Genomic DNA, 121,896 nt, shown 5'->3' on the forward strand with positions numbered 1-121,896 from the left:
GGGGGAGGAAACATGGAAAGAGGCAGCAGAGATAGTAGGATGATACAGAGAGTTATAGGAGATACGTCATTAATAGTTTAAATAGGGTTATTTGTATGTACATGGATTGTAGATTTATAATTTATCATGTGACTGACAGTTGGATTTTATTAACAACAGATTATGTACTATTGTAATAATTAATATATTAGAAATATACATTGCCCACAATCACACCTGGACAAGTGTGGTGGAAGAACCAGCATCCCGGCATGAGCCACTCAATTATGGAGTGAAAACAGTATCAAAACCTCCTAAAGATGCACGCAAGAGATCCACAGACATGCACACAAATCCAAAAATGCATGTGAGACATTCACAGGCGTGCACACAAATGTACGCGAGAGATCCATTCATGCACACAAATCCATTGAATATTCATGCTATGGTATGAAAAATCATGATCCTACTAAATGTCAGGAAACTGGAGCGAGATGAGGTGAGGACTCAAATGCAGGATAAAAGGCTCTTTGTTAATGGCAAAAAGTAAAACAAAACTGACAAAAACTACCCAGTGACATCGGTGGCCAACTTGGGCACACCAGCAGAACCGTGACAGAGCTCCTGACTACCATGGCTGAGCAGATCCACATGCCAGAGGAGGCTCTGGGGTGGCCTCTGAAGGCTCCTGAACTGGAGCAGGTTCTTGAGTGGATTTTGAGACCTTCTGGGCTGGAGCAGGTCCTGGAGTGGACTCTGAAGGCTCCTGGGAGGCCAGAGCAAACGCTGAAACAGCCCATGCCCTTCAAATCATCTCTGAGGTGAAAGGCAAATACAGCCTTCTTGACGATGGCAGCAGCAGTGAAATCTGTCAAGGAGAATTAACTCATGTCCAACCACTGAATCTACTGAGAGCCATAGAAGTAGAGAGGCCTCCATGGCCGAGACAAGGAGAGCAGGCTGTTCAGTGACAGAATTTGTGGGAGCAGCAGTAAGAGGGGCTGCTCTGTGATGGCCTTCGTGGCAGCAGCATCGAGCTTGGGAGGTGCTGGAAGGGCAAGAAGCTTGGGCGGCACTGGGATGAAAAGAATGAGAGAGAGAAATGAGGCAAGGATTCAAATGCAGGATGAATGGCTCTTTATGAATGGTAAAAAATGATAAAACAAAACTAACAAAAACTACCCAGAGGGGGAGAAACAGGCAGGCAGGCAGGCAGACCAGCTACAGGAACATCTAACATACACAACAAATCCTAACTGACATAAAATAGTGACCCAGCACAGGACTGCAGACACAAGGAGAATAAATAAGGAGACAAACAAGAAGGGTAACGACGGAAACACAGGGGAAGTAACTAAAACAATAATTCGATGAGAAGGGCAGGATCAGACAATAGACAGAAGAGCACATAATACAGATAAACTCAATCCAGTGTGGTGAACAATCAAGTGCCACAGTTTTGTTGAAAGGCCAGTTGTTATAGTGACTTTTTTTTAGCAACATACCGGCATCCTGAACACCCCATCTTTATTTTTTGTGTGGTAATGAGTGATGGACTTTACATTATTCCTTAATCTACATATTCTTTGAATAAGAAGACTCCATTCCGGCATTGAACCCCTTCACAGGGCTTTGCCAGTTATTGTATAAGATTGTCTGGGGAAAGTATAAATGTATATAAGATCTGGAGCCATCTGTCAGCTGAATTTAGTAAAAATAAAAAATAATTCTCACCAAAGGGGAACCATTTGTATAATTTATGTCTGTGCTGGGATAAGTTTAAAAGAGATAGGCAGCTTCAGAAATCTACTCTTTCTGATGAAAAGAGGGGACTTCTACCTCCCTGTGAAAAGTGTAAACACCCAAGGGATTGGGATTATTTCAAAATCCAAATTATAGTACTGACAATGGTTTCTGAATTTATACAGATGAATAAATGTGCCTGTAATAGTCAAGGTCAGTTCTTATTATGGAAGCAGATGGACCCTATTTTCCACCACACTCCACAACGTTCAGCCTTAGAATGATGGCGTTAAGATCTACACAAGGACAGGTCACTGCTAAGGAGATAAAACAATATTGTCACGCATTGGAAAAATGTGCCAAGAACATAGATAAAGTCAAATACAAATAAACAGACAGAGAAATGCAAACAACCAAAAGAAATCAAGAATTATGGAACATTATAAGAATCTAAGTGTTATTAAACCTTTAGATTTTCTTGTTGTTTTACAGTGCAGTACACTTTCCACTGCTACCTGATCTGCAGATAAATAGATAGACAGTTACCACAGTAATTATATCTGCCAGTCACTAGATAAATCCAGCAGACATAAATTATATAAAATGAACTATCCTCATTGTTTAAGTTTGTTAAGAGTCCAAAAGGTTTGACACCCTTATTGTTTTATTCTTATTCATCCTGTTTCCATCGCAGAGTAAGAAAATAAGATAATTGTCAAACAAGGTTTAAAATAAGAAATATTATGACAAATAAAATTGCAGTAATTAAAAATAAAGTCATCAAATGTTTTGATATTCCAGACTTTGATATTTACACCTGTAATGCATAAAAGAATTGCCATGGACTTATTAGAAGTTCCAAAAAAAGCAACACAAGTGGTTTAAAAAACATTAAATATTTAGACTTTAAATTCCTTTTGTCATATGAAGTACAATGGTGCCAGTCTGCCATTTTAGATTAATTGGTGGCCGCAGTGTTTATGTATTGTAAAATAACAGTTTTCTATTTTAATATACTTTAACATATAATTATTCCTTGGATCAAAGCTGAAGTTCCAGCATCATTACTTCAGTCTTCAGTGTCACATGATCCTTCAGAATCATTGCTGATTGATTATCAGTGCTTGAAATTGTTGTGCTTCATATTTTGGGACCTGTGATACTTTCTCAGGATTCTTTGATAAATAGTTTTTTGTGAAATGTGTGAATAAGTTTCCATGTCCAGAAAGGTAAGAAAAACATCATCAAAGTAGTCCATGTGACATCAGAGGGTCAGTTCGAATTTTTTGAAGCATCGAAAATACATTTTGGTCCAAAAATAGCAAATAGTTCTCGAATCGGACACGTCTGACAGAAACAGTTCTTGACAGTTCGTTATCTAGCCCGGCTCTGTGTTCATCTTCAGTTCTCTCTCCACAGCAGTTCAGTCAGTGTCCTGTTTGAGTAAATGAATTACTCAGAGGGAGTGTCAGCCACATTAAAAAAGTTAACAGCTTAAGTCACTTGTGGATTAATGCATATTGGAGAGGCAAACTGTTTAAAACGATTCAGTTCGATTTGGTGAACTGGTTCAAAAAGATCCGGTTACATCGAATGATTCGTTTGCGAACCGGATATCACAAACTGCTTTGTTCTGAACTCTCTCTCACAACAGACACGGAAGATAAGATAATGCTGAATAAAGTCATAGTTTTTGCTATTTTTGGACCAAAATGTATTTTCGATGCTTCAAAATATTCTAACTGACCCTCTGATGTCACATGGACTACTTTGATGATGTTTTTCTTACCTTTCTGGACATCGACACTATACCGTGCACACAGTTTCAATGGAGGGACTGAGAGCTCTCGGACTAAATCTAAAATATCTTAAACTGTGTTCCGAAGATAGATGGGGGTCTTACTGGTTTGGAACGACATGAGGGTGAGTTATTTATGACATAATTAGATTTTTGGGTGAACTATCCCTTTAACCTCAGATCTGACAAGATAGCAGAGACCAAGCAGTTATTGTTAATAGCAGTTCAATAACAATAGTTTAAAGAACAAAACTAGATTATGACACTTGTCCCGATGTCAATTTAATCTTTTTTTGCGGATTTTTGCATGTCTTTGCACTCAAATGTTTGTTTTGTCAACAGCAGCTAAAATAAAACTAGATAATTTGCGTGCCTCCATTCTCTCTGAGATGCCACAACATTGTTAAGGTTACCACGCTGCCATTTAGGAGTGAGTCGTGTTCCGTACTCACATGGAACAATACTTCATGGGACTCACTTCCATATTTCAATGCGATTATCACTCCTAAAACTTGCAGTGTGTATGTGGCTCCCTTCAGCAGGATAATGCACCCTGACACACCGCAAAAAATTTTCAAGAATGTTTTGAGGAACATGAGAGTGAAGAGTTCACTGTCCCCAGATCTCAATCCAATTGAAAATCTATGGGATATGCTAGACAAATCCAAACCATAGAGACCCCACCTAACAACTTGTAAAACTCAAAAGAACATGGTGATAACGTCTTGGTGCCAGATACCACAGGATACGTTCAGAGGTCTCGAGGAGTCCATGCCTTGACACATCAGAGCTGTTTTTGGCAACACAAGGAAGACCTACAGGATATTAGACAGGTTTAATGTTTTTTTAATGTTGTGGTTGACAAGGCCTCTGAATATTAACTTATATCATGCTCATATAGTGCCCTCTTGAGGCAATGCCAGTCAAAATGCTAAAGTTTTACTTCTCATGCTCTTCCACATGCAAAATTTAAACTATTTATATTTTGCTTTTTTATTTAATATGTCTAAAATTAAAAAAAAAATGGAATGACTGTCAGATTTTAAGTAATAAAAAAATTTAAATTAATTTAGTAAGTAAATGTCCAACTTTTTTTTTTTTTTTTTTTTTTTTTTGTATAAACCTAGGGACCAATTGTGAAGTCAGACTATAATTAGGGCTGTGCAAAAAATCGAATGCGATCTTTATATCTTTTCTCAGATCTCGGCATCCTTAGTATATGTAGTATATTTTAGTATCTGAGGTCTAGAAGTAGTTGTACCAGTAGTAGTTTAACACCGGAATTAGCATTTCATTTAGAGGACCAGGTCTATAAGCTATGCATCTCTGCACTGAATAAAAATGCTAAATACTAAATATTAAGAAATGTGAATTACTTGAAACTAAAATCCCATGTTAGACAAACAGAATAGTTTGAACAAAAAATTTCAATTTCAAAAATATTAAGGTCCCAGCATGCATTGCAGTTCGAATAACTTATGTGGTTACAATCATTGTTTCACTGTTAGCTGATTTAAAAATGTTATTGTTTGTTTTGTAGTGTTGTGGTTTTATTGTGTTGTGATTTTAAAAGTTTGTCTTTTTACATGTATTGATTGTCACCACCGTAAGGTGTTAAGGTGCCTTTTCATAGTAATCCTATTTGCTAATTTTATAGGGTGATATGTATTGTGTTAATTTGCAGAACAACTAATTTGTTGAACAAGAAATAGGCCTATGCATTGCGTTGAATTTATTAGCTGAATGAGGCATTTAGCATTTAGTGAATGAACAAATTCAAATTGACATAACAAAGTAGCATTAGCTACTTCTAGACGATTGATAATCTAAATGCATCAGGGATTTTTAGGTTTGCATAACAATTCCTTTTTTTTTTTCAATGTGATAGACCTGTAGGTAGAATCCAGCTGAAATTACATAGTTATTTACATGTTTCTACTGATCAAAATTTAGTTTTTCTCTATTATATTGGAATTGTGGTGAATAATAAATTGTTAGTGAACTTTATGAAAAACGTATTCATGTAACGTGAAAGCTTTGTGAGCTTTTAAATACCTGTAGGAAAGAGTAATAGTAAGTAGGCTAGTCGGCTCTGAAACGTGACGTCTCAACAAGAGGGAGTGAGCATTTTTCTTAATGACGTTGCATACCGGCTGTTTGACTCGGAAGCCATAGAAGCGTGTACTGAAGAAATGACCGTCAGTGACCTCAAGTAAGATGTTGAAGACCTATCTTTTGTCTTCATTTCTTTATAACACATCAGCATTTATGTAGAACTGTGATAAAACAATTGTACATTTTGAAGCGCCTTCGAAACGTCGAGTCAATACGCATCTGTCTGTCTCGCGAACGTTCATATTTGCTACGTAAAATAATGGAAAATGCTGAAACATCCGATCAAAACGGTACGACGCACTACACGAACGGTTTAGTAAACGGATTTCACACTCAACAGTCCGATGATGGAGAGTGTATTTCATCTAACGGAGGTGGTCAGGGTGCTAGTGACAGTAGCGGTGGCCATAATGGTATTGACAGTTTCCACCATCTTCATCAAGATGTACACAACAATGGTTCGCCTACGAAGCGCTGCAGACTCCGAAGACGCGTGGATTCGGGAAAGAAGAACAGACCGCGTAAGTAATAATGCATGTATTAAATGGTAGCTTAAATTTAACAATGACTATTAGCACAACAGAGAAAATAGCTATTTTTAAGGTATGCTATGTTTCGTTTAAAAAGATCCAAAATTTAAGCAGCTAAAAACGATTCCAGTGCTTTAAACTTTTTTTTATTTTATTTTATTTATAATTATTTATTTTGTATGATCAACATCTTGTCAGACATTATTTTAGCCATTCGTTTTTCGTTCGTCATTGTAAATAAAGGTTATCCCACTGTACGTTACAATTTCCATTTTATGTACTAACTGTTTGGTCATGTTTGTAGTGAAGCACCAGACTTTCCCCCTGCATTTCGTTCTTATTCATATTTGTACCAAGAACGTAAAGGATGAGATTTTCAAGTGTCCTGAAGTCCCGGAAGTGAACCAATTTTTGGTTTTCTTTGTGTGTTATTCTTCGCAATTAAAACAAATAAAATGCCTATTTAAAAGAGACAATGCTTGAACTGAAAACACATTTGCCTGTATTAGGTAGTTTGTTTGTTTTGAAAGACCGGGTTATTTAGTGTTGTGAAATCAATGTGTTGTTCGTTGAGCGGATTTCATTGGCCAGGTCAGAATGTGAGGGTGTGACCAAAACACGCCAGATATGAAGGACATGCGATTTCATCCAATGAGAGGGAAGGATCACACAAAGGGGTGGGAATTCGAACTGTCAGGTTTTATAGTACTTGTGTAATTAACATAAAAAGTCTACATCAGCAAAGTGACATTAGGACGTTTATTCTTCTGCCAGCAGCATTTGAATGATATGTACATATACTGAGTATGTTGCTTCGTGCTTCATTTTGCTGTCTTCACAATCCTGTCTGTCTCACCTGCAAAGAATGAAACTAATTGTCAAGAAGCCAGGTAAGGTCCTGCGTAATATTGTTTAATCAAAAAAAGCAGTACACTACATAAAACTCAGGGATTAAATTTTCTTGGTATTAATTAGCATCTTTTAACGGTCTACTATCATACCTATCAAGAACTAGTTGAAGTAACTTATTGCACGCTCCAGAATCCAATCAATTATATATAGTAATTCATAATTTATTTTAAATATGCTTTTTAAATGTATATAAATCTATCTTAATTATTTCTTGCATTGCTTAAATACGTTGTTGGCTATAAACTGCTGTGACTTCACTTTTTTTCCATTAACTTTTGTAAAGACACTGTGTTCTTGGTGGCTTTGCAGTACTTTGATCTTTGAGACAAGGAGTACACACACCCTTCACCTACATGTATATCTGCCAGCAACCTTATCATCACCCATCTAAACTCCCTTAACTAGTCAATGACATAACAAACTGCTTCCTCACAAATGCTGCAAGGATATTTTACTGATTCACTAAGGTTGTGTCAGTAAGGTCTGAATGGTTTTTATCAAGAGATTATATTGTATGCTAGACAGATTATGTAAACCTGATGTGTGACTTTTATTTTGAAGACAGGATGTTTCTCAGAATCACCAGGCAATCTCTTTGAATCCACTGTTACCATGGCAACAAATAGGCCTTTTTCCCCTACCAAAGCAGTCATAGTAATTTGCAGTCAGACATTATTCAATATATTATTATTATTATTACATTAAAATCTTTTAAAAACACAAAAAAAGAAAGCCACTTGAGTATTATATTTTAATTATTTGTTTATTAGATTTTACATTATAGAATTTTTCCACACCCTTCATATTTTTTTCACACCCATCAATGCCTCACAGAAAGATGCAGGTTATACTTGTTAAGAAAGAATGCCAAAATTTCCCTTTCTAATAGGGCTGCATGATTCTGGATAAATTGAGAATCACAATATTTTTGGTCTCATATAGAGATCACGATTCTGAACTAAATAAAATAATGTGTCACAAAATGTTATTGCTGCAGTCTAATTTAAAGTGTCTAATTAATCTGAATGAGTTATTAAACATTTTTAATATACACTACCAGTCCAAAAGTCTTTTTGTTATATAATTCTCTTCTGCTCACAGAGTCTACATTTATTTTATCCAAATTACAGCAAAAGTAGTGATAATGTTGTGATACACTTTTACAATAAAAAATGTAAATTGGAATATATTTAAAAATGTAATTTATTTCTGTGGTAAAAGTTGTATTTTCAGCATCATTTCTCCAGTCTTCAGTGTCACATGATCCTTCAGAAATCATTGTGATATGCTAATTTGCTGCTAAAAAAAAACATAAAATTATTATTATTACTTCTATTTATTATTATTGCTATCATTATCACAAGTATATAAATTAGTACTTTTATTTTGCAAGGATTCTTTAAATTGATCAAGTGTGACAAAGACAAAATATTTCTATTTCACATTAATTTTGTTCTTCTGAACTTTCTATCAAAGAAACCTGAAAAAAATATACTCATCTGTTTTCAACTTAATAATAATAATAAATGTTTTTTTTAACAACAAATCAGAATATTAAAATAATTTCTGAAGATCATGTGACACTGAAGACTGAAAATTCAGCTGTGCATAACAGAAATAAATTACATTTTAAAATACATTTAAGTAGAAAGCAGTTATTTTAAATTGTAAAAAAATATTTCAAAAGTTTACAGTTTTTGCTGTACTTTGGATCAAATAAATGCAGGTTTGGTTAGCAGAAGCGACTTTAAAAAACATTACACATCTTACGGTTCAGAAATTTTTGACTGGTAGTGTATATATAATAATTTAAAACCCCCCATTTTTTATATTAGAATTCTGAAAAAGTAGTTTAAATCACTGATTCAACGACTCACTCATAAACCTACTTCCCTTGTTTGATTACTGGATGAATTGGCGTTTTTGAACGTTTCTCTTGAATGAAAAATTAATTCATTGACAAATACATTTTTAATAAACTTGTCGCCACCTAGTGGTGAAACAATGCATTCGACACAAACGTTATTTGAAACGCAGTATTTTCAAAAGGGGATTTGCATTATTTTGATCGCTGCCATATAGACATCAATGTTTATCTGATCTATAAACTTTATTCCAGTATTTCTGTGATAATATGACTGTGAGACTGAAATAATACTGTGTAGATGAAAAGACAGTTTGTGAAGATGTTTCTTAACCAAACATTGTAACTGCTCTCTCCTTGTTAGCGGCAGTGTGAACACAGATTTTGAATGATCCAGTAAGACTTTGTCAAAGGTTTAATGGACTCGGGGAATCGTTGTCATTTAGAAATGAGATCGAGAGGGTGTCTGAATCGAGATCACGATCTTTTAACGATTAATCGTGCAGCTCTACTTTCTAATATTTTTTTCCCCAGCCTTTCCATGGTTTGGGTTGGATATTGGAGGCACTCTGGTCAAGCTGGTTTACTTTGAGCCCAAAGACATAACTGCTGAAGAAGAACAAGAGGAAGTGGAGAGTCTGAAGAGCATCCGCCACTATCTGACCTCCAACGTGGCCTATGGAAACACCGGTATCCGTGACGTTCACCTGGAGTTGAAGAACCTCACCATGTGTGGCCGGAAAGGCAACCTCCACTTCATTCGGTTCCCCACGCAAGATATGCACAGCTTCATCCAAATGGGCAGAGAAAAGAACTTCTCCAGTCTACACACCACACTGTGCGCCACGGGTGGGGGAGCATACAAATTTGAGGACGACTTCAGAACGGTGTGTGATCCACAAGGGAATGGTGATATAATAATGGAATTTATTAATTGAATTCAAAAACTATGTTGTTTTGTTGACATATTGTAACGTCTTGTTATCTTACTGCGACTTATACTTTTACTGTTGCCAGGACAATGAATGATTAACATTAGCTAGGTCTGTCGCGTTTATGATTTATGTGTTTGTGTATTTACCTCTTCCTGCAGGTGGCTGATTTGGAGCTCCAGAAGCTGGATGAACTGGACTGTCTTATTCATGGTCTGCTGTATGTTGACTCAGTCGGGTTCAATGGTCATCCAGGGTGTTATTTTTTCCAAAATCCCTCGCACCCTGAAAACTGTGTCAAGAGGCCATTTAGCCTGGAGAACCCCTTCCCTATGTTGCTGGTAAACATTGGCTCGGGGGTAAGCATCCTGGCTGTCTACTCCAAGGATGATTACAAGCGAGTCACAGGCACCAGGTGAATTATGGCATCATGTTTTTTGTTGTGCTTAAGCACACAGGTTAATTTCAGTTTTACGCCCTTCATCCTGCTCCTATACATCACTTACATAAGTAAATAAAATAAGATCTTGCTACTACAACAACAGATATGCTACTAACTGACCAGATGAAACATTACTCAGATATGTTATCAAAGAAACATAGATATACAGTCATGGCCAAAAAATATCGGCACCCTTGGTAAATATGATCAAAGAAGGCTGTGAAAATGAATCTGTATTGTTAATTCTTTCGATCTTTTATTTTAAAGAAATTAACAAAAATCTAACCTTTCAGTGGATAATAAGAATTTAAAATGGGGGGGGAATATCATTATGAAATGAATGTTTTTCTCAAATACACATTGGACACATTTATTGGCACCCCTAGTATTTCTTATGAGTAAAATATCTCAGAAGTATATTCACATTCATATTCACAAATTTGAGCTCTCCAGGGTGATTATGAACATGAAATGATCCATCCAAGGCTTCCTGTTTCACAGAAATATAAATATGAGGGAAAACAAAGCCCAAATTCGGACTGTAAGTCGCACCTGAGTATAAGTCGCATCAGTCCAAAAATACGTCACGATGAGGGAAAAAAACATATAAGTCGCACTGTACTATAAGTCACATTTATTTAGAAACAAGAGAAAACAATACCGTCTACATCCACTAGAGGGCGCTCTATGTCTTCAATGTAGACTACAGGAGAACTTAGTATAGAGCGCCCTCTCGCGGCTGCAGATGGTAATGTTTTCTCTTGGTTCAGGTCTCTTAGTTCATTTCTCTTGGTTCATGTCAAAGTAATTTTGATAAATAAGTCGCACCTGACTATAAGTCGCAGGACCAGCCAAACTATGAAAAAAGTGCGACTTATAGTCCGGAAAATACTGTAATCATCCATCACAATGAGAAAAACCAAAATATATATAGTAAAACTTTAGAATAATGGTCCATTAGTTAATGTTAATTAATTAACATGAACAAACAATGAACAATACTAATTCACAGCACATTATCTAGTGTTAACGAAGCACAACTTTTGATTTGAATAATGCATTAGTAAATTAACATCAACGAAGATAAATAAATGCTCTAGAAGGATTGTTCTAGCTTAGATCATGTTAACTAAAGTAGTTAACTAACATTAACTAATGGACCATTATTCTAAAATGTTACCGTATATATTTCTAATGTGCAGCTACAGATAATTGAGCTTCACAAATTAGTGAAGTGGCTTTAAAAGAGCTAGAGCAGTGAAAATTCCCATTTCCACCATCAGGGCAATAATTAAGAATTTCCAATCAACAGAAAATGTTATAAATCTGTGTGAAAGGGGACATGTCTCTATATCATTCTAATGCACAGTGAAACACAGTGAAACTTAAAGCACAGTTTGAGTGGCTAAAGACTCTCCAAGGATCACAGCTGGAGAATTGCAGAAAGAGTCTTGGCTAACTGCTAAAATAAAATAAAAAACATTGTCAAACAGAACCTACATCACCACATGTTGTTTCAAACAAAATTATCCTTGCTCATCCAAAAACAAACTCCAGCTTATTCAGTTATCAGACATGACTGGAACTTCAGATGGGACTGGCTTCTATGGTCAGATGAAACTAAAAACAGAGCTTTTAACAGGAAAAAAAATCAAGATGGTTTGGTGAACACAGGGATAAAAAGTACTCCATGTGTACAATGAAATATACTGCTGGAGGTCCTGGACCTCTTGTTTAGACACATGGCATCATGGATTCTATCAAATACCAACAGATAAAAAAAATTCACAAAGTGACTGACTTTATAATGGGACATGTCTTCATACTGTACAATAATCCAAACACAAACCTCAAAACAACACAAAAATGGGTCACTGAGCACAAAACAAAACTTCTGCTATATCCATTCCAGTCCTCTGATCTGAACCCTATAGAAAATGAGTGTGGTGACCTGTAGAGAAGAAGCACCAACATTGAGCTGGGAATCTAAAGGGTCTGAAGTGATTCTGAATGAAGGAATGGTCTCTGATCTCTTGTCAGGTGTTGGCCTCATCAGCCATTATAGGAAACCATTTAGACCTGTTAAACTGACAAATGGAGGTTTCAAAAAGTATTGAATAAAAGGGTGCGATTAATTGTGGCCAATGTGTTTTAAAGAAAAACATTTATTTCATTATGATATTTTCCCCCATTTTAAATTCTTATTATCCAATGAAAGGTTAGATTTTTGTGATTTTTTTTTTTTTTAAACAAAGGATCAAAATAATTAAAAATGCAGATTCATTTTCACAGCCTTCTTTGATCATATTTACCAAGGGTGCCGATATTTTTGGCCATAACTGTTGTTCAGAACGGCTGATTTATTCATGGAGAAGAGCATCGTCAAAGTACAGCAGATAACAGTTATGATATGCAGCGGGAAAAAAGTAAGATATTGTGGCCATGAATGAAGAATTTGTTGCCACAACATATTATTATTTTTTTAGTCGTGGCAATGTTGTACTAAATCGTTCCCTTTTTAAATTAAAAATGGCCTACAATGCATTTTTGATTTGTGGCCACAATTTCCACGTGAGGTATTCTACAACAACTTGCAATTTTCTGTTTCAACCACAGATGGCGATAAAGAGCCTTAAGTTCTTTAACTGTGAAGTAAAAATTATAAATTACTTATTTTTTATTGCATTCTTTATTTATATATATATATATATATATATATATATATATATATATATATATATATATATATATATATATATATATATATATATATATATATATATATATACTGTAATGAAAATGACTTAAAAATGACTTAAATTAACGCAAAAAATTTTAAATACACCGCCATTCATTTGCTCCATTGATTGTGATTCAGTTTAGGAGGTGGTACGTTTCTAGGCCTGTGTTGTTTGCTGACTGGCTGTGACACATTTGAGGAGGCTTTAGAGATGGCAGATAAAGGGGACAGCACAAATGTGGACAAACTAGTGAAGGACATTTATGGAGGTGATTATGAGCGCTTCGGTCTCCAGGGTTCCGCCGTTGCATCCAGGTATAGACAGATTTGCCACCATCCATATTTAAAATGATCATGTTTGTGATTTAAAGAAGATCTTCAAGACCCCCCCTCCTTTATTTTTTTTAGTTTTGGTCATATGATGAGCAAGGAGAAACGTGATAGTATAAGTAAAGAGGACCTGGCCAGGGCCACTCTTGTCACCATCACCAACAACATTGGTTCCATCGCCCGCATGTGTGCAGTCAACGAGGTTTGAAAACATTTTCTTATCATATAAAAGCTCCTCTGTTTTAAGAACTGCTTTTGCAGCCACATTAATTGATTTTTGTTCAGAATACATATGTTAAATCCAGTGGCCTACACCTTGTGAAATAATCTATATACTGTAAAGACCAAGTCTATGGTGCTTAAGATGACCATGAACTCTGTGTGCTTTGAGCTTCTTTACAGTGTTGTCTTGTGGCATGGAGATCAAGCAGCATTGTACAGGGCTATCACAGCACACTGAACAGTCACAAGATGGAGAAACTTTTTTTTCCTTTTCTTTAAGATACTCTGGTGTAAAATATATTTAAAAAAAAACAAGTGGAAATGTAGATTTCCCTTTATATTCCTCATAATTTAAATGGAGCAATATTACTGTCTATCCTGACTGTTTTTTTTTTTTTTTTCAGAATATCGATAGAGTGGTTTTTGTTGGGAATTTCCTTCGGATCAACACATTATCAACTAAGCTGCTAGCCTATGCCATGGACTTCTGGTCTGACGGACAACTGAAAGCCCTTTTCTTAGAACATGAAGTAAGCCTTTTTCCTTTTTTATCCCTTTTAATTCCCTTCAAATCTAAAATCAGATGCGTTAATTATGTTTGTCTAAATTTAAACTTATACATTACCTTCTTTATAATAGTCAATCAATATATCAGGCAACCGAGTACTTAGCATTTTATACACACCCATATCATTAATGCTTTAATACACATTTTTATAAATGGTGGAAATATTTTTTTTAAAAAATTACACTTAGGTCCTTTTAAACAAAAAATGCGGTGTGTTCGTTTACGAGGTGTGTCTGAAGATGAATGTGATGATGTAAATTTTAGGGAGCAAGAGGAAAATGAGCACCTGTTGCATGATGATTTATAAAAAATAAGATTATAGAAGAAATTTCTATTAGAAGTAAATTATAATAACTCAATAGATGAATAGGCCTCCTGCTCTAAATTTGGTATTTCCAGGTGTACAATAAATATTGTTAAAAGTATACAAGGTGTTACTGTTCTGATCAGTGGATGTATGAACACTTTATAGATTGACAGTATTTTTAGCTCCCTCTTGTGTCTGTTCCAGAGTCTATCACAAATCCATCAATGGACAATGTTGATTTCTGTTGCTTTTTTAATCAGAAAATATTAGTAAGAACATATTATGCAAATTAAAATTTGTATGAATTATACACTGATTTATTTGATCAAAAATACAGTAAAAACAGTAATATTAGGAAATATAATTACAGTTTAAATGACTGTTTTCTATTAAAATGCACAGTAGTGTATGGAAAATCTCAGCCATTGATTGCTGTTTTAGGTCTCCTTTTAACTCTGTATTAATGCTGGACAGCTGGGTCTGACTGTGGACGCTCCAGGTTGTCGTTCAGAACCAGATGCATGATGTGCTCCTAAAGCTGGAATCAGAAATCCCAAAAAAGTTATTCCAGTCACTATAATATATCTAAATATGTAAGATCGGAAACAAAAACCTTTCTAAAAGAAAATATATCGCTTTTCCCTCCCTTTGAGCCACAGCGTGATCCCATACAGTTCTACCCATTAAAAATGTTCAGTCTTCCTGGACACTGTAAATATGAACTAAAAAAAAAAAACATTCAATGCCTATTTTTAACAGCACTGAGCACTTAATTTAATTGATTTAATTTAATTTTTTTTTGCTGATCATCATGAATGCAATCAAGACCAAAACTTCTAAAAGGAAGTAATAATAGGAATAATATCATGATGCACTTTCTATTAGAAGATTCTGTCTTTTGTGTCAAAAATATTTGTGATTGTACTGAACCTACTACATGTTCATCAGGTACTGTAACTCAACAACAGGCCTGTGCTGACATTAATGTGTATTTAAGCTGCTGGTAACATCTGTAACAGCACATTAAGCACACTTTCTTTACTTGTATGCCACAGCAAACTGAATGCATGTGTCTGTACTTTGTATTTTTACTGAGTCAATGCAAAGCATGTAAGGAATTTCTGAACAGGTGTGTCACCCCTTAGGGTGATACACAACATTTTGAGCAATGTTGTCAGGCAACTTTAGCTAATGTGGCAACCAGGTGAGACACAGGGCCCATGACCTATCTAAAGTATCCAGATAGAAATGTGTTACTCATTCACAATGGGAAAATGCCCAAACAACATTGCTCAAAAAGATTTGACCAGCAAAATTGCTCAAAAAGTTTTTTATTTGCATTCTGAACAATGTTGCTGGTCGTGCACATTCAACCATATATATAATTATACATCAGATGATGAATAGGCCTGCTGCTCTATAAATTTGTTATTTATAGGTGCACAATAAATGAGAAATGTTTAAATATTGTTAAAAGTGAACAAGATGTTAGTGCCATTTACTGTTATGATCAGTGGATGTATGACCACTTTGCAGATCAGGAACTTTAGCTCCCCCTTCTGTCAGCTTCAAAGACTACCACAGACCCATCAATGGACAATGTTGATTTCTGTTGCCAAATAGTGTGAATTTACTAATCAGAAAATATTAATAAGAAAGTATTATGTAAATAAAAATTATTTCAAATTAAAAGGTTCAGCTTGTGTACATCTCATTAGATATTTTATATTTATTCAAAGGATTGGGGTCAGTAAGATTTTTTTTTTTTTTACCTTTTAAAGTTTCTTTTTGCACACCAAGGCTGATTTATTTGATTAAAATATAGTATTATTACAGATTAAAAATGACTTATTTTAAAATTAATTATTCTTATTTTAAAGCTGCGGTAGAGAACTTTTGACTCTCTAGCAGTTAATAAACAGAACTGCTTGCGTCTTGCGGAAGAACATTGTAGCCGGAACTACTTCTCTCTGTTTATGTCTATGAAGAATCACAAAGGTACTGGGTTACTCCGCCGCGGTACCCCCGAAGCAATCTAAAATAGTCCGAATATAATTGTCTCATATTCTACTGTCAGGACATAATGACAGGTTTAACAAATATGTAAAAAATATATATATATTTTTTTTAAATTCCCTACAGCACCTTTAATACACAGTAATGTATGCAACATATCAGCCACTGATTGCTGATTAGGCCTCAGCAAATGCCATCTTATCATATGAAATAAGCATGTATGGAAATATAATGAAATACTCTGCTTCTTTACTGCAGGGTTATTTTGGAGCTGTTGGTGCCTTCCTAGAGCTACTAAAGATGACTGAAGACTCCTGAGACACTGAGGAAAACCCAACCTTCAAACCAGAAGCTGCTGTAAGATTTCAGGAAAGCCACATCCCCTAATAAGAAAAAGCCATTTAATAATGTGACGAGTTTCCATTTCTCTTTAAATCATTCTACATGCTGGCTCTTCTATGCTTGTGACAGGAGCAGATGTTCAAGATGTTGTGAGCTTCTCCTCATGATAACTGTTTCTTGTCAGCGTTGCCATACACCCAGCACAGATTTGCCTTTGCCATGTATTGATGATTTAAGTGGAAGATGATTTAGGATACTAATGCTTGTATACTCCCTCTTCTCCCTGTTTGTGAGCTTTATGAAAACAGTTGTAACGTATGAAAAGGGTTTGGAGGTGAGTATTATGTGTATAAGTGGAACAGCCTGCTGTATAAAAACAACCTTCCCCAATCATCTCTGAACAAATCATGCTTTTAAACCACAAATCAGATTTACATTTACACATAGATGAAAAGTCTGTAAGAACAGTCCATTTATGCAGGACTTTTCTTTCCCATTTCCAGTCACATACAAGCATTTATAATATCTGTATTACATTAAAAATGCTAAGTTGTATTATTGATCATACAGTCATTTTGGACACTAAAGCGTGAGTCAAAATTCATTCATTTTTTATAATAATACATCAAATACCATTTAAATTTCAGTACTTTTCAGTTAGATCAGTCTTTTATTTGAACACTTACAAAATTAGCTAAATGTGGTCAGGTAGACCTGTTTTATCTACATTGGGCCAGAGTCTAGCCAAAGATATCTTAGTTTCTGAGATATCTTTACCTCCTTTTAACTGCCCTATGTAATGAACAGTGAACATATGCACCTGAGCTGACACCGATTGTGTTGGGACCAAATTGACTACCTTTACATTGACTAGAAAACAGTATCTTCAGCAGATGGAGAATTCTCATAGTACACTACATACAGTCCAATAAGTCCTTTCTTATGGTGATAATGATTTGTATTTGGTTTTGCAGTCCCAAATGCTGAGATTTCTCTGATCTGAATGTGTTAACCGTATACCCTGTGTATATACACTGTATTGTGTAATGTTTTGTTGTTGTTGTTGTTTTTATTTAATTTATCATTTGCACAAACCATCTCTTGTCATATTCATGCCATTATGCAGTGATGTCTTAAATTTCATTTGAGACTGCTAACCAAGACATATATTTACTGTCAAACCTCCTTGCAAATGCCTTCATCCTTTCAACATTTTCATCTTAAACTTCATCTATTAATGAACATATTTTGCCTTTTTTCCCCTCATGTATCAACATGAGAATCTCTTAACTACTGTATATGCCTAAACATGTTTTAACTCTGTATTAATGCTGGACAGCTGGGTCTGACTGTGGACGCTCCAGGTTGTTGTTCAGAACCAGATGCATGATGTGCTCCTAAAGCTGGAATCAGAAATCCCAAAAAAGATATTCCAGTCATTATAATCTATCTAAATATGTAAGATCAGAAACAAAAGCCTTTCTAAAAGAAAATGTATTGCTTTTCCCTCTCTTTGAGCCACAGCGTGACACCATACAGTTCTACCAATTTCATTTTCTCATTTTTCCAGGACACTCTAAATATGAACTAAAAAAGACACGCAATACTTTTTAACAGCACTGAGAAAATACGATTTCTTTTTTTTTTTTTTTTTTGCTGATCATCATGAATGCAAGCAAGACCAAAACTCCTAAAAGGAAGTAATAAGAGGAATAATATCATGATGCAATTTCTATTAGAAGATTCTGTCTTTTGTGTCAAAAATAATCACTTATTGTGATTGTACCGAACCGACTACATGTTCATCAGGTACTGTAACTCAACAACAGACCTGTGCTGACATTAATGTGTATTTAAGCTGCTGGTTAACATCTGTGACCGCACGTTAAACACACAGCCTCTACTTCTTTTCCTTCTGTCTGTTGATTCATGCTTTACTTCTGCTCAGTCCTTAGAATTGCCTTATGCAGTGGGGTGCCATTTTGTCTTTGGATGTCTGGATTATGCACAATGGCATCCCAACATCTCTCTGAGCCACAAAAGTAACTTCCAAGTGTTACGGGGTGCCTTTTACTGATGGAGACAAGGCTTTATCTCTGTATCCTCTGCATTGTTGCAAATGCTAAATCCACATCACTGTATAGAGTAAGCTTTAACAATATATTTGCAGTTTTTCCTTTTTTTGGGGGGGGGGGGGGGGGTATTGCTTTACCTGTATGCCACAGCAGACTGAATGCATGTGTCGGTACTTTGTATTTTTACTGAGCCAATACAAAGCATGTAAGCAATTTCTGAACAGGTGTGTCACCCCTTAAGGCGATGATACACTGGGCAACTTTTTGAGCAATGTTGCTGTTCAGTGTTACCATAAATGGGCAACCAGGTGAGACACCGAGCATACAACCGATCTAAAATATCCAAATAGAAATTTTCTGCCCATTCTCAATGGGAAAGTGCCCAAGACACGTTGCTCAAAAAAGATTCCCCATGTATCATCACCTTCAGGCATTTGAATGGATCGCTCCAATGTAGTCAAATTGCCTTTGTCAAGTTTTGTTCTTGTAAACCAGCATAACACTTGGATCTTATGTCAGCGCATGTTAATGTCAATGCGCTGTTTGTATTAAATTAAATGTAATCTTTCTCTCCTTTCATAAATGTATCTGTCCCAGACTGTACATGTTTGATGCCCATTTCTTCAGAAAGCATGTTCTAAATTATAAATGCTGAAGAGCCATTGAAGCTGAATTATAAGCTTTTTCTAGAGCTCAGTTGCTTCTTAATAAATAGTCTAATTTTAGATAATTAAATGTTAATTTTCCTTGCTAATACCCCTTATTAATTAGCTCAGTCTCCTGACAAACTTGTCTATATCACTACATAAATTTTAAGTGTATTTCTTATGCTATAACGTTCGATGTTGATGAATCCTTGATTTAATTCTGTCTCCTAGGAAATGATGAAATCATATTATTAGCTCTAAAATGTCAATAAGAATTCTTTATATTGGTTTTGAGTTATCAGGTGAAAAGCTAACTTCATTTGTCAATTAACTATTTTGTAAATATCTAATAAATGTGTTAATTATGGTAATTGGTTTACTGTTATTACTTTTTATTTATTTTCTTTCTTTTCATTCAAAAATAAACACTTCGACCGGTTTACTGCTGATTCACAAACATAACAGAAGAGACGTTGCACCTATAGTATTTTGTTCATTATATATGAATCCTTATTCCACTTGAATCAATTCATTCAAACTACTTTAGTACTAATTGGTGCTAAATTTAAGCTTCCGTAATGTTGTTTTAATTTCAGTTATTTTACTGCTACGTAAGTTTCTATGTGTATGTGTATTTAGTATTTTGTTTTCTTCGCTCACAAAAAGTGTTCCCGTCGCTTTATATAACCCAGACACATCTGTAGGCAGATGAGGTTTTCTTACGACAACTTTTCATACCTTTTATGGACCTTAACACTGTTATTTAGGTTCTTAAAGGTTCTGTTAAAGGTTCTTTATGGAACCATCTAACGTTAGACAAAAAGGTTCTTCTATGGCATCATGAAGCACCTTTATTTTTAAGAGTGTATTTGTTGGTGTACCTAATTTCTGGTCTCTTCAAAGGCTATTTTAACAGATTCACTCATAAATACCAAGGCGATTCAACATCTCCATTTAACAAAATTTATTTACTACTTTTGTTAATACTTATCAGTATTTATGTTATGTTATGTTAAGGTTTGAAGAATCTGCATTTTCATTGTTTTTTTGTTAGTTTGGGGGGATGGGGGTTTGGTAGGCGGAAATCTAAAATCTCGCCTAGGGCACCAACAGAGCCTGGGCCAGCCCTGCTGCCTGCCAGCAATTAAAAATCTGGTTGGCCTGATAGATCGTACTTGTGAAATGAGAAATTGCTGTATGCTGAACTCGTTTGTAAACTGGCGTGTTCCTCATCAGCAACTGAAACTAGGGTAAGTCCCAAATAGCGAGTTCTGCAAATAAGAAATACTTGTCCTCCCATGTACACTTGCATCCGTTTCTTTTCACGTGAAGGGGGAGTAGATACTGCATGCAAACAGGTTCACAGTTCGCACGTCTAAACACGTCAGTGTACCCCTCGTCTTGATGATCCGACAGATGCGAACTTGTTCGCTGGTGGAAGCCGCAGGATGTTGACGAACATCCTGCACCAACTCAATTAAACAGATGTGCAGAAGAATTTCAGACGTCTGGGCCAGTTCATGCGAGAGGAGTTGAATGGGGAAAGTTTGGACCGTGTTTGCGGTTATTTTATAAAATGGTAAGTGCCTTTATTTACCACTTTGAGAAGTTTTTTTTTAAACATCTGGTTTCAACCAGGAATGACGCGCACTGGTGAATTTATATTCCGTTTTTAAAAACAAAACGACACGAAACTTTATAAGTTTTCTTACTTTATTATTACACCTATTAGAATAAATTAATTTTGTAACGATTTGACGCATTCTTTTAAAGACAAAAAATAAATATCTAATAATAATAATGCTGGGTTTAACTATGCCAAATGTAATAATTTGCAATTATTTTTGCTCTTCTAAAAACGTTCTTAGGTTTAACCTAATAGATTATTAGTCAAAATCATGACAAGTGTCTTTAAGATTTGCAGGTGCAAAATATAGGCTAATTGTATATGTAAATCTATTATTAATTGCTATTTTGGTTGTGCTGCTTTCTGTTTTGCAGACAACTTCTGAAGGAAACCACTTTAAATCTGAGATGCATTTACACACATAAAATGTGTTTATATACTGACATGGCACACTTTTAATTTAGGAAGTTGAGAGTAAATAATCCCAGAAATCAACAGTTAGACAAGCCTACCTTCAATCTGTTCAATTTATGTGTTTTTTTTCATGTTGCATTGAAAAAAATTTGCAATTGGGACTGTTTCCACAGTTGACTGATATCAAGATTAGAAGAGTCATAGAGTACAGCACAAGTTCAGTTGCATAATAAGGGGGACAAAAACTGGTGTCATCTTATCCTGACAGTGTACATAGTGTACAGAGCCACATTTTATTGTTTTTACTGTAACTCTTTGTGGCTTTAAACTATGCATCTCATTTTCCACACCGTTGTCTCTTATTTTAATAGACTAACAACTAGTGTCAAGGTATATTTTAGGATGCCAAAAACTGGATGGTATTTAGTGGGGGGAAACTGCTTTTTAACTGGGACAAAGGGGGAAGAGGGGTCAGGGAGGCAGACTGCAAGGCCAAAGTTAATATGGCAACCCGCCAAGCTGGGCTCTCTCTCATAAACACTTCCCATGAATGCAGTCATGCATCATTTTACTCTTTACTGTGAATCATTTGAAAGAGCGAAGAGGAGCCCCAAACCCTGGAAGATGTCACATTTTCAGAGAATATGTGCATCACCAATTGTGCCTGTTAATCATTTTAGCTGAGATTGTTAGTTATTCCTGTCTGTTTTGCTGACTGTGTCATCTTGCACTCAGCAGAGTCACTGACCGGGCCTCACATCTGCAGAAGGAATTCCATGACAGTGTGAGTGTGGCGGCAGAGAGGTGCAACTTGTGTTTAAGACTGGGTGTTTTGAAGTTTTGGAAGGCAATAAAGGTGGTGGGAAGGACAGATTCCATGGCTCCGGAGAAGAAGAAAGGAGGCGTCCTTCCACCTGATGGAGGGTGGGGATGGATGATCGTGGCTGGCTGCTTTGTGGTAACTGTTTGCACCAGAGCTGTTACGAGGTAAGCTTTTTGGAGGGTGTAAGCTGTTATTCATACCTGTGTAGAACTAGAACTAGTTTTAAGCAAACTTTATTGAAAGGTGGGGGTTTTCAGCTATATCCTAGAGTTTACCTTGATGTTCAGTACCTTAAGAATATTGTATCTCCTTAAAATGTCAGGATTTGTTTCTCAAATGGGTTGAACCTGTTAAATAGTACATACTTTTGATTAGTACAGTACATGAGGCACAACTATATTTAGTTCATTCCACGCTGAGAATTACCTAGAATGAGTCACTGGTTCACAAAGTGACAAGTGCTATCTGGTGTTTCTGCAGCAGCCTTTGAGGTCAGGTTACATTTGACAGACTTGAAAACAACTTTCAGGTCTTTACACATGGATATAGATAACACAGTGTTTTTGTTGATGCTGTTGTTGTTGTTGTTTTGCATCCAATGGCCAGCAACTCTTAGGTATTTTTACTCCTTTGGTTATGTTGACACACTTGTGACATTTTTCTGTAATATGTTTAAAGAGTTAAAGTCTTTTCTTTTATACTGATTTAAACAAGGCTGTTCTGTTTAGCAGTATTTAGTTTTTCCCCTCAGGCAAGGAACGTCCTGAAATGACCACGCTAATTATGTTTCATTATTTCATTATTCAAATTAAATGATCATCGGCTTACATGGAAAGGTGTGAAATGCAAGAACCTGAAGGACAGGTCTGCAGATCCACTAATGATGTACTGTAGAACAGATGAAATTGCAAGATGGCTGGTTAGAATACAATAGTTTATGTGACCTCTCACCTCTTAAACAAGGACGCTTTTGACCATTTCTTAAGTCCTGTTGAGATAAGTGGTAATAATCAACCAGAGAGGTACTAGATGATGAAACTCTGTTAGAGCTTAAAGGGCAGCCTGTGGTTTTCGGATAAAAAAAGCCTTTTTAACCTCTTCTTTATCTTATGGATATTCCCTTAACCCCTTCAAAGCTCTTATCATCCACATATGTGTGTGTTATTCATCTTCTAAAGTAAGAATTTATGTTTTGAGACTGCAACTTGGCTTTGCCGACTGGGTTTTTTCACTGTGGACCAGTTGACTGAAGCACATCTCCTTCTTTGATGGCAGATGGCCAGACACGTCTTTTCTCAGTGGCAGAAGACGTGAGAGTTGCCGGCTGTCATACCCACACTGAGTGCTCAAACCCGAATGACCTGCATGGTGATGTAGTTTTGTTTGTTCAGGTGCAGAACAGGCACTGCAGAGGCTTGTGCCTCATTACCCCTTCTCAGTCTTTCATATCTAGACACCCACGAACCGCACGGCTCTTCGTTGTTACTCGCTGTGAATGGCACTGGACTTTTAAAACGTGCTGTTTGAAGTGTCACACTATAATCCTTTAAAACCACAGGTTCTATTGTGTGTGTTTTGTCTGATCAGAGTTGTCTTTTTCTCTTTTTCAGATGCATCTCCATATTCTTCGTTGAGTTTCAGATGCACTTTGGAAGAGATTACTCTGGGACAGCATGGATTCATTCATTAGTGGACTGCACAACCATGCTGTGTGGTATGTAATAATCTTATTGGTCAATAAAGTCATTCAACATTAATATATCACAGTCATCATTATTGGCCCAGTCTGAAGTAGGTTTTCCATCAGCAGAATTCAGTTACAAACTCTCTTTTCTAGATTGGTCACACAGTTGTTTTAGACAGAGTTTTTGCCCATCTGAGACAATAATGTTGCATAAGACACTAAAAAATACCTACGGCCTGTGGGAGACTGAAAACGTTCTCTTGAAGTTAGCAACACATAGTGAACATCTTGAGAGAACACAATAGTTTCTCAAGCTTGACCCCCCATAAAAAAACAGGCCTGTTTGCTTTCCTTACACCCAGTGCTCTCTGCTGTTGATAGTAAGAATTACATTAAGGAAAGAACATCATTAGGCAGCTGACGAGTAAACAAAAGACACAAGTAATGCTGTTATTATTTAAAGATTTCAAATAAAGAAATAAACCCAAAGAAGCAGTGGTTTTCTGTGAATTTAAAAGAGCTAAGAGCTAAAAACCCCCTTAGCTATTATAAATTCACTGTAAACCAAGGCATCACAGGGCTTATTGCTTTTTAATTAAATGGTCATTTTATATACGTAGTAAGGTTTCACAGAATAAAACATAGCAAATAAAGTGTAATGATAAAAATAAAAACTGTATCCTTCCATCAAACAATGTAGTTCCCACTGATCTATATATGACTGCATCGCTCATCGCATTCTAAACTGCCAACAGGCAGTGAAGCCACCGGGAGTGTTCGATCCACCATCTTAATAATCGCTACCGGCAGAGAGCACCATTGAGTCACATTCACAATACAATACACCTACAAATCCAGCCGGCCCAAGACTCGTACTCACATACTTTTGGATTATGAGTCCAACTCTCTAACCATTAGGCCACGACTTCGCCACAACACATTAAAAGCATAAATAGAAGCAAACAGGTTTCCAGAAATGGCAGCAACTTTTGAGCATATGACTCTTTACTTCAAATAAACTAGTTTTATTATTAAAACATTTTCTTTCTGGCCCTGAAAGAGGATAATATCCGGACTTGACTTAGGCTAAGATTCACGATAGCCTCGTGGGCAGCACATAGACATAGTCATAGAATGCTCCAAAAATACCAGATCCAATTGCAGCATTTATTGTAAAACATAAAAAAAAAATACAATGACTAAGGAGCAGATATCAGACACTCCACCAGAAAACAAAAGTTCAGGAGGTAGGTGGAAAGGAGGCGGATCAGGGGGAGGGAAGGCACACCTGAAGTAAACTGAGGACTTCTAGACTGGAGCAGGCTCTTGAGTGGATTCTGTGTGGAACCAGACTCCTGGACTGGAGCAAGTTCATGAGTGGACTCTGAGGGCTCCCAGACTGGAGTGTGCTCTTGAGTGGACTTGGAGGCGGCCCATGCACGCAAAACAGCCCTGAGGTAAAAGGCAAAGATGACCTTGATTATGGCAGCAGTAGTGAAATCAGGCAGCTCTGTGGCGATATCTGAGACCACCGGAGTCAGGTCTTCCGGGACCCACTGGAGTCAGAACCATGGGGGTAGTCTTTGCTGCCCTCTTCCACCTTGACTTTCACTTATGAGAAAGACTGAAGATTCACTATCAGCTAGAGCAGACTGGCATCTCCTGGGGCAGTGCAATCAGCTCAGATCGACATGACATTTATAAATTGCGGTAAAAGAGAAAATCAGTGAAGCTCCAAAAGTTGAGAGTCTAAAGCTCCTCCATCTCCTGAGGTGGCAAGGGATTGTCTAAGCAATCATTAAAAACCCAACCCAAAATCACAGTTCCAATTCTCCTGCCAATGTCCAAAAAGTCTGTGCCAGTCCACCCACTTGCATTCCCAGTTATCGGAGGTCCGCCAACATCCTAAGCAGAGCTTTCCACTCCTTCTTCAAAACAGGAAGAATATTTAGAATGCCCATAGTCCCCAAGTCGATATTTCAGTCTAGCTGCTGGATCTGTAAAAGACTGGTTTAGGGACCAGCACTGCCCTCTAGGACGTTGCGCACAACATCAGCGCTGGTGGGCAAGGGCTACACGGCAGGAGGTCAGGCCAGTGCGTGAATGCACACTATGTCTGTCTTACAGGCGTACCAGGCAGACCTGCTTAAGGAGCTGGATGAGGGTAAGGAGCTTAACTCCGATAACATTGCAGAGTTAAGACGAAGACTTACTCACGAGACTGCTCGTGCCATTGGGTGGTCCATGGCAGAAATGGTGGCAGTGGAGAGGCATCTGTGGTTGACCTTATCTGAGATGAGATAAAAGGATTAGGTCTTTCTCCTGGATGCCCCGCTGGCACCTTCTGGCCTGTTCAGGCGACGCTGTCAACTCAGTCCTCGACAGGTACCAGGAGGCCCATAAACAGGTGGTGGCATTTCAGTGGTTCCTCCATCACCGCTCTCTAGATCCGGGGGCTGCTGGTCGGGAGCAGGCCCTCTGCGTACCGGCTCCTCGTACAGAGAGGCACAGAAGAGTGTTGCCACCAGTGCTCCCCTGCCCCAGGACCGGAGGTCAAAGGGTTGGGGACTTCCTACCCTAAGCTGGATCTGAGGAGCATACATCAGGATCTGATCATAGATCTGCATCAGTTAAACCGTTCAGTCATGAGACTGAAGTTCAAGATGCCCACCATCAAGCAGGTTGCATCTCAAATCAGGTCCAAGGACTGGTTTGTCATGACAGATCTCAAAGATGCATACTTCCATGTCTCCATCCTTCCCCAACACAGGAAGTTTCTGAGGTTTGCTTTTGGGGGTGAAGCATACCAATATTGAGTACTTCCATTTGGCCTTGCACTCTCACCCCGCACGTTTACAAAGTATGTCTAAACTATATTGACGATTGGTTGATTTTAGAACAATCAGAGCAGATGGCAGTTCGACATCGAGATGTTCTTGCCCACATGGGGGAGATGGGTTTGAGACTGAATGCCAAGAAAAGTGTACTTTCTTCACTACAGAGGACCACTTATGTAGGCGTGGTGTGGGATTTGACCACAATGCAAGCACATCTGTCCCCTGCTCCTATCGAGTTGATCCTCACATCAGTCGATAGTCAGATAAGGTCAGTTACTCAATGTCAAGCAGTTTCAGAAATTGCTGGGTATGATGGTAACTTCGACTAAAGTGATATCTATTGGCCTGCTGGGCCTTTCAGTGGTGGCCAAGACCAAGGGATTTTTCCTCCGAGGGGGAATCCACTTCACAAGGCGATGAATCTGTGACTTAGATATGTTGAAGAAACCTTGGTTCTTGAATCAAGGCCCGGTGCTGTAAGCTCTTTGTCCCTGTGTAATGCTAGCGACGGATGTATCCCTCACCGGCTGGGGTGAGGTCATGAGTGGCCACCCTGCCCGTGCTCTGTGGAGTGGTCGCCATCTGACATGGCATATCAATTGTCTGTAGATACTGGCCATGTATCAAGCATTAAAACACTTCCTCCCAGACCTGAGAGGTCACAATGTGTTGGTGCACACTGACAACACATCAGTGGTCTCTTACATCAACCACCAGGGAGGTCTGCATTCGCGACCCTTACACAAGCTGGCACACCAGAGCCTTGTGTGGTCCCAAGACAAACTCCTCTCACTCAGAGCAGTATACATTCCTGGATACTCAATATGGGAGCAGACGTCCTGTCGAGACGGGTAGAGGCTCAGGGAATGGATGCCCCGGGGTGGTGAAGCAGATATGGAGAGTTCTTGGCCAGGCTCAGGTGGACCTCTTTTTGACTCAAGAGACATTGCAATGCCCACTCCAGTTCTCTCTAGTTCATCCAGCTCCTCTGGGACTGGACACTATGGTACAGACTTGGCCAAGACTTTGTCTGTATGCTTTTCCCCCAATCTCTCTGCTCCCGGGAGTTCTGGCGAGAGCACGCCGGTACTGGGTTTGGCTATTATTAGTAGCCCCATTCTGGCCGGGCCGAGTATAGTTCTCAGATCTCATCTCACTCCTCAACGGCTCTCCATGGGAGATTCCAGTCAGGAGAGATCTACTCAGAGTTGTGGAAACTGTGGGTGTGGCCCCTGAGGGGGCACAGCTCATAGCATCTGGTCTCTCAACCGGGGTTGTTGAGGCCATCCTCCAATCCAGAGCTCCCTCAACAAGGCAACTGTATGCCATGAGGTGGAAGCCTTCACCTCATGGTGCAGAGACCGCCAGCTTGACCCAGCTAACTGCCCAGTTGGTACAATTCTGGAGTTTCTACAAGCCAGGTTCGCTGCAGGGTTGACCCACTCCACTTTAAAAGTTTATGTAGCAGTCATTGGGGCCTACCATGTCCCCCTCGGGGGCCAGTCAGTGGGCAGACACCCCACGTTTTCTCCACGGTGCGCTGAGGCTGAGACCTGAGACTTGGCTGTGGTGTTAGAGGCTCTGTGTAAAGCTCCATTTGAACTGATTCAGGAGATATCAGATCGTCATCTGAATATAAAGACTGCCTTCCTGTTGGCAATTACTTCTCTAAAGAGAGTTGGAGACCTTCAGGCCCTCTCAGTGGCCCCTACTCATCTTGACTTTGTGCCCAGCATGGCTAAAGCATTTCTATATCGAGCAGGTTATGTTCCAAAGGTTCCCTCTGTCACACCACAACTGAGCAGTGAGTGCTGAGTGCAGCAGGCCTTAACTCCATGTGTCCAGTTTGAATGCTGGACACATACGTCCACAGAGCTGCCTTGTGGAGAAGGACGGACCAGCTGCTGATGTGTCATGTGTGGATTACAATGCTTGTATTTACAGTTTTGTACCATTTACCTCGACACTTCACTTTGCATCATCAGACCTATTGTATCTGTCTTCAGCACACAGAGCCTTTACTGTATACATATAATCAGTGTCGTTGGGCTGTCGCCTAGGGCACCATCAGCTGAAGGGGCACCAATGAGCGCTCATACTGGCACTAAATTTAGCATGGTTATGATAAAGAGTGGCATGGTCACCCTGAAATATGACTGTCACCCTCAATGGATCCCCCAACATTAGAGTACTATCAATCTGATGATGCATGTATGCAATTGGATCAGGGTGCTGTAAATGGCTGCCTGATTGTTGCATGCAAAGTTTGAATTTGGAAAGCTCAATAATGCCATGAGATCAGTGAGCCCTGTAAGTGTTTTGGCAAGGTAATGCCTTATTTTTTTTATTTTTTATTTTTTTGCCATGCAATAAAGCTAAGTTCAAAGGCCAATTTAAAAATATTGGTTCAGTAAATAAAGTGCACAAAATCATTATTTTGTATTTGTGGCAGTGGATAAATCATGTTGCAAGACTGGTTCAAAAGGTGTACGTTTTTGCACCAATGCATTGTTAAAGGATCAGTGTGTCATGTAATATTCCCATATGAACTTTAATAGCCAATTAAAAACATATTTGTACAATAAAATTTGCTAATTCACAAGATTAGTAAATTCTAATTCACCTTTATTTATATAGCGCTTTAAACAAAATACATTGCGTCAAAGCAACTGAACAACATTCATTTGGAAAACTGTGTCTCAATAATGCCAAATTATAGTTAAAGGCAGTTCATCATTGAATTCAGTTATGCCATCTCTGTTCAATTTAAATAGTGTCTGTGCATTTATTTGCAATCAAGTCAACGATATCACTGTAAATGAAGTGACCCCAACTAAGCAAGCCAGAGGCGACAGCGGCAAGGAACCGAAACTCCATCGGTGACAGAATGGAGAAAAAAAACCTTGGGAGAAACCAGGCTCAGTGTGGGGGCCAGTTCTCCTCTGACCAGACGAAACCAGTAGTTCAATTCCAGGCTGCAGCAAAGTCAGATTGTGCAGAAGAATCATCTGGTTTCTGTGGTCTTGTCCCGGTGGTCCTCTGAGACAAGGTCTTTACAGGGGATCTGTATCTGGGGCTCTAGTTGTAAGAGTTGGGGTACTCGAACTCGGACTCGAGTCCAATTTTGAATGAACTCAGACTTGTCATGCACTCGGGTGTATTTGTACTCGGACTTGACATGGACTTGAACATTTTGGACTTGGAAAATATTCAGAGTACAGTCGAGTCCGCGTGTGTAACAATAAAACCAGCATAAAATTGAGATGATAAATTAATGAATGTCTCCCCTGATGTCATTTTACTGCACCACACCGGCAGGCAGCAGTAGCATATCATCTCATGCTTACAGACGAAACACACGCATCACTCACTGGATATCAATGTGGATTAGTGATGGAAAGTTTGATTCTTTTCCGCGAACCGGTTCTTTCGGAAGGTTTGATTCAATAAACCGGTTTAAAAAAATGGTTCACTGGTTCTTTTACGCTCGACGTAATGGCTGGCATTGGCGATGTCGATCAAACATTCAAATATATAAAGTCACTAATCATAATTTCAGTCAGTTAAAAACCTCATAATCATGAAAAGTTTACAATTAAGTTTTGCAACAACACACCCAAATGCAGCAACTGCAATAATGTGCATACGAGAATTTAAGTCTTGAAGATATAAAGTAAATTAGGTGTCATCAGCGCAGAAACCATGATCCATTTACTATACATAATCCATTGCGATGTATTTGTTATTAAATGAACTTACGTTTCGTCGGATTGCCCTTCATTCAAGCCCTCGGATTACCTGCACTCATAACATTAGCACAGAATCAGTTCAGAATCAATCACCAAAAGAATCAGTTCGGTTCAGACGCGCTGTGAGTCAGTCGGTTTCACGCTGAATCACGCATGCGCAGTATCATCAGCTCCTCGGTTCTCGAACTGGACGCCTCCGAAAAAAAAAAACGGTTTTCTGTTCAGTTTACTGATGATCCGAAAAACGATGCTACCAATTCTTGACTCGAAAACGAGCATCGCTCAAACCAGCACGTGCTGCAGTTCAGTTTCATCAGCTGCTCTACTCGTGTTCATGTTCTGTTTACTACAAACTCAATTTGTGAATCTGTCTTCATTAACTATAAATACAGTACAGATATTTCATAAATAATCCCTTATTCCTCTTAAACATAGTCTTTAGAGTCTTAATTATTGTCCAACTTCCCTGAAAACCCCTTTGGCCCATACATAATCTACAATATACAGATTAGAAACATGCATCTTAAAAAATATATATATATATATATATATATATATATATATATATATATATATATATATTAGTTATTTTAGCACACTTTCCGATGTTTAACAAAATACTTGAAAAATTACATGCATGCGCAGTATCATCGGTTCATCGGCTCTCAAATCGGACGCAACCGAAAGAAACGGTTTTCGGTTCAGTGTACTGGTGATCCAAAAACCGATACAACCGAGTACCAAAGACAGCAGCAGCAACCAACAGATGCTGCGCAGCTCAGCATTGCAGGATTTGCAAGACTAGAATTGGCCAAACAAGCAGTGCTACTTTATGATGCAAGTTCTCCCAAGACAACAGGAAATTCATAATGCCATCATTAAGGATCTCCTCATTGGCTGCACTTTACCTCTGTCGAATGTGGGGGAGAGGCATTAAATAATTGAAATGTCAGCTTTAACTCAGAATCAGAATCAGAAAGAGCTTTATTGGCAAGTATGCTTACGCATACAAGGAATTTGTTTTAGTGACATAAGCTTCCAGTACACAGAGACAACAACACTCAGACAAAAAAAAAGAGAGAGATTTACAAATTAGCAAATAAATAAGTGTATAAACAATTGTGCTATACATGATAATGGAATAGGATTGAGTGAGATGTTCTAGGATGGAGGGTTAACAAATAAATATATTATATTTATAATAAATATAACTGGAGGACAATATAGTGTGATACAATAATAAAACAGGTTCATTTGTATTTTCATGCACTTGTAATACAATAAAACCTTTGAAACCTTTTTTGATAGGAAGCTAGTTCTGTTGACATAAAATAAAAATGTTCAATGGCAATGACTAGATGTAACAGTGGTATTTTTTATTACATTTTTATATTGCCATTGGTTAAATGGGTTGAAAGGTTAAAATATTAATAGAATGTAAAAATTTACAATACCAATTTATAATCTTTTTTAATTTAATTACTTTCTGGACTCGGGCGGACTCGACTCGGACTCGGCCTTTAAGAACTCGGACTTGAGTCCAACTCGGCCCCTTTTGGACTCGGACTTGGACTTGGACTTGATGTTTCTGGACTTGGTCTTGACTCGTACTCGACAAAGGTGGACTCGGACCCAACTCTACTAGTTGTCCTGGTCTCAGCTGTCTTTCAGGGCAGTAGAGGTCCTTTCTAGGTGCTGATCCACCATCTGGTCTGGATACGTACTGGATCCGGGTGACTGCAGTGATCCTCTGATCTGGACACAGACTGGATCTGGTGGCCACGGTGACCTCGGAACAAAAGAGAAACAGACAAATATTAGCGTAGATGCCATTCTTCTAATGTGGTAGCAAGTACATCAGGTGTTATGTGAAGTGTTTCCGGTTCCGGTTTACCTAATTAATGCAGCCTAAAAATCCTTTAACGGATTTGGATATTAAAAGCATATTAGTATGTTATGTGAATGCCAGGTTAAAGAGATGGGTCTTTCTAGATTTAAACTGCAAGAGTGTGTCTGCCTCCCGAACAATGTTAGGTAGGTTATTCCAGAGTTTAGGCGCCAAATAGGAAAAGGATCTGCCGCCTGCAGTTGATTTTGATATTCTAGGTATTATCAAATTGCCTGAGTTTTGAGAACGTAGCGGACGTAGAGGAGTATAATGTAAAAGTAGCTCATTTAAATACTGAGGTGCTAAACCATTCAGGGCTTTATAAGTAATAAGCAATATTTTAAAATCTATACGATGTTTGATAGGGAGCCAGTGCAGTGTTGACAGGACAGGGCTAATATGGTCATACTTCCTGGTTCTAGTAAGAACTCTTGCTGCTGCATTTTGGACTAGCTGTAGTTTGTTTACTAAGCGTGCAGAACAACCACCCAATAAAGCATTACAATAGTCTAACCTTGAGGTCATAAATGCATGGATTAACATTTCTGCATTTGACATTGAGAGCATAGGCCGTAATTCAGATATATTTTTGAGATGGAAAAATGCAGTTTTACAAATGCTAGAAACGTGGCTTTCTAAGGAAAGATTGCAATCAAGTAGCACACCTAGGTTCCTAACTGATGACGAAGAATTGACAGAGCAACCATCAAGTCTTAGACAGTGTTCTAGGTTATTACAAGCAGAGTTTTTAGGTCCTATAATTAACACCTCTGTTTTTTCTGAATTTAGCAGTAAGAAATTACTCGTCATACAGTTTTTTTATATCGACTATGCATTCCATTAGTTTTTCAAATTGGTGTGTTTCACCGGGCCGCAAAGAAATATAGAACTGAGTATCATCAGCATAACAGTGAAAGCTGACACCATGTTTCCTGATGATATCTCCCAAGGGTAACATATAAAGCGTGAAGAGTAGTGGCCCTATTACTGAGCCTTGAGGTACTCCATACTGCACTTGTGATCGATATGATACATCTTCATTCACTGCTACGAACTGATGGCGGTCATATAAGTATGATTTAAACCATGCTAATGCACTTCCACTGATGCCAACAAAGTGTTCAAGTCTATGCAAAAGAATGCTGTGGTCAATTGTGTCAAACGCAGCACTAAGATCCAATAAAACAAATAGAGAGATACACCCACGATCAGATGATAAGAACAGATCATTTGTAACTCTAAGGAGAGCAGTCTCAGTACTGTGATACAGTCTAAATCCTTACTGGAAATCCTCACATATACCATTTTTCTCTAAGAAGGAATATAATTGTGAGGATACCACCTCATTTTCTCACGAGCAAGTTTTGAAGGGGACACCAATAAAACAGGCAAAATTGTACTTAAGGATATGTGTACAGAGAGGAAAGCCTTACTATTGCATGGAGAACATTCCATTATCCTTCTTCTCAACATTTATTTTTGGTTCAATGAAAAAGCTGACTAAATTGACCAAAACATTCTTCAAAAAATGTTTTCAAAACACGTTTTTGAAGTTGTTTACACAATCAAGCCACCAAAATACAATGGAATTTGAACTTAACTTCAACTTTTATTTATTTATATAGCACATTTAATAGCAATGTTGTTGCTTCAGTTATAATTAAAACATGCATATGTAAAAACATTTGCCTTTTCTAGCAAAATGAAAGCATACACACTCTTAGACATACACCCTCACACAACTGTATAGTGAGATCGGTATAGATGTGAAAGACGGGGGGAAAAACAAAAAATAATAATTTATTTTTTGGGGATCAATTTTTTATTTCTTTTTCAAAGAGAGGGTCATATACAATTGCATACAATTTCTTCTCCAAAAATATACCATACAAAATTGACCCTCTAAACCCTCAATCACCCAGCCCCCCAGCGGTCCCCAAGTCCAGGCCACCTTAACAATAAAAAAATGCAATCAAAAACCAAATTGCCTACAAAATTTGAAGAAGAGAAAATAAATAAATAAATAAAATAAATAAATAAAATAAAATGCAATATAAATAATAGATACTCCAAAATTAAAAAACATTTTTTACAAATAAAATATGAAATAAATAAATACATACAAAATATGTATTTATTAATATTATTAATATTAATATTAATATAGCAACCGCACTAATCTAATCTAATGTACAAGACTTGTATATGCGTACACTATGGGTGTGTGTAGGATGTTATTAAACAAGCTAGGTAAACGCCTGTATAAAATGCCTGTTATAATCGCTAACAGCGCAGACTACATCGGTGACAAAAGTACATTTGGTACACAATAATTTTTTTGGACATGACTCAGCATCATCTATATTAAGGCGAAAATAATCACTTCATCCGATGTTTAATGTGAATAAAGTAAGCTAGACTTATGGAGTTCCACAACTACTGAACACGTTGTTATCTCACACCGGACTTTGTGTGTGTGTGTGTGTTGGTGGTGGTGAGGTAAAAGGGGAACAGGCAGTGGACCAAAGCAATGTGAGGCAAAGCAGGGTGAACTCTAGATGTTTAAAACTTTTTTTTTTGTTGTTGCTCAGTTTGCATTTGTATTGTTTAACTACTTACACAGTTAGTTTAACTAGATATCATTATATTATTTACAATACACATATTTCAATTATATTTTTTGGGGGGGGGGCAACCCTCAGATAGGGGTCGTCCCCCCCCCCCCCCCGCGATTTCCGCCTATGGGAGCAGCGTCATAGAGCATCACAGTCCTGTCCACAACTGGTGCCGAAAGTAAAAATTCAATGCAATTTCTGCATTGACTTTTGGGAAATAAGCCATAAAAACGTAACCATACATGGTGGACTTAAAAACAGCTACGGCTGTACTAAGCGATAGTATATGCTTATATAAATGCCAAAAGTTCATGGGGCACTAACCTTGTTTTTGAGATAAATGCCTCTTATTCGCGATGTCTTGGATAAGTACTTCATTACCCACAATCCTGAACAATCCCACAATCCCACAGTGATGCATCTGATTGGTGGAACTTGTGTAATGTCTGGTTAAACCCCGCAAAGGTCTGTGAAGGCTGAAGATCATTAATAAAAAAATAAAATAAAATAAAAACCTGTGTTGCACAAGGCAAAAGTTCACGCGGGCAGCCATCATGAAGTCGCTCAAAAGGCTCGTTCGCGGCTGTGGGCTTCAGTCCAATTCAGTGAGGTGCGGTGGTTTATGGGATGAGTAGTTCCTGGGCTCGAAATGAAAATATGTACACAGTCTTGTACCTTTGACTTTTTTTTTGATTTTCTCTTACTTTTTTCACTCTAAATGATATGTTGTATGCTTATGAGTTCAGCCATAGCTGGTTATCATCAGACATGCTCTAAAACTCTTTAGATAAGGATTTTTCCGAAAGTCAATGAGAAAAATGAATGGGAAATTTACTTCCGGCACCAGAGCTCTCTCGGGCTGTGGGCGGGACTGTGATGCTCTATACACATAGAGGGCAGAGTGTCACGTTATTTAAACTGGAAGTTCACATGTTAATAAACAGCAAAGGATTAAGTGGCTGCATTGATTAATTTTATGCCACTTATCTGGCGTTTATATGTAGTTTGGGGTGGCAAAGGGTTTTATAGATTTGACTGAAATAATAATTTACAATTTAAATCAATGTTTCAAGAAACAACAACAAAATAATTTAACAAAAAAAAAAAATACATAAAAGCAGCCATTGATAATATCAAAACGTATCCAAATTCTAATTAATAAAATTAATTTATGAGTGAATTATGTTAAATGCCTTATCTACTAGGGATTGTTACATACCAGTAAGTAACAGGCCACCTCCATCGTTGGGCCCTAGGGCTTCAGTCCTACCTAGCTCTTATGTTAATCCGGCCCTTGCCATTTTTCAGTCTTTGGTTTCACATGAACCTTCAGACATCGTTATAAAATGCTGGTTTGGTGCTCATGAAACATTTCTTATAATCAATTTTGAAAACAGCTGATTAATATTTTTGTGGAAACCTACTAATTTTTTCAGGATTATTTAATGAATAGAGATTTCACAAGAACAGCACATTTATTTAAAATAGAAATCTTTTGTTAATACATAAAACTGTCACTTTTGATCAATTTAATTGCATCTTTGTTGAATACAAGTATAAATTTATATTTTAAAAAAGGCCCTTATTTAAGTGTACATGTATGGAAACCCAGCATTACATTAAATATTACTTACATGTTTACTCTATGTAATATTTTTGTTGTTGTTTTTATGATTTTTTTTTCTTCCTGATATATTATTATTAATATGATTTGCACAATGTTTATTCACATTACTTTTTGCAGCTCCACTCGGAAGCCTGATCGGGAATCGGTTGTCATGCCGTGTAGCTGTAATGCTAGGAGGATTTTTGTCCTCCATAGGTTTAGTCCTCAGCTCCTTCGCCACCAGCCTGGAATATCTTTACCTTACCCTGGGAGTGTTAACTGGTAAGAGTCCTAAGAATAAAACACTGACCTACAGACTCATTTTCTGTACTTTGTATGTAGTGGTTTTATTTCATATTCTTCTTTTTAGGGCTTGGGTTTGCCCTTTGCTACACTCCTGCTATTGCCATGGTCGGTATCTATTTCTTTGAAAGGAAGGCTTTGGCCTATGGCATTGCCATGTCTGGGAGTGGCATTGGGACCTTCATACTTGCCCCAGTAGTACAGCTGCTAATCGAACACTACTCATGGAGAGGAGCCCTCCTTATTTTAGGGGGCTTTGTGTCTAACCTGTGTGTATGTGGAGCTCTGTTACGGCCTATCATTCTAAAAGAAGAGGAGGCCTGTCCACTTCCAGTGGACTCTGAGTGCGAGTATGGTGTTAAGCCACCAGCAGTGAACAGCGTTCCTACAGGGAGCGCTGTGGGAGATAAATTAGAAGTAGATGCTAAACAACGTTGTCTTCAGTCCATGCAGGAATGCCACTTTTTGCTCATGCCTGACTTCCTGGTGCTGGCAGGCTCCTTCCTGTTGCTGGCCAGTGGGTGCAGTCTGCCGTTTGTGTACCTAGTACCGTATGCGCTAGATGTAGGTGTCAGTCATCAGCATGCTGCCTTCCTGATGTCCATACTAGGGGTCATTGACATCATTGGCAACATCACATTTGGCTGGTTCACTGACAGGAGGTATGTTGTTTTGTCCTGTATTACTATTGCATTACAGTCAAAAACAGAAATAGGTAATTTATTGACTGAGACAAATGTTGTTTCTTTTCTTAAGATCTGATTATCAGTTTTTCTTAGAACAGATTTAGTTTTCCAATAAAAAGCTGGGTCAATGACATGACAATATTTTTTCCTAGATCTTATGACAATGACTTTTGCATGAATTTTCTTATTAGTATTAATTTTGATTTATTGTTTTTTTGTTTTTGTTTTTTTTTGTAAAACAAACAAAAAAAAAATAGCATGGTGATAAACTTGTCCTGATATCATGAATTCATTAAAAGAACATATTTGAAAATTTAAGAAAATAATAATGACAATGTGTTAGATGTGTATACTCCCAATGTCACAAGTGCAGAAGGAGAAGACTCAGATGTAACATTAACAACTAAGGTTTTATTCACATGTATTTTAGAGAAGCAGCGTGGTAACCAGGTGAGTACTGTATATAATTCAATGAATATAGATTGCTCTTAGCTGGAATATAAATAATTATTTGTTTCAGGTACTGGCGGGTGTGCAGTGATGCATTAGTGAAGACTGGAAATTAAGACTAATTGAAGACCGGTAAGTATATAAGAAAGTAGCCAGGTAAGTGGAGGACGAGACCAGACAAGAAAAAAGTGGAGAGTAATTGCTCTTATACATAGGATGGAGCCAGTTGAGCAGGAAGCTAACAAGGCAGAACAGATGGAGCTGAGCCCTTCCAATGCAGAGCAGAAGTACTGTAACTGAAGATTCCCACAGTAAAACAGATGCCCATCAGAGCAGTGTAGACTAAGGATCCCTATGGTGGAGCAGATGACCACCAGAGTAATGTAGATGGGCTTAAAAAACACCAGAGTGGAGCTGACGACCACCACAGCAGTGTACAGTAGCTGGTGCTGAAGACCTCCAAGGTGGAGCAGCTAACGACCAGAGTAGTTTAGATGGGCTTAAAGAATACCACAGCAGAGCAGATGACCACCAGGGCAGATGTGGAGGGACTGGAATATAAAGAGATATGGAGTAAGTAATGGCCTCAGGCGGCATCTCCAAGCAGACTTGAGACCATCTGGATAGCCGGCTGAATTGGGACCGTCTGGAGGGCCAGCTGACTTAGGACCATCTCGAGTGCTATTTGATTTTTGACCATCTGAAAGGGCCAGTTGAGAGACAGTCATCTGGAGGGCTGGCTGAGGAACTGGGGTTTGTAAGGCCGGCTGAGGTATTGGCATCTGTATGGCTGGTCTTGAGAAACAATAGATAGGAGAACAGAAGATTCCATTGGCTGCTCTGGCCGAGACACAGAAGGCAGAAGAAGAGAAGATCCCATCAGCTGAAGTGGCCAGGATGTAGGAAAACAAGAGATTCTGTCGGCAGCCATGGTCACTTCTGGGTAACCAAGTAACCCAAGGTTGCCTTCTTGGGTCACCGACTGACAGACCGAAAACTCAAGAACGACCTCAATGGTCGTATCAGGATAAACAGGCAATTTGGGAACTAACACCTCCACTTTGCTATGAGTGGTAGGGGAGTGTGCGGCCCAAACACATAAAAAAAAAAAAAAGTGATGTGACATACAGCAAAGTATGGTGACCCATACTGTTCTGAATTTAACCCATCCAAAGTGCACACACACAGCAGTGAACACACACACCGTGAACACACCTGGAGCAGTGGGCAGACATTTATGCTGCGGCGACCGGGGAGTATGTGTACATACATAGTATGTTTACTACTTTACTAGGATGAGCTCTGGGATGAGAGCAATTCAGGGGTTATAGTGGGCTCCCATGTAGATTTAGATAGTAATGGCCTTGACACTGACTTCTGGGGGAAGAATGGGCTGACATTCTCAATGAGTCGACACTGGAGTGCACTCAGGGGCTGGAGCAGACATTACAGCAGACTCTGGAGAGCATTCTAGAGTGGACTCTGGGGAGCAGACTGGAGCAGACTCTTTTAATGACTTCAATGGCTGAAGCTGACTTTTGGCTGAACTCCAGGAATAGAGCCATCTCTGTATTGTCCTCCTTGGCTGGAGGTGACACTGGAGCAGGCTCAGGTTCAGGGGTTGGAGCCACTGTGGGCATCTCTTCTTTCTCAGCCCTCCTCCTATGGACTGAGGTTAAATGGCATCTTTGCCTGTGCTTGAGGGATTGTACAGGCTTGAAACAGACATATGGCCTGGATGAGACATATGAAAAGCCATGAAATAGGCAAGGGTACACTTGTTAGAAGTGGACAGATCGAGCATTCATGAACTGGGTTTCCTGGCCCTTTGAACTGATATGACAGGAAGATCCCTCAATTTAGAAATCAGATTGACAGGGGCTAATTTCTTGGAGCTGTCCTGCTCCACCACATTGATTGTATACGTTGCTTTGAGTCTGGTAATCGTGGCCTTGGGTCTGGTCTTCTGTCACAAATACAGAAGAAGAAGACGACATGATGTCAACAATCTTTATTCACAGGTATTTCAGAGAAGCAGCAAACATGAGAGTATGTAATTCAATGAAGATAAATTGTTCTTAGCTTGAGCATTAAACAGTCTTTTTTTGCTGCAGGTGTGTGGTGAAGGCTTAGTGAAGAGTAGAACTGAAGACTGACTGAAGTAGTGATGTGGCGTTTGGCACCAAGGCTTCGGAGCTTGTATCAAAAAAATTAAACATCTCACAGTGAAGCTTGATACATTTTGCCATAACAATGTGACCTATGACGTCTGAAGCTTAGTTTTGGCACACACCCACGTGACTGCTTCATTTTGATTCAAATAACATGAACCCATTGTGCAGGTTTAAGTGTCATTCACTTCTTTGATAAGAATAAATCATGATACAAATAAATATTTACGTTTTTTTTTTTTGCATGTTCTGTTTTTGTGTGTGTGTGTGTGTGTGTGTGTGTGTTAATCCCCAATTCACCAACACTTCAACTGACCATTGTCATTAATTTTGATTATACATGACCCATACATGAGCCATGCATATCATTTCATAAATGTATTCACAGATTAATTTATACACATGCTGTATAAGTACAATGACACTTTTATTTTTATTGCCTTGTATTGTTTTCTTAGCACAAACTGATTTACAGGTGCATCTCAAAAAATTTGAATATCATGGAACAGTTCTTTATTTTTTGTAATTTAATTCAAAAAAGCAAACTTTCTTATATTATAGATTAATTGCACACAGACTGAAATATTTCAAGAGTTTTTTGTTTTAATTCTGATGGTTATGACTTATAGTTTAGGAAAATAAAAAATTCAGTATCAAGTTTTTCTTTTGAATATTTTGTCAAATATCAATCAAAAAAGATTTAAAAAACAGAAATTTTCAAGATCTCCAAAGCAGGTTTAATTATGCACTCAATACTTGGTTGGGGCTCCTTTTGTATGAATTACTGCTTTAATGCTTTAGTCCTTATTGATGCCCAGGTTGCTTTGATAGTGGCCTTAAGCTCCTCTGTATTGTTTGTCAGATGTTACTTATCTTCCTCTTTACAATACCCCATAGCAGGGGTGGTAAAAGTACTCAAAAGTTATACTCAAGTAAAAGTAGATGTATCTAAATAAAAAATGACTCCAGTAAAAGTAGAAAGTCCTCCATTCAAACATCACTTGAGTAAAAGTACAAAAGTATCCAATTTAAAACCTACTTAAGTACCGGAAGTAAAAAGTAAATATTCAAATTAACTGTAAATATCAATAATTAAGCAGATCAGTTGTTTTGGGAGTGATATGCAGTGTTTTAATTGAACAAATGATTAGATTAGATACTTTAAAATTTGTTAGATTTACAATCAAAAGAGACAATGAAGAACCTTATCGCAGTATAGGGATTGAACTTTCAAAGAGACATGTTCCCTAATATCATAGCTGCATCAAACAGAAGATGTGGAAGATACAAGTAAAGACGGTTTCAGAATATCAATGAGGAAGAACCACCTCTTTAAAGAGTTAGTTCTCCCAAAAATGAAAATTCTGTCATTCGCATTTTAGAGGCTAAATATCACGTTATTGGTATTATCGCTTCGACCTGCGGACATGAAAAACAACCACAGACTTGGCAACACTGGTTGGCATATACTACACAGAGCCGTAATTCACTGACAATCTACACAAAATCGATTTTTTTTTCTCGATTTTGAAAGCGATTTTGTGTTAGTTGTCGGGGGACTACGGCTCTGTGCAGTAACTGCCGCTCCACCTGAACCAGTGTTGCCACATCCGTGATTGTTTTTCATCTCCGCCGGTCGAAAAAAACCCAATCCCAATAACTTGATATTTAGCGCCTAAAATGTGACTTTTACCAAGGCAACCCTTTCAATAAACGTATATTTTAACCCCGGGAAGCAATTTTTATCGGGGAACCTCCTGGAAACGCGTTTTTGGCTAGTTTTGGACTAGTTTTGAGAAGCAACTGGTCAGGATTTGTTGTGAAAACCTGGCAACCCTGATCTGAACGCATGTGCGGGAAATAATACTACTAATTACAGGAGCGTTACTGATGAGATGAGCATGAAAATCGCATTCGACACAGCCCTACTGAAATTTCATTCACCTGTGGCAGGCAAAGAAGACATCTCAGCCGATAAGAATGTCCCTTGACTTCAGTGAATTCAAACATATCCTTGAGATATGGCCATGGGTGATCCCTGTCGGGAATCTCGGGATCATTGTGGGCAGCAAGAGCTGCACTATCACCTATTTTAGCGATCATCTTCCACCTCGAACTAACTGCTGCGTGAGCGTATGTTGGCAAAGAACTCACAAAGTCGCGCTTTCTTTTTTTCCAAAAGAAAACCAAATTTTTCATTGGTTTGTAAAATCAGTGTAGTAAATACTTGAAGCGGGCATGGGGAAATGTATCGGAGTAAAAAGTAAACTTTGTCTTTAATAAAGTAGTGGAGTAAAAGTGAAAGTAGATGCAAATAAAACATACTCAAGTAAAGTACAGATCCCCGAAAAAAATACTTAAGTAATGTAGCAAAGTATTTTTACTTCGTTACTTACCACCACTGCCCCATAGACTCTCTGTGAGGTTGAGGTCAGGTGAGTTGGCTGGCCAATCAAGCACAGTAATATCATGGTTATCAAACCACTTGGAAAAGGTTTTAGCTCTGTGGGCAGGTGCTAAAGTCCTGCTGCAAAATAAAATCAGCATCTCCATAAAGCTTGTCAGCAGATGGAAGCATAAAATTCTCCAAAATCTCCTGGTAGATGGCTACACTGACTTTGGACTCGATAAAACACATTGGAACAACACCAACAGATGTCATGGTACCCAAATCATCACTGACTTCAGAAACTTCACACTGGACTTTGGATTCTGTGACTCTCCAGTCTTCCTCCAGACTCCAGTCCCTGATTTCCTAATTAAATGCTAAATTTACTTTCATCTGAAAAGAGGACTTTGGACCAATGAGCAACAGTCCAGTTCTTCTTCTCCTTACCCCAGGTGAAAGTTTTTTTTTCTGGTTCAGGAGTGGCTTGGTTCTAGGAATGTGACATCTGTAGCCCTTTTCTGAAGATGTCTGATTGTGGTGACTCTTGATGTGTGACTCCGGCTTCTGTCCACTCCTTGTGAAGCTCTCCCAGGTTCTTGAATCTGCTTTTCCTGACAATCTTCCCAAGGCTGTGGTCATCCCTGTTGCTTGTGCACCTTTTCCTACCAGACTTTTACCTTCCCGTCAGCTTTCTATGAATATATTTTGATACAGCACTCTGTGAACAGTCAGTCCTTTCAGCAATGACCTTCTGTGGTTTACTCTCCTTGTGGTTGGTATTAATGATTGTCTTCTTGGCAACAGTAGTCTTTCCCATAATTGTGGTTGCATGTTCTAAACTAGCCCAATAATTTATACCCAGTATTTATACTCAAAATGAATCAAACTAATTAAGCTCAAGATGGAATATTCTTTTTACACTGTTTGTAAGATGGGAAGGAGGAGGCAGGAACTGGCAAACATTGCAGATTGGAAGCTGGGAAATGTAGTTCCCAGTGGACTGGGCTGGTAACTGAGAAAGTGAAAAAGTGAAAGTGACGTGACATACAGCAAAGTATGGTGACCCATACTTGGAATTTGTGCTCTGCATTTATGCCGCGTTCCAGGCAACCAATAACCCTTGTTTTTCCAACTTTCTTCCCATGAAAGTGCACCAAAACAGCAGTCCAACCCGTGACTTCCCACCAGTGAACTCGTGAGCTCTGACGTCACATAACCCACGAAACAACTATGACAGCCCCTATGGATAATATTGTCTATGGATGCGGTGTTTATGCAAGTGGTACATGGTGAGAAAAAGACTTTAGGACAATATAACTTTCCAATAAATTTAATAATTTAGCTACAATTCCTGGTGCTCAGCACGTTTGAGGTGACTTGCCTGGAACGCTACAAGTAGTGAGTCTTATTTTCTTTTTATAAAGTCGTGATTTACGGGCTCAAAAACCTACCTGGAACGCAGCATTAACCTATCCAAAGTGTACACACACACATACACACTGTGAACAGCAGTGGGCAGCCATTTATGCTGCGGCGCCCGGGAGCAGTTGGGGGTTTGGTCATGGTACTGAGGGTGGGGAGAGCGCTGTACATTCACTCCCCCAATCTACAATCCTGAGACTCAAACTCATAACCTTTGGATTGCAAGTCCGACTTTCTAACCCTTTAAGCCTTGACTTCACCCCCCCTTTTTTCCCAAAGTGAGAGAAGGATAGTGAATAGACAGAGGACAGTGAATAGACTGGTGACTGGGGATTATGTATTCCATACATTATTCAAAATGTATGGAAAACATGGTGATATTTTGGACATATTAGAGTCATTAAATTGAAGCCATTTAAAACATTTTCTGAAATATGTATGAAATGAACATGAAGACAAAGTATACATGTTGATACCATTGAACATGTTTTTTAGGTTTTAATATATATATATATATATATATTAGGGGTGTAACGATACGCGTATTCGTATTGAACCGTTCGGTACGACGCTTTCGGTTCGGTACGCGGTACGCATTATGTATACCGAACGGTTCGTTGGAGTAATTAATTATATTTGAAAAAAAAAAAAAAAGAGAGAGAAAGAAATATAATGATATGCGTTCAACAAGGTAGCCCAATAACCCAAACAACGTAACAGGCAACGCCCCTGACACTCCCGAAGAAGAAAAAAACACCATCTTATATGTTTATGTTAGGCTACTCAGCAGGCGCTCGCTCACTCAGTACACGCTGAAGGCTCGTTGCAAAATAGCCAATGCGTTTAACAGACTAGAAATGAGAAGATCCTCCAATAACCAACAGGTCTGCTGTTTGGGTGCACTTTGGATTCCCTTTAAGCTATAATGGTGATGGCAAGAGAGTGGTGGATAAAAAAACAACGGTATGTCGCATCTGCAACATGACAGGGTACACCAGCGGGATTACAAAAAAAAAAAAAAGAAAACCAGCGGGAATATCTGGGATATATGCGTCAGTACTATCTGGGAAAAGACGAAAAAAAGGAGAAACATGCACGCAGCAAACTATCCCTGCAGCATTTAGACACTATAGCTTACAGGGAATCCAACCCAAACACCAGACCTGTTGGTTATTTTAGGATCTTATATTTCTGGTCTGTTAAATGCATTAGACATTTTGCAACGAGCCTTCAGCGCGTGCTGAGTGAGCGAGCGCCTTAGGGGCCGTTCACATATCATGCCTAAAAACGCATGGAAAACGCTAAGCGCGTCTTTCTCCTCCTTTCCAAAGCGCTCGGGCAGAAGCGCTCATGAGGCGTCTGTCTTTGCTAAGCAACAATGACGTGCTCTCTCCATGAGACGCGGAAATTTCAGCGAAGGATAAATGGATTTGCAGCTCTAAAAATCGCTTGCAGTAGCTCTGCTACTAAATTTATTTCAAAATTGCAATCCATATACAACTATGATCAGCTGTTCCTTCATCTTGGCTGAGCTCTCAGCCTTGTTACGGGAAAGGATGAAGCTGATTGGTTGGTTCTTGTCACATGACCCGCGGTGCGCTTGCGGCATTCTGAAAAGTTGAGATGTTTTTACATTTTGCTGTATCTAAAACGTATCGAACCGAACCGAACCGTGACATCAGTGTATCGTATCGAATCGAACCGTGAATTTTGTGAACCGTTACACCCCTAATATATATATATATATATATATATTTTTTTTTTTTTTTTTTTTTCCTTAATTTATCATTGACCCAGCTGTCAGTTTAGAGTTGAGATTTACAAAAGTGCACATCAGGGTTTCTTGGCTGATAAATGATTCAGAGGTCAAAAAGCTAAAAAAAATGCTCAGGTTGTAGGCAAACCAACACAAATTGTTGATTGTTTGCTTCTGATCATGCTGACTAACACTTTCTGTATCTCTCCCAGATGTCTGAAGAAGTACAGGAATATATGCTACATGTTTGCTGTGGGAATGGAGGGACTATGCTGTCTTTTTATCCCCCTTTTACGCACATTTGTCTCGCTGGTACCCTTCTCTGTGCTGTATGGTTACTTTGATGGTGCCTACGTTGCCCTCATTCCTGTGGTAACGTCAGATGTTGTAGGGACAACATACCTCTCTTCAGCTCTTGGGGTTGTGTTCTTCCTCCACGCTGTTCCCTATCTGGTCAGCCCACCCATTGGAGGTAAGAGCCTGCTATCATTTCACCACATTAAAAGAGTTATTTTTTGGAAGGATAAAGTTTATAAAATAAAAAAAAAATGGTAATTATGTAACTTACTTTCTTTTTTTTTCGCATAGGTTGGTTGGTAGACACCACAGGGACTTACACGGCAACATTCTTTCTGAGTGGGTTCGCCCTGATCTCCAGTTCTCTTCTGCTGTTCTCAGTCGCTGTCATTCGTCGTTGTAAAAAACCCCAAAAGAACAGCCTGAGCAAAGACCCCACATGAGTGTCATGTGAAGACAAACAAGTAGACTATACTTCTAAAAAAAAAAAAAAAACACCTGATGATAATTTTACCAGCCACTTCAGTGTTGGGACAGGGATTGGGGAATTTTTTTAATTTGTCTAGTTATTTGTTTAATCAAATTTTGTTAGCATATATCGAGTCAGTAATAATGTTTAATGGACAGGAGTTGTATGTGTATAAAAAATTCTCATGTGCCATTTATTGACTTTCTTTGACAAAAAAAAAGTCACATCTGCACTAGCGATCTTTAAAGCACACACATCAAGACTTAGATTATATATTTTTTATATACTGTGTTTTCTCCATCTATCTCTCAAATTTCATAGAAATGTGTAAGTAGTCAGTGAGTTTTCCTTTAATTAGATGGCAGTGCTGATCTCTAGATATCTGGAAAATCTGATCTGTAAAATTCAGATATACTGTAAAGGGTACATTTTTGACAAGCTATGTTTTTTGTTACGATCACGAGTTTGCTACAACTAAGCTGTTCTTCAACGATTCTTTGGATGACAAATAGTTTCTAGAGTTTACAAAATGCTGAAGATATTAGGCTAATATAAGTTTGTATGCATGCTTCTAATCAAATCATCCAGCATGCTCATTAATAATTACCATTATAAGAATTTATCAACTTGTCAAAAGGTTAGAAAACAGGAAAACAACAACAGAGGAAAAAATAAGTAACTTCTAAAAAGAACAAACTGCAACTGCAATATCATCTATATATGAACCACTGTTAAAAGCTAGTGCTGCTTTTATCCACAGTAATCAACAACTTTTAAATAGAACCCTAGTAGTAGGATAAATATCTTTGAACAATAATATCAATAAAAATATCAGATTGGACACATACATTTCTTTTTATCTTCAGCTCCTTTAAATCTCATGCTTCATTAAAATGTTTTGAATATAAAGGGTTAAATACCCAGAGTATATTTATATATTGTAGCTAGACATATAATGATATACTAAAATAATCTCACATACAATTTATTTCACATCTGCTTTTGCAAGTTTAAGCAACATTAGTTGGTAAAATCAATACAATAGGTTAACGTAAATTTGCACAACAAAATATTTTATTTCATATGAGTTCTAATGTTTCCTGCAATCAGATAGTTTATGTGATGAAGTATTACAAGTTTAATGCTATAAAAAGTAAAGCTTACATGCCAACACAAGTTATATTTGCACTTACACATCCAGTATTCCTACAGTATTTTCAATATACAATGACAGATGATGAAACTACTCATTCCTCAACACCATATGCATCAAAATGACATTTAAAAGAAACAGCATAATGACCTTTAAAAAAAGTGACTGTTTAAGTGGGAAGGAAACTGAAATCCTAATACAGAGAAGAGTTGAGTAAAACATAACTGGAAGATGTAACACCTGAAACACCTGACATACAGTTTCCCAAAAATTAAGTATAACTGCAAAATCAATGTAACAAGACTAATAAGTCTGCACATTAGTTTTTATAGTTGTTTTTTATGAGAAGAATTCTTCCGGGTGACCTTAATTTTATTTTATTTCAGTACAAAGTTCAAAGGAGAGGCTCTTTTTTTTATTAGATAATTTTTTATTAGAGCCATTCCTTTGAATATATATATATATATATATATATATATATATATATATATATATATATATATATATATATATATATATACACACGTCACTACATTTTATTTATTCTACAATTTTAAAAGACAGTATTAGGTTTTATTCTGAAAGACTGTAAGACAACGGAGTAAATCATACAGATCTTTTAGGTAAAAATGTACATTTCAGAGGTGACAAAAAGTATTCTGTATCCATGACAAAATGCAGGCCCAATTATACGACTATATAAAAACAGTTTTTTGTCTCTAACTGATTTTGAGAATGTCACACTAAAAGATGAGAGAGGAAAAACTATCAAGAAAAGGAGAGATGTGAGACTGTATGGAAAGGCCTTACGTGGACGACATTTCATGCAAATTCCTAGCTGCAGGGACTCGCTCTGTCATGTGGCATTGACCGGATTCATCAACATCATCACAAGGGTAACATATTTATGTGCATGTTTTTTGTGCACAGATACGTTTTTTTTTTTTTTTTTTTTGCAACTAATTTATGCATCTTTGTAGAAAGTTTATATATTGCAATTAATCTCACAAAGATTGCTGAGGGTTTCATCATCGTCTTCATTGTCTGAAGTGGCTGCATAGCTCTTGGTGTCCCCGAACATTTCCTCTTTCATTTTATAAAGGAATCCCAGTATTTCATTGGCCTTCCAATCACCTGGGTCATACTTGATATATCTCTGGGCAATGTTTTTCAGTTTCTTTGCACTTCTATACCCCTCACTAGATTGTGGACTGATTTTCAAACACTCCTTGTAGTGTTTGATTGCTAAGTCCTCGCATCTGTTGCAGTACTGTTGGAACTCAGCATAGTAATAATGTACTACATGCACACCATCATTATTCTCTCTAGCTGCTTTAAATGTTCTGGCAAACAGTTCCTCTGCCTTGGGCAGATTACGTTTCTCCCCGTATTGAAGTGCGAGGTCACTCATGGCAAAGACAAAGGAAGCTTTTAGAGAAGTTGCCTTTTCTAAATAGTAAATGCACTGATCACGTGCTTGATTTACCTCAAACTTGTTTCCTTCCCATTGTTCTTTCTGTAAATCAATTTTCTTGGTCTTGTAGCACAATGCCAACTGATGATGTATGAAGGCTGAGTTTGGTGAGGTTTCAAGTGCTGTGCTCAGCAGTTCAATTGACCTGTCTACAGATCCTTGATTCCTGAAGTACTTCCCAACATATCTTATGACATGTGGATTTTCTGGAGAGCCTTTCAGAGCTCTCTCCATCAGTTTCTCAGACTCATTCTTCAACTCTTTGGAACATAAGTAAAGTTTAAGTCCTAGAAGAACTCTAGAGGAATCATCATCTGGCTCGATGTCAATGGTCTGTCTCAGCTGCTTGATTGCAGGTGAATCCACAGTGCAATATGTGCCTGGTTCGGTGCGATACAGAGCTTTTGCATAACCGGCGTTCCATTCGCTATTTTCTGGATCCAGTTCCACAGCCTTCTGAAAAACTTCTGCGGCTTTGTCATAATATTTGTGAGATAATTTAAGATAGGCCCATCCCTTCTCACCAAGCACTTCAGAAACAGATGAAGGCTCGATTGAAAGTGTTTCATTTATCTTCTGAAGCTTCATCAGGTAACTTTCACATTCTGCGTAGTTCTTCATATGGTAGTTTATCCAGGCAAAATTCCCATAGGTGACAATGAGAGTCTTGTCACAGTTGATCCCCAGGTTTTCTTTAATGAGTGTCTCAGATTTCAACAGGTGAGTAAGAGCCCTTTTTTTATGCCCAATAAGGAATTTCACATATCCTAAAGAGCAGTGAGTTCGTGCAACTCCCTGCTGGTTCCCTAGACCCAACTCGACCTGTTCCTCAAGCCTGTTGATGATATTTGTCAAGGCGAGATCCCCTTTTTTAATGTCCCAAGTGAAGTGACACTCCAGCTGATCCAGTTTTGACTGTAAACTATCCTGGATTGAACTAACAAGAAAACAAATTAATTGTTGTATAATTAACAATTATATTATATTTAAGCAGGGTGTTCACCCTGTTTATTACACACACACACACAAACACACACACATATGTATACATTATAGAGTGGCAGGAGAATCTCCTTATCTCCACAAGCACATGGACTGATAAATTGGGCCAGGATGCCAGTACTACACTTTTTTGGTTTTAGTTTTTAGAGAAACACCCTGTTGTATGTTTTTAGTCATGACTCATATTTAAATGATCATTTAAACTACAGATACTTTTATGTTAGGTTATACGTCCTACCACAATACATCTTAAGGCTAAAAGTAGCTCCTAACATGCCAATTTAGGAGAAAATCGTACAAATATTGGCCACGTCAGTCCTAAATTTAGGACTCCTACATTTTTGATCTAAGAGTATTTCACAAAGCATTTTAGCAATAAAAAAATTGGCTCCTAAATCTGTGAAAAGTTAATATAAACATTTCAGAAACATTTAACAATAATAAACTTTTAAAAAGGTATCGGCTTTGGTTGGAAGCTTATCCCAATTTGTTTTTATAAGGCTGTATCTTTAATGCCTATTCTCGCGTCCAGTTTGGTTTTCTTTTATGTTTGTATGTCTAACTATCAGCCATGATTATTCTACTCTGCTAATTAAAAGGCTGGTTGTATTCATATTACAAACATTTTATTAATCACTTAGTCACAGAAAAAAAAAAAATCCATGTGAAGTGGTGAAATCACACAGTCCTTGATTAACGGCTGGTGTATTAAGCAATATAGTACATCGGGCAGGACATCCATTTTCTCACCAAACATTAGTTCATTATACTAGTAAGAATTCAATTGCAGAGCTCTCTAGTTCAGTTAGAGAGCTCTCCAATTCAATTGTTAGTAGTAAAAATTGCAGTAAAGGGCACTGTTATTGTAATTCTTACTAGTAAGAGTTTAATTGTAGAGTACTCTAATTCAGTTCTTACTAGAAAGAATGCAATTGCTCTCTTATAGTAATTATAACTAGTAAAAATATATTTAAAGATCTCTCTAATTGGCATTGTTATAAGTAAGAATTAAATTGTAGAGCTCTCTAACTGCGTTGTTACTATTAAAAATGCATTTACGACGAGAACGTTTGGAATATTTTTGAGCTAAAACTGTTTATCTATTTCATATACCAATCGCGATTCACAAAACCTGCCAGCTAACGTTAGTGAAACGCACAGGGGAATCGTTCTGCCTCCACCTAAGCCTTTTTTATATATATATATAACAAAAAAGTAACATTGTTTACTAACTGAAAACAGGTTTATACCCTGTTTTTATACAGTCTATGGTTTATATAAGAGGAAATGTTTCTTATTTCTTACCACTGTACTGTTATTATGGTGACAATGAAGTAGACAGTCTGAACAGTTTGAACAATAAGCTTCACTTGAAACTCGACAGTTAGCTTCTAACACTACTCGGTTCATCCCGGACAGATTTCAAAACATGCCAGCCTTAGTTTCAAATAATAAATACATACAAAAAATTGTTTCAGATTTAGAAAGTGTGCTCACCTCATCTCTGACATCCTTTTATTTGTATCTTGAGAAAAAGTATACGAGCTAGCGGAACAGCGATGTGTTTCACTAGTTCAGCAGTGAGAGCAGTTCCTGAATGATGCGTCATGCCCTATGGTCATGCCCATTCACATCAGTTTACTGACAATATCTGCTTCCGAGATTAACAAAAGGCATATAACATATGGAAAACAATATGCTTTGTAGGAGCTATACTCATTGTCATTACATACTGAAATAAACTTTTACACAATAAACAATTACAGACATACCAAACTGAACTTAGCTTGTTCAACGTTGTTTCCTATTTATGTACTGCGTCACAGATGTTAAAGTTATATGCTAATCGCAATCAGCGTCTTAGCGCAGCGATATTTGCTCGTCTGATGTTGTGAATTGCTGATACGTGTTAATGTTTGTCTTTTAGAGATTCACGTTTTTCTGATACGAATGTCATGCATTAGGCGGGTATACATTTTTAATTATATAATAATATAGGTCAAGATGACGTTACTCGGTTTGTGTTTCCTAATGGCAATCCCGGAGTAACGATTGTTTATTAAAGGAATGGTGTAAAACAAAATTCTGCTTTTTAAGAACTTTTCAGTAAACCATTTCTTCTTTCCCCTGCAGAGGCATCAAGGATCCAGTTTAGAGTGTGGGACAGTGCAAGTCGTCTGAGAAAATCTGCAGCTTCCTTATAAAAGGCAAAATCACCTTTCATGTTGAATAGTCAAATCTGAAAAGTTAGTATATCTCTTGGTTATGGACGGATAAAATAATCAAACATCATCAGACAAATAATACAATATGATATTTTTGATTTATTAAGACATTAAGCAACTATTATCATAGACCTGTGTTATATAGAATTATTGACTCTTCTACATACAACAACAGCAGGCATAACTTAACTGTCTTTTTGAGAACCTCTAGCAGCAAGCCTGCACAAATCTTGAGAACTACCTGAATAAAAAACATTTAATAAGCACATTAAGCCAAAAAATAACAGGATTGGGTTTTTTTTTATGAATTTATACACTCTTAAAAATTGTCCCGTTAAAAAACAGTAAGTAACTGGCAGCACAGTTGCCAGCAAGTTACTGTTAAATTAACAGTGTCTTGCTGTTGTTGAAATTTACAGTTTGTTACTGTTTTTGGAAATACAGCATAAAGCTGTTATTTTATAAATTAACAATAAATTACTGTCAAAAGCATTAACAGTTAGTTGATGTTTTTTTTTTCTTTTAACCGTAAACTACAAACTACACACTGCTAAGAAAAAAAGGTGGAATTATTTTTCTAGATATTTCTTTAATTTTATGAATTAACCCTTTGAAGTCTTGCTATAAAACCATGTTTTAATACAACATACAGATATAGCCTTTGAAACATTAAAAATTCAACACAAAGTGTAACTTCAAATTTGTTTTATTAAAACTTGAAAAAAAAAGCCACTTTAAATCACAAAATATTCTCAAAATTAGTGGCTGATGCAAGTGGAATGACTAAAACTTAAGCCTCAGAGTAAACTTTCGTTTAACTGAATAAACAAATAATTTACATAACATTAGAAAAAACTAAATGAGTGACTTTAGCGAACTGCTGAGAGAATAAGAATTACTAAATTATTAGTGAATAAGAGTTACTGAATGAAGAAATAATTCAATGATGAATGAAGTCAAAATGTAGGTATTCAAGAATGAACACCTGAAAAAATTGTGCGACTAAACACACTAAAAACATGTTTTTATCATGTGTGAAGAGTATGTGTACGGTGTGTGTGTGTGGTATGTCAGTGGATGAGTAAGTTCACTTATATGAAGTCCCACTCAAAGTCCATTAGCTTCTTAAGTAGACTGGCAACCCGAGTGTTGACTGATTTCTTTTTGTGGCCGACCTTCCCTGTCCGCTTTGATAGGACTTGTCCACCCTTGGTGCCTTTTTCAGTATTTATTCCAATGAAGCACCTGAAAAACAAATGCATACATTCAGAATTAGTGTGGGTAAAATTTTACATAACGAGAATGTGAATAGAAATTATCATATGATTCTAAGCATCTAACCTCTGAATAAATTCCAACGTGGATGCAGCCTCAGCTTGGTACTCCACATTGAAATTGTAGAAAGTTGAAAACACAGCAGCAAGTCCAGACAGAAAACTTGGCTGGATGCCCTCACAGATTATTTGCCCCTCAAAACTAATCATCCATTTATGAATGCAGCTTCCTGGTTTTTCACCTAAAACATTTCAAAGAAAAAACAATGTCAGACAGTCATATAACACTAATTTTCTACTGCCAGATTGCAAACAAATGCAAGGGAAACTGAAATGATTTTACCTAGTCACAAAGCCCTGTTCTTTTAACATAACATATGCATTTCAAAATGCTGATTGTGGACTGGTCTGGACAGACACTGAAGTCAACATGTGCATTATACTGTGTATTGTGAAATAGTTGCTGCAATTTTTATGATTTATTTACCTCAATATTTTTGCTCAGTACAGTTGAAGGGTTAAAAAAAAGTAATTAATTAGTCCCCCTCACTTTCAAAGAGTTTTCATTTTCAAAACACAAATGAAACTATTTTTAATATTCTTTCATCATTTCTGTTCATTAAAAGTCCAGTCAAATCCAGGTTAAATGGAAACTCAAACGCGCTAGCCTGACAGACCAGAACAAACCTCACGTCAAGCAAGCATGTTTGAGCTTATTTGCTGTATGCTCAATGATGAATGTTTATACACGAATAAACAAATAAAATTCATACATTTACAAAAATTTATGAAACATTTTGAAGCATCAAAGTTTTTTTTTTTTTCAATTGATTAACAAAAATGCTGAAAGAATTGTATTAATATATTCATTTGTTTTTCAAAGATGAATAAAAGTCTTAAGCGCTTGGAATGACATGAGTGTGGGTAAAAGATAGCAGAATATTTATTTTGTGACCTGTCCCTTTCAGTGTTGTACAGAAGCATTTACCATGTTTTTTGAAATACAGAAAAAACATTCTTAATGGCTTATGTAATAAAATAGACTATACATTCATATAGTTCCCTTTCAGTCGGTCACTCTCGACGCCACGTCGGATGACCGACGAATATGGGACGAATATGGGATATCGCTTCGATAGACCAATCTACTTCGAGTGTAAACTAAACGAGCCAATGCACATTGGCATGCAATTATTGCATCCAGCTGCCGCTGATCACTGCGTGAGTATAAGAGGGCAGCAGGTGCAATGCATACCAGCTTTTCGCTTCGGAGCCGAGCGTTAGTATCGCTCTGCTCAACTGTGTCTGCTGTGAACTACGAGTTCAGCACGCTCTCGGAAGCTTCGTGTGTTGGCGAGACGGCGCTTCAGCGGCGGTCGTTCCTGTGTCGAGTGGATTTGCACACTTCAGGTTGCACTACCCCTGTCGTGTTGCAAGCGGCCATCCCCGCTTGCAACAGCAAATTCTCTCTAAAAGAGCTTCACGGGTGCGTCTTTGTAAAGACGACGGATCGTCCTTAGGATGCCGTTTCACCCGTGCGTTTCTGGGTGCGGTCGTTACCTGGCACCGGGTGATGGTCACGATCGCTGCCTCACGTGTCTGGGCGTCGAGCACGCTGAGGTGGCTTTCGTGGATGAGTCATGTTCTCACTGCGGGAATATGACCATCTCGGAGCTGCAAACCAGGCTCCGCTACGTTCAGGGGGGCGGAGCGGAGTCCCGTTGCCGCGGCCGCGATCTGGGGCTCGTTCTGGAGGCCGACAGACGAGAACCACTTCCGGCAGTAGCGCGAGTGGTTTGAGGATCACAGTGGTGGCAAACCCCGCAGGGAACCAACCCTCTGGGGACCATCACTCCTCTAGCACCTCCGATCCAGTGGAGCAACCCACGGAACGCGCTGGGCCCTCTTCAAGGAGCGTACCAGCGGTATCCAGTGGGACTCCCCCCGACCAGATGTCGATCTCAGCATCGGAGGGAGAGCTGTCGGATCACGGTTCGGTTGCGCTACCGTCCTCTGGGATGGTGACAAAGCCTGATTCGGATCCCGAAGTGGCAGCTATGCTTTCCCGGGCCGCCGAGAGGGTAGGGCTCGAGTGGAATCCCCCACCGCGTCCCGAGCCCTCACGGCTGGATGATTGGTTTCTCGGGGTGGTGCGCGCTGGTTCTCAGCGCCCCACCCCAGTGCCTTTCTTTCCTTTCTTTTTCGTCAAGTGCATGACGAGCTCACCAAGTCGTGGATGGCACCTTTTACTGCCAGAAACCAGCCGGTGGGCTCCTCCTCCCTCACCACCCTCGAGGGCGGTGCAGCGAAGGGGTATTCAGGAATCCCGTCGGTGGAGCGGGCGGTAGCGATGCAATTGTATCCTAAGTCCGCCGCCTCCTGGCGTGGAGACCCGGTGCTCCCTTCCCGGGCCTGTAGGCACTCGTCTGGTCTGACCGGCAGTGCCTATGTGGCTTGCGGGGAAGCTGCTTCCGCCTTACACGCTATGGCGTTACTGCAGGTGCACAAGGCTAAGGCACTGAAAGACCTGCACGAGGGTGGTCACGATCCAGCGCTTCTGGAAGAGCTCCGAACCGCCACTGACCTTGCGCTTCGAGCGACGAAGGTCACCGCGAGTTCGCTGGGTCGTGCGATGTCCACATTAGTGGTCCAGGAGCGCCATCTGTGGCTGGGTCTGGCAGACATGAGGGACACCGACAAGGTCCGGTTTCTCAACGCCCCTGTGTCCCAGACCGGCCTCTTCGGCGACGCAGTCGAGATTTTGGCCCAGCAATTCTCGGCTGCCCAGAAGCAGACTGAGGCGATCCGACACATCCTGCCCCGGCGGGCAGCTGCTGCTATCTCCACCCACCCGCCGGCTGCAGTGCCCCAGCCTGCTCGTCGCCGAGGGCAGCCCCCTGCATCCGCCCCTGCTCACGCGTCGCATCTGCAGCAGCCTCCAAGTGGTGCCGTTGAGCTGGGCACAGGCAGGCTGCCCCTCCCGTCCTGGCCCCCGTCAAACCTGACGGTAAGCAGAAGAGCAAGAGGCCCTGGGACGGGTGACCCAGAGAGAGGTAGCTGCTTTCTGGGGGATGGTGTAGGCACCTCTCCCTCCCCTGGAGGAGGGCCAGGCGGAGAATTTGGAAATCTCGACAGGAGAGTAGTTTCCTCCCTCTCTGGGTCCCAGGAGGGCACGGAGAGTTGCGGACGGCCAAGCACCGGACCTCACTCATCCTCCTCCTTCGCCAGATGGCAGCTGCGGGCGGTTCGAGAGCGTCAACAAAGGCCCTACTCACACACCCTCTGCCAACCCGTGGAACCAGGTGAGCCCTGCACCCCACACTCGCACCACACTCCGGCCTGCTCACAAGCCGCCCGAGTTGGGCCCCTGTGTTCCACCTCGCTGCCCCACTGCGGGTACGGCTGTGGTTCTGCTGGTCCCGCTTGTACGGTTCTTAGGCGCCTGGTCAGCGCTACCCAGCCTGTCTCGCTGGCTTCTGCGAACCATCAGCCTCGGCTATGCGATTCAGATCGCCCGGCTTCCCCCCAAGCTCTGCGGTGTCCGCTTCACTACAGTGGAAGCGTCCAATGCCCCTGTCTTGCGGAAAGAGATCGCAGTCCTACTGGCGAAGGCCGCGATAGAGCCGGTCCCTCCAGCCGATATGAGGAAGGGGCTTTACAGCCCGTACCTCATTGTACCCAAGAAAAGCGGTGGGTTACGACCGGTCTTGGATCTGCGAGTTTTGAATCGGGCCCTCTATCGGCTACAGTTCAAAATGTTGACACAGAAACGCATTTTCAGGTGCGTCCGTCCCCAAGATTGGTTTGCAGCGATCGACCTGAAGGACGTGTACTTTCATGTGTCCATACTTCCGCGCCACAGACCTTTTCTGCGGCTTGCGTTCGAAGGACTAGCATATCAGTACAAGGTCCTGCCCTTCCGGCTGTCCCAGTCTCCCAATGTCTTCACGGAAGTCACGGAGGCAGCTCTCGTTCCTCTCAGAGAGCAGAGTGTTCGCATTCTCAATTGGCTGATACTAGCACAGTCTCGAGATCAGTTGTGCGAGCACAGGGATGTGGTGCTCCGGCACCTGAGCCTGTTGGGCCTTCAGGTCAGCTGGGAAAAGAGCAAACTCTCACCATTGCAGAGGATCTCTTTTCTCGGTATGGAGTTGGATTCGGTCGAACAGACAGCACGCCTCACAGAGGAACGTGCGCGGTCGGTGCTAGCCTGCTTGAATACGTCCAAGAGCAGGACGGCGGTCCCACTGAAACTCTTTCAGAGGCTCCTGGGGCATATGGTGGCCACAGCGGCACTTACACCGCTCGGCCTATCACATATGAGACCGCTCCGGCACTGGCTTTATGGCCGAGTCCCGAGGTGGGCGTGGAAGCGCGGCACTCACCGGGTCCAAGTTACACCGGCCTGTCGCCAAACCCTCACTCCGTGGTCAGATCTGGCATTCCTATGGGCAGGGGTGCCCCTAGAGCAGATCTCCAGGCATGCTGTGGTTTACACGCATGCCTCCACCACCGCCGGGGGGGCCACGTACAACGGGCATGCAGTCTCAGGGGTTTGGACGGGCCCGCAGCTGCAGTGGCACATCAATTGCCTAGAGTTGTTAGCAACGCACCTTGCCTTGAACCATCTCAAAGGTCTCTTACGAGGCAAGCCTGTGCTTGTCTGACTGGACAACACTGCGACTGTTGCGTACATCAACCACCAAGGTGGTCTGCGCTCTCGTCGCATCTTGCAACTCGCCCGCCACCTCCTCCTTTGGAGTCAGAAGGTTCTGAGGTCACTTCGTGCTGTTCACATTCCAGGCCTGCTCAGTCGTACAGCCGACGAGCTGTCTTGAGCAATGCTCCCGGGAGAATGGCGACTCCATCCCCTGACGGTCCAGCTGATTTGGAGGCGGTTCAGAGCCGCTCAGGTAGACCTGTTTGCTGCTCCAGAGACCTCTCACTGCCAGGCTTTCTACTCCCTGACCGAGGGAACTCTCGGCACGGACGCACTGGCACACAGCTGGCCGCGGGACCTACGCAAGTATGCGTTTCCCCCAGTGAGCCTTCTCGCACAGACGTTGTGCAAAGTCCAGGAGGACGAGGAGCAAGTCTTACTAGTAGCGCCATATTGGCCTACTCGGACCTGGTTCCCCGAACTAGTGCTCCTCTCGACAGCCCCTCCTTGGCTGGTTCCTCTGAGGAGGGATTTACTGACTCAGAGACGGGGCACCATTTGGCACCCGCGTCCAGACCTTTGGAAACTCCATGTTTGGTCCCTGGACGGGACGCGGAGGTTCTAGGTGACCTACCCCAAGAGGTAGTTAACACCATCACTTCGGCAAGAGCACCGTCTACGAGACACGCCTATGCCTTGAAGTGGAACCTGTTCGTTGAGTGGTGTTCTTCTCGCCGAGAAGACCCCCGAAGATGCCTGATTGCGGCCGTGCTATCCTTTTTGCAGCAAGGGTTGGAGCGAAGGCTGTCTCCCTCCACCCTCAAAGTCCAGGTTGCCGCTATTGCTGCGTACCATGACCCTGTGAATGGGAAGTCTTTGGGTAAGCATGACCTCATCATCAGGTTCCTTAGAGGGGCCAGGAGGTTAAATCCATCCCGGCCCCCCTGTATACCCTCTTGGGACCTGTCTCTAGTGCTTAAATCACTACAGCAGGGCCCATTCGAGCCTTTGCATTCAGTTGAGCTAAAGTTTCTTTCATTGAAAACTGTGCTCCTGCTTGCACTGGCCTCCATCAAGAGGGTAGGGGACCTGCATGCATTTTCGGTCAACGATTCGTGCCTAGAGTTCGGGCCGGCTGACTCCCAGGTAATCCTGAGGCCCCGGCCTGGCTACGTGCCCAAGGTTCCCACTACACCCTTCAAAGACCAAGTGGTGAACCTGCAAGCGCTGCCCCTGGAGGAGGCAGACCCAGCCCTGGCTTTGCTTTGTCCTGTTCGAGCATTAAGGTGCTACGTGGACCGGACGCCAAGCTTCAGGACCTCAGACCAGCTCTTTGTCTGTTACGGAGGCCGGCAGAAGGGGAATGCCGTCTCTAAGCAGAGGATGGCCCACTGGATTGTGGATGCCATAACCCTGGCTTATCAGGCTCAGGATGTGCCCTGCCCGTTCAGGCTTCGAGCTCACTCAACTAGAAGTGTTGCATCCTCCTGGGCGCTGGCTCGTGGCGCCTCGCTGACAGATATTTGTAGAGCTGCGGGCTGGGCGACCCCTAACACGTTCGCTAGGTTCTATAGCCTTCGTGTAGAGCCGGTATCCTCCTGTGTTCTCACCTCAAACGGGTAGTGGCACTGAGAGGCCCCGGTTAGTGTCGGCTTGCTAAAACTGCTCCAGAGTGTCCGAACTGTAGACCCTGTTGAGTTCCTCCATCACCCTAGGCAGCTGGACGCGGCGGAACGTCCGGCGCCAGGCCTTCATGATGAATCCGTGAGAACCATGGAAGGCTGGGCTCCATATTGAGACCTAAGCGGTACTCGTATGTGTATAGTCCACGGTATAGCCTTAGAGCCCGTGTTTCCCCGGCAGACTTCTGCCTTCCCAAGAGGGTTTTAATCACCTCAAATTTCTCCGTATACTCCTAAACGGATGCTATATGTGTATTTGCCTCCGAGACCTCCTTCGGGAAGGATGGGGCTTCCGCAGCGTCCCGGCTCCAAGCGGACCGGGTACGTTTTCCCAGTGTTATCCAATCTCACCCAGTGAGGTAGTGCTTTGACAATGGTGAGTGGAGCTACTTGTTCTGAGCCCCGGCCTACACCTAATAGGGGCGCAGGCGGCTCGCACAGGGCACTGGAAGGGGCAGCACCCATGGCGCTTTGATAGGGATCCCATATTCGTCGGTCATCCGACGTGGCGTCGAGAGTGACCGACTGAAAGGGAACGTCTCGGTTACGTATGGTAACCCTCGTTCCCTGAAGGAGGGAACGGAGACGCCACGTCCCGTCGCCATGGTTGCTGTACCGCCGCTGAGCTGCCGGGTTCCCGGCTCGGCTCCTCAGCGAAAAACTGGTATGCATTGCACCTGCTGCCCTCTTATACTCACGCAGTGATCAGCGGCAGCTGGATGCAATAATTGCATGCCAATGTGCATTGGCTCGTTTAGTTTACACTCGAAGTAGATTGGTCTATCGAAGCGATATCCCATATTCGTCCCATATTCGTCGGTCATCCGACGTGGCGTCTCCGTTCCCTCCTTCAGGGCACGAGGGTTACCATACGTAACCGAGACGTTCTATACATACCAAAGAGTATCAGTCGAGGAGTTGAAGGTAGTTCAAGTGTCCTTTCTACATCAGCTGCAGTGGAAGATGCCTAAGAAACAGTAACAATGATGAGGACACAGAGACAAAAAACACTAACAATATTTTTGATGAAAAATATTGAAGGAATTATCTGCATATAGTGGACTTCAATGGTGCAATGATGTGGACTTTAAGATGGGAATAAAACTGAGTTAGTGTATCACATTTGTCATTGTGTTGTCTGTAAAGATGTGATTTTAAAGCTGCTAATTTAGCAAATTTCCTGGATGCAACAATGAAGAAACAAGTTAGGGGTATTGCTGTGAATCCTCATGTGCTTCACATAGACCACTGGAGTACTGCATTGCTGCCCGCATAACTGACACCCAAACATGCTGACAAGTCTAAATGGACAGTCTTTGGGAACGAAAAAACATAACTCAAACAATCTCAACAATAACAAAAGAAAATCTCCACAAAAATAAAACTGCCATTGGCCTACTGTACTGGGTAAATTAACATTGCAATACAAACCAAAATAAATCAACATGAATTATTCTTACTGATTATTATATCGCGTAACTTATTCTATCAAGCCAACTTGGATCGAAGCAATCCAAAATACAGCCAACAATAAAGTAACAAAACGACAACACTATTAAGAAAAACTTCCCTCGGAATACAGTTATGTACAAATTAGAAGAACAAGCTTACTCGAATTCGCAAGCACAACGTTATTGAAATCAACGTTTTGTCTAATATACACTAATAGGCATTAAATGAAAAGATAGCAAGCTAAAATTAGCAAACGAGAAGACGATAATTTCAGCGTGTTACAGATACATCAATATTACTTCGTTGCTATTGTGTTAAAGGCTTACTTTGCAGAATTTATATCATGTTTGATTAAACTCACCTTGTAATCGGGGGATATCTGAATCTATCCAGCTCCAATCTATGATGCCGTTGGAACGTTGATGATTTTAGCACTGAAATGGACATATTAAACAGTTACAGCCTCAGCATCCACTTATCAAAGTTATTTGCACAGTTATTTGCAATTGCAAACGTGTATTTTGTGTGAAAGGAGCCAGGCAAAGGTGCACTCACCGGTTAAATCACAATATAAAGACGGATGAAAATCCACATGTGCTCGCTGCAGCTGTACTGTTTTCTTTCCTTCGAGCAATAAATACGGTAAAATAACGTTAAATTTTATCTAGGTCATTTCACCGAACGTAAATAAACAGGTAAGCACTGCTATTTAAAATAACGGGTTTATACTGTTAAAATTTTGACGTAAATTAACAGCAATTTTTAACAGTGTACTCCATGTCACTGACCTTTTGGGTGGTCTTCACACAATGTGCTTCCAGTTTGATGATTCCTGCAGCCTCATTTATGATTGTACCTTTGAGAGGTGATGTAATTTTAATCACATGACACCACAGCTTTAACCCAGAGTTTCACTGGCATTCATGTATTTTTGGGGAGCTACAAACAAGAAACCTTAAGTGTCCCACATTACGCAGTGTCCCACTTTAGGGCAATTTATCCTATTTGCAATTTTGCAAGGAATTGTTTATCTGCTACACTGCACATAGTCACTCCTGGATTAATTGTTTTTTTGTGATATGATTTGACTTAATTTAATAAAAATTTACTTAATTTGATTTTATTTGTTTTACTTACACTGTACAGTTACATTCTTATTACAACAGTGTAAATGGGGTCTCTGATTGTGAATAATTGGTTACTGTTGTAAACATTCATCTGAATGCATCAAGTAAGTGACGTGACATAAAGCCAAGTATGGTGACCCGTACTCAGAATTTGTGTTCTGCATTTAACCCATTCAAAGTGCACACACACACATTTATGCTGCTGCACCCAGGGAGCAGTTGGGGGTTCAGTGCCTTTCCCAAGACTCAAACCCACAACCTTAAGGTTAGGAGTCAAACTCTCTAACCACTAAATCACAACTTCCACAGTTGTTTATGAATAGTCTTGTGCACTTTGTTTCCCACTATTATTGAACTGTAAGTGAACATGTTGTACGTGATTTGTTTTGTATTCAGTTTTCAGTAAAATATATTTCACAATATAAAATGTATATTTTAAGAATTTATTTTTGTTTTTTTGTTTTTTCACAGAGGACAGTATAGAGAGTGCACAAATGGGAGAGAGAGGAGGGGACTCTTTCAAGGATAACCTGAAGCACATCCACGCTATATGTCAGAGCACTGCACAAGGCTGTTGGTTCTGACATTTTATCTGAATTTGAAAAAACTATTTTACTTAAAATATTAAATGCATTTAATTTAAGGCAGGGTTTTTCCTGCATAGAGAATTTCAAAGCAACTGTGTCTGTCAAATTTAGTGCCTTCTCTGGCTGTCGACATATGCTCCTATCACCCTTAACCCATGGTTGCAGGTTCCATTCTCAAACTGTTTTACCCATTTCCATTGCAAAAATATAAAAATCTCTTGTAATGAGAGGTCGACCAACAATGTTTTTTCACTGGCCGATGCTGATATTTAGAAATCAGGGTGGCCGATGACTGAGATATGATGCAGATTTTTGGACCGATATTTTTGGCCGATTTTCTTATACCATTGATATTCTATTTTTTTTTTTTTTTTAGATGCACCTGTACTTGTTCTGCCTTTGGGACTAATCACAGTTGTGCTCAAGTCTAATCAAATGAGCTATTTTTGTCTTATTTTCTCATATCCCATGTGATCCAGTTGGGTCAGTTTTTCATTAATATGTTTGTCTTAAGCTGTGTTAAATAAGAAGTGTAAATACAGAATGTTCATTTACTTTTGGCTAGACTATGCCTTTAAGTGAACCAGAATCTGCTATCAAATCATGGTCATATTATAGTTACAATTACATTTAAACTGGACAGTTTATTTAATATTTTGGATACCTGAAGAACTGTAACACTTGCCATCGTGATGCTAAAATACATAAGTATTATTAGAAAGAACAATGGTAAATGCAATTGACTTATGGCATTGCCTTTTAATTAAGGGAGCAGAAGCAGAAAGTGTGCCACAAGGAAAATGAACAGGAGTTTAAATTCTGAATGTCTTTATTAAAATAAAATCCAGCCATGGTGTAAAAATTAAATGTGATCCACACCTCAAAATGTAAACAAATAAAAACAAATGTTATCAAATATATAGTGTTACTGTCACAATTATTGCACTGCTTGAGTAGCAAAGAACCCAGATAAGGAGTAACTCAAACACTGGTCTTTAATAATACAAAACCAAGGTATAACACAGGGCAGGCAGGAGTACACACAAAGAAACACGTATTCATTCAATACCAGACAAACAGCAAACGCTAAAGCTGGGACTTAAATGCATTAGAGGATGGATGAGATGCACCTAGGATCAATAAACATAATAAACATGAGGGAAAACTGGGTCATGGAAAACACGTGGGGAACAAAATGCCGTCTAATGATTGAGATGGCTAAATGCTACATTAAAGGTAAATGTTTTATTTTATCAGTGCCTTATAATTCTTATATTACTTTTTTTTTTGTGGAGAGAACATATGACATAAAATTACATTTAATTTCACTCGTTTGCTATATGGAAGAAAATTCATGCCACACTGAAATGCAATCAATCATTACATTAAACTATCTTTGGGATCCGAAAGGAAACTATTTACCTTTCTTATGGCCAACATTACCTGTGGTATAAGTTCTGATCTGTGAAAAAATAAATAAAATAAAAAAACAACTGGAAAAACAAACGAGCATTATATTTATATGATAATGTTATTTAAACTTTAAGCTCTTAGTTTAAAGCGCCTTTGGATAATGACAGTTTAGAAATCCTGTAAAATATTTTTAGCCAACTAGATGTTAGGCCTTAGTTACTTTAATCTTAAAACATAAACATAAAGGTAGAGTATATTTTATTTATTCTGACTTAGGGCCCTATCTTGCACTCAGCGCAATTGACTTTGTACACCGACGCATGTGTCATTCCTATTTTGCACCCGCGCAAAGCGCGCTTTTCCCTCCACAGAAGCACGTCGCTAAACTAGTGAATGAACTTGCGCTCCCTGGGCGGTTCAGCGCAAAAAAGGAGGCGTGTTCCGGCGCAAACAATCCCTGGTGCTATTTTGCTGTTCCATTACACAATTGCGCCACTGACCAGAAAAAACCTAGTCTAAAGTCAGTGGCGCGTTGCGCGTTGTTCATTATGCTATTTTAAGGGCGCAAGCTTGACCATAATGTATAGCGTGCACAACGCGCATACACTTTGCTCATGTAATCTACACAGATGCAACAGTTATTTTTGCAAATCATAAATTGTTACACTAAAAAAATATTAACACATGAGATGACGGAAATCATTGTGGTGTGACACGAAGATGTGAAAAAAAAAATAGGCATAAAACTAGCTCACAAATTATTCAGGCTAATTATTCTCCCATCCCCATACAACACAACTTCTCTGTCTTTCACTGCTCTTACAAGAACATCAGTCTCCTCGGCTGTGAACCGCTCCTGGCGTGCGCCTGGTAAATACGCCATAATAATAGCAATCCATAATGGAACTTGCGCACCTGCTTTTAAAGGGAATGTTGGATGACGCTCTGATTGGTTTATTTCACGTTACGCCCAAACCACACCTATGAATAATGAAGCTGCTTCAGACCAACCCATTTTAGATTTGCGCCGGGCGCAAGAGCCATTTATCCCGCCGGGAAAATAGCAACAGCGCCGAGACCCGCCCACAAACTTACTTGCGCTTCGCGCTTTGACACTTGCGTTTCAGATCGTTAAAATAGGGCCCATGATCTTCATTATACATTAATAGAATAAATAGCCATAAAGTGTCAGTACATGAAGCACAATCAAATGCATATTACATTATGTACATCTGATAAGTATTTAATATGTGATGACTTTACTGTGAGGACATCCTGAGTTCACTAAGGTTACTGAGGAACTCATCATTGTCTTCATAACTCAGAGCTTTCTCATAGCACTCAATGGCTTGATCTTTCTCCCCATTTACCTTATGAAGGAACCCTAGTATCCCATAAGCCTCCACATCATTTGAGTTTCTCTGAATTCGTTTATCAGCGATCTTCTTTAAAATGTTGGCACTTTTCTTCCCTGTGAGTAAATTCGGTTTAATCTTTAGACATTCCATGAAGTATTTGATAGCTGACGACTCACATCTGTGGCAGTAAAGCTGGAATTCAGCATAACACAAATTGACAACATGTAGATTGTCGTTTTTCTCTCTGGCTGCTTTAAAAGCGAGCTGAAACAGCTCCTCAGCCCGTGACATATCCCGGTTCTCTCCATACAGCAGCGCTAGATCGCTCATTGCAGAAATGAAGGAGGCTGTCAGGCTGGTGGCCTTTTCTAAATGATAGATGCATTGATCGCGAATCTGTTGAACTTTTGCCCCTTTGGCATGGTTACTTTGCTCCTGCAACAGTTGGATTTTCTTAAACTTATAGCAAAGAGCTAACTGATGATGTATGAAACTCGAATCGGGTGAGTTTTCCAGTGCTCGCTTCAAAAGAGGAATTGACCTGTCCACACTTCCTTGATTCCTGAAGAATTTTGCAACATATCGCATGACATGTGGGTGATCTGGAGATCCTTCTAAAGCCTTCTCTACCAAACTCTCAGCCTCTTGGTACTTTTTGTAAACAATCAGCCGCATGCTTAAGAGGACTTTGAGAACATCATCCTCTGGATTCGTGGCAATGGCTCGTTTCAGCTGCTTTATTGTAGGCGAATTATCCAAACTGGAATTCTCGAATTCGGTGCGATACAGAGCAATTGCATAACCAGCATTCCATTCGCCTTCCTCTGGTTCAATTTCTAAAGCCTTCCTGAAACATTCTTTGGCTCTGTTGTAATATTTTTGTGAGAATTTAAGAAAAGTCCATCCCTTTTCACCAAGCACCTCTGGAACAGATGACCACTCAGTGAGTAAGGTTTCATTTATCTTCTGAAGCTTCTTCAGGTAACTTTCACATTCTTTGTAGTTCTTCTTGTGGTAGTTTATCCAGGCGAGGTTTCCATAAGTGACAATGAGAGTTTTATGAAATTCATCCTGGTGGCATTCCATGAGTAGCTTCACGGATGTCATGAGATTATTATGTGCCTCCTCGTGAAACCCCAGAAGGAACTGGACATAGGCCAAAGGACTGTAAGTTTTGGCAAGGCCTTCTTTCTTTCCGAAGTACAGCTTAATCTGTTCTTGCAGTCTATTGAGAACATCATTTAGATCTATATCATCTCTGTTCAGAGCCCAGGTGAAGTGGCATTCCAACTGGAGAAGTTTTGCTCTCAAAGTTCTGTCCGGATCCATACCTGTAAAAATAGAAAGATGTATATTTAATATTGTTTATATAATAATAATGATAATTCCACAGACAAAAACATCTGTCAGAATGTTTATATATAGCAGTGTCTATAACAATATACCAATAGCTTTCCACTGCATTTAATCATATACACACACACACACACACACACACACACACACACACACACACACACACACACACACACACACACACACACACACATATATATATATATATATATATATATATATATATATATATATTCTGGATAAATATATATGTTAAAATGTGCATTTATTCTAAATTATTCTTTTTTTAATTGGAAACACATTTATTTTTCTCTTGAAGTACATTTTTTATATTAAATATAATATCAGATTTACGGAACTTATATAAATAGCTTTGCTAAAACTACTGTAAACCAAATGCAAAAAAACATTGTAATTTTAGGGATACACTTACCTTATCTAGGACGTCTGTTTGATAAATGTTTCAGGATCTGTTTGAGGAGGAAGGTGGTGCAAGCTTTATTAACCTTTTCTAGAGATGGGAGTGTCAAACTCAGAATGGAAACTGAAAATTGGCTGAAGAAAGAGGGAAAGACAAACAGCATAAGAGTGAGAACTTAAGCTTGTCTTAAATTATGTGTAATATTTTTTTGTTAAATAAATGTTGGTCTAAACCATTGCCAGCTGGAGTCTGGTACATATGATCTAAAATATTTTTTTGTTTGTATTTATATTATATATATTGTAGACAGTGAAATTTAAACTACACACACACACACACACGTATATATATATATATATATATATATATATATATATATATATATATATATATATATATATATATATATATATATATATATATATATATATATACATATATATATATATATATATATATATATATATATATATGAAATATGCGAAAACTATATTTTCAATAATTTACTTACTTATATTTATTTTACGAGCGAGCGGAACAGCGATATGTTTCACTAGTTCAGTATGCAGAGCAGTTCCTGATGCGTCATGCCCTATGGTCATGCCCATTCACATCAGTTTACTGACAATATCTGCTTCCGAGATGAACAAAAGGCATATAACGTCTGGAAAACAATATGCTTTGTAGGAGCTACTCATTGTCATTACATACTGAAATAAACTTTTACACAATAAACAATTACAGTCGTAACAATCTGAACTTAGCTTGTTCAACGTTTCCTATTTTTGTACTGCGTCACAGATGTTAAAGTTAGATGCTAATCGCAATCAGCGTCTTAACGCACTATAACGATATTTGCTCGTCTGATGTTGTGAATAGCTGATACGTATTAATTTTAGAGATTCACGTTTTTCTGATACGAATGTCATGCATTAGGCGAGTATACATTTTTAATCGTATAATTATATAGGTCAAGATGACGTTACTCGGTTTGTGTTTCCTAAATATCATATAATGGCAATTTTGGGTAATATTTAAATGAATAACGATTGTTTAAAGGAATGGTATAAAACAAAATTCTGCTTTTTAAGAACTTTTCAGTAAACCATTTCTTCTTTCCCCTGTAGAGGCATCAAGGATCCAGTTCAGGGTGAATGTGGGACATTTCTAGCCTGGTAATACCAGACTCTGCTACGTCACTTTGCTTCGTAGACAGTACAGAAGCGAAATGAAATTGAGCGGAAGTAGGAAGTCGGACGTAGTCAGGCTAGGACATTTCAGACTTCTGTGACATATTGTGATGTTTACATGAAATCCACACCTAATACCATTTTAAAAACCCCAGTATGTGTTTTAAATAAATCAAAAGAGAAAATTCAGATAACACATTCATAAAATAAATGATAGACATATTAGTGCTCTTAGTACAAGTCGTCTGAGAAAATCTGCAGCTTCCTTATAAAAGGCAAAATCACCTTTCATGTCGAATAGTCAAATCCGAAAAGTTAGTATATCTCTTGGTTATGGATGGATAAAATAATCAAACATCATCAGACAAATAATACAATATGATAGTTTTGATTTATAAGACATTAAGCAACTATTATCATAGACCTGTGTTATATTATGTAGATAGAATTATTGACTGTTACATACAACAAAAGCAGGCATAACTTAACTGTCTTTTTGAGAACCTCTAACAGCAAGCCTGCACAAATCTTGAGAACTACCTGAATAAAAAACATTAAATAAGCACATTAAGCCCAAAAATAACAGGATTGTTTTTTTTGTTTTTTTTTATGAATTTATACTCTATGTCACTGACCCTTGGGTGGTCTTCACACAATGTGCTTCCAGTTTGATGATTCCTGCAGCCTCATTTATGATTGTACATTTGAGAGGTGATGTGATTTCGATCACATGACACCACAGCTTTAACCCAGAGTTTCACTGGCATTCATGTATTTATGGGGAGCTACAAACAAGAAACCTTAAGTGTCCCATATTACGCAGTGTCCCACTTTAGGGCAATTCATCGTATTTGCATTTTTGTAAGGAATTGTTTATCTGCTACACGGCACAGTCACTCCTGGTAGAGATTCGTTGGTCTTTTGTGATAGGTATTGATTTGACTTCATTTAATAAAAATTTACTTAATTTTACTTGTTTTACTTAAAGCTGTGGTAGGGAACTTTTGACGCTCTAGCGGTTAATAAACAGAACTGCTTCCGTCTTGCGGAAGAACATCGTAGCCGGAACTACTTCTCTCTGTTTATGTCAATGAAGAATCACAAAGGTAATGGGTTACTCTGCCACGGTACCCCCGAAGCAATCTAAAATAGTCCGAATATAAACACTTATTATAGGTGTACCCTAGTGATTCAGGACAAGCTAAAAACACAGTTTGGAAAATGGATTCATGATATACTCGCTTATTATGTACATTTTTCTACATTTTGTAGAAAAATTCAAATTTTATTGTTCTTTGTGGATTGTAACAGTAGTACACTCTGTACATGGCTTTAGTTCATAGGTTCGATTTTACAGAGGTATGGCATTACATTTGTCAAGTTATTTGAACAGACATGCATGATTTTTGTGTGTATATTATTATTATTATTATTTTTCAGGATGACATGATCAGGAGGTGGTGGTGTTCTGTTCTCCTGGACAGCTTTACTCCGCAAATGTATGTAGCTGTTTGAATGTTGCTACATGAAACATTACTCTGTACTATATCTAGCAATAAACCTACCTCTTGACATTTGTTCTTTTAGAGCTCAACCACTGAGGGGGAGAACTTCACCATTCACCATGTCTTCAGGCAGAGTCCAGCAAAGCAGGTTATTTGTGCACATACATTCATTAACAACTAATAATTACATATGTGTGTACATGCAGAGGTATTTTAGTTATTACAGCTACATAGTTGTTCAGATGTGGTATTATGTACAAGTACTATATTGGTCATTACTGTGGATTATTTAATATATAGCTATCAGTTAACATCAGCATCAAAGACATTTAAAAACATTTCAGCTTAATTCATTTTCAGACAGCAGCGAGTGTTTTAAATAACTTCTGTTTGCGATCTAATGTGGATTTTGTTCACCATATAAGACAGAAATATTCATATTCAATATAAAAAATCTTCATGTGGATCATGCATACAAATATATACAAATATATCACTGGATTATTACAATTAATGGCAAAATGAATGTGTGGAAATGTAAACTAATATATCCTACTGACAATAGCAAAAGATATAAATAATTGGCTTAAAACAGGTTTTTTTCAATGTGAAAATACTAACATGCCTAATACTTCTGCACAGTACTGTATATATTAACATTTTATTAGTGTTATTATAAAAGAATGAGTATGCAGTTGTGACAACAATCTATAGAGTTTTTAATGAGAGTTTTAAAGCACGGTTGTCTGTAGTCAGTGTTTATATAATGTTTAATAACTTTTATATACATGTATAAATAAACCTATGTATGTTTTTGATTCAACAGCTTCCCCTGGAAATCCTCATGGAAGTTATTTTGTCAGCGGGTGACTCTGTATATTTGACACTTTCTCTGGTTTGCAGATGGTTTAGGGATGTGCTCCGAAGTTTTTTGGAAAGCGGCACAGTTTGCCTGGCTAGACAGTAAGATTTCCCCCTCTTTAATGCTCATTCTCCAATTGAGTTCAGACGGATGTACAGCATCAGGGAACACTTGCAGTGCAGAGCCCTTTTCAAGTTTAACCCACCAGGGTACAGGGAAGAGACCGGCGTGGTGATCTTCTGGGCTTTTGTTTACACAGGATTTTGTTCCAAGGACTGTTTTTTATTTTTTATTTTTATTTTTTGTGGCATGAAACACATTTGTGTGTTAAGTTCATTGAAGGGAAATAGAGAATGGACTGAGATCAGCTGGTTTTGATGTATTAATTGATGTAATTTAAAGTTAAACTTTGCAGTGTATAATGTTTTAATAAAAAAGCTATGGCAAACACGTGCATGACAACCGGTTTCAGTCATTTACATCAGTCTATCATTCTTTAAGGTTTCTCATATTTGATGGTAACATCATTTGCTATGCATTGCTCATAATGGATTCTTAATTTAGTTGTGACAGGATTGTGAGGATTAATGAGGTTTTCAGTAGGGCAGTTCAGAAAACAAATAACAGAAAGTGACAAGTGTTTTTGGGCAAGTTCTTTAGAACCTGTATAGTTCCTTCCTTGCAAAAAGTAACCATGGATTTATTGTAGTAAAATATTTGTTGGCATATTAATTACTGTGAGCTGTAATTATAAAAACACCATAGTTTTACTATAGTTACTGTAGCAGAACCATGGTAAATTTTCGTAGGGGCCAAGGGAATGTTGAGAATATTATTGGTGACGTTCAGAGACTGGTGACAATTTGTTACACACACGACGCACACACATACACACACACATACATACATACATACATATATATATATATATATATATATATATATATATATATATATATATATATATATGTAATTTGAATATATAAATCAAGGTACTCCATGACTATCTACATAACCATACTTCGCATTATATTGCCGTGTCATTTTCAAACCAGAGAGTAATGCCGAGGTAGTGTCTACAGCCTTTGAGGGAGTAGACCATTTATTTCTATTCTGTTCGTCGTAATCCAAAACTCTTTGTATTTATACGGGATGTTGTGGAAATGCAACAATAAATGCAAAAACACAACATTTATATTCACTTTTTAATTTATATTAAAAGTTTATTCATCTGAGTGTCTACTTCCGCATTCCAATCCTGCTCAGAGCGTCATAATTCTCTATACCAATAAGCTGTAAAATCGTCACTCATCTGTACACCAATAAGCTCATCTTAATCATAAACCAATAACCGCTGAGGTGGGCGGGGCGACACGTGTCGCTCCGCCCCAACGTGTCACCCCGCCCCATCGTCCAGACTGCACTCTGGGATACTTGATTCAAAGGGCACACACACACATTTATGCTGCTGCACCCAGGGAGCAGTTGGGGGTTCAGTGCCTTTCCCAATACTCAAACCCAAAACCTTAAGGTTAGGAGTCAAACTCTCTAACCACTAAACCACAACTTCCACAGTTGTTTAAGAATAGTCTTGTGCCCTTTGTTTCCCACTGTTATTGAACTGTAAGTGAACATTTTGTATGTGTTTTTTTTTTCAGTTTTCAGTAAAATATATTTCACAATATAATTATTTTTTTTTAACAGAGGACAGTACAGAGAGTGCACAAATGGGAGAGAGAGGAGGGGACTCTTTCAAGGATAACCTGAAGCACATCCACGCTATATGTCAGAGCACTGCACAAGGCTGTTGGTTCTGACATTTAATCTGAATTTGAAGAAACAATTTTACTTAAAATATTAAATGCATTTAATTTAAGACAGGGTTTTTCCTGCATAGAGAATTTCATAGCAACTGTGTCTGTCAAATTTAGTGCCTTCTCTGGCGGTCGACATATGCTCCTATAACCCTTTACCAGCGACATGGTTGCAGGTTCCATTCTCAAACTGTTCGACCCATTTCCACTGCAAAAATAAAAAATATCTCTTGTAATTAGAGGTCGACCAACAATGTTTTTTTCACTGGCCGATGCTGATATTTAAAAATCAGGTCGGCCGATGACTGAGATATGATGCAGATTTTTTGTAATGGGCTCGTATCTGCATTGCAGTTTTCATCCTGGCCTGCAGGGGTCACTCTCAATGAGTACGGTGTCATGTTCCCTCCAGAACTGCAGTTGGCTCTTGCCCTATGAACTCTAGCCCTGTGGTCTCTCCGCTCCTTCAGAGGGCGTTATCACCCCATACCATGTTCAGTGCTGTAACAACAATGAGTTTTACACAGTAATTAACTCAAATGATATATAGGGAATTTGGATAATTAATCAGGAATATGATTAATATATATCTCAGATGACAGTTACATTTAATTTTATTGATTATGAAAAATAGCTCAATTGTCTATACCAATAACTAATTACAGGGCACTTTAACTTACTCATTAATATGTCAATATTCCATTCTTCATATCAATTATTGTGATATCTCTTACTGTAAATTACTGCAAATCAAACAGTGGTTTGTCCAGCAAACCACTGTTGACCTATGTATTTTCAATAAAGTTATCACGCCTTATAATTCAAGGAAAAATATTCTCTGGCCATGAAAACATTATCCTATCCTTATGATAAATTTAGTTTCTAAATTTAAAGCTTGTAGCTAAAGATCAGGCCTTTCAGTAAATCATAATGTGAGTGGGGTGGAGTCCAAGCCAATCATCAGTGTATGGGTTTTTAATAATTAAACTAGTAATACATCAAACTACAAATCACACAGAGTAAATATGCGTACGACAATACAGACAGTAAACTCTTTACAAGACATAATGGAATCCAAATAAAAGAGAGAGAGATAGAGAGAGAGAGAAAGAGAGCGAGCGAGCGAGAGAGAGAGAAAATGGAGAAAGTGAGAGAGATCACAGAATGAGCTCAGGTATGAAAATCAGTCAGTAACCTTTTTGGAAGCCAACAACAATCAGATCATAGCAACACTTTAAAGCAGCATTTAAATCTCCATAGAAAAGTGATACTTGCATGGCCCACTCGTGCGTGAGCGTGGTCTTTTTGTGACACTTTGTGCGCTGGTCCTTTTGAAAACAGCGTGCGTGTTCCGGAGGCCGTGTGACGCGCGTGCAAGCTGCGCTGGATCTTGGCGTGACCGTGGAGTCACGTGGTCCTTTGTTCTGTCTTTGCGCGGTATTTGAAAGGTTCAACAAACAATGTTCCAGAATTCGTCTTCCTTGTGTGGAGAGGCGAATAGTTGAATAAACTTAGTAAAGAAAAGAAAACAAACAACAAAAACGAAAGCTTCCAAAGGAGCCATGAAAATGGCTTCCCTTTCCTCAGTCCCTGTGCTGAGGGGGACGGCGAAATGAAATGGGCCTCACGGGAGCGACGTTGGTCGCAGCAGCGTGTCCAAGAACGAAGAACGAGAAGAAGAGAAGAGCACGATATGAGCGCGACCCAAGGCCGCACCGAGGGACTCGTGGGAGCAACCTGGGTTGATGCAGGAGGGAAGGGAGTCAGCGTAAGAAGAGAAGGCGGTCCTTTTTCGGTCGACTTTTATTGCTTGAGATGATTCACGCCTCTTTTCGCGTGACCATCCAATGAACGTCAATGGGGGGGGGGGGGGGGTTCAGGTCTCCTTTGAAGCTCGCATGGGTATCGTAAAATAATTTAAGTCCAGCCAGGCTGGCGCCAGGCCAGGCACTTGGTGCAAACAGGGTTTCATCTGAATTTAACCCCCTGAATCGATGACCTGCATATTTGTTACAGTGCTCTGCTCATCAGTGTTGATTCCTCACACATGTGTTTGACCCTTTATAAGTCTGTTTGTTCCCTGCTATTGTGTTCAGTCTTGAGCCTATGCTTCCTGTGTATCCAGTTGCTAAGTTAAGTTTTATTGTTCTTGTATTTTTGGACCCTTGTGTCTTTTGTTTAATGGTAGCTAGGTTTGCTACGTTTATTTTGTACTTTGTTTTCTCTAGTAAAGATTATTGTTACTTTTTGAAGATTCAAGCCCCTTGGCCTTTTTTGCTCTTTTGCTCTTCCGCTCTTGGGTTTAACAGTCTGGGAGTAGCTCAGTGAGTAAATTCACCCTCTTAGAGCACCAGAGACCTGGGCTCAATCCCAGCTTGAGGCAGCCTCGTTACATTTTTGGACCGATATGTTTGGCCGATTTTCTTTTACCATTGATATTCTACTTTTTTTTTTTTTTTTTTTTTAGATGCACCTGTACTTGTTCTGCCTTTGGGACTAATCACAGTTGTGCTCAGTTCTAATCAAATTAGCTATTTTTGTCTTATTTTCTGATATCCCATGTGATCCAGTTGGGTCAGTTTTTCATTAATATGTTTGTCTTAAGCTGTGTTAAATAAGAAGTGTAAATACAGAATGTTCATTTACTTTTGGCTAGACTATGCCTTTAAGTGAACCAGAATCTGCTATCAAATCATGGTCATATTATAGTTACAATTACATTTAAACTGGACAGTTTATTTTATATTTTGGATACTTGAAGAACTGTAAAACTTGCCATCGTGATGCTAAAATACATAAGTATTATTAGAAGGAACAATGGTAAATGCAATTGACTTATGGCAGTGCCTTTTAATTACAAACCTGCAGAAATTGTGCCAAAAGTAAAATGAACAGGAGTTTAAATTCTGTATGTCTTTATTAAAAGAAAATCTTTTAATACAATGCAGCCATGGTGTAAAAATTAAATGTGATCCACACCTCAAAATGTAATCAAATAAAAACAAATGTTATCAAATATATAGTGTTACTGTCAGAATTATTGCACTGCTTGAGGAGCAAAGAACCCAGATAAGGAGTAACTCAAACACTGGTCTTTAATAATACAAAACCAAGGTATAACACAGGGCAGGCAGGAGTACACACAAAGAACCACGTATTCATTCAATACCAGACAAACAGCAAACGCTAAAGCTGGGACTTAAATGCATTAGAAGATGGATGAGATGCACCTAGGATCAATAAACATAATAAACATGAGGGAAAACTGGGTCATGGAAAACACGTGGGGAACAAAATGCCGTCAAATGATTGAGATGGCTAAATGCTAGGTTAAAGGTAAATGTTTTATTTTACCAGTGCCTTATAATTCTTATATTACTTTTTTTTTTTTTTTTTTTGTGGAGAGAACATATAACATAAAATTACATTTAATTTCACTTGTTTGTTTGTTTCACAAATTCGTGCCACACTCCAATGCAATCAATCATTACATTAAACTATCTTTGGGATCTGAAAGGAAACTATTTACCTTTCTTATGGCCAACATTACCTGTGGTATAAGTTCTGATCTGTGAAAAAATAAATAAAATAAAAAAAAACAACCGGAAAAACAAACAAGCATTATATTTATATGATAATGTTATTTAAACTTTAAGCTCTTAGTGTAAAGTGCCTTTGGATAATGACAGTTTAGAAATCCTGTAAAATATTTTTAGCCAACTAGATGTTAGGCCTTAGTTACTTTAATCTTAAAACATAAACATAAAGGTAGAGTATATTTTATTTATTCTGACTTAATCGTCATTATACATTAATAGAATAAATAGCCATAAAGTGTCAGTACATGAAGCACAATCAAATGCATATTACATTATGTACATCTGATAGTGTAAGCATTTAATATGTGATGACTTTACTGTGAGGACATCCTGAGTTCACTAAGGTTACTGAGGAACTCATCATTGTCTTCATAACTCAGAGCTTTCTCATAGCACTCAATGGCTTGACGTTTCTCCCCATTTACCTTATGAAGGAACCCTAGTATCCCATAAGCCTCCACATCACTTGAGTTTCTCTGAATTCGTTTGTCAGCGATCTTCTTTAAAATGTTGGCACTTTTCTTCCCTTCTTGTAAATTCTGTTTAATCTTTAGACATTCCATGAAGTATTTGATAGCTGACGACTCACATCTGTGGCAGTAGAGCTGGAATTCAGCATAACAAAAATTGACAACATGTAGATTGTCGTTTTTCTCTCTGGCTGCTTTAAAAGCGAGCTGAAACAGCTCCTCAGCCCGTGACATATCCCGGTTCTCTCCATACAGCAGCGCTAGATCGCTCATTGCAGAAATGAAGGAGGCTGTCAGGCTGGTGGCCTTTTCTAAATGATAGATGCATTGATCGCGAATCTGTTGAACTTTTGCCCCTTTGGCATGGTGACTTTGCTCCTGCAACAGTTGGATTTTCTTAAACTTATAGCAAAGAGCTAACTGATGATGTATGAAACTAGAATCGGGTGAGTTTTCCAGTGCTCGCTTCAAAAGATGAATTGACCTGTCCACACTTCCTTGACTCCTGAAGAATTTTGCAACATATCGCATGACATGTGGGTGATCTGGAGATCTTTCTAAAGCCTTCTCTACCAAACTCTCAGCCTCTTTGTACTTTTTGTAAACAATCAGCCGCATGCTTAAGAGGACTTTGAGAACATCATCCTCTGGATTCGTGGCAATGGCTCGTTTCAGCTGCTTTATTGTAGGCGAATTATCCAAACTGGAATTCTCGAATTCGGTGCGATACAGAGCAATTGCATAACCAGCATTCCATTCGCCTTCCTCTGGTTCAATTTCTAAAGCCTTCCTGAAACATTCTTTGGCTCTGTTGTAATATGTTTGTGAGAATTTAAGAAAAGTCCATCCCTTTTCACCAAGCACCTCTGGAACAGATGACCATTCAGTGAGTAAGGTTTCATTTATCTTCTGAAGCTTCTTCAGGTAACTTTCACATTCTTTGTAGTTCTTCATGTGGTAGTTTAGCCAGGCAAGGTTTCCATAAGTGACAATGAGAGTTTTATGAAATTCATCCTGGTGGCATTCCATGAGTAGCTTCACGGATGTCATGAGATTATTATGTGCCTCCTCGTGAAACCCCAGAAGGAACTGGACATAGGCCAAAGGACTGTAAGTTTTGGCAAGGCCTTCTTTCTTTCCGAAGTACAGCTTAATCTGTTCTTGCAGTCTATTGAGAACATCATTTAGATCTATATCATCTCTGTTCAGAGCCCAGGTGAAGTGGCATTCCAACTGGAGAAGTTTTGCTCTCAAAGTTCTGTCCGGATCCATACCTGTAAAAATAGAAAGATGTATATTAAATATTGTTTATATAATAATAATGATAATTCCACAGACAAAAACATCTGTCAGAATGTTTATATATAGCAGTGTCTATAACAATATACCAATAGCTTTCCACTGCATTTAATCACACACACACATATATATATATATGCTGAAGCCCTTCTCAAATTATGTGCAATATTTGGTAGTTAAATAAAGGCTGGTCTAAACCATTGCCTGACATATGGAGTCTGATTGTCATATATATATATTCTGGATAAATATATATGTTAAAATGTGCATTTATTCTAAATTATTATTTTTTAAATTGGAAACACATTTATTTTCCTCTTGAAGTACATTTTTTATATTAAATATAATATCAGATTTATGTAATTTATATAAATAGCTTTGCTAAAACTACTGTAGACCAAATGCAAAAAAACATTGTAATTGTAGGGATACACTTACCTTATCTAGGACGTTTGTTTGATAAATGTTTCAGGATCTGTTTGAGGAGGAAGGTGGTGCAAGCTTTATTAACCTTTTCAAGAGATGGGAGTGTCGAACTCAGAATGGAAATTGAAAACTTGGCTGAAGAAAGAGGGAAAGACAAACAGCAAAAGAGTGAGAACTTAAGCCTGTCTTAAATTATGTGTAATATTTGGTAGTTAAATAAAGGCTGGTCTAAACCATTCCCAGCTGGAGTCTGGTTGTCATGCTTCTTTTGCATATTTATCTCTGTCTTTGGCTGTTATATTTAGCTTAAAGGCAATGATGATAAAACTTGTACATTATGAATGAAAATATTTTTTTGTTTGTATTTATATTATATATATTGTATTTATATACAGTGGCATTTAGACTACACACACACACACATATATATATGTGAAATATGCAAAAACTATATTTTCAATAATTTAAGTTACTCATATTTCTTATGTATTTTTGGCCATTTTAATTAATATATGTTTTATTTAAATGTATTTATTCTAGCCAAAATATATTTTAAAAAGTACATTTATTCTAAATTTCTAAGTATTTATTTCATATTAAATATGACACTTACCAGATTTACATAACCTATATAAATAGCTTTGCTGAAACTACTGTAGACCAACTACAGAAAACAAACAACAACAACAACAAAAAAAAAACATTGTAATTTTAGGGATACACTTACCTTATCTAGGACGTCTGTTTGATAAATGTTTTAGGATCTGTTTGAGGAGGACGGTGGTGCGGGCTTTATTAACCTCTTCTAGAGATGGGAGTGTCAAACTCAGAATGGAAACTGAAACCTTGGCTGAAGAAAGAGGGAAAGGGAAACAGCAAAAGCGTGAGAGCTGAAGCCCATCTCAAATTATGTGCAATATTTGGTAGTTAAATAAAGGCTGGTCTAAACCATTGCCTGACATATGGAGTCTGACTTGTCATGCTTCTTTTGCATATTTATTTCTGTATTTGGCTGTCATTTTTAGCTAAAAGACGATGACAATATAAAACTTACATAGTACTTACAGTGTGAGTGAAAATAATTTTTTGTGTTTATTGATTTTATATTGTATTTTTATACTGTACAGGGACAAATGGGCTATACACACATACACAAACACATACTTAGCCTATAAAAATGTTGTTTAAAGCAGTAGTGGCTCCTGGCTGTAAATTTATCTGGGGCATGTGCTGGGTCATAGCCAGTATATTTGAAAAATATTTAGTGAACTTTATATTCTAATCTCTGAACACATGCTGACAAAATTTTGGCATCGATGTATTTATCCTGTGGGTGGGGCGCGCTAATGTTGATTGACAGGTTCGGAGAACAGCATAAAATGCTGTATTATAATTGCCTTAATATCACCTGCAAATGTTGATTTAGAAGTTGTGGTGCAATTCAGGTGAGAAAAGAAGATCTTATGTCTATTCTCAGTATAATAATAAAACAAACAGAATATAATCATATAAAGGCTATTCATGTGTGTGTTTAAACTAAAGGATTATACTTTGGTAATTTGATCCTCAAAAAAAAAAACACAAAAAAAACAGACATGCCAGCTAGTTAACGGCTATATTGTACCTGCTAATGCAACATGTTGTCTGGATCTGCCTCAAAAGCCCTAAACAACTCCTTTGCTTGCTCTGCTTTTTTTCTTTTCTTTTTTTCTTGCTGCAGGAGTATTTGATGAACCTGGCATGTCCTTGTATATGCTTTTCACCTTTTTCAAGTAAGCTTCCAAATCATTTAGCCTCTGCAAGTGATAGTTTACCCATGCAAAGCTGGAGAACGTCACAACGAACTCAGCTTTCTTTAGTCTGTCTTGCATTAATGCCAATTCAGCCTTTTAAAGGTAGTCCAGCGCAATCCCAGTCCTACTGATAAAAGCCAGAAGGTTGAAAAATGTGGCATGATACTTTTGTGTTTTGTTTTGTCTTGTAAGCTGTTCAAATCACTTATTCTTTATTTTTCTATTCCACCTGTAAAAAGACACTCCAGCTGCCTGAGCCTAGCTTCTATGTCTTTGTTGCTAGAGACTAAGGAAAACAAATATATATATATATATAATAATATAATATATAATAATTTATTTTGCAGAACAAAAGACAGAAAACACTGGATAGACAGATATGTAATGGTGAAAAAATATGACTGCTAAGAGATATACACCAACTGGAGAACATGCAAATAACCTATTGACTTTCTACTACATGGCAAATCGTATTAGCGTGTTTTAGACAGGTTTGGTTGATAAATGTGTGTTTCAATAGGTTCTATTTACTCCTACCTCATTTAATATTTCAGGATGTTTTCTTTCCGTTCAGGGTGCGTATCGAAAGATACGATATCACGAAAACGAAACTAAAAAAGCAGAGGGATAAGTTTCGCTTTGCTGATCTTAATAACTTTTGGGTTTTGTTTGTCATTAAACCAGTGGATGAAAGAATTTCATCGCCAATTATATTGTAGGCTATTTATTTATTTATAAATAAATAAATAAATAGCCGACACATACATACATTCATTAATAATTAATAATAAACATAATTGTAGAAATAAAAAATAGATTACCACTAAGATTCCAAGAATTTTTATTTTTCATGTAGCTATTTCGCAACAAAATTATCCTTGTAATGCAATCCCTGCAAGTTTCGATCTAAAATTATTCTCGCATTTTGTAGAGTTCCTATGAAATGCTTTTTAATGTGGTGTTTGTAGTTTTAGTTAAAAACGTTAGGCCTATTGGTTATTTTGTCTGTTTAATCCTTCCATAACATATTTGTAAAGCAAACAAACCAAAACGTGTGACAACTCGAACAAAAATTGAGTGTGTCAAAAAAAATCCTGACAACTCGTTTGAGTGTCGCAGCAGCCCTTGCCTGTTATAAACAGCAGATGGCGGTGTTTACTCGATAAAACTGGGGAAACTGGTCCACTGTGAGGCTCGTTGCTGTTACTCGAGACATTCTTACATAAGTAAAAAGTGACGCAGGGAAATTGAATATTAACTTATATATATTGAATATTAACTCATATTTTGTAGGAGTAATAGGTATTTTGTCAAGTTTAAAAAACGGAATCTGGAATATCAATAGCAATGGGGACTGGGCGAGAACTACTTGACCTGCTATCTACAAAGAATAACTGGCAGGCTACAGTACCATTTCCTATTGGTAAGTCCGTCTACAGGTTCTGAATCTTAACTTCTTCTGTGTTGCTTGTTTAGATATTCTTTCTGCACTGTGATTCAATACACTCTTTCCATTATCGTTTATAGTATAATAGTTTTGTAGGCTAATAAAGCATTTCAGTCTCTAAAGTATTGCATTTATATGGTTCACTATCTGATCAGCTTGACACCAGATAGCCCACTCTCTCAAACTACTGCAAAATTCACTGGAAATTCCAACAGGAAGCAAACCATTTAGGGGTATTGCAGTGCGTGTAGTGGAAAGGGGGGCGGGACTTCTTCTTAATAAAAAGCCACGGTACCCATGTCCTACCATTCAGAACGATATCTGAAAATAAATGAAAATGTCTGGGCTCCAGTACATCTGGGACAGCATTCTGCAGTACGAGGCCGTGCTTAGGTCTCCATATTTCCCAGTTTTCTTCTCTATTACAGTCTACCTCAGCTTCTGCCTGCCCTTTGTCGTTCTGGACGCCCTATCTTCCAGGGTAGCATGGATAAGGAGATACAAAATTCAACAGAAGACCAGTGTATCTTGGAGGATGATTTGGAGCTGCCTCGCACTCTCCCTCTACAACCATGTCATGTACATCTTCCCACTGAGTGTCCTGCACTGGTACTGGAGACCTGTCAGCTACACAGTGACGGCACCTGGGCTCCTGCGAGTCATCTGGGACCTTTTTGCCTGCCTGCTTCTCTTTGACTTCCAGTACTTCGTATGGCATCTTCTGCATCACAAAGTACCCTGGCTCTACCGCACTTTCCATAAGGTGCATCACAAATACACGTCCACCTTTGCTCTGGCCACTGAGTATTCGGGAGCATGGGAGACTCTGTCGTTGGGTTTCTTCGCTGCAGTGAATCCCATGTTACTGGGGGTTCATCCTATGACAGAGATGCTTTTCCATATGCTGAACATGTGGCTGTCAGTTGAGGACCACTGTGGCTATGACCTGCCGTGGGCGACACACAGACTGGTGCCTTTTGGTCTGTATGGAGGAGCTCCACACCATGATGTCCACCATCAGAAGTTCAAGTCCAACTATGCTCCATACTTCACTCACTGGGACAAGCTTTTTGGGACACTGCACTCTGAATGAACTGAGCAACTGGAACAGACTACCTGAACTGATTTCATCTGTCTTTTTTGTAAAAAGAGCATTACCATTCAATGAATGAATACCTTTGACTCTAAAACTTGTTTTAAAAGTTGCTTTATAATTCATGTGTGTTTAAATAATGTTCTCATTTATTTATTTAATGTCTGTATTTAAGTGTGACTGTTGGCTAAGAAAAATGATCAGTGATATGACTATGCTATGTCTAAGGAGTATGTGAGATACATCTGTTAACCTTATCCTAATGTATTTCCATTTATTTATAAAACAGTTTTGATACTGAATGTTTGCACTGGAACATGAAGAGCAAATCTAACAAAGCTAATGGCAATAAAAAGCTATGAAGTAAATTATATTTCTGTGTTTGTGTTTTCATTTTGAATATAAAGAATACATTTGTGACAAAAAAAAGGAACTGCCACAATTTATGGTACAATTAATTCTCAGAATAATGTCTGAATAAAGTGATTTAGGGAAGGTAGGATTAATATTAATTCAATTTTTCACCAACAAATAATTACTAACATAAAACAACACAATTACACATGGGTATATTATTTGTCTTATTAATGGTAAAAGTTAATGAATCACATACATCATGTGCATTATGAAACCATGCCAAATAATGGCAAAATAACCTGCACTGCAATCTTTTTAAATCATGCTTTACAAATAAAGCAATATATATGTTGTGGGCTTGGGTCTAGCGAACTGTGGCACTTGAATTGTTTATATTAACTGGAAAAAAAATTGAATAAAAAATGAGATATCTCAGATCAATCAGGTTAATTTTGTAATTCTGCTACAAAATTTTCTCAAAGTGATGCATGGAAACTGAATATTAACTGACATATTTTGTAGGATTAATAGATATTTTGTCAGGTTAAAAAAACGGAATCTGCAATATCAATAGCAATGGGGATTGGGCGAGAACTACTTGACCTGCTATCTACAAAGAATAACTGGCAGGCTACAGTACCATTTCCTATTAGTAAGTCCGTCTACAGGATCTGAATCTTAACTTACTCTTCTGTGTTTGCTTGTTTAGATATTCTTTCTGCACTATGATTCAATACACTCTTTCCATTATCGTTTATAGTATAATAGTTTTGTAGGCTAATAAAGCATTTCAGTCTCTAAAGTATTGCATTTATATGGTTCACTATCTGATCAGCTTGACACCAGATAGCCCACTCTCTCAAACTACCTCAAAATTTCCTGGAAGTTCCAACAGGAAGCAAACCATTTAGGGGTATTGCAGTGCGTGTAGTGGAAAGGGGGGCGGGACTTCTTCTTGATAAAAAGCCACGGTACCCATGTCCTACCATTCAGACAAGATCTGAAAATAAATGAAAATGTCTGGGCTCCAGTACATCTGGGACAGCATTCTGCAGTACGAGGCCGTGCTTAGGTCTCCATATTTCCCAGTTTTCTTCTCTATTACAGTCTACCTCAGCTTCTGCCTGCCCTTTGTCGTTCTGGACGCCCTATCTTCCAGGGTAGCATGGATAAGGAGATACAAACTTCAACAGAAGACCAGTGTATCTTGGAGGATGATTTGGAGCTGCCTCGCACTCTCCCTCTACAACCATGTCATGTACATCTTCCCACTGAGTGTCCTGCACTGGTACTGGAGACCTGTCAGCTACACAGTGACGGCACCTGGGCTCCTGCGAGTCATCTGGGACCTTTTTGCCTGCCTGCTTCTCTTTGACTTCCAGTACTTCGTATGGCATCTTCTGCATCACAAAGTACCCTGGCTCTACCGCACTTTCCATAAGGTGCATCACAAATACACTTCCACCTTCGCTCTGGCCACTGAGTATTCGGGAGCATGGGAGACTCTGTCGTTGGGTTTCTTCGCTGCAGTGAATCCCATGTTACTGGGGGTTCATCCTATGACAGAGATGCTTTTCCATATGCTGAACATGTGGCTGTCAGTTGAGGACCACTGTGGCTATGACCTGCCGTGGGCGACACACAGACTGGTGCCTTTTGGTCTGTATGGAGGAGCTCCACACCATGATGTCCACCATCAGAAGTTCAAGTCCAACTATGCTCCATACTTCACTCACTGGGACAAGCTTTTTGGGACACTGCACTCTGAATGAACTGAGCAACTGGAACAGACTACCTGAACTGATTTCATCTGTCTTTTTTGTAAAAAGAGCATTACCATTCAATGAATGAATACCTTTGACTCTAAAACTTGTTTTAAAAGTTGCTTTATAATTCATGTGTGTTTAAATAATGTTCTCATTTATTTATTTAATGTCTGTATTTAAGTGTGACTGTTGCCTAAGAAAAATGATCAGTGATATGACTATGCTATGTCTAAGGAGTATGTGAGATACATCTGTTAACCTTATCCTAATGTATTTCCATTTATTTATAAAACAGTTTTGATACTGAATGTTTGCACTGGAACATGAAGAACAAATCTAACAAAGCTAATGGCAATAAAAAGCTATGAAGTAAATTATATTTCTGTGTTTGTGTTTTCATTTTGAATATTAAGAATACATTTGTGACAACAACAAAAAGTAACTGTCTGAATAATGTCTGAATAAAGTGATTTGGGGAAGTTAGGATTAATATCTATTCAATTATTTAACCAACAAATAATTAATAACATAAAACAATAAAATTACACATGGGTATATTATTTGTCTTATTAATGGTAAAAGTTAATGAATCACATACATTATGAACCATGCCAAATAATGGTCAAAATATCCTGCACTGCAATCTTTTTAAATCATGCTTTACAAATAAAGCAATATATATGTTGTGGGCTTGGGTCTAGCGAACTGTGGCCCTTGAATTGTTTCTTTAACTGGAAATAAAATTAAATAAAAAATGAGATCTCTCAGATCAAACAGATTCAGTTTGTAATTCTGCTACAATCAAATCCCAGAAAGGAAATTATCTCCAAAACCAAATCAATTTCAAATAACAAACATCAGAGACTGAGCTGCCGTTTGGTATTATTAGCACACAGTTCTGGTGGGTCATGCCTCTAGAGAGAAAGAGTGAGCAAGTGTTATTAAAACAGACACATCCTGAAAACGACAATGGAGAATTTCCCAAGTCATGTGAGAATTCCCAGAATCGCCATAGTTCCCGTAATGCACTAGTTGATATCAAAGCATGTTTTTACTCTTAGTTTAGACAGTTTATACAGCTTACATATACCGTATAAGCTGTCAAATGTTTACACCATTAAAAATCTGCAGAATTTCTGATCATTCTTGTGAAACCTGTTCATCTTCATACATGCTTTTCTGCCCTTACCACTTCTAGCAGTCTGTGAAGTAATCTTAAACATCTGGCTTTACTTAATGTACTCCTTTGAGTTTCATGTGTGGGAAGAAGTCTTTGTATGCTCTAAGGGCAGTTAGACATTCACCAAGATTTAAGAGGAAATAACAGATTTAAATGTACAGCTGTCAGTTATCGTCACTGTTAATATGATTTCAGCATTTTTAAACAGATCCCAAATACACTTGTACATATTTTTGGTATATGACACAAAAATCGCAACAGAGGCTGCCAGAATTTTGCTATAAAAAATAATTTAGGTGGATCTGTCTGTCATTTAATGATTAAATGTTAATATGCTAACATATTTGAACTGTTACAATCTGTATTGCTATAATGCTATTGATAACTTTATGGAAGGACTAAAGTTCTTCAGATTAAGGCCTCCATCGTTGGTGGGCAATAATAAGAAACAAGGACAGGGTTACTCACATAAAACACCATTACAGCAACACATATCATACTAAAATAATGCAAAATACATTAAGTGAATAACATATTATAACAGAAAACACCACATGTATGAATAATTATAAAATAAATAAACAACTTTTTTCATTCTAAATAAAGGTGGATCATGCTGGGAATTCTGAGAATATCCTTTTACTCATGAATTATTAGAAATAATATATTTTTAAATGTTTTACTGACAATGTATTTCTTTCTTGAGTATAATGCAAATGCATGCTCTTTAGTGGTAACAAATATTTTACAGCTAAATTATGTGTCTTTAAAATATAGTATAATTTTTCCAAACTGTATATGATAATATAACATTTTACATTCTTTTTCAGTTTAAATTACTAACAATCACAGTGTAGTTCATAGCCACATCACAGTGTACAGCAACATTCAAAAATCAATAAAATAGGTCAAATAGAACCCATGGTTTGGAATTGTATTTTTGAGTTTTAAATAAATTAAATAAAAAAGTAAAAAAGAAAAGAAAAGTTAACGTAAAAGCAAAGAGATAAGGGATGTATACATTGTCTGTTATCTGTACCCAGATGTGTGATTTCCAGGAGTATGGGGGATTTCAACATGAGGTCATGTTCCTTTTTATCAGATAAAACTGAAAGCTTTATGAAAAAAGATCAAAGTCAGATCTGATGAAAAAAAAATGTCATATGAGAGAATATGAATAAAATTTATCTGCCAGTGACTTGAAAAGTGTGTGAAAAATTTGATGTTTTTAAGCACCAACAATCTCTTGGTCTCAAAAGGCAGACAGACACGAACAACAATTCTGAACCACAAAAGATGATAAAAAGTGAAAGAGGAAAAGAAACGAGAAGAAACAGCACAAGTGAAAGTATTTTCCTCTAAGCAAAAAAAAAAAAAATGTAACTACAAAATCCTCTTTAATGGTGAATCTTGCATAATACTCAAGAGAACAAAAAGGTTGGACTTCGATCTTGCCTTTGGGCTAACTGAATCAAAAAGACTTATTGTGCAACTTCCTGTTCAAGTTCAGACAGACAGAGTTGTGTAAAAGGAGATCTGGCTCCTTATTATGCAGTTATTATGGTTCCAATCTGAGGACACATAAGATACACATTAAAAAGACTTTTTAGATTTTGACATTTAGACATTTAAAACCAAGATCAGACAGACAGAAGGTCTGCAATTAACCTAAGCTAATTATAAGAATGTAAAATTCAGCTAAATGTCTCTTGTCCCTTCTAATTAAAATATTTGTATACAAGCATCCTCACAAAGTATGCATGACTCTAAAACTACATACATATACAAATTTTGTTACTTTGAAGCCTGAAATGAAGATGGACACAGTTTTTGTTTTATCCAGCTGTATTTACTGTGCATCTTGTAACATGCAAGTGAAAGATATAACACCAGCATGTCAAAAAAAAAACAAAAAAAAACGGAATCACTGAGTTGGAAAATATGACATCTCTGATATCATGTGATTATGTGTTTAAATTATGCGTGAATATTCCCAAACACTACGACAGTGAGATCTCTGTGTGAGATATGTGACTGTTGTTATATTTCTAAAAATACTAAACATGTTTGTAGTAAAGTAAAAATGAATCGAATGACATTAAACAGCGAGGACTTTGAGTGTTGTGTTCATCATGTTTTTTATTTATATAAAAGCAACAGAACTGAAATTACATCAGGTTTATCAGCAACACATCTCATAATTTTGAATAACACGATATCAGCTTTTGATCTCACAGGTATCTGTTCTACTTCGAGGAGTCAGAACTGTCCATCTTGACTGCGCTTATTTTACTCCTTTCCTCAGCTGCCTACTCTGGCCTAAATTTCAGGCAAGGTTAGCCACATCTCAAACAAGCCTAATGACTAGCTAATCACCTTCTCAATGGCACACAACACCATTTGATTTTCAACTGTGATCACCTGTGGGCATTTTGATTAGCTCAGCACGAAAAGAACTTTCCTGGACCATTTCAATCCTTGGTAGTGCAGCTGAAGCAAACAATCAACTACGGGTGGCAAGGCACTGTAAAAAGATCTACAGGATAAAGTTGTGGACAGACACAAGTCAGGAGATAGATACAAAAAAAAACTTCTCAAAGGCATTATCAATGCCTAGAAGCATAGTGAAGTCTATTATTAAGAAGTGGAGGGTCTTTGGTAAAACGGAGACCCTCCATGGATCAGGATATCACTCCAAACTGAATGAAAAGCCTTCAAGAGGCCTAGAGCATCTCTGAAGCAACTGCAGGAATTTATAACACAGAGTGTCATTGTGTGCATGTGACAACTATATCAGAAATTCTCCACAAAGTGTGGCTTGTATTGGAGGGTTTCAAGAAAAAGAAAAAAAGACACTTTTCAAGAAACCCCCTCACTTCTCCTTTGCCAAAACACACATTGAAGATTGAGGCAGATGAGATGAGACACTTGTCAGGATACATGGAAAAATGGATGGGGCAAAATACTGTAAAATTCTTGAGAAAAAATCTGCTGCCCTCTGCCAGAAAGTTGTCAATAGGAAGTAGGTTTACCTTCCAACATGACAATGACCAAAGCACAGCAAACCCTTGAGCACAAAGTGGTCGAAGGAGTAAAAGGTGAATGTCCTTGCATGGCAAGGAAAATCTGTGGAATGACTTCAAATTGAACTGAACTTGAGCAGTTCTGCAAAGAAGAGTGGGCAAATATAGCAAAGTCCAGGTATGCAAATTTAGTTAGAGACACACCCTAACAGACTAAAAGCTGTAATTAAAGCAAAAGCTGGTCCAACAAAATGCTGACATTAGGGGGTGATCATTTTTCCAACTTTTTTTAAAAATATATATTTATAAAAAAAAATTCTGACAAGTTGGTGCTATATCTTTTAAATGGCTGTTATAAGCTGCACTGAGTAAAACACAATATATTTGGGGGGCACTGCTCTATCTCTACCTATCTCTTACCTGATAAAGGTTGGTGACCCCTGATCTAATGTATACAGTGCTGCTGAAAGAGCAGTCGTTTGTTTGTTTATTAAGTTTTTTACGCCATGTTAGCATCATGGCTATTTACATGGCAAGCAAGTTCAGTATCATCCATAAGATGAAAGAGCAGTCATCTCTCAAACTTTCCACTGCATGATATTGATGTATGGATAATAGATGGTCCCATAATGTGACCTGTACCAAATGTCAGTGCAGAATTCTTGAGTAGATTTTGGTTTTGTTGTGGGCAGGAAACATAACGTAAAGACCTCAGGGGAAAAACACTGCTGCTTAACCAAACTCCAAGTAAACAGTGATATGATCCGACAAAATCACAAAACCAAAATTTGGGTATTAAATACTGATATAAAGTAAATATTTGAGAAAAATAAAGACAGAATTATATAAGCAGTTTTCAGTTTTAATTTTATAATGAAAATGGGGTATTTGTCCTTAGACAAGTAATAATCAACAGAAAATGTTTAATGTGTGTGACATATATCTGTGTGGGCAAGGGGGTTTCCAGAGTCATGATCAACTCGCCTTAGGCATAGAATTGGTTTATAGCAGGCATCAATGTGCTATTCACCATATATTTCAACACTGATGCATGCTATTTCCTGTGAATGTGTGTGAGATCTGATTCACTATCCGGTAAAAAAATACAAGTTTGCAATATCATGCAGCATAAAATGCTGTTTTTGTACAAATAAAATAATGGAAGTGGCTGGCCTGAAGTCTTGCACATTAGAGTTAAAATGCTAATGTTTTTAAAAAGAAATTGGCAGACTAAACCAGGTTTAGTCCTCCAGGGAAAGTACAAGCTCAGTGAGGAGACAATTGTCATCAACAGGCTGTGCTGTCATCAGTTTCTTACGAAACGAGGAACTTGTGACATGAGCAAAGACAATTATCATGCGTCTGTACTAAAAACATGAATCTGCCAAAAGGCTTCATCGTAATCAAAATTGCTCTAGCATACACACACACACACACACACACAAATGTTCCAATCACTTTCAGGCTTTAGGGCATTTCGCTTGCTTTATTGACAGTTGTTTTTTTACAGATTAATTTCTGACATAAAAGGGATTCGTGGACTGACTGATATTGGCAACAGAAAAAGACATCAACTGTGAATGTTTAAACTTGTTTCATTGTCATTAAATGACTCAAATTCTTTATAATGAAAAATGCATTTCACGGGAAACCTTCTTGAGAAATATTTGGCCCATCAAATACCTTTCAGTGTTGAAGAAAGGTTGCTTTAAGCCATATCGAAACAGCATGTCTGGACCATGCACATGCAGATGCAGATGTACAAAACAGTATTCAAATTACACCTCAGATGAAACTGGATCAGAGCAGATGACTGATCTTAAGATAACCCTCTTGGTGGATTTCTCATGCTTAGTGAGCACTTTCACATCATGATTCCATGATTATTTTGTAAGTGTTGGCCTGCTACAAAGATACAGTATTTCACCACTAGTCAGGATATGAGTTATGCAACGTCCTTAATTAAATCCATACAACAGATGGATGCTGTAAAGGATTGGAGTTTCTCGGGTATAGTAACATTTATGCATCACAGACGCTATAAAGCATTTCTCAGAAAACAACGGGGGGTGGGAGATGACGGATGGTGGATGACGGAGCAGGGTTAGAGACCCAGTATATCATATTTGATATACGAGAACTCTTAAATTAACAATGTGACACAAACTTAGCAGAAAAACTTTTGTCCACGAACTACTACATACCTTCTGCTCTTTGATTGATAGTCTTACTTTTTTAGCAAGTAAAAGGCTAGGTCCTGTGCTGTAAAATCTTTAATGATTTTTTAAGTAAAAGTAAGAATAGTTCCCTATCTGTCGGTCACTACGAGTTATGTCGAACGACATATGGGGACCCATATGTCGTTTGACATAACGTCTCCGTTCCCTCCATCAGGGAACGAGGGTTATGTACGTAACCGAGACGCTTTTTATATATAATATATCAAGTAATTTACTGAACTGAAACAACTTAGGTAAACTGTATTATCCTCCCACATTGATTATCCAGACTTTACTTCGACCAAAAAGCTTAATCATAGATTTCATCTTGGTTAAACATATTATTGGGAGATAGAGAGTGACACCTGATATTTCTATGCATTTTATGTACATAGTCTGTTATTTTTGTATAAAGATCTTATAAGTTATAGAAAACACTTAGATGCTTTATAGATGCTTTTACATTAAAAAAAAAAAAACTTGTTTGTTCAGATTGGGAGCTCCATTACAAGAATGAAAATGGCAGGATGAGTATAGGAAATTCAAATTGAGGAAGCTAATGACTAGAAAACCACAAATGAAAATGGAAAACAATGAGAGTGTTTGAAGTGGAACAGCCTTAAGGTCCAAACCGCAATGGAATCTATAAATATATTGTGGGTGATACCAAGAGATTACACCCAGTTTATTTATAAGGGTGTTGTTTTTCGTCAGTGAGAAATAAAACCAGATCAATACAAAGGCATGATGCAACAGTAAAACACCAACCCAAAATTTATAAAACACACCCTAACTAACATATTGAGTGCCACTTTTGTCATTTCATAAAGAATAATCACTGTTTTGTTAATACTGAGATGTGATGCTTACTATAAGCTCACTCCATGAACAAAAAGCATTTCAGGGTCAGATCATGACATGAAAGGGCCTCAGGTTCAATTATCTATCTCGGTCCCTATAGCATTCATATGTTTAATGATTGACATATGTATGAGTTTGACGTGTTATGATAAAACCCCATAAAAATTCCCTTTAACCGGTTATGTGACCTGTCACAAATGTCAATGCATACCAAGTCTTGAATACCTAGATTTTTTTTTTTTTTTTTTTCTAGACACATAAACTTAAGACCACAGGGGGAAAAACATGGAGGTTTGTTCCAGCAAAAAAATGTATCCTGCATTACATCTTTAGATAAACTGCTCCGGTGGAAAATTAAGACAGACATGTGAAAGCAGAAGTCTGTGACTCGGAAAGAATTTTATTTTAGTACAAAATGTGAATGAAAGGTGTGAAAGAGTTCACGAAACATCACCCAGGATGTGGTGGATAGGGTACTGAAAAAGAAACACTCAAATAAATATACCATTACCATTCCAAAAAAAACAATGTAGTATGATTAAGAGTAAAAGAGTAGGTTATTTAAAAGTACTTGTGAGTTAATTTTGACTGCCAACTCTTTAAAATACATCAAAACAACATGGAAAAACGATTAAAATAATGAAAAGGTGAAAGAGTTATTTTCAGTACACTCATCAACATTTAATTCAGAATGTCTGAAAAAAAAATAGATTTCAATTAGGTGTATGGCCACTGAGCCATAGGATGCTATTGTTGCACATAAAATATTGATGTTTAGAACAATGCCAAAAAAAAAAAACTTTAGAAACTCATTCAAGAGTTCATCATCATACGAAATGAGATGGGTTAAAAAAAGAGATTAAAACGAACCAGTTTCTCTCCAAAATGGTGCCAGATTTTTTTATAATGAATTGAGAAACATAAACATGATAGTTTAAGTTACAGTTTAAACATAAATGCACATTGTTCTAGAAGGAGGGCAGCATCCCCTGTACAGCTACCTTTAATCAAATTGTTATGCTGATGATACAAGGGGAAAAAATCCATTAAATATGGAAGCATATTCGGGGAAACTTTTTAAAACATTTTCTCCCCCAAAACTGTATGTAAGATTTTCATAATAAAATATCCACAATCATTTGCACAGTGTTATATATTTCATGCAGTTGTGTACTTACATGAACCCAAAAGCTCCAAAGGATTTGTAAGAGAAATGACTTTCTATTTAAATAATGGCTCATCCCTGTTTATTGTCGTCTATCAATGCTTTTATATCCACACTATCGTTTTCCGCTTATAGAAATTATAGAAACTAAGTTTTTTTTGTTCAGTCTATATAGTCTAGCAAATACAGATCATTTAGTAAGCAGTAATTATATATGTATATACAGGTGCTGGTCATATAATTAGAATATCATTAAAAAGTTGATTTATTTCACTAATTCCATTCAAAAAGTGAAACTTCTATATTATATTCATTCATTACACACAGACTGATATATTTCAAATGTAGGCTACGTAATCATGGGAAAGACTGCTGACTTGACAGTTTTCAAAAAGACGAACATTGACACCTTGCACAAGGAGGACAAGACACAAAAGGTATTTTCCTTTGGAAATCATAGTCCCAGAGTCAGGAGGAAGAGAGGAGAGGCACACAATCCACGTTTCTTGAGGTCCAGTGTAAAGTTTCCACAGTCAATGATGATTTGGGGTACCATGTCATCTGTGGTGTTGGTCCACTGTGTTTTCTGAGGTCCAAGGTCAACACAGCCATATACCAGGAAGTTTTAGAGCACTTCATGCGTCCTGCTCCTGACCAACTTTAAGGAGATGCAGATTTCATTTTCCAACAGGACTTGGCACTTGCACACAGTGCCAAAGCTACCAGTACCTGGTTTAAGGACCATGGTATCTGTTCTTAATTGGCCAACAAACTCGCCTGACCTTAACTCCATAGAAAATCTATGTTGCATTGTGAAGAGGAAGATCCTATATGCCAGACCCAAGAATGCAGAAGAGCTGAAGGCCACTATCAGAGCAACCTGTGCTCTCATAACACCTGAGCAGTGCCACAGACTGATCGACACCATGCCACGTTGCATTACTGCAGTAATTCAGGCAAAAGGAGCTCCAACTCCAACAAGTATTTGAGTGCTGTACATGCTCATACTTTTCATGTTCATACTTTTCAGTTGGTCAAGATTTCTAAAAATCCTTTTTTTGTATTGGTCTTAAGTAATATTCAAATTTTCTGAGATACTGAATTTGGGATTTTCCTTAGTTGTCAGTTATAATCACCAAAATTAAAAGAATTAAACATTTGAAATATATCAGTCTGTGTGTAATGAATGAATATAATATACGAGTTTCACTTTTTGAATGGAATTAGTGAAATAAATCAACTTTTTGATGATATTCTAATTATATGACCAACAGTTGGCGGTTAAAGTTTTCTATGCACAATTTGATTTATCAAGAGTCATGAGACCAGTTACTCCTTCTCTCTCTATACAATCACGTTGATGAATAAAATAAAATTAAAGCAAGCATGTAATGACCACAAACAGAGTGAAGATAGCGGAGTAAAAGTTGACTACAGATACACCACTTCAAATGTAAAAGTACACTTGTGGCGAGTGGGGCGGGGCCGAGAGGCGTGGGAACGAGGAGTGAGGCCAGGTGTAGTGATTGGAGATGAGCTGCACCTGCGCCCCACCGCCAGTATCGAGTCCCGCCCCACTCGCCACAACACTATTTTTAAATCCAAAAAAGTTGCATTTTTTGATGAAAACTAGACTACATAATTACAGCAACGTGAGTATTTGTAGCTAATTCGTTACTTAACACCCGTGCACCCAGGCCCAAGGCTTAGGCTGCATTAAAAGGTTTTTTTTCACAGTCAACCTAGGGAAGCTTGAACTGTTGAGAACCAGCTGAATCATAAATTTGCATGGTTGTGAAAGGTATTAGTCATTTAAACAAACAACTTATTTGTCATGTTTCTAATTATTAGTTAAACATTCCACCACGCAAGGGGGATTCATTTAAATGGAACCAAACTAACAGTAACTTTGTAGTACTATGTTAGATAGCTGATTTCCAGAAAAGATATGGACTAACCAATGTCTGCTAACCAGTAACCCACTGTTTATTCAACTACTTTCTGCTCCAGCTCAGTCAGACTTTCTCTCTGGTTATGTTGAATTCCACTCACCTCACTTGCATGTTAAAAATGCTTATTTGAATATCCCCAAAATATAGTTGTGTCACTGTAAAGCCCTATTTACTAATTCATTTACTGATCATTATTTCTCATTTACGTATTTTTTGTTATCACACACTTTATATTACTCATATACATTATCATTTGACCCAATCTGACTGAGCACACACACCTGTACTTGAACCTTGTCTCAGCTATGAGGAACTGAAACTGTTCCTGATAAGCAGCCAGAGACCCTATAAAAATTAGTCAAAATGTCTCATATAGACAAGCTCATTTCATTTCAGCTAAATGAAGGTAAACTGTGGTCACATGAAGAAAGTGTTGTATTTGTATTTTTTATTTTAATATTATTATGTGTTCTCTAAAATGTTTGTTTGTCATTCTGAACTCTGCTTAAAGTCATTGTTCATACTAAAATAACTCATTCGCAGCACTGAAATATATATATATATATATATATATATATATATATATATATATATATATATATATATAGTGCAGGCCAAAAGTTTGGTCTCACCTTCTCATTCAAAGAGTTTTCTTTATTTTCATGACTATGAAAATTGTAGATTCACACTACAATTTTCATTTGCAAATTGAACAGTACCAATTTGCATTTGTTTGTTTGTTTGTTTTTGTTTTTTTTGTCTAATATGACACTAAATATATTATGTGAACTATGCCATCTTTGTTTAAGAAGGAAAAATCATCCTTCAAAAGTGCGAATAATTAAGATGTAACTTTTAAATGAAAATTTTGCAGTGCTCAACTTGAATCAAACCTCAATGCTAACAATCGACACGTAAAAAGTTGAGCCTATGTACATAAGAACAATAGATTATAACTAATAAAAAAATCACAAAACAACAACAAAAGTTAAAATACATCGGAAAACCACAACAATCCTTTAACCATATAATTTGTTCATTCTGCAATGCATGGTGGGAACTCACAAACCCCTCTTTGTTCAGAAAACTGTATTTAACTAGTTTGGACAACATTTGAACATTTGAGAGAATTCTGTTGGCTGTGTGACAGGGTTTTATGCATTACTTATTATTAGTATTTGACCACTGGAAACATTAGTTTTTTGTTTTTATTGTGAATACTGTATGTTATCTGTGTGTTTGCTACAAACAATTTAAGTTCTGGAAATACATTTTATAATGAAAAAGATACAGAAAGAGGCATGCAGAAGGTTGTATGGTTGGTTAATGGAGTGAATTAAAGCAGCCTTGCACAAACTTGTTCTTCTTGAGAATTGCATTCTGATATCAAGCTTATGATTCACACCGCTTACCTGCGTCAGTTAAAGGTCCTTCTGGTAGGATTTACTGGAACTTAACAATAAGGAATGCTAAGTGAGATGAAATATGTAATTGAGCAATCTGAAGTTTTGGCAGAGGAGATGGCAGTACACTGGTGTTATGGCAAGTCTAACAGATGTAATCAGTTAAACAACATTTATTTCTCAGGAACAGCAGCAATATGTTATTTTGTTAACAAAAAACGGGCTTATCATTCCTGATAAATCTAAGGATTATCACACAAGTCTGTACCACATTTTTTTTTTTTTTTTTTTTTTTATAGTATTTTTTTATAATTGTATCTTTCAATATTTGATATTTAATTGTGCATGGTCATTTCTCTTTTTTAATGGGTTAAATATAATGAATATGAATATACATTAAATTAAATTAAGTAAAATTAATATTAGATCCATAAAATGTTTTATTATTATTATTATTATTCTGTATATAATATGCCGTTTGAACTGGTGAAATGCATTGTAGCATTTAAAACTGATTAATTTTGTTTTTAACAAAATAGCATAAAAGTTTTATATTTGCCATTCATCTGCATTTGGACAACATTATAAAATCAGTTCATGTGAAATTACTTTATCCTTTCACAGAATAATATGCAGATAACAGCACCCATCCATAAAGGGTTTTCTTTGGGGGAAAAAAAGTGTAAAAATTGTAGAACTCTCTGAAATTATTATTATTATTTTTCACCTATAGCTATATATTTACCAATGCATGTATTAGGGACTTTACAGGTGAAACTGTGGTACGTGGTCTGCTTAAAACATTATTAAATGTGCCACTGGACGAAATTTCGTAAAGGCATTCAAATGGATTTTTTTTTTAAACTTCAAGACTTTTTCCACATGAAGGGGCCCACAATGTCTGGCAGAAACAAGATGTACATAATGACCACAGAATATGTAGATGAACACACTAATGTCTTCCATCCTGTCTCTTTTTTTTTCCCTTCCTATGTGTGATGTAAAAGCCCAGATTATTTTTATGTAAAGTTTAAAGAGGAAAAAAGGGTTAAAATAATATTATGTGCCCTCAAGGATAATAGATAGTTTTTATGGACTGGTGTTAAATTATCTTGGCCTATGCATGTATTCTGTGAGTGTGTTATGTCGGGTTTCTTGTCATGACTTGCTCAGGCTTATTTTTCATGGGTAGTTTGTGGTGTCTTTTAACATGTCACAACCACCTTCATGCATTTCCTTCTGGTTTAAACCGCATCAGATCATCTAGGTCAAATGATTATTACAAATGGCAAATTTGTAATATTTATTAATGATAAGGATTAAACATTAATCCTGGAATAGAATATTCAGACTTTCATGGGCAAATAAAAAACAAAAGTATATCAGGTGGATAAACCACATGATTTTCAGATTAAAAAGAACTTTCTAAAAAAAAAAAAAAAAAAAGGGCATTTCAGTTGTTTGACAAATATATCATTTATTTTCAGCTATACATATATATATATATATATATATATATATATATAATAGTCTACATACTTTGAATGAAAAATTAATTCAATGTAGCAGTAAATCTGTCCGATTTACTAAAATTCGGAAATCCCATGTCCTCCTAAAGAGTGTCAGTCACATTGAGGGGTGAATAGAGCGCCCCATGAGGGATCTTTGCTTTTAGGTGCAGCCTAAAGATGCACGTGATAAAGGGAAGCTGTTATTTCAAGTCAGGGAAGTAATCGCCTTTCATCATTGTTTAACCTCGAGGGAAAGTCCGTGACGTGTTCGCTTTCTATTGTTGGTTTCCATTTCACAGCGTGATGCAATACTCGGAATTTACATGCCATGTGTAAGGCACATACGTCGCCACGGCACGAAAAAAGTGCGGTTTTGTTGATTAATTAATAGTGACAATAATGTGATCTTTAAACTGGAGAGACCAGAGTTAGAAGGCTTTCTATCTCAGTAACTGTGCAACACAAAATATTTGTATTTATTTATTTATTTATTTATTATTATTATTATTATTATTATTATTATTATTATTACTATTACTATTATTATTATTATTATTTTATCTTTCAGTGTTTGGCCAGGGCAAGTTGTCACATTTTTTATTTTTTTTATTTTATACACTTTATTAATTACGTATTAACTGACTAAAATAATGGTTTGATATTTTATTTTTCTTTGTAATTACCAGCAAACAGTATCAATAAAGAAATTGCTCTACTTTCTCCACAGTCGACCCTATTGATTTATGTCTGAAAATAATTGCCACAAGGGGGCAAAATGGATGCAGTGAGTGGAGATGTGTATTTGGCAGTTTATGAGTAGGCCTAATTGAAATGCGGTTAAAGATTTTTAGGAAATGCAACGGAGAGGCAAGAAGTATTCCATGTAATTGGTTTGCTTAATTTATTGATTGTTTCCAAGATACTTCAAAAAGAAGAAGAAAAAACAACTCCCTTTTTATTTGCCTCTTTCCCTTCTACCCTCTTGTTTTATCTCTCACACACTTTCAAAGTTTTAAAGGCTTTAATAATGAAAAGGGAATTTCTAAACGACAAACAGCGTAACAAGAAATGTGAGATTGAGGAACAGTGATAGTACACAGCATTGCACACTGCTGTCATAAGACATTCCAGAGCTGCTTGTGAGGAGATGCTTGTTGATGCTAGGTGTCCAATAAGACACAGGCTTGACTCCATTAAGAGCAGAGCTGCTTTGCCATTTTCGGTCAAAGCACATTCCAAACAAGCAGAAATTTTGTCCACTGCCCAGTAGTAAACTGTTCTACATGTTGCTAATGGTAATAGTTTAGCTTAGTACATTGAGGCCTGGTTTCACATACAGTGCTTAGATTAAACCAGGTTTAGGCAATTGTTCAATTTACATTAGAGTAGTTTTTTTTATATATATAAATGTCCATTACTTAACCCACATGTCATTCCAAGTCTTTATGACTTTCTTTTTCTATTTTTTTCTACTATTATAATTAGTCAAAGTTGTATGATGCAAATGTCAAAAATGTGACAAATAAATCAAGTCACCATCATTTGTATCGCACTTTATGCAATACTGATTGTGTAAAAGCAGCTTTAAACAGGAAAATAGTTTGTCAATAATGCAAGAAGACAATAACCAAATAATTTTTCAGCTAAAGTCAGTTAATTAATGATTTAGTGATGTCATCATCCAGTTCAGCTCTCTTCTGATAATGTCTGTGCAATCAAGCCAAAAGTCTGTGCTATGCAAACCAAAAGACGTGTTAATAAGACAAGCCAAACTCTGAATACTACATTCACATAGTATTTCTTATACTTCTAGTTTAAATCCTACTTCCAGAACAGAATACAAGGCAGTGGAATGGGGAGTCGGAAGTATACCTAAACATGGCAATGAAACTGCAAAGTATTTTTCTATGGGAGATATAAACAGTTTTCTTCCTCTGGCCTTTCCCCATCTGTGGGGTCTTCCACCATACACACAAGGACAGAGACATTTGCATGCAACATGCACTGTATTTCTCTACAGCAGGCTGTAATTTGTGTGATTTCCCAGACCACACCTTCAGAGGGGTCATTTCTTGCCTTACATGCCTCGGAGTGCAGTGGACTGCCAAGACTTTTCTTATTTACAGAACAGTTCCTTTTTTGGTGCGACAAAGCTGCGCGTACTGCTGAAGGGAAAGGGGAAAGCAAGATCTTGTCTTAAATGAGGCAAGCTGAGACCAAAAAATGGCCTAAAAAGAGACAGACACATTCTGCGAGATTGTTTACTTGAGGTTAATCCCGAAACTGAGCTCTTCCCAGGAATGTGTCCAAAAAAAAAAAAAAAAAAGACATGTGGGTGTGTTTTGCATCACAGGCTGCTTTCCTTTCTCTAAGCTATTATTGTGATTATGTATTCATATGTGTGAATTTTCCATTTAAATTGAATTCTTTTGCTGACTCTTGGTTAATTAGAAGCATTCCATGGAATTTTTCCATTGCTTGAGCCAGAATGCTACATGATCCAAGAACAGCTGCTAGAAACTTGGAAAGAAATGAAATAACTGAAACTGGTAGTTATTAGTTTCTCAGAAATGAAACTTCCTTAAATCTCTAATGATATATTACTTAACGAGTGTATTTTTAGCATTTCAGAAGTCAACAGGCAAAGCAACCGGTTGGTTGATAATGCAAGATGTTATTCTTCACACCCCAGCTTAGATTTATAATATCTTTGTTGATTTACTTCCTTCTATGACTTCATTTACTCTCTCTTTCTCTCTCTCTCTCCCTCTTTCTTTATATATGTGTATATATATATATATATATATATATATATATATATACAATGTACCCAAAATATGGTTCTGGAAGATAATCAGAATTCAGTGTGTTACTTGCCATTTCTTTGTAATTATTTATGCATTTTACCACCAGTTTCTGAGTGAAGATTGTTACACCTTTCTACACCCACATCTTTTTTAAGTGTAGTGGTCAAGCAAGTATTGTAGGACCAAACACTTATCAGGCTGAATATTTTGTCAGCATTCATTGTCCAGATGATGAATCACCATCAAAAAGCAGACCATGAAAGTTATTATTATTTACATAACCTTTACATATTCTTTATCACAAAATTACATAATCATGTTACCTGTGATTTCTTCCTCTGTAGTTAAACACATATTTGTTAAGAAAAGTAAAAAAAGCTTTAGTTTACTCTAATATGCTCTCCCCATTGTTTTCCCTCAAAATGTGTGTTTATGCTTTGCACAACCCCACAGAAAATCATTTGAAAAGACTTGTTATCACAGCTGAAGCTTGTCAATTGGTGCCACACAGGAAATCCATGGTACCCTTTTTAGATTTAGTTATAATTATTATAGTATAGATTATAGTGTTTTAAAATATGTTTCAGTGGCCCAAAACCTTTATACACAGACAAATATGTTCAAAAGTATTACAGGTTTATTTTATTTATTTATTTTTTAAAGAAAAAAATTAATACTTCTATTCAGGAAGGGTGCATTAAATTGATCAAAAGTGACAGCAAAGACATTTATAATGTTACGAAACATTTCAATTTAAAAAAAAAAAGCTGTACTTTGAACTGTGTATTCATCAAAATATTAGTTTCCACAAAATATTATTCAATATTATTATTATTCAATAATATTATATCAGCAACTGTTTTCATCATTGAAAATATCAAGAAAGGTCAGCTTCGCCATCAAATGAACAGATTACATTTTAAAGCGGTCATATGATGTGATTTCATCTTTTCATTTCTCTTTGGAGTGTTACAAGTTTTTGGTGTCTAAAGAAGATCTGTAAAGTTGCAACAACTAAAGTCTTAAACCCAAAGAGATATTCGGTATAAAAGTTAAGACTTGTCCACAGCCTCCTAAAACGCCTCGTTTAAACACGCCCCTACATGTCTACATCACTGTGTGGCAAGATTTGCATAAAGCTACCCAAAGTTCACGCTAAGAAAAAAGGCATAACATTTTTTTCTCGCTGCTGCCATGTTGTGGAGATGCTCTGTGTTTCGTTTTGAAAACTTACTAAAACTAAAGTTTTTACAACACTGTCCCAGAACAGTTCAACCCAAATATTCAGATGTCTGCCGCGCATTTTACAGAGAACTGAACCAGTAGCCTACAATGCTTCGGTGCATAAAGGTTGCTTCTATTTATAACTTTTCAAGAACAGTCTGGCGCTTCTGACTTACAGTCTATAAGTATGTTTTCATATTTACAGAATTTGCCACCGATGATTCAAACGTGAGTTTTGAGCAGTGTAGAGTAACGCTTGTTGTTTGTCCTTTCTCTGATGAAAAAATGCAGACATGGTTTTATGTTTTTGCCGTGCGATATGCAACGCAACACGTAAAAAGACAATATAAGTCATTATAATCAGTAATTATGTCCTGGATGCAACAAATGCTTTGTTTGTAATGGGATTTATTGGTTTTGAGTCATCGCAATGGGACACGGAATCACAGTATGTTAAGGGGCGTAACATTTCTGTAACATGCTTGAAGCATTTGTCCAATCACAATGCACTGGATAGCTGGCCAATCAGTGTACACCTCACTTTTCAGAACAATGAGCTTTGTGGAAATCTACTTGTTTCAGAAAGGCGGGGCATAGAGGAGCAACCATAATGTACATTATGTGGTAAATAATATGTTTTATGAGTCTTAAACCACATAAACACATTGCATTACACAAAATACACAACATAATGTTCTTTTTAGAAATGTAATAACAATATGACTTTAAATGGTCTAAAAAAAAAAAATAGATGAATGAGCTTGAGTTTCTTTCAAAAACATCACCAAATCTTATTGACACCAAACTTCTCAACCGAAAATAGGCCTAACACAAAATGTGCTTAATGTTTTAATATGTAATTTTATTGATTTTATTTTCCTCAAACATATTCTTTATCATGATTGAATCAAACCAAATACATAAAAATACAACTAAAACAACTGAATAAAAAATAGCATTACATTTTTTTTATTAATAAATAATATTATTAGAATGTTAACATATAATTATTATAGAAATATTAATACATAAATTAATTAGTGATAAGTAGATCATGTAAAATAGCTTATCATTAAGGTAATCATTGCAGGTTACCACTCTTTGTGGTGTTTTTACTACATGGTAGTCTGAATTTCCACACTGCCAAGTCCTTTTAGTGTGTGACCAAAACCCTAATGATGTAATCTCAATTTTCTTTGCTGTTCTTTCTCAGTTTTAGGACTGGGCCATGATATGTGTCTGTGTAGTAGAGCCTGGCTCAGCACTCTGTTTATGTTCCTGCATGGTGAGGTCCCCAAAATTTCCAAGGAGAAAAAAAGGAAAAGGACCATTGGAATGCCCTGAGTGATGAGGCAGGAGGCCGCACCGCTGCCGCCCGGATTGGAGTGTTTTCTCCCAGTCATCCCTATAAGGCTTTAGTAGAGTGAGGCTACCGTTCTGAGTGCAGCCCAGGCTCCTTGTTTGGGATGTGGGAGGGTGCGGTGAGCAGGGATGGGAACTACATAAGTACACCACAAGCCAGCCAGTGTTACACCATCACCAAGTGGCAAAATCCCCCCCGGCCCAGCACTGTCAGGGTAAGTGTCATTCATCTCGCCTCACCCCACTCACATCCTCTCTCTTTTTTTCTCTCACTCTCCATCTCTTTCTGTCCATGCAGCTTTGTACTTTGCAAGTGTTTCCTGATGCTGATAGACTCAAATGAGGTTTTGTCAAGCTTGAACTTGAAACATGCTGTTGTTTAGAGAAAAGGTTTCTGCACATACTGTATGTAAGGTTCTTTTACAAAGTTTTGGTTGGTAAGAGTGTTTTGTGAAATGTGTTTTAGATTAATCTTAATTTAAGTAAATATTAATTTGTGATGTTTTTGGCAATGGTGCTTCTAAAGATTATCCTTGGAAGTGTTTCTAAAAGTGCAGTAGATAGATTTTCTTTTTGCATTTACCAAAAGATACTACTGAAATCATTCATTTTTATGAGGAACTAATATGCACATACATGTCTAATGCATATATTTTTTAGCATCTGTAATTGTATGATGATGCTGATTGTTAAGGGCTCGGAGTTTGTAAATGATGGTGAGGACCTGGAATTAGGACGGCTTTGGAAGCCCATTTGATTTGTGAGGTTTATGACTAAATATGGTTCTTCTGGACCACTGACCCATCCCTTCTTTTCCTCACCCACTCTCTTTTTTCATAAAGTATTGTAGACAGGCAGAGACAGAGGGAGGGAGAGTCCAAAAAGAGACATGCTTCCCCATCGTTTCCAAATTAGGAAGTTTTCCCATGGTGCACTTAGTAAGGGCTTCAGGATGGATTTAAAGAGTGTGTGTGTGTGTGTGTGTGTGTCCGTGTGTTACACACATACAGTACAACGAGGATTTTGGATATTGCCATCTTTTTGGGGGAAATTTTATTCAGCTAATTATAATTATAACCCTGCACAAAAAGGAATATTGATCATTTTTAGAATAACATGTATTTTTATTTTATTTAGGAATATTATCCCTTTTAGGACAGATCCAAAATGTATTTCAAAGGGGATTTTGCTTATTTCAGGAATCCACCCCAAACTGAAGCAAACTATCATTACATGCTGGACATGAGCTAAAAGTATGTATACAGCATTAAAAATGAACTTTCTTGCAGTGATTGTCTCCTGTAGGAGTAAGGAAGGAAATCCGAGCAGAAAATGTGTGACGACGAGGAAAGCACTGCCCTTGTGTGTGACAATGGATCAGGACTGTGCAAGGCAGGCTTCGCCGGGGATGATGCTCCCAGAGCAGTGTTCCCCTCCATAGTGGGTCGTCCCAGACACCAGGTGTGTGAGCACTGCAGTCATTCACATCCAACATCAATGAGTATTAAGGAATATATACAATACAATATATCAAATACAAGCTAAAATACATACATACATATATATATATATATATATATATATATATATATATATATATATATATATATATATATATATATATGTATGTATGTATATTAGCTTGTTTTTGATGTAAGTTGTAGCTTATTGTAGACTTGCAGACTTGAAGTGGGTGGCAATTCACAGTCGTTTAATGTTTTGCACATTTTACTTATTTATCTTGATCTGATTCCAGTGCTTTGTGGAAAGTTGGACTACAGCCCAGTGTCTGCACTGTACAAGATTGAAATGATAGAATTAACTTGAACTCACTCTTACTGTGTTAACCGCTGTTTACTTTTTTCTTAGGGAGTAATGGTGGGAATGGGGCAGAAAGATAGTTACGTCGGTGATGAGGCGCAAAGCAAAAGGGGTATCCTGACCCTCAAGTACCCTATCGAGCACGGCATCATCACAAACTGGGATGACATGGAAAAAGTAAGCAGATCCCATCAAACAAGCATACAGACTACAAACCTGAACTATTTGATTCCAGATAAAGAGGAGCTCTAAACAGTCTACCAAAAATATCTCTTATCTTTCCATGAGCATGCCTTATTGTACATCAGGCTTACATTTTTCCATAGTTTTGTACATTTCCATATTACATACAATTTGCAGTAATGGCCCTCAAGGTCTTTCGTCCTGTATCTCCTAGTATCTACACATACATTTTCTACATCTATGTCAATCCGTAGAATTTCTCCAAATAACTACAGCTATTCCCACTGATGACTCACTGTGACAATATCTCTCATGTCCCGCATTTCACACCTCGTGGTGTTAACACATACACAACAGATGGAATTATTCCCTATCTATCCATCTCAGCCAACGCGGTACCTCCTGATTGGGATCTGTTTGTTAAACTGTAATTCTGAGAATCAGATTTCACTCTCTACACAAGAACACAAAGTGATTCGTTTTCATCTGTTATCTTAAAAGTGCATTTCATGTGACAGCCATTTGTCCATTAATGTCCATTGTTTGTGTTCACCAGATCTGGCATCACTCTTTCTACAACGAGCTCCGTGTGGCTCCAGAGGAGCACCCCACTCTACTGACAGAGGCCCCTCTCAATCCCAAAGCCAACAGGGAAAAGATGACCCAGGTTTGAGCTGAATGCATGGGTGAATGAGAAAGCAGTAAAACTTTATTTGCTTCAACTCCAGCTTATCTCTTTTACACCTTCAGGGTCTTGAGATGTTATCAGGTACGCCTACAGTAGTATCACCAGACAAAGGGGGAATTCATTTGCAAGCGGTATTTGGTGCTCAGTTATGCAGAAGGCACCGGAAAGTAAACTGTGGAATTGTGATTGTGTAATTTATGTAGTGCAAATAAATGTTACTGTCAACCCGTAAATGTTGATTGTAAGTGTTGAATGCATTTAACTGCTACGATTATCAGTAGTAAGAATAAAAACCCATTGTGGCTTTGGTAGTAGAAGAAAATTCCCCAACGGTGGCTTCAAACTGCATGTTTGAGGTATATCTATGTGTAATTTATACGAATCTGAAATATTGCTTTAATATTAATTGGTGCTCAAGAGACATTTCTAATTCTTATTAAATGTCGATAACAGGTTATACGTTTTTCTTGATTCTTTGATGACTATAAGGTCCAAAGGAACAGAAAAAATTTTTTAGCACTGTAAATGTCTCTACTTTCACTTCTGACTAATTTAATGCATCCTGGTTGAATAGTATTAATCTCTTAAAATTAAAATAAAAAATAAAATTACATTTCCAGGGGGCAGTAGTTATAATGTGTTCTGATTGCTTCAAACTGGCATCTTGCCTGCTCGGACTGATCATAAACAGAATTCATACGAGTCATTTGTTTAGGGGAAACATCTACACTGGTTGTGCTGTATGTTTTAGATTAACAAAATCTCGGCTCATTCGCTTGTAATTCAGACTAAACTGGCCACGTTGTATCTTAGTTTTTACATGCAGCCAGTCATGACAATTCTTCAAAAATACACATTTACAGTTACACAGAGTGACCTGCAGATTTTAACAGTCAGTCTCTTGGCATTGTCAAAGAGAAGATTAATCAGAAATCAATATTTTAACCTACTGTTCAGTAAAACCCAGAAGCACTTGGTTGATTGTTCATAAACAGTGCTGTTCTCACCTTCCAGATCATGTTTGAGACCTTCAATGTTCCAGCCATGTATGTAGCTATCCAAGCGGTGCTGTCCCTCTATGCTTCTGGTCGTACAACAGGTCAGTTCACCTGTCAGACAGGTCATAGCTCATATTTGACTCACATTGCTACACATTACCAAGTACTTTATTACTGTCGAACAGGCATTGTCCTTGACTCTGGTGATGGTGTCACCCACAATGTGCCCATTTACGAGGGCTACGCTCTTCCGCATGCCATTATGCGTTTGGACTTGGCCGGCCGTGATCTCACTGACTACCTCATGAAGATCCTAACTGAACGAGGCTACTCATTCGTCACCACTGGTGAGTCTGGAAACACACAGGACCAGCATAATGACGTGAAATATAGTTTTTACGCTTATATTTTGAATATAACAAGAAACAATTGCCAATAAAACTTACATGAAAACGTGTTCGAATTAGTATCATTTGAATGTCTCAGCTGAAATTGAATTACTATTTTAGAATATAGGTTTAACAATGTTGTCTTACCAAGTCTTTCTCATTTGCCTTGTATAGCTGAAAGAGAAATCGTCCGAGACATCAAGGAGAAGTTGTGCTATGTGGCGCTGGACTTTGAGAATGAGATGGCCACCGCAGCCTCTTCCTCCTCTCTGGAGAAGAGCTACGAGCTTCCTGATGGACAGGTCATCACCATCGGCAATGAGAGGTTCCGCTGCCCTGAGACACTCTTCCAGCCATCCTTCATCGGTGATCTCTCGTTTCTCTTTATTCCCTCTCTTTACAAGTGATGAATTCACAGCACTTTGATATAAATGTTCAAATGCCTTGATCTGTGCTTTGTTAGGAATGGAATCTGCCGGCATCCATGAAACCACCTACAACAGCATCATGAAATGCGACATTGATATCCGTAAGGACCTGTACGCCAACAACGTGCTGTCTGGTGGTACCACCATGTACCCCGGTATTGCAGACAGGATGCAGAAGGAGATCACTGCTCTGGCCCCCAGCACCATGAAGATCAAGGTCAGCATAGGCCAAAGATCTGATTCGATCATTCGTTTTTCATACATTTTTCCAACTATTTAAAGAATTTACATAACATATAGACAAAAAATAATAAACATAAAACAGCAAAAGTAACAAATAAAAAATATTAATATTAACTTTATCATCAATACTAAAATAGCCCTGCTTCTACCTTGTATGTACTCAGATCATCGCCCCACCTGAGCGCAAGTACTCAGTATGGATTGGCGGCTCCATCCTGGCTTCCCTCTCCACCTTCCAGCAGATGTGGATAAGCAAGCAGGAATATGACGAGGCCGGGCCATCCATTGTGCACCGCAAGTGCTTCTAAAGGACACCTCCAACTCCCTCCTGTTCCCCTAATTCTGCTATTGCTTCATGGCCTGTAAACTGTGAATGTTCCCTTTACTTCCCTCTATTGTTTTGTCTTTGCACTGCCCACATCTGTTTCAATATTTTGATTTAATTATGTCCTGACAATATAGAGTTGTTTTAAATGGGTTAAAAAGCTTGATTGTGCTGCCAGTTTGAAAGATTGGGGAGATTCCTCGGGGAGGCAAGACTCCCGAGATGAGAAGAGGGTATTGAGGAACAGGGCTCATTCTCCCGTTTGTGTTAAAATGCTACAAGGTAACACAACTGCTTTCAGACCGTCTGTATGGATATCATATGATAACTCCATGAAGGAATAAAGCTTTGCAATAATAACCTGTATTTCACCTCTTTTGTTTTTTGCAAAAAATAAAATAAAATTACACAGCACAGGATTAATATTTAAAACATAAAAATGAACTCATTTACATTATATTCTTAAAAAAAATGTAATACATAAAAATAACTCACTGTATATATGATAAAATGTCTGTATACAGAGGGTTCCTAAAGAAAACCTGGAAGTATTTAAAATGGTGAATTCCACGCCTGAAAAACTTAATGAATCAAATCTTAAAAGGTGCTCTTCTAGTTCATCTCTATATTTATTCAGCTAGAAATTGCTCTTTTTGAGTGCAATTTCTGTTAAAAGAAACTATTATTCTTTATAATTATTAATATCATCAAAATGGTTCCATTTCTTTATTTTATTTTCATTTTTTAAAGAATCATTGATTTCTAGTGATCATAAGGGACAAGAACAAAAGCCATGGAAAATCACTGGTCAAAAAAAGGCAAAATGTTTTTTTTTAACTATTATGTCCCCATTTTTGAGCCAAAATACCCAGTATGTTGAAGAATGTGTGAGCAATCCATATCCTGTGATGAATCATGCTTCCTTCTCATTTCATCATTCCATTTTCAGTTTACTTGGGAATATGAACACGCTTTTCACTCAAAATCAATTACAGATTAAAAAAAAATACAGCATCATGCTGTTTCATAACAGAGGTATTTTGCTTTTATTAACAAATGCGCAGAGGATAAAATTGTGTTTGTACAGACACACAAGCCTCCTTGTACTCTCTTGAGCACAAAGAACCACAACAGCACATCTCAGTGGAGCCACTGGCACACAGCAATAGACTGAAGAAACAATCCAATGCCACATTATACAAGAATTACAGGATACAGTGAACACCCCTCTGAACTGCATGGAGTTCACAAGTTATCATATAATGGATTTCGTCTCCCACTGGTGACTAAAAGTTTTCTTCCCAAACCATAAAAATAGTGGAGCCAAAAATCAAATGTTAAATGTTAAAATGAGGCAATGAAACCCTGAGAATAGTGCATTTAAGACCCTCTGGGGATGTCTCTTAGGTTTCTATGCTTATTCTATTATGGGTAATTTGGTCTCGTCTAAGAGATCCCAATCTTTTTTTATACTTTCCAAAAGTCACTTTCCTTGTAATCAGATCCACAATGGAAAAAATGCTGAACTTGGAAATCAAAACAGTCCGCTCACTGGTCAACGTCATATCACATCATTAGGCTGGAGTTGAAAAAGACAGAAATTCTTTAGCCTGAACTTTTATCCTAACTGACATTATATACACAAAGTTTAATTATCAACCATTCAACCACAAAAATGATAACATAGTAAGGCATTAAAATGACTCTCATATAGCAATCCAATTTATTTTAGTACTGGCAGCAAACACAAAACTAGAAAATTCAGTTAAGTTTAAAAAAAAATTATCTTCTTTCTTTGTGTACTTTGTGTTAAAGTGAGAACTGCAAGTTATATCACTGGATAACAAAAGACAAATCACACACACAACTTCCTGAAACCATTTCACATGCGTAGCAGCCTCATAGTATGCCTTGATAAAGGGCGCCACCTTGTGGACAAAACCAAAACAGCAGTCAGAGGATGAGATGGAACAATCTGACCAAAACATTTATGTTAAACACCTGGCTATGAACAAAAAGCGCACGATGACCTAAAAAAACACAAAACACCATTGGAACACCTCAATAACTTCACCAAACCTGCTCACAGTGAAATTTGCAGCTGAGGGATTCTAGATTTTTGTAAAATAAATAAATAGAAAAAAAGAATTCAAGTAAAGAAAGATATAAATATTCCCAAAGGTTTGCAGATAATGAAATATTTCCTCTCTTCCTCTGTCACCTGAGGTCCAGAACTGTCGTTTTCGTGTCCTTCACCACAATGTGCTTGCAAATCTGCAAATAGAAAAAATGATTTTTCACTTCTCTAAAAGTGTTTCAATTTGGATGTCAACATTTGGAACAGAAGGCACACATAGCTGCCGATTCTCATATTCACAGCAGGAACAAAGGGTACTTACAGTGAACAGAGGAGGGTCTTTAGAGTGGGGGTGAAAACCTTTCAATCTGCATCCAGCCACTTCTCCCATTCCAGCACTGGTGAGGCGGAACACTCCCGTGCTGAAGAAGCGAATGACACACATCTTATTGATCTCGATGATGTTTGTTTACATACATAATACACTTTTTCTTAATAAGACCTTTTTTTTTTTTTTTTTTTTTTTTGGAGTACAGTATGCATGGGTTCATAGTATGCATGCATATATTTCGGAAATCTAGTCATAAAAAAAAAAAAGAATAAATAAATAAATTTAGACAAATGATTAACTATAGAATATATTTGCATGGAGTCATTCATTTAATTTATTTACATTATTTTATTTTATTTTATTTTTTACAACCAGAATCCTGAACTGATTCATGGATGTTTCAATGATAAACAACTGTTAAACAATCAAAACCATTGTTAAAAAATAAATCAATATGCATTACTCTGATGTAGTGCTTTAGAGACTGCAGATGAAAAAAGGTTTGGGTTGTGTGAACACAATGGAGTTTTATTAGTGTCATACTCACTCATTGTGTTTCGGTGCGCAAACAATGGCGATGGCCTCCGGTAACATGAGCTGATAAGAGCTGTGTGTGTGCAGATCCACGCTGGAGAGGAAGGCTGTCTGTGTCGGGTGTGTCTATGAGCCAAAAATGCAAAAATTCTAATTAACGCCATTAAGTAGCCATTTATTTTTATACAGCTATGAAATAATTTAACCATGCAAAATGAAAACCAATTAAGAATTAAAAAAAAACAGGCTATTAAGAATAAAAGTTCAGTAAATTTTTTAAACCATGGTTATAACCGTTTCCATGCTGATCCTCAGACTGATGCCCATCATATTAATAAAACTGAATCAGTGTTTAACTGCATGGTCAGATACTTCTAGAAGCAGCCTATTTACATACACTTCTGTTCAAAAGTTTGAAGAAGTCTCACCGTGGCTGCATTTATTTGATCAAAATACAGTAAAATGCAATCATTTTTTTCTAATATTATTTCAATGTTAAAATAAATGTTTGAATTTGAATATATTTATTATTCCCATGATGGAAAATCTCAATATTGGGCAGCCATTGCTCCAGACTTCAATGTCACATGAATACCAGTCTAAAAGATTAAGATTAAAACATTATACATTTCAGCAATCCTTGCTGGATAAAACTATTAATCCCTAAAAAAAAAAACATCTTACATATCTTACATATATTATTTCTATTAGTTAAAGAACATAATGCTACAGCAAAAACTAGTAGCAAAACTAATAAATTTTATCATTATATAAAAGAAGTATAGATTAATCTTTGTTCATGCTGTACAGGCAGGTATAGCAGTCTAATGTCACTTTTAGAATGAATGCACGGATCTAGCATATCAAAACACAAAAATGCGCCAAAAACAGCATGTGAGTACCAAAATAAGTTTGCCTCTTCTTGCACTTGAATGGTTTCAAATTGCTTGCATGCATACATAATGCTGAATTGTGGGACCTGGTCTATACAGATCACGGACCAACTACGTACAGTTGAACCACTATTTTAGAGAGTATGGAGGGTACCTTTTATTGCGAATTAAAATCAGATTAGCCAAACTATTTACTAAACAAACGCACAAGGGGAATAGGATATGAACATTGACTTCTCAAAATCTGTGAACATTTTTGCTACTTTCTGCAGGCTCAGATTCTGTGTGGGCCTGAAAATTAGTCACCAGCAAGCTTTTCACCTGCCAAAGGTATGAAAAAAGAGGCGCACATTCATAATTTTGGTGTTCAGAAATTACATGACAGTCTAAAAAAGAGAGACACCCACATGGATCCAGCCCAGGGTCAGAAGATTATGATGGTCCTGGTAACTGAACAGCTCTTCCACGTTCTCCATGTCACAGTAGTCAGGACCAGCAGACTGCTTGGGGACGATCACATGAGTCAGCACAAACTCATTGTGTGTCTGCGGGACAACAAAACTGATTTCAGTTGGTCTGTTATCATTTTCTATTATCCTACGATTCATTCTTTATGGCAGCTGAGCATCAGGTTGCTGTAAAGAACTGTGGGACTGACAGGTGAAGCATGTGATGAAAGTGTACAACGGGAAAGAAGTCAGAGACGGATTGCAGGTGGTTGGTGAATAAGACACTAAAAAAATTCTATGTAATGCTCATGAATAATGTCAGTTAAAAGTATGAGGAAGTTCCTTGAGTGAACACCTAGTATTTACACTGATTGTGCAACACTGAAGCTCCTAGTTTTACAGTGAATGAGAAAGGTTGCATGCAACTAGCCAAAAAAAAAAAAAAGCATGATTGACCTTTAACACTCCCCAAACAATATTCACACTCACTTCAGGAAAGGATTAGGAAAAATCAGCAATTTCAAGAACAAAAGTCCACAGAAAAGAGCTATGCTCCAGCTGAGGCCTTACCAGTTTTCCACAGAGAACTCCACACGTCTCGATTCCTCTCGCCGTGTTACTGTCAGCCAGCAGAAGGAACCTGTAAGTCAGGTCTCGTGGGATTAAAACTCGCCTCAGGCCTTCAACACGCTGATCTAGAAACACACAGGGACATACTGTAGATCTGCTAATAACACAAGCAGAGGATAATATACAGTGAGACAGGTTTCCTTACAAAACAGACGCCTTCAGAATCAATAGAAGCTTTCTAGCATTCTGAACATGCTTATTTTGTGATAATGAAATACATTATCCTATGCATTGTGTCCGTTTGGCTGTTCAGTTTTAATCTTTTTATTCAGCCTGGAAACATTAAATTGATCAAAGGTGACAGTAAAGACATATACAACATATGAACTTTCTATTCATTAAAGGAACCTGAAAAAATGTACCACAGTTTTCATAAAAGTATTAAACAGAAATTTTAAAGCATATTAAAATAGAAAAAAGTCATTTCAAATTACAATAATATTTCAGAATATTTTCTCTTTTTACTGAATTTTGATCAAATAAAGGCATTCTTGGTGAGTGTGAGATAAATACAAAAATTTGATACCCCAAACTTTTAAATGGCAGCGTAAATAAACAAACATAAATTATTTAATTATATGTAAACAATACCAATATGCAGTTTAACAAATAATGTATTAAAAAAAACGTAATTATCAAAGAGCTGTGTATTAAATCACTAGAATTACTAACAGGCAAATATGAGATAGTTGAGGGCACTCACTTTGTATCGCTGCTAAGGTGGCTGCCGGTTTGGGGACAGGGGCCGCTGGTTTGTTCCGATTGGGGTCAAGGCGCACGTGGTTTCTCTGGGTCTGGGATAAGCAGGACCCATCAGTTTGTTCAGGCACTTTGGGGACAGCCTCATCCCTGCGACTGGCCAACTCTTGTCTATGCAGTTGGTCCTCGAAGTAGCGGAACTGCTCAGACTCGATTTGCATCTTCCTGAGCTGTGCTACACGTTGCCGTTCCTCCTCCAGCAGAGACATCTTCTGCAGCCGTTCACTACACATGTCAACAGCCATGGCTTGAGTCTGCAAAAATATTCACACATCATGATTAATCTTCACATTAATGAAATGAATCTGAAATTTGACAAACGGGTATTTCATCAGCAGTGAATGAGAAGTACTCTGTCGAATGTACCTGACTCTTCAGATATTCATTGTGTTCTTTGCTGTATTTCTCATGGAGAAGTCTCTTCAGTTGGTCCTTCCGTGGAAAGGCCACTTCCTGCAATTTCTGTACATAATGAACAGATAATGGGACAAACATTAAGGGTTGTGTTACAGACAGCGAGTGCCAGATCAATATACGCTAACGCTTTCATGGACATAATGAGACACTTGAACAAATTACTCATCTTTTTTTTTTTTTTTTTTTTCAGGGACCAGCAGCAGACATTAACATCATTAGGTTAAAGAACCCATGAAATAAAAAATTGAGTTTTGTGGCTTTTAGTCATTGTCTGCTAGCACTGAGGCTATTTACAGTATATGCTAGAGGATGAAACATTTAGAAGATTATCTTCCAAAAATTTACCAAAAATATTGATCTCTCACGTTGCACTACAAATGTTGGTTCCAAAAGAAAAAAACAAATCTATAGCAATACCACAGTGAGAATGGCTCTGTAGCAATACCAATAACAATGCCATCAACTAGCAATAGTGTAAGCAAATGGTTAATGACTTTGACATTAACCTAAGACTATTAGTTTGAAAAAAGGACAAAATCGTTGATATGTCAAATCCTAACTTTTCCATTTTTCTTTTTTTAAAATATGTTGAGGCATAAAAAAACGAATAAAAAAATTCATTAAAACAATAATATAAGAATACAGTTTTAATCAGACGTTTGTCTCTTAAACTAAAGTCAGTTTCATGTCACTATGCTTAAATGAAAGCAGGACGTGTGAAACAAGGAACGAAGCAAACCCACCATGTGAGCAGCTGGGGGCCTGACAAGTCCTCTAGCCAGGGTAATTGAGAATGCTGCTAATTAGATTTACAGTGGGCTGAGCGCAACAGGGCTCCATCAGTTCCTGTGAGTGACATGCCAGGGGCTTACCTTCATTATTACTTGCTTCTCAGGGACGTTGCACTGCTGATAGTCCCTATGACTGGGGAGTTTCTCAACAAATAAACTGTGCAGAGAGGAAAATAAATGTGATGAATGATTGCCATGAATTAGAGAATACTATTTTAAAACTCCATCATGCCTGTGACCTTGAATACTTTAGGACAAGCAATGCGATGCAATAAGGTCAAATAAACATACGTGATGAACTTGTTGTAGAGGACAAAGGCATTCTCCAGACTGCCTTCCTCTAGATAAACTGCTGCCATACGCTCCATCTCAATACCAGAGCGGAAGTAGCGTCTCGGGGCAATGTCTTCATTTATTTCAATGTTATAGCCCATTTTGCTGAGGGCCCGCACGCGTTCCACCGCTGGAAGAGTCACGTCAGTGTGATCTGGCTCGGCAGCTAACTTCTTCTGCGAATGGAGATGACAACAAAAACCATGTGAACACAGTGCAATGCCACACAAGGTACCCTCTGCAAACCATGAGACCATTATGATATAATGCACAAGAGTTTTATTAGTTGCGAAATATTACTGCTGATAAAGACATACAGTGATGTTTTTTTGGACAATTTAACCCTTTAGTTTCAATCGATTTTTCCTTATTTAGCCTGTTTTGTGTGCTTGAAGGAATAGTTCACCCCAAAATTTAAATTCCCTCATTAATTCCCTCATGTCGTTCCAAACCTTTAAGTCCTTTGTTCATCTTCGGAACACAAATTAAGATATTTTTGATGAAATTCGAGAGCTTTCTGACCCTAAATAGACAGCCGCATAACTGAAACATTCAAGGCTCAGAAAGGTAGAAAGGACATCGTTAAAATAGTCCATGTTATATCAGTGGTTCATCCTTAATTTCATGAAACTATGAGAATACTTTTTGAGCGCAAAGCAAACAAAAATAAACATTTATTCAACAATTTCTTCTTTTCCATGTCAGTCTTCGACACGCATTTTCAAGAGTACTATGATGTACTGTATGCTTGTGATGCTGCTAACACAGGAGCCGGTGTTCTGATGCAGAACCCGGATGGTAGGGCTGTGCAAAAATCGAATGTAATTTTCATGCGCATCTCATCAGTAAAGACGCTCCTGTAATTAGAAGTATATCTCCAGCACGTGCATTCAAATCAGGGTTGCCAGGTTTTCACAAAACACGGCTCTGTATAGTAACTGCCGCTCCACCTGAACCAGTGTTGACAAGTCTGCGGTTGTTTTTCATGTCCACGGTTTGAAGCAACCCCGATACCAATAACGTGATATTTAGCCCCTGAAATGCGAATTTTACAAAGGCAACCCTGCCAAAAAACATATATTTTAACCCCGGGAAGCATTTTTTTATCGGGGATCCTCCTGGAAACACAATTAGACAAGTTTTGGACTACCGTATTTTCCGGACTATAAGTCACACTTTTTTTCATAGTTTGGCTGGTCCTGCGACTTATAATCATGTGCGACTTATTTATCAAAATTAATTTGACATGAAACAAGAGAACATTACCGTCTACAGCCACGAGAGGCCGCTCTATGATGCTCAGTGCCCCTGTAGACTAAGCTGAGAACATAGAGCGCCCTCTCGTGGCCGTAGACGGTAATGTTTTCTCTTGGTTCTTGGTTCTAAATAAATGCGGCTTATAGTCCAGTGCGACTTATATATGTTTTTTTCCTCGTCATGAAGTATTTTTGGACTGATGCGACTTATACTCAGGTGCGACTTATAGTCCGAAAAATACGGTAGGTTTGAGAAGCAACTGGGCAGGATTTATTGTGAAAACCTGGTAACCCTGATCTGAACGCACGTGCTGGAGATATACTTCTAATTACAGGAGCGTCTTTACTGAGGAGATACGCATGAAAATCGTATTCGTTTTTTTGCACAACTCTACCGGATAGGCTGCGCCTTGTTTACAAGCAGAGAAGTGAACATGCATGCATCGTGACACTGTGAACATTGTGAACGATGTCCTTACTACCTTTCTGGGCCTTGAACGTGTCAGTTGCCTTGTTGTCTCTTGGATTTTGTGTTTCGAAGGTTTACGGGTTTGGAATGACATGAAGGGTGAGTAATTGATGACAGAATTTTCATTTTCTGGTGAACTATCCCTTCAAATATTTCCCACTCATTTTAAAAGTTTCAATCTGATGAGCTACATGAGTACAGAAGCGAAATGAAATTGAGCGGAAGTAGGAAGTCTGACGTAGTCAGGCTACTACATTATAGCTGTGCCAAATAAAAATGCTCTAGAATAGGCAAACTGAACTAGGATTGGTCCCCATAGAACATTTGTCCCAGAGACATCACAGGCCTCTGACAAACACAACATAAGCTCTGTTCATCACCCAGCTCGAGCGAACCGGAACACCCAGCAGCACCCACGCTGAGTTCGCTTCCAGCTCTCATACTAATGACTAAACAGAGCCTCTGTTTTAGGGTCACTGAAAAGAGTGGGCGCCTTATCAACATGCAGCAGGACACTGATGGACTCCAACAAGGGCCTGCCGAGCTGTTACACTTACTGGACATGACAGATTGCTTGACTCTTGAAGAGCACATGCACAAAAATCTGCGAATGTTGTGAAAAAGCCAAATTAAAAGTCTCTGTACTATTGTTGGAGAATAGCACTCTGTGTGGCCAGAATAAGAAGACTCTGTTTGATCATGCATTCACAAAGAGGGGAAACAAAGTGTGAAGGAGGTTACATCCGTTACTTCCCTCTAGCCCACTCCAGGATGAAGGGATCTAAATGACGGAGCAGCTGCAATGGGAATACTAATGGGAGTGAGTCAGAGAAAACCATTCTGCCCCTATGACCCAACTTCAAGTAATATCAGCTGTCCCCCACCCTCCTCCTCCTCCTCCCACAACACCACTCACCAGTGTGCTGAAACTGAAGCCCTGGTCCATGGTGAGTTTACAACACTGACTGGCAGGCTTCAATCCTCCCTATGCATCCATCTGTCATCTCCCAAGATGATTCCAAGCTGAGGAGCAAGAATATCAAATCTGGCATCACAGCAGTTCTGTTAAGAAGGTCAATAAAGCCTTTCTTTTCAGTTACTTTCAGTATCACTAGCTTAGGCTACAACTCTCCGCTGTAGAATTCCAAGCATATTCTTCCTAATCTATTAACACGGTTACCATGCCCTGTGCATTTCCATGGGGATTATCAAATATAATTCAGCATCTCTGTCCAAATAACACGGTTATTCATTCCAGAATCTGTGCTACAGTTGCTATGACAGCTTGTTACCATGCAGCAAAATATGGTGACTCATGGATATCTTCTTTGCTGTGAAAAAGAACCTTGGTGAGCTTTTTCATTTTGCACAAAGCTAGGTACATATTGGATGGTTTCTTTCTTTTTTACTCTTTGAAAACTGAGTACAGCAAATTGCAAATTAACAAATGGAAAAGTACCACCACCACAGAAGATTACATTCTGAATATCGATTCCATGGCAGCTTAAAGTAGATGCACTGTTAAAATAAGAGAGCAGTGTAAAGGAGATGTGACAGATTTAACACCGAGCAATCTCTGATAATTAGGGCCTTGCATAACATAAATTTGTATTTGATTAGTTAAGAAAATAGATTATAAATGTAGATTACATGCATATATTATATATACACACACACACACACACACACACACACACACACATATACATTATTATTTCAGTCTGACACATACCATTTTATATATGCATAGAATGGTATGTGTCAGACTGAAATCACTCTCCACAATACTAAGGGTATTATGGTGTTCTTCTGAAGTCTAAAGAGGGTTTATACAGTAAAGCACAAGCATTTTCAAGGAGGGATGAGCGGTTCTTCAACGTATTTTAAAAACCAAGTAAATCAAACTCCAGTGCACATCTGCAAACATGTTTGTGTTAGGTAAACAAATCTTTATGACTGTGTCTCGTGATTAAACTATTAACATGATGACTATTGTTACCAAGTTTGTCTAAATAGCCATTTCTATTAATATGCCTGAAATGTATTTTGTCAAAGTTCATGAAGGACTCATTCCTGTCCAGCCTGACTAAATCAGGCTCTAATATATTATACCGTATTATTTGTAATTAAATACATTACACTGAGTATTGTGGGTATAAGTAATATTACACTAAAGTAACTTTATAATTTCCAATCTCCTGATTCATTGTCGTCCTCATACAGTAAATACGTTAATATTTCTGTCACTGTAAATTTACGATACAAATGCATTTTATATGATGAACATCTCAAGTGCTCAGACTTGTAGCTCCCTCAATATACAGTCAACATTAATACGTCAAGCTAAAATCCTACAGCACATATATGATCTTTATAATCATACAGATCATACAAATAATATTACTTTATCAGTAAACCTGTCCCAATGACCAGGTCAGATACATTCACCTGAAAATATTGCATCTATTACATTTAAACATTCATTTAAAAACCGTTTAGAAACAAAACCAGTAATAATCATAGCCCTGATTTATTTACCAGAAAATAAAATGTATAAATACAATAAAATCCTCACCTGTAAGAGAAGGACTGATGTGATCCCATGCTCGACATTCCTACAATCGTCACAAGTGGCACATGCTAGAATTCAGCTCGAAAACAGGCAACTCGCGGAAATAAAAGAGCAGGTTTTTTATTATTGTCTAAAACTCTCGGTCTTTTGCCTTTGTGCCTCATGGAAGCTTTGTTCTTTTGGCATTGATATACGTGCAAAGCTAAAATGGCTGATTGCTGTCTTTCAGAGCGAATAACCCCGCGATGACAGACGGTTCACTCGGAGCTCTGCGAGCCAGATGAATGCTGCTATGACAGAGGTGCTTTTACTGGCTGTGTTTCAAAACCTCACGAGCCGCCTATCTAGTCAGCATCCGGATCCTCTGGATTCTTCTATGATGCCCTAACGCCGTCTTGTTCACTAGATTTGAGCCGTAACCAGTGTGACAGCTAAAGGGGCTGGGAATGACTGTACGTCTGTAAAGGTAGATGCATGACATGTACAACTACAAGCAAGCTTTTAATTTGATAAACAGATAGACACTCTCAAATATTACATTATTTTCAAGAATCGACCAATTACAAAGTAGCCTATATGATTCACATTATAAAGGCTGTGAAGCCTAACATGTTCTTCTCGAACTGTTTTGCATGTATTTTTTGAAATGTTACGCCAGAAAAATAAATATTGGCTGACTCATCTTTTTCGCCAGCACTTAACCAACTAATACCAGCACTTTTCCTTTTCTTGTCAATTCATTTATTAAAAAAATATTGTCATTCACTGTCTACATATTTGTATTTTTTTTATTCTTTTATTATGTGTTTTATGTTCTGTCGCTGTCATTCTGTTGTACTGCGGAGCTTCTGTCACGAAAACAAATTCCTCGTATGTGTAAACATACCTGGCAATAAAGCTCATTCTGATTCTGATAAGATTTGTATGCTGTTTTTTTTTTTTTTTTTTTTTTTTTTTTTTTATCCACCAGATGGGGCACAACTCTTCCGATTCGACCAATCACACCTGCCTATCACACGACTACCGATCAAATCAAAACTCTTAAAATAA

At 37.9% G+C, this 121,896-nt stretch overlaps 9 protein-coding genes and 3 long non-coding RNA genes across 22 annotated transcripts; 7 read left to right on the forward strand and 5 right to left on the reverse strand.

The window, feature by feature from the left end:
• Positions 1 to 5,649: 5,649 nt before the first annotated feature.
• LOC113056205 (pantothenate kinase 1-like) lies at positions 5,650 to 19,518 on the forward strand. 4 transcript variants are annotated; one of them, XM_026222800.1, is made up of 8 exons: positions 5,650 to 6,156; positions 9,476 to 9,828; positions 10,035 to 10,288; positions 13,194 to 13,370; positions 13,464 to 13,587; positions 14,012 to 14,137; positions 16,757 to 16,855; positions 16,970 to 19,518. In XM_026222800.1, exons 1-7 carry the CDS (start codon positions 5,895 to 5,897, stop codon positions 16,814 to 16,816), a joined length of 1,356 nt encoding a protein of 451 aa, XP_026078585.1. In that variant the 5' UTR covers positions 5,650 to 5,894; the 3' UTR covers positions 16,817 to 16,855; positions 16,970 to 19,518. The 4 variants fall into 4 exon arrangements, with proteins under 4 accessions (XP_026078585.1, XP_026078584.1, XP_026078587.1 ...); XM_026222799.1 differs by having other exon boundaries at positions 5,651 to 6,156; positions 16,757 to 19,518; XM_026222802.1 differs by having other exon boundaries at positions 5,651 to 5,732; positions 16,757 to 19,518.
• Positions 19,519 to 20,657: 1,139 nt separating this feature from the next.
• LOC113056207 (monocarboxylate transporter 12-B-like) lies at positions 20,658 to 46,940 on the forward strand. 3 transcript variants are annotated; one of them, XM_026222803.1, is made up of 8 exons: positions 20,658 to 20,812; positions 20,895 to 21,141; positions 22,339 to 22,590; positions 24,037 to 24,140; positions 36,944 to 37,087; positions 37,176 to 37,770; positions 46,195 to 46,454; positions 46,571 to 46,940. In XM_026222803.1, exons 2-8 carry the CDS (start codon positions 21,083 to 21,085, stop codon positions 46,720 to 46,722), a joined length of 1,566 nt encoding a protein of 521 aa, XP_026078588.1. In that variant the 5' UTR covers positions 20,658 to 20,812; positions 20,895 to 21,082; the 3' UTR covers positions 46,723 to 46,940. The 3 variants fall into 3 exon arrangements, with proteins under 3 accessions (XP_026078588.1, XP_026078590.1, XP_026078589.1); XM_026222805.1 differs by having other exon boundaries at positions 20,659 to 20,812; positions 22,342 to 22,590; XM_026222804.1 differs by lacking the exon at positions 20,658 to 20,812 and having other exon boundaries at positions 20,867 to 21,141.
• On the reverse strand, positions 46,565 to 52,013 carry LOC113056208 (interferon-induced protein with tetratricopeptide repeats 1-like). 2 transcript variants are annotated; one of them, XM_026222808.1, is made up of 3 exons: positions 51,875 to 52,013; positions 49,388 to 50,312; positions 46,565 to 46,701 (listed from the first exon to the last, which is right to left on the reverse strand). In XM_026222808.1, the coding sequence occupies exons 1-3, from the start codon at positions 51,886 to 51,888 to the stop codon at positions 46,657 to 46,659; spliced, it is 984 nt and encodes a 327-aa protein (XP_026078593.1). In that variant the 5' UTR covers positions 51,889 to 52,013; the 3' UTR covers positions 46,565 to 46,656. The 2 variants fall into 2 exon arrangements, with proteins under 2 accessions (XP_026078593.1, XP_026078592.1); XM_026222807.1 differs by lacking the exon at positions 46,565 to 46,701 and having other exon boundaries at positions 48,818 to 50,312.
• Positions 52,014 to 52,231: 218 nt separating this feature from the next.
• On the forward strand, positions 52,232 to 65,147 carry LOC113056218 (uncharacterized). Its single transcript, XR_003277674.1, has 3 exons — positions 52,232 to 52,345; positions 52,511 to 52,623; positions 63,269 to 65,147. It is a non-coding gene; the product is annotated as an uncharacterized LOC113056218 (long non-coding RNA).
• On the reverse strand, positions 53,164 to 62,437 carry LOC113056216 (uncharacterized). The gene is made up of 4 exons (XR_003277672.1): positions 62,032 to 62,437; positions 61,116 to 61,185; positions 53,944 to 54,118; positions 53,164 to 53,847 (listed from the first exon to the last, which is right to left on the reverse strand). It is a non-coding gene; the product is annotated as an uncharacterized LOC113056216 (long non-coding RNA).
• Positions 65,148 to 65,828: 681 nt separating the features above from the next.
• LOC113056210 (interferon-induced protein with tetratricopeptide repeats 5-like) lies at positions 65,829 to 74,614 on the reverse strand. The gene is made up of 3 exons (XM_026222812.1): positions 74,575 to 74,614; positions 67,945 to 68,066; positions 65,829 to 67,486 (listed from the first exon to the last, which is right to left on the reverse strand). Exon 3 carries the CDS (start codon positions 67,482 to 67,484, stop codon positions 66,057 to 66,059), a length of 1,428 nt encoding a protein of 475 aa, XP_026078597.1. The 5' UTR covers positions 67,485 to 67,486; positions 67,945 to 68,066; positions 74,575 to 74,614; the 3' UTR covers positions 65,829 to 66,056.
• On the forward strand, positions 70,713 to 71,527 carry LOC113056217 (uncharacterized). The gene is made up of 2 exons (XR_003277673.1): positions 70,713 to 70,775; positions 71,454 to 71,527. It is a non-coding gene; the product is annotated as an uncharacterized LOC113056217 (long non-coding RNA).
• A 1,579-nt stretch (positions 74,615 to 76,193) lies between the features above and the next one.
• On the reverse strand, positions 76,194 to 81,526 carry LOC113056209 (interferon-induced protein with tetratricopeptide repeats 5-like). Of its 3 annotated transcripts, XM_026222811.1 has the most exons (5): positions 81,428 to 81,526; positions 79,825 to 79,947; positions 79,110 to 79,232; positions 77,328 to 78,646; positions 76,194 to 76,872 (listed from the first exon to the last, which is right to left on the reverse strand). In XM_026222811.1, exons 4-5 carry the CDS (start codon positions 78,642 to 78,644, stop codon positions 76,825 to 76,827), a joined length of 1,365 nt encoding a protein of 454 aa, XP_026078596.1. In that variant the 5' UTR covers positions 78,645 to 78,646; positions 79,110 to 79,232; positions 79,825 to 79,947; positions 81,428 to 81,526; the 3' UTR covers positions 76,194 to 76,824. The 3 variants fall into 3 exon arrangements, with proteins under 3 accessions (XP_026078596.1, XP_026078594.1, XP_026078595.1); XM_026222809.1 differs by having other exon boundaries at positions 76,194 to 78,646; XM_026222810.1 differs by lacking the exon at positions 81,428 to 81,526 and adding an exon at positions 80,722 to 80,846 and having other exon boundaries at positions 76,202 to 78,646.
• LOC113056214 (cholesterol 25-hydroxylase-like protein) lies at positions 80,393 to 84,591 on the forward strand. 2 transcript variants are annotated; one of them, XM_026222816.1, is made up of 4 exons: positions 80,470 to 80,542; positions 80,818 to 80,869; positions 82,184 to 82,313; positions 82,766 to 84,591. In XM_026222816.1, the coding sequence occupies exons 3-4, from the start codon at positions 82,238 to 82,240 to the stop codon at positions 83,428 to 83,430; spliced, it is 741 nt and encodes a 246-aa protein (XP_026078601.1). In that variant the 5' UTR covers positions 80,470 to 80,542; positions 80,818 to 80,869; positions 82,184 to 82,237; the 3' UTR covers positions 83,431 to 84,591. The 2 variants fall into 2 exon arrangements, with proteins under 2 accessions (XP_026078602.1, XP_026078601.1); XM_026222817.1 differs by lacking the exon at positions 82,184 to 82,313 and having other exon boundaries at positions 80,393 to 80,542.
• Positions 84,592 to 84,712: 121 nt separating this feature from the next.
• On the forward strand, positions 84,713 to 85,930 carry LOC113056215 (cholesterol 25-hydroxylase-like protein). Its single transcript, XM_026222818.1, has one exon. It carries the CDS (start codon positions 84,798 to 84,800, stop codon positions 85,557 to 85,559), a length of 762 nt encoding a protein of 253 aa, XP_026078603.1. The 5' UTR covers positions 84,713 to 84,797; the 3' UTR covers positions 85,560 to 85,930.
• An 18,391-nt stretch (positions 85,931 to 104,321) lies between these two features.
• Positions 104,322 to 109,695, forward strand: LOC113056212 (actin, aortic smooth muscle). The gene is made up of 9 exons (XM_026222815.1): positions 104,322 to 104,475; positions 105,550 to 105,721; positions 106,130 to 106,258; positions 106,821 to 106,931; positions 107,967 to 108,051; positions 108,136 to 108,297; positions 108,514 to 108,705; positions 108,803 to 108,984; positions 109,175 to 109,695. The coding sequence occupies exons 2-9, from the start codon at positions 105,593 to 105,595 to the stop codon at positions 109,316 to 109,318; spliced, it is 1,134 nt and encodes a 377-aa protein (XP_026078600.1). The 5' UTR covers positions 104,322 to 104,475; positions 105,550 to 105,592; the 3' UTR covers positions 109,319 to 109,695.
• A 128-nt stretch (positions 109,696 to 109,823) lies between these two features.
• LOC113056211 (AMSH-like protease) lies at positions 109,824 to 121,285 on the reverse strand. 2 transcript variants are annotated; one of them, XM_026222813.1, is made up of 11 exons: positions 120,850 to 121,285; positions 119,191 to 119,297; positions 116,508 to 116,725; positions 116,298 to 116,373; positions 115,375 to 115,470; positions 114,953 to 115,262; positions 114,190 to 114,314; positions 113,578 to 113,715; positions 112,291 to 112,403; positions 111,735 to 111,834; positions 109,824 to 111,609 (listed from the first exon to the last, which is right to left on the reverse strand). In XM_026222813.1, exons 2-11 carry the CDS (start codon positions 119,218 to 119,220, stop codon positions 111,553 to 111,555), a joined length of 1,263 nt encoding a protein of 420 aa, XP_026078598.1. In that variant the 5' UTR covers positions 119,221 to 119,297; positions 120,850 to 121,285; the 3' UTR covers positions 109,824 to 111,552. The 2 variants fall into 2 exon arrangements, with proteins under 2 accessions (XP_026078598.1, XP_026078599.1); XM_026222814.1 differs by lacking the exon at positions 119,191 to 119,297.
• Positions 121,286 to 121,896: the final 611 nt, after the last annotated feature.

Source organism: Carassius auratus, chromosome 37 (assembly GCF_003368295.1).
Source record: "Carassius auratus strain Wakin chromosome 37, ASM336829v1, whole genome shotgun sequence".
Taxonomy (NCBI): Eukaryota; Metazoa; Chordata; class Actinopteri; order Cypriniformes; family Cyprinidae; genus Carassius; species Carassius auratus.

What these genes read in the sequence shown, in the direction of transcription:
- LOC113056205 (XM_026222800.1), top strand. Translation starts at nt 5,895, where the DNA reads ATGGAAAATGCTGAAACATCCGATCAAAACGGTACGACGCACTACACG. An exon ending in GGGAAAGAAGAACAGACCGC is followed by an intron (nt 6,157 to 9,475) that starts GTAAGTAATAAT and finishes TTTTTTCCCCAG; the next exon opens with CCTTTCCATGGTTTGGGTTG. An exon ending in AAGCGAGTCACAGGCACCAG is followed by an intron (nt 10,289 to 13,193) that starts GTGAATTATGGC and finishes ATTGTGATTCAG; the next exon opens with TTTAGGAGGTGGTACGTTTC.
- LOC113056207 (XM_026222803.1), top strand. Translation starts at nt 21,083, where the DNA reads ATGCGAGAGGAGTTGAATGGGGAAAGTTTGGACCGTGTTTGCGGTTAT. An exon ending in TGCACCAGAGCTGTTACGAG is followed by an intron (nt 22,591 to 24,036) that starts GTAAGCTTTTTG and finishes TCTCTTTTTCAG; the next exon opens with ATGCATCTCCATATTCTTCG. An exon ending in GGTCAGCCCACCCATTGGAG is followed by an intron (nt 46,455 to 46,570) that starts GTAAGAGCCTGC and finishes TTTTTCGCATAG; the next exon opens with GTTGGTTGGTAGACACCACA.
- LOC113056210 (XM_026222812.1), bottom strand. Translation starts at nt 67,484, where the DNA reads ATGGATCCGGACAGAACTTTGAGAGCAAAACTTCTCCAGTTGGAATGC.
- LOC113056209 (XM_026222809.1), bottom strand. Translation starts at nt 78,644, where the DNA reads ATGGATCCGGACAGAACTTTGAGAGCAAAACTTCTCCAGTTGGAATGC.
- LOC113056214 (XM_026222816.1), top strand. Translation starts at nt 82,238, where the DNA reads ATGGGGACTGGGCGAGAACTACTTGACCTGCTATCTACAAAGAATAAC. An exon ending in TACAGTACCATTTCCTATTG is followed by an intron (nt 82,314 to 82,765) that starts GTAAGTCCGTCT and finishes TCTCTATTACAG; the next exon opens with TCTACCTCAGCTTCTGCCTG.
- LOC113056215 (XM_026222818.1), top strand. Translation starts at nt 84,798, where the DNA reads ATGAAAATGTCTGGGCTCCAGTACATCTGGGACAGCATTCTGCAGTAC.
- LOC113056212 (XM_026222815.1), top strand. Translation starts at nt 105,593, where the DNA reads ATGTGTGACGACGAGGAAAGCACTGCCCTTGTGTGTGACAATGGATCA. An exon ending in ACTGGGATGACATGGAAAAA is followed by an intron (nt 106,259 to 106,820) that starts GTAAGCAGATCC and finishes TGTGTTCACCAG; the next exon opens with ATCTGGCATCACTCTTTCTA. An exon ending in ACAGGGAAAAGATGACCCAG is followed by an intron (nt 106,932 to 107,966) that starts GTTTGAGCTGAA and finishes CTCACCTTCCAG; the next exon opens with ATCATGTTTGAGACCTTCAA.
- LOC113056211 (XM_026222813.1), bottom strand. Translation starts at nt 119,220, where the DNA reads ATGGACCAGGGCTTCAGTTTCAGCACACTG. An exon ending in CTCTACAACAAGTTCATCAC is followed by an intron (nt 116,374 to 116,507) that starts GTATGTTTATTT and finishes CTCTCTGCACAG; the next exon opens with TTTATTTGTTGAGAAACTCC. An exon ending in TGACCCTGGGCTGGATCCAT is followed by an intron (nt 112,404 to 113,577) that starts GTGGGTGTCTCT and finishes TTTGGCTCATAG; the next exon opens with ACACACCCGACACAGACAGC.